The sequence below is a fragment of the Rana temporaria genome, chromosome 3, assembly GCF_905171775.1.
Source record: "Rana temporaria chromosome 3, aRanTem1.1, whole genome shotgun sequence".
NCBI lineage: Eukaryota > Metazoa > Chordata > Amphibia > Anura > Ranidae > Rana > Rana temporaria.
This window is the reverse complement of record NC_053491.1, coordinates 410,560,290-410,704,468: the sequence shown is the minus strand read 5'-3', so window position 1 is coordinate 410,704,468 and position 144,179 is coordinate 410,560,290. Positions and strand designations below refer to the sequence as shown.

The window sequence follows — 144,179 nt, the reverse complement described above, 5'->3', positions numbered from 1 at the left end:
GGAACTTGCGCCCGAGAGTCTGAGTGGGTAGCTCTGCGTGCGAGTCACAGAGCGGCTCCACGGGCGGGTGACAGCGCGAGCTGCTGGGTGCCGTGTGTGGGCGGGCGGCAAGTGAGAGTCAGAGAGTGGGCGGTCAGCTGGTCGGCTCTGTGAGTGAGAGGGCGGCTGGCCAATCAACAAGCCAGCGGCTGGGGGAAGCAGAGAGATGACATCATCTCTCACTGCCCCGCGCCCGTCCTGCATCCCTGCAGTAACTTCCGCCCTCACTGTGCAGGCAGCAGAGATTACATCATCTCTCTGTTGCCTGACTCTGACAAGCAAAACACCACCTTAGCAAGTGACAATCCGCAAGGTGTGGCAGGTGAGGTGGCAAGTGACAATCTGCATCTGGTGGCAGGCAAGTGACAATCCGCAACATGTGGCAGGTGACATGGCAAGTGACAATCCGCAACATTTGGCAGGTGACGTGGCAAGGCAAGTGACAATCTGCAACTTGCGGCAGGTGACGTGGCAAGTAGGAATCAGCATCTGGTGGCAGGCAAGTGAGATTCCGCAACTTGTGGCAAGTGGCAATCCGCAACATGTGGCAGGTGATGTGGCAATTGACAACCCGCAACTTGTGGCAGGTGACGTGGCAAGTAACAATCCGCAACATGTGGCAGGTGACGTGGCAAGTGACAATCTGCAACTAGTGGCAGATGATGTGGCAAGTGACAATCTGCATCTGGTGGCAGGCAAGTGACATTCCGCAACTTGTGGCAAGTGACAATCCGCAACATGTGGCAGTTAACGTGGCAAGTGACAATCCGCAACATGTGGCAGGTGACGTGGCAAGTGACAATCCGCAACATGTGGCAGGTGATGTGGCAAGTGACAAGCTGCATCTGATAACAGGTGGCGTGGCAAGTGACACACTCAGGGCTCCCACTGATTCGGCATCTGCATTGAACCATTTCATTTTATATTACAATGTAATAATATAAATAATGCGCTTCAATCATCCTGACACCATAACAACCATGGTGAGAAGAAATCACCGCTTCAGGATAGCAATCAAGAGTCTCCTCACCAGATCCAAAGCCACGGGTGCTGGCAATGCATGAAATGATGCAAAATTAAGGGAAAACTTTCTGGACCGCCGCACTCCAACAATGAATTGTTTTTATTGTAAAATCAAAAAACACACAGGGTACATGCCACAGCAAACGGGGTACAAGCTGACGCGTTTCACACCAAACCTTAGTGCTTATTCATAGCTTACAACATAAAAATGGATGTCAAGTATATATACAACTATAGGTCACATGACAAAAAGGATAGCAATTGGAAATCCAATTGACAGTCCAATTAGAAAATTACCAATTGGTATCTGGTGTGAACCTAGACAGATCCAGATCATATGATTGAGAGAGCAAACACACCTATACAAAATTAGGTTTAAATAGACCACAAAACACATATAATTACCCTCATTTAAGGGGTAATCCGAACATGAGGAAATAATAAAAATATTAAAAGTAAGATGAAGTGAAATGGTGCTAATGTCCCTGTGTATACAATATAAATATATATAAATATATATATATATATATATATATATATATATATATATACATATATATATATATATATATATATATATATATATATATATATATATATATATATATATATATATACGCGATTACAACTACGAAATCCTCTTAATTACATGCTGTATAATAATAAAGATAGTAAAGATATTGTATGTGTATAAATACAGGACAGGCGTGAATAAATGTCAACTGTTTGAATAGTCAAGTATAGGTTGGCTCCCGATTGTAGGTCAGAAGAATGACCTAAACAAAGAAATACATAGAAATGCACAATGTGTGAAAAAATGGGGGTGCAAATCTAAATATGAATATAAATATGAACATAAATATAGATATGAATGCATCTATATTGGAGGAAGAGATTTGTTGCTACAAGTATATGTATATATCTATGCCTATATTAGGCTTGGACCGAGATCTATTGGATATTGTTATGCTCTTTCTACATAGAAAAAGCGCACAAGCATGTAAAAGCCCAACACAACACGTATTGGCCTGCACGTGCTTACCATATGTAGATGGTGGATTGGGTTGAGCGCGATCAAAAACCTAGAGGCCATACAAATGCAACCAAAAACTATGCACATGAAGGATGCTTCATGTGCCAAAATAAACTCTCAACCATATGTATGGACCAGCCTGAGTCACTGCATTCAATATATGCATGCAACTAGCTAGATGTAAAACATACATGCCCATAAAACCCACACATCAAGAAACCAAACATATGGAACTAGAAAAGATTTTCTGTGTTTAAGAGCCTTGTTGCCAATATCGCTAGATGGCTATGTATAAAAAGCCTGTATATTAAAAGCCTTATAGGCATTACACGTAAAAATCACCATATAAATATTTGGTGGTTAAAGCACATAATACGCAGTATCTAAAAACAGCATGAGCATATCACATATTACACTAAATCCTGAGCACTACAGGAAATACGCACACCTTGATAGGTATGTTTCGAATGCGCACCTTGTGTCTGATGATCCCCCTCTTATTGAATTCAAAATGTAGACTTTTCCTTCCAAATGACCATTCGGGCACCGAGGAAGAAAATATAAGATTGACTTAAGTTTTGGGGACAAGATGTTTTTTACATTATTTTTCATATATATTTTTCACATTTATGTAAGTACAGTACATACGATCACAAACTACAGATATTTAACAGAGATCCTTCTTGGATTCTCAATCTCTTCACTTTATTATTCACACACACATATATGTACATATTTACCGGGAAATATATCCCTCTGATAGATTTATATTTTATTAACATTTATTCACGCCTGTCCTGTATTTATACACATACAATATCTTTACCATCTTTATTATTATACACCATGTAATTAAGAGGATTTCATAGTTATACTCCTGTATATATATATATATTTTTATAGATGTATTGTATACACAGGGACATTAGCACCGTTTCACTTCATCTTACTTTTAATATTTTTATTATTTCCTCATGTTCGGATTACCCCTTAAATGAGCATAACTATATGTGTTTTGTGGTCTATTTAAACCTAATTTTGTATAGGTGTGTTTGCTCTCTCAATCATATGATCTGGATCTGTCTAGGTTCACACCAGATACCAATTGGTAATTTGCTAATTGGACTGTCGATTGGATTTCCAATTGCTATCCTTTTTGTCATGTGACCTACAGTTGTATATATACTTGACATCCATTTTTATGTTGTAAGCTATGAATAAGCACTAAGGTTTGGTGTGAAACGCGTCAGCTTGTACCCGTTTGCTGTGGCATGTATCCTGTGTGTTTTTTGATTTTACAATAAAAGCAATTCATTTTTGGAGTGCGGCTGTCCAGAACGTTTTCCCTTCATTTTATAACAACCATGGTGCCGTGATCATTGAAGCCCTAACACCAGTCATTTCCCTGATAAATTGCCCCCAAAAAGAAATATTTTCTGGTAGTGCCCCTGCCGAGACTAGACTCTGGATCTGCCCCTGTGTGACCTGCTGTCTTTTTTTTCTTGCTGCTCCTCTCTTTGATATGTGACTATGTGTCTCTACGACTACTACTTTAATTCGTAAAATACATAATTTTGTACTCTTACATCTGTTATGTTATGTTAATTCGTTTTCAGATAATTTGTTATTTCTGTAGAGTCTAGATATTCGTTATAACGAATTGATTCATTTTATTGTTTAATAGTTTCGTTTATGGATAATTCATTATTTATGTATGTATGTATATATTCGTAATAACAATTTGTAATTCATGAAGTCATTTTAGCTTATGCCTCTTGATTTACTTCATACCAGTAATCCAGCCCCCAACACAAAAGGAATCAACTTATTGGACTAGAAAACTAACTCGGATGGATAATTTCCTTTCCACTTGCTCAGTTGCTCACTAAATCACTAGAATCAAAAACAAATCGATACGTTTTAATTCAGATCATTCATTATGCCATTATGAGTCGACCTGCTGTTTCATTAAACCTTTAGGCTCCATGCACACTGGAGCTGATAAACTGCAGTTTATTGGAGTTTGGGCTTTTACTTTTAAAGCCCATAAACTCCACTCTATATTAGCCTATGTGTCCATGCACACATGGACGTTTTTCAGCTTTAATTAACAGTGGAGTTTATTGGCTTTTTTCTGAATGCCCGAAAACTGCGTTCAAAGTGCCGTTTTTTTACCTCAAAAAACACCAAACGCCGGAAAATTCTAAAAATGCTAATAAACGCTGAAAAACTTTTTTGATCCATTGAAAAAAAAGTGCTAACGCTTAAAAAACGAAAAAAAATAGCGCAAATGAACGCTATTGCAAATTTTTTAATTTTTTTTTTAAAGACTCCCTGCAAAGCTACTGGCGTTTTTATAACATTATTTTAGCGTCCAGTGTGCATGGAGCCCTAACAAATCATGCTGAATTCATTCGTTATTTTCATCATATAATTTCTTTCGTATTAGTTGAAAATTCGGCCGAATTTCAATTAGTTACAAAGTGAATTGCACATTCCTAGTCTCTACTCTCACTGCTCCCCTCTTGTATGTGACTGTGTCTCTACTCCTCTCACTGCTCCCCTCTACTATGTGACTGTGGGCCATATTCTCGTAGATCGGCGCATATTTACTCAGGTGTAGCGCATCATAGTTGCGCTACGCCGGCTTAACTTGGAGAGAGCTCTCCCATATTCCCGTACCACATGCGTCCTACGTTGCGCTCGCGGAGCTGAAATGTGTCGGCGTAAGTAGGCGCAAGTGACGGTAGGAGGGATGTGGGCGTGAAGAATGCTAATGAACCGTGACCCCATGCAAATGATGTCCAGACCGAACGGAGCATGCGCCGGACGTGCCCCGCCCTCTGCGCATGCGCAAAACAACAGTAGGCGTAAATCCCTGCTGAGTTGGGCCGGCCCAGTGTATAAATGCGTCACCACATGCGCCCAACGAGTGCAAAGTGACTCCATTGATTCTGTTGGTGGAGATTTTTCTCTTTAGCTTTGCAATGCCTGGACCCAGGAAGGAAAGGAGAAAAAAGAATTTCAGCCAAGATGAGAGGGCCATCGTAGTCTCTGCCATGGAGAGATACGATTCAAGACTCCATGGTGCTGACAGTGGCAGCACAAGTAAAACCAAAAAGGAGGAGATCCTTAGGAAAGTGACTGCCCAGGTCAATGCCTTAGGCCATGAGGCAAGGACCCCCCAAGAAAATTCAGAAAAAAATGAATGACCTGCGTGGTGTGGTCAGGAACAAGATGGCCATCATTGCAAAGCATGCCAGGGGCACAGGAGGGGGGCCACCCTGTTCTACCCGGCTCACTCAAGAGGAGGAAGTGATTGCCCACTGCCTTCGGAGGGAGCAGGTGGAGGGCCTGGAGGGCCATGACTCAAGTGAGCCACCCATGAGGACAGGTAAGTGTGTTTTATCTTCTGGTGTGTTGCATGTGTGGTGGGGGTGGTGGGTTATGTGACAAGTGTGTTGGTCCACCAACATGTGACTGTTTTGTGTCATCCACAGGTGAGCAGGATGAAGCGGGGCCATCCAATGCTGCCAGTGGCCGTCACAGACCATCATCCACTGAGCAGTCTGCTTCTGTGACTGACCTCCTGGGAAGCCAACAGGCCTTGGTGGAGGGGAGTGGTCAGTCCTCCGCGCAGGAGGTTGTTGAGGAGGAGGTCCATGAAGAGGTGGTCCAGGAAGAGGAGGTCCAGGAAGAGGTGGTCCAGGAAGAGGTGGTCCACAGCGAGCAGGAGGTCTTCCTTTTTTTGGAGGAGTCGCATGTGGTGGCAGGACCATCACAAAGCCCCCGCATATCCAGCCCCTCAGGGTCCTCCAACACCCTCTCCAGTCCCTCCCGTCCCATCCCCCTCATCTCCAGCCCCTCCAGGTCCTCACTCTATGCAAGGGGCCCAGCCACTCCTGTCCCCAGGAGGGCTACCCACAGGACAAGGGGTGCGGCAGAAATGCTTCATGAGAATCTGGCCAGGCAGCAGGACCAGCAAACCCGTCATATGGGTGAAATCTTGGTGGAGTTGAGGCGCCTGTCCGACAGCTTGGCCTCCTCGGGAGCAGTACCAGATGCTCTGCAAGATGTGGCTGGAAACTGCGCAGCCACAATCACCAGCCTGGGTGAGCTGCAGACTACAACTGCCGAACTTGTGGGGGAGGTCAGGTGCCTGCGAAGGGCTGTTCAGGCCCAGACAGCTACCCAGGAGTCATTGCTCACCCGCATAGCACTAGCTTTGGAGGGCAGACAGGCAGGCAGGGAGGCACCTGGGAATGTTCCTCCACCTGGAGATGTTCCTCCACCTGATGCCCCAGCTCCCCCCAGGCAAGTGAGGGCCAGGAACCTGGGCACCAGGCGTAGCCCGCGCCGGGGCAAGTGATTATTTATTGTTCATTTGCTCTGGTTAAGAGCTTAGTTTATTATTTGCTCTTGTTAAGAGCTTATTTTATTATTTGCTCTGGTTAAGAGCTTATTTTATTATTTGCTCTGGTTAAGAGCTTTTTTTTTTTAGTTTGGGTGCTGCACACAGGCAGTGTTGCAGAGTACAGTGTGAATGGTGTGTGAATGTGGGGTGGTGACATTCCTGCCAGTAAGGGGTGTCACCCTCGGGCGCTGGTGATAAGTTCTCCCCAGGTCCGTATGAATGACGTATGAATGGACAGCAACATCATTGGGGCCTTGACGCGGCGTTGCTGCTCCTTAGTACCGTGCGGTGTACTTCGGTCTAATCCAATGTTCTGTGCATGTGGGGTGTGTGTTAGGGACCACAGTGGTGTGCATGCGTGCATTTTCTGTGTGCCATGTTTAATGTTTGTGTTTAACGTTCAAAGATTCGCTCCACGAGACATCTCCTGACTGCTGTACCATCAGCAGACGGGGTAGCCTCGGTTAGGGGGGGACATGGTGGTTGGGGGGTCAGGTCCTCACGTAGGTCAATCTGCAGGCCCTTTCTCACTGCGAAGTTATGCAGCACGCAACATGCAGCGATGATTTGGCACACGAAGTTGGGGGAATACAGCAGGGTACCCCCAGTCTTATCCAGGCATCGAAATCGTGACTTAAGGAGGCCAAATGTTCGCTCAACCACTCCACGGGTGCGTGCGTGTGCTTCGTTATATCTTCTCTCTCCTGGTGTTTGCGGATTGCGGAATGGAGTCATGAGATGAGGTCCCAGGGCATATGCAGAGTCACCTGGAAGGGAAAAGACAGGAGGATGTTAGTCATGCATGTGCCCCTCGTGATGTCTGCATCATGGGGGGGACAGTCATACCTGACACCCATGTCACTCACCAACCAGCCAACTGTCCCCATACACATTCTGCTCAAATTGTCTTGGGATGTCACTTTGCCTGAATATAAAGCTGTCATGGCTGGATCCGGGGTGTTTTGCACGGACGTGCCATATGAGGCCATGTGCATCCACGATCACTTGGACATTGATAGAATGCCAATGTTTTCTGTTGCGGTATATGTGCTCGGTCTCGTGGGGGGGCTGTATTGCCACATGGGTACAATCAATTGCACCCACAGTGCGTGGGAAACCATCAATTAGGCAGAAATCTGTCATTGCCTTCAGCCGCATTTCCTCCTGGGTGGGTCTGATTATGTGGTGCGACATGCGTCGGAGTATTGCGGGGACAACTTGGTGCACGCATCTACTCATGCTGGTTTGGGATATCCCAACCACGTCTCCACTGGTTCTTTGAAAAGAGCCTGTGGCAAGAAAATGCAATGTTGCCAGGACCTTCACCAGTGGCTGCACTGCATGGGATCGTTGTGTTGGGCTGCTGATGTCATTCTTCAGGGCTCTGGTAATTTCAAGTATGGCATCAGGGCTGAATCTATAACGGTGAAACACATCCACATCAGCCATGCCAAAGAGGCTAATGCGCTGTGGGTAGATCCTCTCACGTGCCCTCCTCCGTGCCCTCCTCCTTCTAAGTGCCTCTTCCTCCTCACACACTAGCAGTGCTAAGACCACGCCTGCCCCTGGCATGTTGGCATACGAATGTGTTGTCCGCAAAATTTGGTTGCTCAGCTCGTCCGGGATGGTGCTGCTGTATTTGCTTTTTTCAAGCTAACTTACTCAGGTCTGGAGCAAAGTTAACCGAGCTTTATAAGGGGTAACTTTCAGCCGGACAATCGTCTTACGCGCACAGCGCGTAGCCTAAGCCGATCGCGCGTAGGTTCGGGAATCAGCGCATCTACATCATTTGCATATTTGAATACTAATTCTATGGCAGCCTAGGATGCCATCAGCTGAAATATACGCCTACGCTGCGTAAACTTAAACTAGTTAAGACGGACAGGAGTAGCCTGATTTCTGGCGGATCTGGTTCTGTGACTACGGCGCATAGATAGGACGGCGCATCTTTACACTTACGCCGCGCATCTCCATATACGCCGGTGTAACTTGTTTGAGAATATGGCCCTGTGTCTCTACACCTCTCACTGCTCCCATCTACTATGTGACTGTCTGTACACCTCTCACTGCTCCCCTCTTCTATGTGACTGTGTCTCTACACCTCTCACTGCTCCCATCTACTATGTGACTGTCTGTACACCTCTCACTGCTCCCCTCTTCTATGTGACTGTGTCTCTACACCTCTCACTGCTCCCCTCTACTATGTGACTGTGTCTCTACACCTCTCACTGCTCCCCTCTTCTATGTGACTGTGTCTCTACTCCTCTCACTGCTCCCATCTACTATGTGACTGTCTGTACACCTCTCACTGCTCCCCTCTTCTATGTGACTGTGTCTCTACACCTCTCACTGCTCCCCTCTACTATGTGACTGTCTCTACACCTCTCACTGCTCCCCTCTTCTATGTGACTGTGTCTCTACACCTCTCACTGCTCCCCTCTACTATGTGACTGTCTCTACACCTCTCACTGCTCCCCTCTTCTATGTCACTGTGTCTCTACACCTCTCACTGCTCCCATCTACTATGTGACTGTGTCTCTACACCTCTCACTGCTCCCCTCTTCTATGTGACTGTGTCTCTACTCCTCTCACTGCTCCCCTCTATTATATGACTGTATCTCTACTCCTCTCACTGCTCCCCTCTACTATGTGACTGTGTCTCTACACCTCTCACTGCTCCCCTCTTCTATGTGACTGTGTCTCTACTCCTCTCACTGCTCCCCTCTATTATATGACTGTATCTTTACTCCTCTCACTGCTCCCATCTACTATGTGACTGTGTCTCTACTCCTCTCACTGCTCCCCTCTATTATATGACTGTATCTCTACTCCTCTCACTGCTCCCCTCTACTATGTGACCGTATCAATACTCCTCTAACTGCTCCCCTCTTCTATGTGACTGTGTCTCTACACCTCTCACTGCTCCCCTCTTCTATGTGACCGTGTCTCTACACCTCTCACTGCTCCCCTCTACTATGTGACTGTCTCTACACCTCTCACTGCTCCCCTCTTCTATGTGACTGTGTCTCTACTCCTTTCACTGCTCCCCTCTACTATGTGACTGTGTCTCTACCCCTCTCACTGCTCCCATCTACTATGTGACTGTCTCTACACCTCTCACTGCTCCCCTCTTCTATGTGACTGTGTCTCTACACCTCTCACTGCTCCCCTCTACTATGTGACTGTCTCTACACCTCTCACTGCTCCCCTCTTCTATGTGACTGTGTCTCTACTCCTCTCACTTCTCCTCTCTACTATGTGACTTGCTGTCGTTTTTTCTTGTTGCTCCTCTCTTTGATATGTGCATGTGTCTCTATTCCTCTCATTGCTCCTCTCTACTATGTGACGGTGTCTCTACACCTCTCACTCCTGCTCTCTGCTATGTGACTGTGTCTCTACACCTCTCACTCCTGCTCTTTACTATGTGACTGTGTCTCTACTCCTCTCACTACTCCTCACTACTTTGTGACCTGCTGTCTTTTTTTCTTGTTGCTCCTCTCTTTGATATGTGCGTGTGTCTCCATTCCTCTCATTGCTCCCCTCTTTCTTGACCTATATAAGTCAAGGTGTAAAAGCTAATGACATCTTTATTCTATTAATTGCTAATTGATTGTGATTTTCAGTACCATCGAGTACCAACATTGTTTACATATAACACATCCTTCTTTGTAAACTGCTAGTCATCATAAGTCAATTTGCCTTAATGATGTGTCAGATCGGGGTGGGGACTTGATGAGGCTTTCTGATCTTCAAGATGTTATTGGCTGTCTGGGAAGATGACGCTGGGTAATACCAGGTGACGCTATGTGGGGTGACTCTTATCAGCTCCAGGAATTTTGTTATTGCTGATGGGATTGATATGTACATTTTTCTCTCTGTGTAGCACAGCTTCCTCACACACAAACACTCACAGATTACCTATTGCATTGTCTTATTACACTCAACTGTCGTGAACACGGAAACTTGACATTAAAATTTCTGCAAAATCCAGTCTCTGATCTTAGAGGAATTCTTAAAGCAATTTATTTAGCATTATTTATTATATTATTATTTATATTACTTATTTCAGCACAATTCCAAAAAAAGTAAAATTCCTTCTTTGTAGTAAGGTGGTAAAGACTGTTTCCCTTTAGCTGCAAAGACAGCTGGAGGGGGGTTTACATCTGCCTCTAAAAATTATACCCCTCCATTGTGTTCAGAGGCAGTATTGACACCAAACACAACACTTTCAAGTGAATGGAGCTAGGCTTGCAGTTGAAGTGCAGCATTCTCCTTCAAAAAGTCAGCTGTGCCTGCATCACTCTGTGAAATCCATCCACTGCAAATTGCACTTTAAAGAGCAACGTGAATGGAAACGAGCCTTTATGTGGTCTAAAGTCCAGGTAAAAAAATGTCTTTTGCCCATAATGTACTGTTAGCTCCCATTTTGCTTGTAAAAAACTGAAGGGAAGGTGGAACGAGGTGCAGCAATGGCATGTATTTTTTCTAAACATTGCCTGTTTTTCATCTCAGTAAATTGGAAGACTTAAAGGGTCACTAAAGGAAAAAAATGTTTTTGCTGAAATGACTGTTTACAGGGTATAGAGACATAATAGTTAACTGATTCCTTTTAAAAATGATTAAAAATAGATAAAAACCAATCATATAATGTGCCTGCAGTTTAGTTTCGTTTTTTGCTGTTGTTTCCTGGTTCTCTGATGTACAGAGCCAGAGAGCCAATAGATGGCAGTGAAGGTTTTGCAAAACGAAACTGGATTGGTGCTGAGGGGTTTTAGACACACCTCCTTGATTAGTCACTACAGTGAGAAATCTCCCAGTACTGTGGTGATCAGGAAACAGACAACCAGGAAGTGTCCAGAACAGAGAGGAATTACAGCAACATCAAAGCAAAAACGAACAATGAGGACATGAAACCAGGACTGCAGTAAGGTAAAGGAAGCTATTTAGCTAAAAAAAAATTCCTTTAGTGACCCTTTAAGTTGGCTACGTATTATACCATTTTCTTGTTCAATTTCCTTTAAAATTACCTTCAACTATGTAGTGCAAGGGCCTGTCTGGTTGCATACAGATAAAAAGCATTTAGGTTTGTCCTCATATATGGATTTGGTAAACCTAAAGGAAAATTGTATAATGTGTAGCCAGCTTAAAGTTTACTGGGCTGATAAATTAAGCCTCAAACTCAAAATGAAAAACAGGTGTAGCGCTTACCCTGTTCCCAGAAGCTCTGACTCTACAAGTAGCCCCACACTAAACCAGCCGACGGGGGGGAAGTGCCAAGGGTAGAGATAGTCAGCGTGGAACATATTTCAGAGTGTAGTATTGGGGGCATTAGTGGTGGGTTGACTAAAGCACCTAAATCCGAGGTAAGTATAGTAAAAAGTCCTATTTGCAACCGCAGAACACCCAATAAGGAGACAGTATGAGACTGGTCTAAACTACGTGGCATGTTCACCAATGCCAGGAGTTTGGCGGACAAGATGGGAGAACTAGAGCTACTGTTGTACGAGGAGGATTTAGATTTTGTAGGATTTTTAGAGACTTGGTTCAACAGCTCTTATGATTGGCTGGCAACCATTCAAGGGTATTCCCTATATTGCAGGGATAGAGGGGGTAAAAAAGGGGAAGGGGTATGCCTGTATTTCAAAAATTATGTACAAGTGAATTTGAGAGATGACATCACTAAGGGAGCAAGGGAGGAGGTGGAATCCTTATTAGGTAGAGCTACAAAGGGAGGAAACTAAGGGGAAAGTAATACTGGGAGTATGCTATAGGCCCCCTAACACGAGGGGGAGGCAGACCTTCTATCACAATTTGGATTAGTGGCAAGGATGGGAAGAGTCATCATAATGAGGAACTTTAATTATCCAGACAAAGACTGGGTGGAAGGAACCTTGCATTCAGCTAAGCCGCGCCAGTTTCAAAATGTCTTGCAGGACCATTTGATGGGTCAGATGGTAAACGCACCAACTAGAAAAAAAGCGTTACTAGATGTACTGATAACCAACAATACAGACCCGATCACGGATGTGGAAATAAGGGGAGATTTAGGAAATAGCAATCACAGCTCAATTCGTTTCAGTATAAATCACACTAATAGAAAAAAAAGGGGAATACAAAAGAGCTATCTTCCCTAAACTACAAGCCTTGTTAGAATATGCAAATTGGGATAAAATCTTAGGAACAAAGAACACGGAGAAGAAATGGGTATGCTTTAAGAGCATATTAAATAAGGGCATTAGCCACTGCATCCCAATGGGAAATACATTTAAAAGAGCTAATAAAAGTCCTGGGTGGCTTAATTCCAACGTATAAATGCATATAAAAGCAAAGAAGTAGGCCTTCAAAAAATAAAAGGCTGAGGGATCATCATCAGCATTCCAACTTTACAAAGAATACAACAAGAAATATAAGGGTGCAATCAGGGCGGCTATGATAGAACACGAAAAGGTGCATAGTGGAGGAGAGTAAAAAATCCCAAGAAATTCTTTAAGTACATAAATAGTATGAGAGGGATGTCAGGTCATATTGGTCCCATAAAGAATGATGAAGGGAATCTGGTTACTAAGGATGGAGAGCTGACAAAAGGTATTGAATTTATTCTTCTCCTTAGTCTTCACAAGGGTATCGGGGGGATTCAGTAACCAAAACTGCAATGTTTATCCTCATGACACGTCACAGGAAGCACCCTCAGGGCTAACAGAGGACAAAATTTGAAAAAGACTTGAAAAACATAACATTAATAAGTCACCGGGACCAGATGGCTTGCACCAGAGGGTCCTTAAGGAACTCAGTCAAGTAATTGCCAGACCATTGTTCCTAATTTTTAGGAACAGTCTACCGACTGGAATGGTACCAGCTGATTGGAGAAAAGCCAATGTAGCACCAATATTTTAAAAAGGGCCGAGATACATCCCTGGGAAATACAGACCAGTTAGCCTAACATCAATTGTATGCAAGCTCTTGGAAGGGATGATAAGGGACTATATACAATATTTTAGTAATGACAACGGTATAATTAGCAGAAATCAGCATGGGTTCATGAAGAGTCGTTCTTGCCAAACCAATCTATTAACCTTCTATGAGGAGGTGAGCTGCTATCTAGATAAAGGAAGGCCCATAGACAAGGTGTATCTGGATTTTGCAAAAGTATTTAATACAGTTCCCCATATACATTTACTGTACAAAGTAAGGTCCATTGACATGGACCATAGGGTGAGTACATGGATTGAAAACTGGCTACAGGGGCGAGTTCAGATGGTAGTAATGAATGGGGAGTACTCAAAATGGTCAGGTTGGAAAGTGGGGTCCCCAGGGTTCTGTCCTGGGACAAATCCTATTGAATTTATTTACCTGCTCAGCCCATTAGACCCAATTCTCACGAAAGGGGTCCACTACCTCTGGTAAGCCTTTCTTTTGGCAAGATCACTTTGGGTGCAAATGTTTTAATGGTGGTGGCTGCAGCAGCACTCAAGACTTTCTGCATGATTCTATGACCTTTTGGATTGGATTCACCTTTAGAAACAATCACACATGGACTGTTTTTTTCTGTTTATTTTTGTTAATTAACGGTTTTGAGCTATCACTTATGAGACGCACTATTGCTTAAGTGTTTATGCACTTTTCACTGGTTGCACTAGCGACTTTGTTGCATTTAGTATAGTTGTTGTATGATCTGGTATTGTCCACAATTCAGTTGAGATTCAACATATGTATGAATTGTATAGTCACTAGAGTGTTTAACAATATTTTTTCTAATTTCCCACCTATACCATTGGGACCCTCGGTCTAAGGGCGCCCCAATTCAGGTACAATTTCATACAAGCGCCCTCTTCCCCCACTATTGATTCTATTGAATTTATCCATTAACGACCTGGAGGATAAACAGTTCAATCTCTGTATTTGCAGATGATACTAAGCTAAGCAGGACAATAACTTCCCTGCAGGATATGCAGGCCCGTCGGAACCCGACAGGCAAAGCAAGCAATTGCCTGGGGCCCCCGAGCTGGCCAGGGGCCCCAGCAGGGAGGGCCCTTGCCGCACCGTTGCGTCCTCCTGCAGTCCGGTCGGCCGTGTACCATAACCGCGTGGTACAGGAGATTCAGGTTCCTGTCCCCGGCCGGACTGACAGGAAGTGCACACACTGAGTGGAGTGTTCACTTCCTTTCAGTCCGGCCCCGGGAACAGCAAACTGAATCCCCTGTACCGCGCGGTTACGGTACACGGCCGACTGGACTGCAGGAGGACGCGATGCGGCAAGGGCCCTCCCTGCTGGGGCCCCTGTGCGGACACCAACATATGTCGACGTGTGCGTGCATGTGAGGCGGAGGATAGAGGTAAGCCGCCAACACCCCCCCCCCCCGCTTCTCAACTACTTGAAAAGTCACTTCTTTTTTTTTTTTTGCTTGGGGCCCCCAAATGTCTTCAAACGGCTATGAGGATATGGAAACCTTGCAAGAAGATCTGAACAAATTAATGGGGTGGGCAACTAAATGGCAAATGAGGTTTAATGTGAAAAAATGTAAACAAATGCATTTGGGTGGCAAAAATATAAATGCAATCTACTCACTAGTGGGAGAACCTCTGCGGGAATCTAGGATGGAAAAGGACCTGGGGGTCCTAGTAGATGACAGGCTCAGCAATGTTATGCAATGCCAATCTGCTGCAAGAAAAGCAAACAGAATATTTTCATGCATTAAAAAGGGGATTAACTCCAGAGATAAAGCAATAATTCTCTCGCTCTACAAGACTCTGGTCCGGCCGCACCTGGAGTATGCTGTCCAGTTCTGGGCACCAGTCCTCAGGAAGGATCTGCTGGAACTGGAGAGAGTCCAGAGAAGGGCAACTAAACTAATAAAGGGTCTGGAGGACATTAGTTATAAGGAAAGGTTACGACCACTGAACTTGTTCTGTCTTGAGAGGGGATATGATTTCAATGTACAAATACTGTACTGGTTACCCCACAATAAGAATAAAACTTGTTCCGCATAAAGGAATTTAATAAGACACGCGCCCATTCACTAAAATTAGAAGAAATTCGGTTTAATCTTAAACTGCATAGAGGGTTCTTTACTGTAAGAGCGGCTAGGATGTGGAATTCCCTTCCACAGGCAGTTGTTTCAGCGAGGAGCATCGATAATTAAAAAAAACTATTAGATAAGCACCTGAACGACCACAACATGCAGGGATATAAAATGTAATACTGACATAAAATCACACACATAGGTTGGACTTGATGGACTTTTGTCTTTTTTCACCCTCGCCTACTATGTAACTCCTGTACACACTTAGTTGATCTGATAACGGGATATATATTGTAACCATATACAGTGGGGAAAATAATTATTTGATCCCCTGCAGATTTTGTAAGCTTGCCCACTTCCAAAGAAATTAATAGCCAGATTCACAAAGAGTTACGCCGGCGTATCAGTAGATACGCCGTCGTAACTCGGAATCTAAGCCGTCGTAAGTTTAAGTGTATTCCCAAACTGAGATACACTTAAACCTAGCTAAGATACGACGGTGCAATTTTTCCTCTGGCCGCTAGGTGGCGCTTCCGTTGAGTTTGGCGTAGAATATGTAAATGACTAGATACGCCGATTCACGAACGTATGCTTTCCCGTCGCAGTTAAGATACGCCGCTTACGTAAGGCGATTCCCGGCGTAAAGTTAGTCGAACAAATAGTTGGCCTAGTCAATGTTAAGTATGGCCGTCGTTCCCGCGTCGAAATTAGAAAAATGTACTTTGTTTGCGTAAGTCGTCCGTGAATGGGGCTGGACGTCATTTACGTTCACGTCGAAACCAATACGTCCTTGCGGCGTACTTTGGAGCAATGCACACTGGGAAATGTCCACGGACGGCGCACGTGCCGTTCGTAAAAAACGTCAATCACGTCGCGGCCACGAGTCATTTACATAAAACACGCCCCCCTCATCCTCATTTGAATTAGGCTATTGGTGACAGGTTTTCCCGCCAAAATGGCAGCATCCAATACCAGTGAGTGAAAGGCTCCCTTCACTCACTGGGAACAGGTGCAGCTATCACATTGGACCCGCTACTCCACAACGTAGTGACCTAACATAGAAAGTACAAGGCCAGGAATAATGTTCCTACAGATATGATAGGCTTAATCATAAAATAAAGCTGATAGCAAATGCCAAGTCCCATATATTATATTTCAAAAGGAAGGTAGATTATTAACAAGAATGTGTATTGTACATATTTCCTTATGTGCCTCCAGCCCTCATGCCCGTAATTGAAGAAAAGAGAGAGGACTGGTGCAGGGATGCAATTTGGGAATCCTTGAGAGTACCAAAAGCTGATCACGGCACTGAGTATGCGTTCATCTGTGTCGGCCGTCGGTTTGAAGATTGCTTGAGAGACTGGAGCCCCGGTCGCAGGGGCGTCATTAGGGGTGGGCTGAGGAGGCTGGAGCCCCGAATAGGTAGCCGAAAAGCCCAGAGTCTCGGGCATGCCGAAGTGTATTAGTAGCCCCAAGCGCCGCCGAGCAGGGACTGCAAACTCAGAAGGTGGGTGTCAGGGACTCACCTTCCAAAATCGTCAGCCCAGCATTGGGCTGAGACAGCGGCGTGCATCAGCGGGACGCGCGCGTGCGTCAGCGGCGCGCGCGCGTGCGTCAGCGGCGCGCGCGCGCGCACGTGCGCAGCAGGAGCGCGCGCGTGCACGTGAACCCTCCTTGGCGCCAAAACGCCTTTAAAAGCTCAGTCCTTGCTTCCTGCAAGTTGCTGTCTGATCTGCAGTCCCTGATTGAACTTGAACCTGAGAACCTGCTTACCTGATTTGAACCTCTGATTGAACTTTGACCCGGCTTGCTTGACCATCCATACCTCTCCGATCCTGACCTCGGCTTCCATTGACCACCTCTTCTGATTGACCTACCATTGCCAGACCCTCCTGCTTGTACCCTGGTTACTCTTCTGCCTGCTGCACCTGATTACCTGAACCATCTGTTGTGACCCGGCTTACCTGACTCCGCTTCCGTCTGCTATCAGTGATCCAATCACCTTCCAGCCTACCCGTCCAGAGGAAGTCAGCACCTGCTTCACCTACCCAGCACGCCGGCACTCCTACCCCGCCAGGCTCCTGAGTCTGCTGTTCCCAATCCGGCAGCTCACGAGCCGGAGCTGTAAGAGAGGCCTTCTCCTACCATCGGGCTCTGGCTACCAGGTACGTGATACATAACAGTATCAGACAGCCATGACAGAGCCCTCAGGAATGGCCCCGGCCATGGAGGAGATTTGCAAACACCTCGCATCCCTCACACAAGCTGTAAAGAACCTACAGGACGGCTACATGCGACTGGAAGGTCAAGTACAGAACCTATCCGGAGACACAGCTTCTACATCCGCTGCCAGATCATCTCCATCGGCCTCTGCTCCATCCGTAGTAATGCTACCGCCCGAACCCAGAGTTCCGATGCCAGAGCGATTCACCGGGGATCGTTCCAAATTCCGGGATTTTCGTAATGCCTGTCAATTATATTTTGCCCTTCAACCAAGGACTTTTTCCCTAGAAGCCACTAAAGTGGGATTTGTGGTTTCTCTTCTTCAAGGAGAGCCCCTAGCTTGGGCACACCGATTATTGGAAGAAAATGGCACCAACACAGAGACTTTACTAGCCTTTTTTCGGGTCATGGCACAAATGTATGATGATCCTCAGCGGACTACCACTGCCGAGGCCGCCCTGCTCGCACTTCAACAAGGCCGCCGAGCAGTGGAGGATTATGTCGCGGACTTTCGCCGCTGGAGTGCGGACACTCAGTGGAACAGCGCAGCTCTGCGACACCAGTTCCGCCTGGGACTTTCAGAGGCCTTAAAAGATGAACTGGCTCGCATCGGGGTTCCTGATACCTTAGAAGATTTGATCGACAAGGCTATTCAGATTGATCGACGCTTACGGGAACGACGGACCGAACGTTCTTCTCATTTAAATCGTCCAGTTTGGGTCACTACCAAAGCACCCATGCCTGCATCCCGATATCAACCACCTGTCTGCCCAAGTCCTGCCAGCTCCCCTCCAGATACTTCTGAGCCTATGCAACTCGGAGTCATGCGACCCACATTGCCTCCAGAAGAACGAGCACGCCGTCGTCAACTGAATCTATGCCTATACTGCGGTGAGCCCGGTCATTACGTCGCCAACTGTCCCACCAAGATGCGTAAGTGCCATTCCTCTGTTTCTCTCAACGTTTCCGCTCTCCCAGTCAATACAAACCACCTTGCTCTCTCTCTGTCTTTTCAGCTCCAAGGAAGAACGATTCCGGTCAACGCAATTATTGACTCCGGGGCCTGCAGCTGCTTCATTGATGCCGCCTTTGCCAACCTACACAATATTCCTCTCCGAAGGAAGAACTTCAAACTTTCCGTTTTTCTAGCTGATGGATCCCACATTAAATCAGGACAAGTAACACAAGAAACCCTTCCTCTACCCGCTACTACTTCCGCTCATCATAAAGAATTATTAATTTTGGATGTGATCTCCTCTCCTCTTTTTCCTGTAATTCTTGGCATTCCCTGGCTCCGGATTCATAACCCTCAGGTTGATTGGTCCTCTGGAACTTTGCGATTTCCTTCTCGGTACTGTCAAGAATATTGTTTACCTAAAGTACCTAGTTTTTCTCCCACTCTGCTATGCCTGAACACCGATCCCAGTTTACTCCAGTCCGTCCCGGAACATTATCACGAGTTCCTCGATGTGTTCAGCAAAAAGGGGGCCGACTCCCTACCACCTCACCGTCCTTATGACTGCCCGATAGAACTGCTTCCTGGGGCTGAGATCCCTTTTGGGCGCATCTTTCCATTATCCGAGAAAGAACAAGATGCTCTGAAAATTTACATTGATGAAAACCTAAACAAGGGATTCATTCGGCCATCCACCTCGCCGGCGGGTGCTGGAATATTTTTTGTTGCCAAGAAGGATCAAACCCTTCGCCCATGCATCGACTATCGGGAGCTCAACAACATCACGGTTAAAAACCGATACCCGTTGCCCCTAATACCTGAATTATTCCAAAAACTAAGATCCGCCACCATTTTCACCAAGCTGGACCTGAGGGGGGCTTATAATTTAATTCGCATCAGAGACGGTGATGAGTGGAAAACTGCCTTTCGCACTCGGTATGGCCACTACGAGTACCTCGTCATGCCTTTTGGGTTATGCAACGCTCCTGCTACCTTTCAGCATTTCGTCAACGACGTGTTTAGAGACTTTTTAGACATCTTCGTCATCGTCTACCTGGATGATATACTGGTTTTCTCTGGCTCGTTAGACAAACATCGGGAGCATGTCTGCAGAGTTTTAAACCGGCTCCGCCTGCACGGCTTATACGCAAAGGCAGAAAAATGCGAATTTGAGTTACACACCATTCAGTTCCTGGGTCTGGTGATCTCCCCGACGGGAATCGAGATGGACCCAAAGAAAGTGTCTGCCATTCTGGACTGGCCAGTACCTCTAGATAAAAAGGGGGTACAAAGATTTATAGGATTTGCAAATTTCTACAGACGCTTTATTAAAGGTTTTTCTTCCATCGTGGCTCCCATTACACAACTCACCAGACAAAATTTCCGTTTCCACTGGAATTCCGAGGCTCAGAAGGCCTTCGACACCTTGAAGGGACTCTTCACTTCTGCTCCGATCCTCAGTCACCCCAACCCGGTTCTACCTTTTCTCCTTGAGGTGGATGCTTCTGAAGTCGCTGTAGGGGCCGTTATATCTCAACGACTTGGGAACAAGGACTTAGTACACCCGGTGGGCTTCTTCTCCCGAAAACTCTCCCCTGCGGAGAGAAACTACGACGTAGGTGACCGTGAATTATTGGCCATCAAGGCCGCATTAGAAGAGTGGAGATACCTGTTGGAAGGTGCTGCACATCCAGTACTAATTTATACGGACCATAAAAACCTGGAATATTTAAGAACTGCTAAACGATTGAAACCTCGACAGGCCCGCTGGGCTCTCTTCTTCTCCCGTTTCTGTTTCCACATCACCTACCGTCCTGGATCAAAGAATGTCAAGCCAGACGCTCTGTCCCGAATGTTTGACAACCCAAAGGACACCTCTACCCCTGACACCATTCTTCCAGAAAACAGCTTTCTGCTAGTACATGCCGATCTTATATCATTACTTAGAGGAGCGTCATCTGAATCTTCAAAACCTCCCAATATTTCTCTAGAGTCCAGAGATGGATTATTTTGGAAAGGAAGCCAAATTTTTGTACCTGAAAAGACCCGAGTCGAAGTTTTAAAACATCTGCACGATCACCCACTGGCAGGACATTTTGGGGTTCGCAAAACCCTGGAACTAGTACGCCGCACCTTCTGGTGGCCCGGCTTGGAGGATTTTTGCAAGTCCTATATCCGATCTTGCCCTATCTGTAACCGGAACAAGACACCCCGAAACCAAGCTTGGGGCCTACTGAAACCACTACCTGTACCCGATCGACCATGGAAAATGATCGCCATGGATTTTATTGTAGAACTTCCCTGCTCTGAGGGTTGTTCTGTCATTTTTGTGATTGTGGACCGTTTGACCAAAATGGCCCATTTTCTTCCTTTAAAAAATACACCTTCTGCCATTGAGACTGCTCGTGTATTCATTAAAGAAATCGTCAGACTACATGGGGTGCCTTCCAACATCGTGTCAGATAGAGGAGTTCAATTCACCTCTCGGTTCTGGGAAGCTCTCTGCAAGACGCTACAGATTGAACTTGCTCTATCCTCGGCCTATCATCCCCAGACCAATGGGCAAACTGAAAGAACCAATCAGACTTTGGAACAGTACATCAGGTGTTTTACAACGTTCTCCCAAGATGATTGGGTGTCTCTGTTACCCCTAGCAGAATTTGCGTACAATAACGCCAGTCATTCTGCTACGGGGCAATCTCCCTTTTTTGCCAACTATGGTTTCAACTTAACCTTTTTACCAGACTTTCTTTCAGAGTCCTCAGTTCCGGCTGTACAGAGCACTATGGAGTTCCTCAACCGCAATAACCAACTGTTACGGGAGACGGTGACCAAGGCCCAGGCTGACAGTAAGAGGTTCTTTGACAGGAAAAGGAGAGGTGAGCTAGATCTGAGACCGGGAGACCAGGTATGGCTTTCTACGAACAATCTTAGACTAGCCTGTCCATCCAAGAAATTGGGACCAAAATTTTTAGGACCCTTTCCGGTCAAAAGAAAGATCAATACAGTTTCATATGAACTATCACTATCTGATTCTCTTAAAGTGCATCCTGTGTTCCATGTCTCTTTGTTAAAACCCGCAGTTCCAGATCCTTTTCCTAATAGGGGGTCCAAACCTCCCGAACCGATCCATGTCGATGGCAACAAGGAATTCGTGGTAGAAACTATCCTGGATTGTAGGAAAAGACAAGGACAAAACCAATTCCTGATCAAGTGGAAAGGTTATGGACCAGAAGACAATTCCTGGGAACCCGAAGGTAATATCCATGCCAAAAGACTAATACGTGCATTTTTCCTCGCTCACCCTGACAAAATGGCCCGACTGGGCATCCGGAGGTTGCCCCTTGGGGGGGGGCAATGTCAGGGACTCACCTTCCAAAATCGTCAGCCCAGCATTGGGCTGAGACAGCGGCGTGCATCAGCGGGACGCGCGCGTGCGTCAGCGGCGCGCGCGCGTGCGTCAGCGGCGCGCGCGCGCGCACGTGCGCAGCAGGAGCGCGCGCGTGCACGTGAACCCTCCTTGGCGCCAAAACGCCTTTAAAAGCTCAGTCCTTGCTTCCTGCAAGTTGCTGTCTGATCTGCAGTCCCTGATTGAACTTGAACCTGAGAACCTGCTTACCTGATTTGAACCTCTGATTGAACTTTGACCCGGCTTGCTTGACCATCCATACCTCTCCGATCCTGACCTCGGCTTCCATTGACCACCTCTTCTGATTGACCTACCATTGCCAGACCCTCCTGCTTGTACCCTGGTTACTCTTCTGCCTGCTGCACCTGATTACCTGAACCATCTGTTGTGACCCGGCTTACCTGACTCCGCTTCCGTCTGCTATCAGTGATCCAATCACCTTCCAGCCTACCCGTCCAGAGGAAGTCAGCACCTGCTTCACCTACCCAGCACGCCGGCACTCCTACCCCGCCAGGCTCCTGAGTCTGCTGTTCCCAATCCGGCAGCTCACGAGCCGGAGCTGTAAGAGAGGCCTTCTCCTACCATCGGGCTCTGGCTACCAGGTACGTGATACATAACAGTGGGAATTACAATGCCCCCTGGCGTGCCGTGATATCATATCCCCGCTTGGTTTAGCGGCTCTCCTCCTCGGCTCCTGAGAGCTGCATCTGTATGACAGGGTCACCTCAGGCACATTGGCACCCCACATCCCAGCTCCCTGCTCCCTGAATCGCCTCTGGGCGCTTAGTATCCGTTCCCTACTGTCCTTTTCCTCCTCGGCTCCTGTCCCTGAAGGCGGCCAAGGAGTTGTCCATCCTGGTGGACGGTGTTACCTGGGTGAAGATCCAGATAGATGAGTATGGTGTGGAGCGAGTAGGGGTCATTGTAATCCACAGCCAAGTAAGTTTAGAAGTGCCTATTGTCCTGGGCATCAACGTGTTGAAAGACTTGGATTCACCCACCGCTTACTGGCCAAGTATAAACATCAGCGTGCACAAGGCTGTGGTCTGTGTGCTGTCTGATCTGGGCATATGAGGCTTGGGGATGGGTTTGCCATCATCCCTGAGGCAAGGGCGGATCCAGAGTCTAGTCTCGCAAGGGGCACTGCCAGAAAATATGTTTATTTTGTAGGCAATTTATCGGGGAAATTACTGGTGTTGGCGCTTCAATCATCATGGCACCATGGTTGTTATGGTGTCAGGATGATTAAAGTGCATTAATTAAATGATTACATTGGAATATAAAATAAAATAGCTCAACTCACGTCACCTGCCACAAGTTGCAGATTGGCACTTGCCACAAGTTGGCGGTTGTCACTTGCTGTGTCACTTGCCTGCCACACGTTGCAGATTGTCACTTGCCACATCACCTGCCACACGTTGCTGATTGTCACTTTTCCCCTGCTACCAGATGCAGATTGTCACTTGCCATGTCACCTGCCACAAGTTGCAGATTGTCACTTGCCACATGTTGCTGATTGTCACCTGCCACCAGATGCAGAATGACACTTTCCATGTCACCTGCCACAAGTTGCAGATTGTCACTTGCCATGTCACCTGTCACAATTTGCAGATTGAACATACTGGGCTTTCTCCACACCAGGAAGAAAGCCTCGCATTACGGTGGTGAGTTACAGACAGAAGAACAGGAAGTGAGGATTTCTCAGAAGAAATAAGGACATTTAAAAGCAAAATTGAAGGATGAGGTAAGTGAAGGAGGACTGCACTAAGGTAAAGGAAGCTATTTAGGGAATTTTTTTCCTTTACAACCCCTTTTAAGACAGCTAAATTGGCTTTGAAGCAAAGGTGGATGGTTGCGAGTGGCCCACCGAGAGGAATCCCCACAGTTATAGCTCCTTCAGACTAAAGTTGTTGGCCCTTGTTTGGGCCATCACTGAAAAGTTTCCTGAATACCTCATGGGGGCCAAATTAAGGTTTTCACAGACAACAACCCCCTTGCCTACCTTAAGACAGCTAAATTGGCTTTGAAGCAAAGGTTGGTCGTCTGACTAACCCAGTTCAAAACAAAATTCGCTACAAGCCATGCAGAACATGCAGATGCTCTGTCACGCTATCCAGTAGAACGTCCAGGGGAGGACTTCGTTTCCAGCCAGGAGGTTGTGGAGGTAGCCCCTATATTGCCTACTATATTGCCTACTGCAGCCTCCTCATACTCCCTCAATGAGCTCCTCCCAAAAGGATGACACCCATGGCCATTACCACCCAGAGCCCTTTGAGCTGGTCACAAAGGACTTCATGACAATCTCCAGCTCCTCCTCAGGGCCCTGGTCTTTGTTGAATACTTAACCAAGTTTGTGGACCAGGTGGCTCCGACCATTACTAAACTGTTTTGTGAACACGTAGTCCAACCATATGGCTGTCCCAAATGTATACTCTCTGACAAAAGCCCAGACTTTGAGTTACTGATTATGTCCAAGCTGTGCCACCTCTGTGATATCTGTAAGTCACATACAACCACTTACCACTCGCAGGGCAGTAATTAAGCTTGTGAAGGTTTCAATCGCACCCTGTTGGGCATGCTACAGACTCTCGATCCAGGCCACTAAGATAGATGGCACCAACATGTGGGGGCCATGGTGTGGACCGGCAATAACACAGTACATCAGGTCACAGGTCGCATGACCTTTTTCCTAATGTTTGGACGCTATGGCCGGTTACCAGTAGATCTCCTACTGAGCTCCCCAGGGGGTTCATCGACCCACACACCCAGCACCTGGGTGTAGAAGTGAAAGCCAAGCAGGTGGGGCTGGATAGACACAAGGACTTGGCTGGGGCTTCACCAAATCAAAGGAGGGAGTAAGTTGGGTCCCAAATGGGAGTGCACCTCTTATCGGGTTTAGAAACAGCCCTTCTCTCCAACTCTAGTATATAACATTATCTCAGAGGGTCCCAACCCCACCAAAAGATGGCTAAACCACAACCTGCTGAGACCTTGTGTGCTAAATGGCAATTGCTTTGCCAAGCCAGTTGGAGATGAAAATGTCCCAGACTCCCTCGATGTCCCACCAGTATAAGAGGTTCCCGACGAATGGTACCTGCCACCCCTTGTGCTAGAGCCTTCAGCCCCTGCAGACTCAGAAGAAAGATGCCCCAGTGCATTGCATCTGTAGCTATTTCAGAAGCCTCTACAGGTCCAACTGACTGTCTGGTCTAGACTATTCTGATGAGTGAAGGGTGTAGTTGGCCCTAGCCACCCTCATCTACCCAAGACTCTGGAGCCACCAACAAAAAAGTGACTCCACAGGGGACACTGAAGTCCACTGCCCTATGCGGTCTAACCACAGCCAAAATTCCACACAAACTACTGTGATGATGTTGTTTGAAATATTGTTGCCATAGCCTTAACCATGTTTTTTGCAGTATCATGTTTTTCTTTACTGTGTTGTGATGCTGAGGGCAGCATCTGTTAAAGAGGGGGCGTGTAGGCAGGTGTAGCCTGTTATGTATTGCTGAACTTCTATTACAATACATTTCTATAGACATGTGCGGTTTGTTTCATTCCAAATTAAAATTTGGAAGAATTTTAGTCATTCGGAAATTTGGATGTATACGAATTTCAATAGTACCGAATTTAAACAAATCTGAAATAACTAAATTTGAATTTGGACGGAATTCGAATTCAATTCGTTTTGGAATCGTTTTTGAAAACTTTTCAAATTCGAAAACTTTTCAAATTCGAAAAGAGAATAAAAATGCATAGAAAATAAAGGAATAGAATAGAAAAAAATATATTTTTTTCTATTCTATTCCTTTATTTTCTATTCTATTTTATTCTTTTTTGGAAATTTAAAAAATAGTTTGAATTCGAAAACTTTTCGAATTCGAAAACTATTCAAAATTGATTTGAAATCTTTTCGAATTCGAAAACTATTCAAAATTGATTTGAAATCTTTTCGAATTCATAAACTATTCAAAATCGATTTGAAAACTTTTCGAATCAATTCGAAAATGAATAAACAAAATGAATTAAACAAATTAAACAAATTTAACTAAACACATTTATGTAAATAATGAATCGAAACTAAACAAATTTTTTCGTTCTGCACATGTCTACATTCCTATTCTTGCACCTAGACTGTTTTCTGTCTGTCGCACCACACTACACCTACTCACAATCTACTGCTCTAGACATATTATTGTGTCAGCCCGCCTATGGTTTACTGCTCCTGGATCATGCAGGACAGCACAGAACACAGACTGCAAGATTTCATCAATCCAGGGTCCGTCCTGCAGCATCCATAAGACTTGGAAACAATGTTATAATTAGAAAGGGGACATTATAGGCAGGAGGATACATAATAAACAGGAAGGTACAGTGCCTTGAAAAATAATTCATACCCCTTGAAAAATTTTCATATTTTGTCATGCTACAACTAAAAACGTATATGTATTTTATTGACTGGGCTATTCTAACACAAGGCCTTTGCGGCTGAAACGTGTCTACCTCTGCTGTATTTTTTATGGAGATACAATAAATTCGGACTGCTTTAAAGGCATGTATGGAGTTGCGGATTGTCATTTATCAATATATCACTTTGGCAGCTGAGCAACTGCACATCCTGCACCCGACAGCTCAGGAGGAGTTTCATTAATCTGGGGTAGTAGCACCTTTCTTTGTTGTTTATGGGCCATTCTAACACATGACTATGCTTATATCTAAACCATTCCATTGTAGCTCTGGCTGTATGTTTAGGGTTGTTGTCATGCTGGACGGTGAACCTCTGCACCAGTCTCAAATCTTTTGCAGATTTTATCAGGTTTTCTTCTAAGTTTGCCCTGTATTTGGCTCCATCCATCTTCCCTTCAATTCTGATCAGCTTCCCTGTCCCTGCTGAAGAAAATCATTCCCACCACATATTGCTGCCACCACCATGTTTTCACGGAGCGGTAGCGTTTTGAGCGTTTTTGAGCGTTTTCGCGTGTTTTTGAGCGTTTTTGAGCGTTTAACGTCTGGCGTTTTTTCACGCCCAACTCTGGAGCTTCAGAACGCCCTGGTCCTGTGTTTTTTTTACAGCTCAAAAACGCCTATGCCATTTGCAGCTCAAAAACGCCTATGTGGGCATGATGCCATAGAATAACATGGACAGGCGTTTTTAAGCTGTAAAAAACGCTCAGAAAAGTGGCTGTAAAATTGTCAATGGAAATGAAGCCTAATAGTTTTCTCCCACCTGAGCTGTGGATCTCTGCAGCTCCTCCAGAGTTACCATGGCCCTCTTGGCTGCTTCTCTGATTAATGCTCTCCTTGCCCGGGCCAGTCAGTTTAGGTGGACGGTTTGTCTTGGTCGGTTTGCAGTTGTGCCATACTCTTTCTATTTTTGGATGATAGATTTAACAGTGCTCTGTGAGATGTTCAAAGCTTGGGATATTTATTTTTAAACCTAACCCTGCTTTAAACTTCTCTGCAACTTTATCCCTGACCTGTCTGGTATGTTCCTTGGCCTTCATGATGCTGTTTGTTCACTAAGGTTCTCTAACAAACCTCTGAGGGCTTCACAGAACAGCTGTATTTATACTGAGACTAAATTACACATAAGTGGACTCTATTTACTAATTTGGTGACCTCTAAAGGCAATTGGTTCCACTAGAATTTAGTTAGGGGTATCAGAGTAAAGGGGGCTGAATACAAATGCATGCCACACTTTTCAGATATTTATTTGTAAAATATAATTTAAAACCATTTATTATTTTTCTTCCACTTTACAATTATGTGTATGTGTTAAATCTCAATAATATTAATTTTACATTTTTGGTTGTAACATAACAAAATGTGTAAAATTTCAAGGGGTATGAATACTTTTTCAAGGCACTGTACCTTATAAACAGAAATGTAAAATATAAATAGGATGGTACATTTTAAATAATACATTATAAATAGGAAGGTGCATTATAAAAAGGTATATTAAACATAGGAAGATACATTATACAGTACGTAGGAAATTACATTATAGATAGCAAGGTATTATTAACGAGAAGTACATTAAAAATAGGAAGGTACATTATACACATGAAGGTAATTTATTAACAGGAAGATAAATTATGCATTGGAAGGTACATTGCTTTCCAAAAACCGATAAGCAAACTCTAAAGCTACAATATAGTACTTTAACTACATTATTAAAAAAAATATCATATGATACCAAAGGAAGCAACATCTAACTTTACTACATTTACTTTTATGTATACCTCTCATTCCACACGACTACAGTACCAGTGTTAATTTTGGCATCATATTTTGATTTGGTTTTAGTCATAGTCTTTTAACTAAAACGAAAATTAACTTTAGTGGCATTTTAGTCATCTGCAATTGTTTTAGCTTTAGTCGTATTTTAGTACAAAAATGTACTGGAGATTTTAGTTGACTACAATGTACTGCAGGTTTTAGTCGACTAAAATGTACTGCAGGTTTTAGTCAACTAAAATCTAATGTGTTTAGTTGAATTGTATTGCATTATTTAAGTATTTCTCTAGAATTTAAAAACTCATTATATACTCCTGGAGTAAAAAAATCTTATATCATGTTATTATTTATGGTAGTAAGGTTTGAACAATCTCACAGATACAGATTTACCTGCTGTGAATGGTCTGAAGAGGCCTGTAATGCTGCACAGTGCTCTGGATGGTGGTTTGAGGAGGCCTGTAATGCTGCACAGCAGTGTTGCCAACCTAACAGATTGAAATTTACTGGCACGACACCCAAACACAAAAGTTACAAAATTATATTTAAGGTGAAAATGTCAGTATTTAGGCTACAAACAAGTACGCTAGGCAAATAGCAATGTGATTTAAGGTAGATATTAAAGCGGGGGTTCACCCTATAAACAAAAAAAAACATTTTTTTTCTTCTAGCATAAAATTAGGCATAGTAGCGTGAGCTACAGTATGCCTGTCTTGATTTTTTTCGCCCAGTACTCACAGTGCAATCCTGTATAGAAGATTCCGACTCCCAGCGGGGAATGGGCGTTCCTATCCAGACGGAGGATGATTGACGGCCGGCTCTGGCACGTCACGCTTCTCCGGAAATAGCCGAAATAGGCTTGGCTCTTCACGGCGCCTGCGCATAGTCTGTGCGCAGGCGCCGTATAGCGCCGTGAAGAGCCGAGACCTACTCCGGCTGTCTTCGGGGAGCGTGACGTGCCAGAGCCGGTCGTCAATCATCCTCCGTCTGGATAGGAACGCCCATTCCCCGCGGGGAGTCGGAATCTTCTATAGAGGATTGCACTGTGAGTACCGCGCTACTATGCCTAATTTTATGCTAAAATGTTGCTATGGAGGGTGAACCACCGCTTTAAGGTAAAAAAACATATTTTTGTTATTTTCGATATAATAAGGGAAAATTATTCAGTCACATCACCCCCTGCCTCCATCCCCCTCTGCCACCAACACCCCCTGCCTTCATCCCCCTCTGCGGTGCCACAATCTCCCTCTTCCTCCAATCTCCCCCTGCCTCCAATCTCCCCCAGGGCCCCTGCCTCCAATCACCCCCTGCCTCCATTGTCCCCTGCCTCCATCCTCCTCTGCGGTGCTACCAACACCCCCTGCCTCCAATCACCCCCTGCCACTAACACCCCCTGCCTCCAATCTCCCCTTGCTCCATTGCTCCCTGCCTCCATCCCCCTTTGCGGTGCCACCGCAGCCACCATCACCTCCTGCCTCCAATCAGCCCTGCCTCCATTCTACATGCACAGTTCCAAACCGAACCAATCTCATATTTTTACTGGCACATTTCCGCAACCACTGACATTTACGAACGGGGGAAAAAAGTGCCCGTTTTTACGAACTGTCCGTAAAAATACGGACGATTGGCAACACTGCTGCACAGTGCTCTGGACAGTGGTCTAAGGAGGCCTGTAATGCTGCACAGTGCTCGGACAGTGGTCGGAGGAGGCCTGTAATGCACACAGTGCTCTGGATGGTGGTCTGAGGAGGCCTGTGATGCTGCACAGTGCTCTGGACAATGGTCTGATGAGGGATGTAATTCACAGTGCTCTGGATGGACTGAGGAGGCCTGTAATGCTGCATAGTGCTCTGGGCAGTGGTCTGAGGAGGTCTGCAATTCACAGTGCTCTGGATGGTGGTCTGAGGAGGCCTGTAATGCTGCACAGTGCTCTGGACAGTGGTCTGAGGAGGTCTGTAATGCTGCACAGCGTTCTGGTCAGCGGTCTGAGGAGACCTGTAATGCTGCACAGGGCTCTGGACATGGACAGTCTGAGGAGGAGGCCTGTAATGCATTGCACACAGTGCTCTGGATGGTCTGAGGAGGCTTGTAATGCACACAATGCTCTGGGCGGTGGTCTGAGGAGGCCTGTAGTGCACAGATCTCTGGGACGTGTGTCTGAGAGGCCTGTAATGCTACACACTGCTCAGGACGGTGGTCTGAGGGGAGGCCTGTAATGTACACACTCACAGTGCTCTGCTCTGGACGGTCGTCAGTGGGGACTTTCGTCGGGAGCCCTAAAATGCACAGTGCTGCTCTGGATGGTCATCTGAGGAGGCCTGTAATGCTGCACAGTGCTAACTGCTAAGTAGTAAGCACGCTATGGACTCACTTTCTTGTTGGAAGCGGAAGCACCCACAGGCTCTACACAGGCGGAGCTCCATGGAAACCGGAAGTTCTAAAGAATAAACATCCCACCCCCACATTTTCGTATGTTAATGAAAATGGAATTAATTTTCGTCATAGTTTTCATCAGTGGACAAATATGTGGTGTACTTTTTGTTTTGTTTTCGTCACTGTAAAAAGCCCGCTAATGAAAATGTTGACAAAAATGTTTTCATCAATTAAATTAACACTGCAAAGTACTGTAGTCTGCACAGGCAGTACATGAAATGTCATTCAGTGTGAGTATTTTTACTATCACTCACCCAGAATAAAACGCGGAAACGTAAAAATCTGGCCCTGTATGCTGAGCACGTACAGTGCTGCTGATTCACAATCCTTTTATCTCATAAACCCATTTCACTTTAGATTAAGCAGAAAGATTTGTGCACATTGACCTCTTCTCTACTATAAATAGGAAGGTACATTATACCTAGAAAGATACCTTATAAATGGGAAGGTATTTTGTATAATATAACATAATACTGTATGCCTTCCTTTGTATATTATACAAAGGAAGGCATATTATATATAGGGAGGTGCATTATAATTAGGGTTGTTTATTATACATGTAGCGCCTGGTTACTTCTAAGTACCGGTGCTGACAAAATTTAGGGGGGTAATCAGAGTGTATAGACTCTGATTCTGATCGAAATTTTATAAGGGTCTCTGTTTCAGCTGGGCTGCGCTGTGGGTTCATTTTGTTGTTGTCGGGGTGTTATGCCACCCCGGGGCGACGGGTGGCGCCAGTGGAGTTCAGGCTGGGGTGCCTCTTGCCAGCAGCCAATCGGGAGGGAGTTTCTCTCGCGGGGCATGCTGGGAGAGGGTACTTATGGAGCAGACGCCTGGAAGGCGGGGTTCTTTTCCTGAGGTGGCACCCACCTTTAGGTTGACCACGCATCACGGCCCCCGGCGAGATGGCCTACCAGGCCGGGGTGCGCATGCCACGCGGTATTCCTGGTTCCGGGACCAGGTTGGCCCGGAATATTTAAAGCTGTGGCTGGGCCCCAGTGATTGACTGGGTCCCCAATTCTAAGAAGATCCCAAGCGATATTGCTGTTCGGTGGGGAGTCCGCCTGAGGAGAGCCAAGAGAGGCTGGCGATCCAACAGGTCCTAGACAATCCATCGGGGATCAAGGTAACCGGACACTGAAAGGTTGGATGTCAGCAACCTGTCAGTCGGTAACCTGATTGAAAACACTACCTGAAGGAGATTCAAACGCAAATTCTACCAAGGAGGATTGTCTCCATGATCTAAGTTCTAGGGAGGGTCTGTGGCAGAGATCTCTTCCCTCAAAGTTCCGAGTGATACTCTGGCTGCCAGGTCGGTGTGAGAGGCCTGTCCAGGTACACTATACCCACTCCGGCTTGAGTGGCGACGAAGGCGGGGTGTTGTTGGAAGCAGGACTGTTTCTGCACCGTTACACCTGGACCTGCTATTTCTTCTCCTCATACATCTTTACTCTCTACCTCAAGTTTTACTATTTTACCTTGTTGGGTAAATAAAAGCACAAGAAAAGACACCTGCTGTGTGGACATTCCATTGCTTGGCTCTCATCAACTACCTTAGATGGCGGAATCACAGAGGTAACATGCCACCCAATCTATAACCAGCGGCTCCTTCGGGGGTGATCACTACATACATAGTTACATATGGTAGTTAGTCTGGTTGAAAAAATCTATCTAGTTTAACCAATAAAAAGGGAAAGAAAATTATACAATCCTATACCCACAGTTGATCCAGGGGAAGGCAAAAAACTAAAGGGGAATGGGCTGTTCTTCTGCACGGGAGGTTGAACTTTACAAGGGAAGATGCACCTTGCATAGGAAATTTCTACAGAACTTAGACCCCTTTCACACTGTAGCGGTTTGCAGGCGCTATTGCGCTAAAAATAGAGCCTGCAAACTGACCCTAAGCAGCTGCTGCTGTTTCTTGAGGCCTTTCACACTGGAGCAGTGCACTAGCAGGATAGGAAAAAAAGTCCTGCTAGCAGCATCTTTGGATCGGTGAAGGAGCGGTGTGTATACCTCTCCTTCACCACTCCCGCCCATTGAAATCAATGGGATAGGTCGGCTATACTGCTGGCAATGCGCCGATTGTTTTTTTTTTTACCCGACATTCGACCCGTGTGTACCCAGTTTAAGGCTGGAGTATGTTGCTGATTGTTTCCCTACTGTCATGATTAGGATTGCCACCTGTCCAAAGTGTCCGGATTTCAGTCTGCCTGAAACCTGTACACAATATTCAGACCAGGTTGCGGCTCCCCAAGTAACCAATACAATCACACACAAATTTGTTTCCATCCAGGAGCTGAGGGCGGCTGTCTGAGGGTAGGTCTGGCATCACTGGGGGGGTGGGGCGATGATGTCAGAAACAGCAGTTTGGCCACACCCACTGTTTGACCCAAAGGTGCCCCAGGTCTTTCAAAAGCCTATAGTGTATACTAAAAAAAATTGTCCCTGTGCACCTGTGTTCAGGTTTGGCTTGAAGAAAAGGTGGCAAGCCTAATCGTGCTTCTCATTGTGACAGTACTGCATCGATCATGCTTCTGCAGATATGTTCCTACATGCTACTGAGTGTCAGCATGGTACTAATTGTGTCTTTGCAAATATGTTGCTACTTATGTCAGTACTGTATTGATTTTGCCTTTGTGGACTTTTCTGCTTGTGTTAATACAGTACACATCGGGGGAAATGTACTAAAATTGGAGCGCTCAGAATCTGTTGCAGCTGTGCATGGTAGCCAATCACCATTTAACTTCAGCTTGTTCAATTAGGCCCCTTTCACACTGGCTGAGTCTGCCAGCTCAGCGGGGAATCTCTCCGTTGATCCCCACTGAGCAGGCGAATGACAGGTCCATGTCCACTCCACTGATGCAGAGCGGACACAGCCCACTGTCCTCTATGGGCTGTCGGATGGAAACGGACTGCTTGTCCATTTTCAACCGGCCCGATCCGCCAGACGGATTGGGAATGGATCTCCATCCATTAGTTTTTAATAGACAGAATTGGATCGGATGTTGTTGGGTGTCAACGGATACATGTTCGTTGACATCTGCCGATCCATAGAAAAAAATTGGATGGTCCGATTGGGACCGCCTGAAAAAAGGCGGACGCGAGCGGTCCATCCATGTGAAAGGGGCCTTCAGCTTTGCCAATAAAACCTGGAAGCTGATTGGTTTCCATGCACAGCTGCACTAGAGCATTATGTTGCAACAGTTTTATTAAATCTCCTCCATTGTGTCTGTGTGGACATGTGTAGTGGTTAAATTCTACCATTGGTCTCCCTCTTACCTTTTAGCCGTGGCTACAGGGCCCCAGAAGTCTCGCCCAATCAGACACAGACACTGAAACTGAACTGAAGCGCAGAGACGCAGTTTATTTGGGCTTGTGTTTCATCTGAAGTACACAGGGTGTTATTAATTATGTTCCACCAATAAGAAATATGTGTTTGGATGACATATTTCCTTTATAATAAGGGGAAGATCCCATATTTATTATCATTATTCAATCATAAAATGCACTTATTAGGATAAATTGAATTATACATGAGATATAGAATAATTTGAACAACATTTTTCCATCAGACAGCTTCCTCTAGCTGTCTCGCTGCTATGCTATTCTTGAATTTATAAGTTTCTCATATTAAAGCGGAGTTCCACCCAAAAGTGGAACTTCCTCTCATCTTATTCCTCGACAGGATACCTTTCCCACTTCCGGGAGTTCCGGCCGCGGAGCTGTGATGTCACTGTGGGGCTCCCACCTCCTCCCTTTCTCGGCTGCCGGGCCAATAGGAGAGAGGAGCGGGGGCCTCACGGATGCGCAGTAGGGATCCTGGCGTGAAGCCGAAAAGCTAAACTGCCAGGTTTCTGTACCCGCAATGGCAAATGTTTAAAACAATCCTGTTTACATGTAACGGGCTTCACTACAAACCTTTTTTACCGACACACATTAATTGCAGGTTTTCAGCGAAATGAGCAGCTGGTGTCCCTTCTATCTATGGCTATCTATGGCTGAGCTGGTGTCATGTCATTGTACTTTATCATCCCATTATGCTGTAACCATTATCTATTATCACAGTACAGTACAGGTGAACATATCTAAACCTGGCTAGCTTTACTCCCCAACAACAATAAATAACTTACACAACAGTGGGGAAAAAAGAACAGTGTACAGAGAAATGTGCAACTTTCTAATTTATGTAACTTTTTATTCATGTGTTATTGTAAAATTTAAGAGTTTTTCTAGAACCTTTCTTTTTTTATATGTTTTACCTGCAAGATAAATTACTTCTAATGATAATGTGGCACTTGCTTGTGAAATATATCCAAAAAAAAACAAAAACAACAAGAAAAAGTATTATAACCCTGCTGGGTAGTATGCTCCAAGTGCCAGTGCTGCAAGGAGCTTCAATAAGTGTGCAAATACCGTAAATACATATATAATATCACATTTCAATCAATAAAAATATATATTAATGTGCTACCCCTACTGGGTGGAGCGTCCAATTCACCAGTGCTGCAAGAAATACAAAATAGTGCAAAATGTGCAAATAAGCGAATAACCAAAGTTAAAATTATAAATTCATCAATAAAGTGGCAGAGTGTCAATCCAGTTCAGTGGTTAAACGTTCACAAAGATATGTGTCCATGAATCAATAGATTGAAAATCAAGTGACGCTGGTTGTGCACATACAATCTAATTCCTGTGTGGTATGATTACTCTCCCATATACCACAATCCACGCTGTGCATGCTATCAGCTCACCTTCATTCCTCTGAATTGCCTCTGAGGAGTCCAGAATCAACCCCAGATACACTAGGCGTTGAGTTGGTACCATTACTGACTTCTGAGTGTTAAGCACCCAACCAAAGTGTCGGAAGGTTTGACAGGTTATAGACACGCTCGCCTCTAATTCTGAGCTTGAAGTGGCCCTCAGAAGAAGATTGTCCAAGTAGCCCACAATAGCGATTCCACGTTGTCTTAGTAGGGCCAAAATTGGGGCAAGCACCTTGGTGAACACCCTTGGTGCCGATGCCAGGCCAAAGGGGAGAGCCACAAATTGATAGTGGTCTTCCCCGACCGCAAACGCAGATATCTCTGATGCTTGGTGCATATGGGGACATGCAAATAGGCGTCCCTGATGTCCAAGGATGCCAGAAAGTCCCCCGGCTGGAGGGCAGTGACGACAGAGTGAACCGATTCCATCCAGAATCTTTGTAAATTCACAAAGCAATTGAGGGCCCTGAGGTCCAGGATTGCACGAACGCCCTCCTTCTTTGGCACTATCAACAGATTAGAGTAAAACCCCTGAAACGGTTCCTGTACTGGGACAGGGATAGCCACCCTGCGTTTCAGCAGGTCTTGGATTGCCTCAAGTAGGGCTTCACGACAAGTCAGCTGTAGCTGGAGGTTGGAGGGGAAAAATCTGTTTGGTGGGCAAGATAGGAATTCTATCTTGTACCCTGAAGAAATTGCTTCGCAAACCCACCGGTCGGGGACCTGAGATGTCCACCGAGCCCCAAATTCGCGAAGACGTCCCCCAACCAAGAGATGGGTGGGGGCAGACCTTCATGCGGACGTAGATTTGTTTGCAGGCTTGTTGGGTTGGCGAGACCATGGACGTCTCTGTCCCGGAGCAGGTGCTTTATCGGCCTGAGGTCTTTTACCTGCCGCACTGGGCGGGTGAAATAAATGCTTGTGCGCGGTGAAAAAGGGTCCTTACCTACGGCGTGGTTCCTTCTTCTTTTTGGATTGTGGGAGCAGCGTGCTCTTACCTCCTGTGGCATCTTTAATGTCATACAGGGAAGCTCCAAAAAGTCTGTCGCCCTTAAAGGGCAAATCCATCAGGGCTTTCTTGGAAGATTGGTCCGCAGACCAATTTTTTAACCAATGCAGATGGCATAACACCACCGCATAGCTTGAAGCTCTGGCCAGCAGAGGAATAGTGTCCAAGGCTGATTCGCAAACAAATTTTAGGCCTTGTACCAGTTGGTCAGCTAGAGCTATCTCGTCCGAAGAAGCCTGACGTGCTTTTAACCCATTGTGCAGCATCTTTGCCCATTCAGTGAGTGTCTGAGACACCAGGGCCCCAACTATCGTTGGGCGCACAGCCGAACCCACTACCATGTACAGGTTGCGGGTGACCGCCTCAGCTTTCTTGTCTGCAGGGTCCTTGAAGGCAGGGGCCCCCTCCACCGGAATGGTGGTTAGCTTGTTTAGTCTGGACACAGGAGGGACCACTATCGGGGGCGAGGTCCATTTTTTCAAGAAACTCTCTTCAAGAAGGTAACGCACCGCCAGATTTTTAGGGACTGAAAAACCTTCTGTGGTTTGTCCCACTACTTGTATAAAAGTTGGTCTATGTAAGACACACATGGAAACACCTTAGCAGTGCGGGTCGCCTAACGGAACCCAAAAGGGACCCACGCTTCTGCAGACCCCTCTATTTTTAGAGTATCTCGCACTGCGGTGATAAGGTCACTTACCAGAGCCCTATCGCGTGCTGACCCGGATCCGGAGTCTTCCTCACTGTCCGGCCGATCTCGGTCCACATCCTCAGATACATCAGAGTCGGGGCCATATGCTGTAGCTGGACCTGGCTCAGCATCAGAATTGTCCCCAGAACATGGCATGAGAGGGGGCGCTTTCTAGCCCCCATTCTCCCACGCGCTGCTTTCACCTTGGCAACAAAGGCATCTAGGATTGCCGACACAGCATCCACCAATACATCGGGTGCAGGGGCATCAATTGCTAGCTCAGGTGTTTCAGGGGAAAAGGCGTCTGCTTCTGATGCCATGCTGACCCACACGCCTGACACAGGGACTTCCAGGAAAGGTACAGTAACCCACCCTCCTAGCTGCGACAGAGACAAGGGGTTCCCCCACAGAGGACTCACCACCCTGGAACAGTAGTATGGCTGCTGTCCGCTGTCTAGTAGAGCTGCTTCCTTGTCAGCTATACCGCCTGACCAGTCTGCAGCGTGTGTCTGTAGGTTTGCACCGTTTAAATGCTGTCTGATCAGTGGAAACATGGGCGTCGAGTGGCTGATAGAGGCCAAACAATGCCGCGGGCCACAAGAACATGGCCGCCAAGTGTAGATAGAGCATGGAGCACAGGAAAGATGGCCGCCGGGTGGACGCTAGAGGCCAAACACAGCGCGGCAACAAAAACATGGCCACCAAGCGTAGATAAAGCATGGAGCACAGGAAAAATGTCCGCCGAGCGGATGCTAGAGGCCAAACACAGTGCAGCCACAAAAACATGGCCGTCGAGCGTAGATAGAGCATGGTTCACAAGAAAAATGGCCGCCGAGCAGACGCTAGAGGCCAAACACAACGCGGACCACAAGAACATGGCCGCCAGTGCAGATAGAAGCAAACACAGCATGGATCACAGCAAAAATGGCCACCGACAGCATGGAGCAGGACACACAAGTAAGCAGCTCATAACATATTTTAGCGGACGTACATACACAGTTCCCCACTGGTGAAGCCCCCCAGGTGAACCCCCGCCCCAGCAGCCAGTCTAGCTCAGGGAGCCTAGGGAGGAGGGAAGGAAGGAAGGGGGGAAGGGAGGATAGACCCCCTTACTCACCTCTTAAAGGAATGCCCAGCTCTGTCTTCCTGCCGAAAGCAGGGGATTACTACTTACCCTTCCTGCGGGATTGTGCTCGAAGCATCCTAGACAGACCCTCTTCCGCCTGGTGACGGAGGTGACTGTCGGGCCGGCTGCTGCGACTCGGCCCTATAGACCGGTCATATGCATGCCCTGGAGCGTATAGCTCACTGGCCCCCGTAGAGCGACGGGCATGTCATGGACAACCCATCGCGTTGCTATGGTCGGCACACACTTGATGGCCAAAACTGGGGAGACTACAAGGATCTGGGATCCAGCCTGTCGCCCAGTCGGCAGTTGATCAAAGATCACAGGAACAAAAAAGAAATAAAAAATTTGAATAAACCTCCAGGCCTATGGGCCAGAAGGGAGCCATGTCTTCTCTTTAGCTAGGCAGAAAAAAAATGATCTGCGAGATGCAGAGAGAGGGGTTTTACCCAGAGGGACCGGCCCCTGGGTGGGACTGTATGGTGTGTGATGTGTTTAACACTTCTATAAGTTTCTGCCTAGTCACTCCTAAAGGAAGGCCAATACCCACTTTGTCAAGATTAAATCTGTGTCCGTCCAACGAAAGAGAAAAGTAATTTTTCAGGTGAATTTGGGGACACATTGATTAATGTGAGCAGCTGCTTTGTATCATTATCACATTTTAGATTTATAGTTATTGGTTGAAAGTGGTAGCACATAGGATTTCCCTTGCATTTACCTGCAAGATAAATGTTACATAGTTGGTAAGGTTGAATAAAGACTATAGTCCATCCAGTTCAACCTGTGTACATGCATCAGTGTCAATATAATTTCCCATATCCCTGTATTTTGTGTTCTTTAACCACTTAAGTCCCGGACCATTATGCAGGTAAAGGACCTGGCCCCTTTTTACGAGTCGGCACTGCGTCGCTTTAACTGATAATTGCACGGTCGTGGCTCCCAAACAAAATTGGCGTCCTTTTTTTCCCACAAATAGAGCTTTCTTTTGGTGGTATTTGATCACCTCTTCGGTTTTCATTTTTTGCGCTATAAACAAAAATAGAGTTGAAATTTTTAAAAAAAAAATTTTTTTTTTACTTTTTGCTATAATAAATATCCCCAAAAAAATATATAATTTTTTTTTCTCAGTTTAAGCCGATATGTATTCTTCTACATATTTTTTGAAACAAAAAATCACAATAAGCATTTATTGATTGGTTTGCGCAAGTAATGGCGGCGATCAGCGATTTTTTTTATGACTGCAACATTATAGCGGACACATCGGACACTTTTGACACATTTTTGTGACCATTGTAATTTTTACAGTGAAAAGTGCTATAAAAATGCACAGATTACTGTGAAAATTACAATGGCAGTGAAGGGGTTAACCACTAGAGGGCGCTAAAGGGATTAAGTGTGTCCTATTGTGTGTTTCTTACTGTAGGGGGGCGTGGCTGGACGTGTGATATCACTGATCGTCGTTCCCTATGACAGGGAACAGACGATCAGTGACAAGCCACAGAGAAGAACGGGGAAGGTTTGTTTACACTCACCTCCCCCCGGTGCATGTCCAAGAGTCTTTTAAAAACATCAATACTCCCCGTTGACACCACCAATTGTGAAAGAGTTCCACATCCTTGTCGCCCTAACAGTGTAAAACCCCCTGCAGAGTTTTAGGTTTAAGCGCTTCTCCTCCAATCTCATTGTGTGGCCCTGTGTTCTCTTACACTCCCTAAGTTTTCCTATGCTAAAAAATCTAGGTATTTGTAAATCGCTATCATGTCCTCTCTCAAGCGTCTCTTCTCCAGCGAGAATAAATTCAAGTTGTTCCTCGTAATTGAGGTCCTCTTATTAATTTTGTTACCCTTCTTTGTACTCTCTTCCGCACATCCCTTCTTAGAACTGATAGTCAGAGCTGAACAGAATACTAATACTAGTACCCCCCTGGCCACTCGCTGTCTTACCCCATTTGGTGGCGGATGACAGGGAGCAGGCTGTGGGTCTGAAGCAGGTGACGGGCATCGAGCTGTGGGTCAGGCAGCAGGTGACAGGCGGCAAGCTGTGGGTCAGTCAGCAGCTTCTGTGACCTCTCCTAGATCACAGCGGCTTCCGACGTGCGTCTCTTCTCTCCTCTTGCTAGACATCCAATAGGATCACCTGTCCTTTTAGCCAATCGGGTGACGGGTCTCAGACCCGCTTACTGATTGGCCGGGAGGATCAGTGTGGCGATAAAGAATATTTATTTGCTATTGTCACATAATTGGGTGGACTTCGGCACAGCGCTCTGCGCCCGGAGCCCACCCTTTTTTGAAGCCTATTAGATCCCCAAAAAACACCCCCTCCATTGCAATCCATGTGCCCGGCATTCCTGTATGTAGATCAGGCTACCGTGTGCCCCTAATGCACGGACCACCACTGCTCTGGAGTATATCTCCTTTTGTTATGCTTGCTAAACTTCTGCTGGTTTTAGTAGCTGCAGCTTTACATTGCATGCTATTGCTCAACTAGATCCCCTAGATCTTTCTCCATCATTGATTCCCCCAGAGGTTCTCCCCCAAGTGGTAGTTTGCGTTTATGTTTTTAGCCCCCAAGTGCATGGCTTTACATTTCTCCAATATTTATTGTGCATTCTTTATTTGCATAGTAAATTTAAACCCAGTCGAAATCTTGATTTTTATTATTGTTTGCAGTCAGGCTGCATAATAGGTCAATAATTAGCTTTTTTAAAATGTGTTAGGCCTCGTACACACGACCGAGGAAATCGCCGTAAATGAAACATCGTTTTCCTCGATGAGTTCCTTTTTAGGTTTGTGGAGAAACTTGACAAGCTTTCTTTGCGTTCACACTGTCAAGACCAAATCTCCTCGTTCTCAAACGCGGTGACGTACAACACATACAATGGCAGGGGAAGTTCGATTCCACTGGCACAACCCTTGGGGCTGCTTTTGCTAATCTCATGTTACTGCGTGTTAAGTAAAAGTTTGGTAAGAGACAGTTTGCACTTTTCAGACTGTTACAGCGTGACGAATGTGCTATCTCCATTACAAACGCTACTTTTACCGAAGGTGCGCTCCCGTCTCATACTTTATTTTGAGCATGCGTGGGTTTCTTAGCATACACACGAACGTGTTTCTCGTCGAAAACCAGCCCGACGAGGAAATTGAGACTCCCGTCGAGGAAAAAGAGAACTTGTTCTCTTTTTTTCTCGTCGAGTTCCTCGACAGTTTCCTCGATGAAAAACATACACACGACCGTTTTCCTCTGCAAAAAAGCTCTCCCACCAAGTTTCTTGATGGATTCTGTCGAGGAAAACGGTCGTGTGTACGAGGCCTTAGCGTCCACAAATGTTAAGCTGACCTGTGATGGCAACATTTTAGAGGACCTCCATCAAGGATCCATCAAGGATGCATACATAGCGTGCACACCACGAGATTGAAGCAATTTAAGCCATTATTAAAATTAGGGTTGTCCAGATACCGATACCAGTATCGGTATCGGGACCGATACCGAGTATTTGCGGGAGTACTCGTACTCGCGCAAATACCCCCGATACCTAAATAGAATACTTCCCCCCCCCCTTTTCCCCCCCGCCGCATCGCGCCGCCGCATCGAGGGACATGGCTAGAGGGACATTGCTGCATATGTGAGGGACATGGCTAGAGGGACATTGCTGCATATGTGAGGGACATGGCTGCATATGTGAGGGACATGGCTGCATATGTGAGGGACATGGCTAGAGGGACATTGCTGCATATGTGAGGGACATGGCTAGAGGGACATTGCTGCATATGTGAGGGACATGGCTAGAGGGACATTGCTGCATATGTGAGGGACATGGCTAGAGGGACATGGCTGCATATGTGAGGGACATGGCTAGAGGGACATGGCTGCATATGTGAGGGACATGGCTAGAGGGACATGGCTGCATATGTGGGGGACATGGCTGCATATGGGGGGGACATGGCTGCATTTGGGGACACATTTAAAAAAAAGTATCGGTATTCGGTATCGGCGACTACTTGAAAAAAAGTATCGGTACTTATACTCGGTCCTAAAAAAGTGATATCGGGACAACCCTAATTAAAATGTTACTCCAACTTCCACTGATAGCCAGAAATATATAAAAAGAAGAAAAAGGAATAATATGCAATATATTATCTGGAGACTAGTTCCAGTGGGCCTAAGCCAAGCTCATCAAGCCAGCATGACCAAAGTCTCTCAAATTTATTGGGGCAACCCCTATGTTGGTAGATACAAACATCCCCACCAGTCCATGCTCTCCAGCTTTACATGCTCTACATCCAACTGACATGTAAGTAGTCAAGGGGATAGGTATTCCACCTTCCCTAAATTTCACTTTCATCTTTCCCCCCATTGGGGTTTTATGATCAGATTATACTGATATGCCTTTGTCTCTCTATAGATCAATTACGCATCCGCCCTTGAAGAGTGGAATCAGTCCACGAAACACGTTGGACTTACACAGATGCACCTGTTTTTTTCCCCCCCAAGTACTACTGCCCCAATAGGGATTCCATCTAATAATTTTAATCATTTTTACTATTCAATATGTTTTTTGCTGTATACAACCTTCATACATGGTTTGCAACATGTTATTTATGCATTCATTATATTTGTATGTATTTTTTGTTGTATGACATTGTCATGTGTTTTTAGACAAATAAACATATGTTTACGACATTCTTTATTTCATGAGCCACATCATACACACCTCATTCAAAGTCCCAACCTTCTTCTTTTATGTATACAGAGGGATGGAGTATGGATGTATGGTATTTACACAAAACTATCACACAACACAGCCGGGTGGATGACACACATAAGTTGATTATGAAGAAGGAATTTAACGTGTCTAGAGCGTTTTTTACCGTTTTTTGAAGCACTGAAAAAACATTAAGAATGCTTGTTAAATGCACATAAAAGTGTTGTTTTTCGAGGCAGAAGTGCTTTAAGCCGTAGTAACACCTGCTTGGTGATTTTTGCCTTGCCAGACCTTCAGAGCTTTGTGCCAAAACAGACGTCATCGCAGCTCTAGCCAATCGCATAGCCGGAACCCGCAAATCCGGAAGATAGACCAGGGAAAGATGTCAGCCCTCTCAGCAAAGACAGCGCACCGCTGGAAGGCTTCATTCCAAGGTATTTCATAATGTGCTCGTATGTGATGCATACTAGCCAAATATGCAATTGCCTTACATGTGTTTTATTTTAAACAGCCGCGATTTACAACCGCTTTAACCCTTTCTTTGCCCGATCCATATGCCATATGGACTTGACAGTGGTGGTTTTACACACAATTCGGTGGCTGCAGCCCAAGTATTCCAGGCTCCTCTTGCCCATCTGCGGGCCTGGGACCAACATGGTAGGTACCAGCAGGAGGAGGGAAGGGAGGAGAGTGGACGAACGTCCGCCCCCTTTCTTGCTGTGATCTGGAAAGTGACGTGTATGAGGTCACTTACAGGTCACCTTTCTTTCCCTGGCTAGCACCTAAAAATCATCATGTTACATATCGCAGCACACTCCAAAGTGAGAGCAATAATTCCATTACAAGACCTCCTCCATGACATTAAACTGATGACCTAGATGTCCCCTCCACTTCTCTATTACACACCATGGCCCTACTGCGGTCTATTTGGATACCACTGAATCATGTTAACCCCCTTCAATCTGATGCCTCCTTAGTCACAGACTTTCGATATAACCCTAAATTACCCAATAGTCTAACCTACCAAATGATCTCTCCCTAGTTACAGAAAAATATTTTTCACTTCGGACACCTAGTAAATCCTGGTAACTAGGATACTGCTAGGATACTGCTGTCAACTTAGAGCCAAGCACGACCTCCCTAGTAATGATCTTTTCGGATATCTTCAGATACGGCATTTGTGCCCTCACTATCGCCCCGACACTACAGTTCTCCATGCCTTCCCCATTTGAGAGGGTGGTCCTTTCTGGCCTCTCAAAGAGAGGACTGACCTCGGATACATACACAGGGATGGACTGGCCATTGGGACTACAGGGAGTTTCCCGGTGGGCCGATGGCTCAGTGGGCCAGCTTCAGTGACAGCGGACCGCCGCCCCCCTCCGCTCCTCTGTCTCTCCCTTCCCGCAGCGCTCACCTCCTCTCCCTGCCCACAGTGCTCACCTGGGGGGAACAAAGAAGCAGGGTGAAGACAGAGGAGCATGGGAGGAGTGGACAGACAGCTGACTCAACAGCTATGGCCTGGGAGTTTCTCACTTCTGCCTAATCTGGTCCCATAAGGGGGGGGCACCAAACTGATTCTTTGCCCCGGGTGAAATAATGTCTAGCTTCCCCACTGGTACTGCCTATAGGAGTACCAGTCGTTCCACTCTAATAAAGTAGAACGGCTAGTGGCTAGTGAAGGGGGAGAGGGGGCTTGGGTGGCCGAGGGGTGCGGGAGTTGTCCCGCCACCGTGGGAGAGACCTGTCAAAGTGGGCCAGTCTGGATGAAGTCCAGGGCCAAATTTTTGTCCCAGTCCAGCCCTGTACATACAACATTTTAAACTCTAGTGATAGACTCTCCTTGGGCAAACATAGCTACATGCAAAAATGGGAGGAAGACCTTGGGGAGGAACTCTTCCCTGTACAATGGAAAGCAGTATGGTCCTGTGCGGCTAAAAGTTCTATTTGCACTCTTTACAAAGAAAACACCTATAAGGTGCTCTACGGTTGGTATTTAACATTGTCTCGATTACACGCCATATATCCATCGGCCTTGGACCGCTGTTGGAGATGTCTCCATGACCGGGGGGAAACTATTCCTTTTTTTTTGGAGCTGCCCGACTCTCCAGCCCTACTGGGGCTCGGTGCGGGGCCTTCTCCATCAGCTGTTAAGGCCCTATGCACACAAGACGCTATTACAAACGCCTCTAATCTCAGCTTTTCAAAGGCAAAAACCAGCATTTAAAACGCCCGTTTTTGCCGCGAATTGTGCGGCGTTTTGCCACGATTTGCGGCGTTTTACCGCGATTTGCGGCTGGCAGCGTTTATACCCAAAACACTGTAGACCCTCCCCAAGCTCAGAATCAAACTATTTGTGCCGTGTTTTGCCGCGTTTTGCGTCTAAAACGCAAAAGCTGAAAGCTTCTGAACCCAAAATTTTGGGTTTGGAAAAACGGCCCTAAACTCAACTGCTTTGAAACGCCAAAAAACGTGATCGTGTGCATGGACACATAGGATAACATTAAATGTGTTCAGGGGCAGTTGAAAAAAATGCCCAAATGCCTCTGAACTCGAGTTTAGCAGCGTCTCGTGTGCATGGGGCCTAAAGGTGAATGTCCCACTCTCCCCTAAGCTCTTTCTACTGGGTCTCCTCCCTCCCAATCTCCCCGGACCAGCAAAAAAACACACACATACCGGTACTCACAGCAGCAAGGTGCTTAGTGGCGTTACACTGGAAGAAACGTCATCCCCCTACTCTCTCAAATCTCTACGCCAGAAATAAAGATGTGGAGCTCATGGAGTCTATGTTGGCCCGCCTAGCAAATCACATGGCCAGACAAACAGAAGTATGGGAGAGTTGGTACCTTCGAGTGGATCCTCCATGATTGTTTGGGGCTCCCCTCTTCCCCCCGTGGGGTCCACTTCTATGTCTGTGCAGGATCCTCGAGTGACGAGTCTACTTGGTTGGTATTACTTTATTTTACACTTTTCCTTTTATTTTATCTCTTCTCACTTTCTTGTTCTAGATTTACAGACTATGGCCCGGATTCACATAGATCGGCGCATATTTATGCCGCCGTAGCGTAGAGAGGCAAGCACAGAATTCACAAAGCACTTGCCTCCCAAACTGCGTTGGGTTCCCTCGGTGTAAGTCGTCGTAGGTGGAAGTGGGCGTGAGCCATGCTAATGAGGCGTGACCCCATGCAAATGATGGGCCGAGTGCCATACAAGTACTTAAAACGAACGGCGCATGCGCCGACCCATGGACGTATCCCAGTGCGCATGCTCAGAATCACGTCGGAACTACTCCCTAAGATACGACGGATCACTGCCTACGACGTGAACGTAACCTACGCCCAGCCCTATTCACGTACTACGTAAACTACGTAAAATACGACGGCAGTGTTCCCTGGTCCATACCTTAGCATGAGTTGCGCCTCATATATGGGGAATAACTTTACGCCGGAGGTACGACCCCATATCAACAGTTGCAGGTGAATTCCTTGGAAATTCAATATTAGTTTATGGGTTTACTGTTCTGATTTAATCTGTAATGAGTTAATTACTCTCACTGATCTACTGAACGTCATCAATATTCAACTGATATGTGCTGTAAAGACACTTTATCTTTAGGGTAAAGTATTCTTCGCTTTCATAATAAATAAAGTAGGATATAGGATACATGCTTTCCTAAAAAGCACCATATCATAGAAATGAGAAGGGCTGAATCATATATTAGTGCTGCAATGCACCTTTTCTTCATACATGTCAGATACCTGTGATTGGTGTGCTTTGATGGAACACCCAAGCACCAGCATGCATCAGTGTGGGTGTGCTTTACAAAAAATGCAGTGAAAGACATTCTCCTTGGTTTGCACCTATTTTATAAACGAATACTTTGCATGACTTGCGTTTTTTTATCTGAACAGAACCTAAAAATTGTCTGTAACCAGTTTCAGGTTGAGAAATAACAACCAATCTAAGTACAATCTTTACCAATTGCACCTATTGTTGCCTTAAAGGGTTGTAAAGGTTTAATTTTTTTTTTTTAAATAGCAACCATACCATACTTACCTCCACTGTGCAGTTCGTTTTGCACAGAGTGGCCCTGATCCTAGAAGGGAGATCTTCCAATGGTAACACTAGTTCCTGTGACTATCTAAAAAGGGATTGTAGTCACATTGGAAAGATATGCTCTAACTTCCTGTTCAGTCTACAGGACAAAAAGTGCAGAGAAATCTCCCCATTAGACAAAGATTGTAAAAAAGAAACTGACAGTGGCTTTAGCACCCTACTTGATCCATACTTAAAGCTTTAGATATACTTTAAAGTGGTTCCAATGCCTCACCTATCTACTTCCCATCCGGCCTTTCGAAATATGATGACCGGGCGGGAGCTCTCCTCTTCTGGGTCCTCCCAGGATCACGCCTCGTGACAGATCAGTACAGCATGCAGCTGCCCGTACCATGTGATCACTGTGACAAATCACAGCAGATCACATGACAATTGTACACAACGGATGGCTTCCTTTCATTATGTAATGTTGTGTTGATCTATGTGATTGGTACAGACAGGGCCAATCACAACCCATCTGTACCATGTGATTAGCTTCAGCCAATCACAGCTAATCACAATAGTACACACTGAATGGATAATAAGACATGTTATAATATTAGATAATAAGATATGTTATAATATTAGATAATAAGATATGTAAAAATAAAAAAAAATCGTAATTTGTTTTTGTTTTTTTTTAATAAAAAAAATATATTTTTTTAATTATTAATTATTATTTTTTTATATATATTATCCCTGATCACTGCCACACCAGTTATATGATGACTCTGCACTGCACTAGTGACAGTGAAAAAAAAAACAATTTAAAAAAAACTCTAAATTTTCCAAAAAACTGGGACAAAAAATTACAACTTTAGATAAACTCGCCATGCCTCCTACTAAATACCTTGCAGTGCTGTGTCTTGGCCTAGGCCGGCAAGGCCAAGTGTGGCACTTTGCGGCTGGGGGCAGCAAAAAAGCTCCCGCACAAATACAGTCCACGGCAGCCGGCAGCTTGCTGTAGTACTCAATATGCATTCAATTAATATATAGATATTGCAATAAAGTGCTCCGTGCTACTAACTCATTAAACAGTCCACATTCAGTGAAAATTCATGTACTGCAGTGTGCTCCATGCTGAAATCAATGCAAACTCATTAAACAGTCCACATTCAGTGAAAACACATATGCTCCAAAGTGCTCCATGCTATAATCAATACATAATTCATATACACTAATAAGCTGTGATATTATGAAAATGATGAGGCTGCACTGATAAGGTAGTACTTATATGCTACACTGATGGGCACTGATAGGCTGCGCTGGTGGCCCCTGATTAGGCTGCATTGATAAGGGCACTGATGGGGCTGCACTGATGCCCACTAATGAGGTGGCATTTTTAAGCTGCACTGATAGGGCTGCACTGACGGGCACTGATAGGCTGCACTGGTGGCCCCTGATGAGGCGGCACTGATGGGTACTGAGACGCATTATGTTAATATTGCTAATGTTGTTGATAAATGTTTTATACAGAATTAAGTTCCAAAAATAAATATTAATGCCGCGTACACACCATCACTTTATGTGATGAAAAAAAACGAAATTTTCTGTGAAGTAAAAAATGACGTTTTTGAAACTTCAATTTTCAAAGACGAAGTTGCCTACACACCATCGTTTTTCTCACAATGTTCTAGCAAAGCGAGGTTACGTTCCACCACGTTTTTCCATTGAAGCTCGCTTCATAAGTAGCTTCTGGGCATGCGTGGATGAAAAAACGTCGTTTTAAACGACGTTTTTTGCTACACACGGTCAATTTCTGTGAAGTAAAAAACAACGTTTTGAAAAACGACACATAAAATTGAAGCATGCTTCAATTTTTTTTGGTCGTTTTTTAGAAGACATAAAACGACGTTTTCCCCCACACACAGTCAATTAAAGTGACGTTTTTAAAAACGTCATTTTTTTTCATCACATAAAGTGATGGTGTGTACGGGGCATAACAGTGTAATTTCATGAACGTGTTAAGGGATGGACTTAGGGACAGGGTGGGGCAAGTAACTTGACATTTTGAGCCCTGCATTCCATTCATACAGTGAGGGAAAAAAGTATTTGACCCCCTGCTGATTTTCTATGTTTGCCCACTGACAAAGAAATGATCAATCTTTGATCAATCTTTTAATGGTAGGTTTATGTTAACAATGAGACACAGATTAACAGCAAAAAAATACAGAAAACGCATTTAAAAAAAGTAAAAAAATGGATTTGCATTTTAATAAGTGAAATAATTATTTGACCCCTTTGCAAAAAATGACATAGTACTTGGTGGCAAAACCCTTGTTGGCAATCACAGAGGTTAGACGTTTCTTGTAGAGGTGACAATTGATGGCACAGTGGCTGCGTTTGATGGCATGGCACAGTGGTGACAATTGATGGCACAGTTGCTGCGTTTGATGGCATGGCACAGTGACTACATTTGATGGCATGGCACAGTGGTGACAATTGATGGCACAGTTGCTGCGTTTGATGGCATGGCACAGTGGTGACAATTGATGGCAAGTGGCTGCATTTGATTGGCACAGTGAGGCTGCAATTTTTTTCTTTTTCATTTGCGCCCCCCCCCAAAGATTTTGAGCACCAGCCGCCACTGAATATCAAGCTTCATATTTTCCCTAAAGAAGACATTTTAGTAATGTTGCAAGTCTACATGTATTAAGTCCTGACATGTCACAATATACAGATACCTTTTCTTATTCAAAAGTAGTTATTGAGTACTAGTAAAGTAATTTTGTCCATTTGGGGCATTTGTACTGCCATGTTTTGCCTACTTATTGCCAAGCCACTGCTGTTCGCAGAATCAAATTACTGGGCCATATTCTCCGAAGAGTTACGACGGATTATCTCAGGAAACTCTGTCGTATCTCTGTTTTTTGACCCACGTATCTATGCGAGTGATTCCTAGAATCATTTTCGCATTGATACGCTGTAGATCCGACAGGTGTAAGTCACTTACACTGTCGGATCTTAAATGTAATTCGCCGCCGGCCGCTAGGTGGCGTTTACGTTCAGGTCTCATTTGTTTATGCAAATGAGCCTGATACGCCGATTCCCGAACGAAATCACGTCGCGTAACCGTCGCTTACGTCGTTTGCGTAAGCGTAAGGTTACCCCTGCTATATGAGGGGTAACCTTACGCCAGTCCGACGTATGCCATGTTAAGTATGGCGTCGGGTCTGCATCGTCTTTTCCCGTTGGGTACGTCGGTTTCGTAAGTCGTTCTTGAATACGACTTTACGTCAATGACGCACACATCGGCGTCATTGACGTTTTCCATCGAGAACTGGAGCGTGCGCACTGGGCTATTTTTATATAGCATGCGCAGTTCGATCGGCACGGGGGCGCGCTTAATTTAAATATAAGCTGCCCCCTTTGAATTACGCGGGGATACGCCGGGCCTTTTACACTACGCCGCCGCAAACTACGGAGCAAGTGCTTGAGGAATACGGCACTTGCTCCAGTAAGTTGCGGCGGCGTAGTGTAAATAGCTTACACGATGCCGCCGCAGATTCTTGGAGAATCTGGCCCAAAATAATTAATTGCCCTTTAGGCCTGTCACTATAAAAAAACGCAGCCTTTATCCTCATGTTTTGCACTATGTGCGCCACTATTACGCCCTTTCATTTTACCTTCAGATCCTGGAGAGGCACCAATGAGGGTTTGTTCATTAAAAATATTCCTAACTTTGGCATAATAGGTGATAAATTAGCCCTAACTGGTTTGCAGTAGGTTGCTGATCTGTGTCCTTGAGGATGATAATCGGGAGCATAAAGTTACACTGAACTTTAAGATTAAATGGTTGCAATCTCTAACAATAACAATTACGGCTTTACAAGGGTGATTTGGCAGTTGTAAAAAAAATTGCACCCTTGGCAACAAAGATAAATGCCAGTTGTGGCCAATCTTTGTACGTTTGTTATACAATATGTTTTGCATTTGGCCAAGTGTCAAACTATTTAGGTATTGTGCTTTTTTTAGCTAACAAATGGTATCTAATACAGTCTAAAGGCCCATACTCACGATCGGACGCGTTTTATCAGACAATATGACCGTCTGTATGCTCTATCGGACAATTGTTTTCGTTTTTTCAACAGACAAATATTCGCTGTGCATGTTCTCAAACTTTCCAGCAACAAATGTCCGATGGAAGATAATCCGATCGTGTGTACACAAGTCCATCGGACTAAAGTCCAAAGTACAAACATGAATGCTCAGAACCACTGCTAAACATCAGACGATAATAGCAGAAGTTTCTCAAAGGGTGGCGGTAAAGAGCTGAAAAACCACGCCCCTTCGGACCAAAATCCACGGAAAAGTCCAATGGAAGTCTGATCGTGTGTATGAGGCTTAACAGTGGCAAAAGAATAGCCATAGCAGTCCACACGACTGCTATGGGGCCTGGGGACCAGAGGGGGGTTCCAATTAGGAAAGCTGTTGAGGACATTTGTGAATGTGACGATACATACAAAAGTATTGGGACGTCTGCCTTTACACGCATATGAACATGAATGACATCCCAGTCTTAGTCAGTAGAGTTTAATTTTGAGTTGGCCCAACCTTTGCAGCTATAACAGTTTCAAATCTTCTGGGAAGGCCGTCCACAAGGTTTAGGAGTGTGTCTATGGAAATGTTTGACCATTCTTCTAGAAGTGCATATGTGAGGTCAGGCACTGATGTTGGACGTTAAGGCCTGCCTCACAGTCTCCACTCTAATTCATTCCAAAGGAGTTTTATCGGGTTGAGGTCAGGACTGTGAAGGCCAGTCAAGTTCCTCCACCCCAAACTCGCTCATCCATGTCTTTATGGACCTTGCTTTGTGCACTGATCCAAATCACTTGGTGGAGGGGGGATTATGGTGTGGGGTTGTTTTTCAGGGGTTGGGCTTACTTCTAGTGATCTCTTGTTAATTTTGGCAGCAAATTTTGATTTAGTTTTAGTCCTAGGACTAAAATGGCATTTTAGTTTTAGTCCCATTATAGTCTTCTGCGAGTGTTTTAGTTTTAGTCATAGTCTTTGACTAAAATGGCAGTTTAGTTTTAGTCCCATTTTTGTCATTGTATTTTAGTCGACTAAAATCTCCAGTACAATACACAGCCCATCACCCTCTGCACAATACACAGCCCCCACCCTCTGCACTGCACAACACACAGCCCCCCCCCCACCCTCTGCACAATACACAGCCCCCCACCCTCTGCACAATACTCAGCTCCCAACCCTCTGCACACCACACTGCCCCCCCACCCTCTGCACAACACACAGCCCCCTACAGTACACAGCACACAGCCCCCCACCCTCTGCACAATACACAGCCCCCCACCCTCTGCACAATACACAGCCCCCCACCCTCTGCACAATACACAGCCTCCTACAGTACACAGCACACAGCCCCCCACCCTCTGCACAATACACAGCCCCCCACCCTCTGCACAATACACAGCCCCCCACCCTCTGCACAATACACAGCCTCCTACAGTACACAGCACACAGGCCCCCACCCTCTGCACAATACACAGCCCCCCCACCCTCTACACAATACACAGCCCCCCACCCTCTGCATAATACACAGCCCCCTACCCTCTGCACAATACACAGCCCCTAACCCTCTGCACACCACACTGCCCCCCCCACCCTCTGCACAATACACAGCCTCCTACAGTACACAACACACAACCCCCCCACCCTCTGCACAACACACAGCCCCCCACCCTCTGCACAACACACAGCCCCACCCTCTGCACAATACACGGCCCTCCACAGTACACAGCACACAGCCCCCCCACCCTCTGCACAATACACCCCCCCCCCCCCCACCCTCTGCACAATACACAGCCCCCCTGCCTTCCCAGGAGACCCCCAGTCTCATGGGACAGCACTGCCAGCGTACTCTAAAGTTAAGAATAAATCACTGCCAGCTCTTTTTCATACACAGCTCCTTTTGTGTTCCTCTCATTGTAAATCAAAGTCTCTAAATATACCTCAATAGTTTCATTCTTGCATGGACCCAGTCACATGACTGCTCTCCTCTGACGTTTCATGGATGGTCATGTGACCGCCCTCCTCCTCCAATCTAAAGCAGCACTTGGAGGAGAGTGGCCAATGAGATCTAAGCTACTGAGGCATTTAGAAGCTTCAGCTTACAATGAGAGTGACACAGGAGGAGGAGAGTTGTAGGATGATGGGCTGGCAGTGATTTTTACCTAACATTAGACTTTGCTGGCAGTGCTGTCCAAGGGCCAGGAGAGGCAGGGCGGCTGGCTTCACCCCCCCCCCCCCCCCCCCCCCCAATGTGTGGCACCCGGGGCTGACCGCCTGATTCCAGCCCCCTATTGGTAAAAAACAAATATCGGCTTATAACGCCGATAAATACAGTAGTTCATGAGGGTAAAGGTCCCTCCTTGCCATTAACGTCCCGTTTCCGTTCCTTAACGAAAACTGATTTGGTTTTTGTCAGTTCACAAAAATGTGCTGTACTTTTAGTTCCGTTTTCGTCACTGTAAAAAAGCCACTGATGAAAATTATGACAAAAAAGTTTTCGTTGACGAAATTAACACTGCATCCAACAGAAGCCAGTCGGACTGACGTACACGCGGGCAGAATGTTGGCCAGTATTTTTTGTAAATTTGCAAATGTGTCCCAACATTCTGCCCGTGTATAAAAGGCTTTAGATTAATTTAAAAAAAACAAGGCTTTCTATAAATGGCAGTAAGTAAGTGAGTGACCATCCTGTTAGTCATTGTGCAGAAGGGCAGCCACTTGCACAGAATCTGAGCAGGACCGTTATGCCGCGTACACACCATCACTTTATGTGATGAAAAAAAACGTCATTTTTTGTGAAGTAAAAAAACGACGTTTTTGAAACTTCATTTTCAAAAACGACGTTTTTGAAACTTCATTTTCAAAAACGACGTTTTTGAAACTTCATTTTCAAAAACGAAGTTGCCTACACACCTTCGTTTTTTCAAAATGCTCTAGCAAAGTGCGGTTACGTTCAGCACTCTTTTCCATTGAAGCTTGCTTCATAACTTGCTTCTGAGCATGCGCGGGTTTAAAAACGTTGTTTTAAGCGTCGTTTTAGCCTACACACGGTGATTTTTTGTGACACAAAAACGACGTTTTGAAAAACGACAAAAAAAATTGAAGCATGCTTTTTTTTTGTCGTTTTTCACACACGGTCATTTTAATTGACGTTTTTAACGTCGTTGATGGTGTGTACGCGGCATAACAATTGTGGCTAGGTCTGTAGTAGCGCCAACTTCTACTGGGATTCCCAGGCATGAGATATGCATCTCATAAGAAAATTCTTGTTCATTGCATTTAACAACAAAAACATATACTTTCTTTATATGTTTTGTGTTTTATTTTTTTAGTCACTGATTAAATCACCCACTTAGTGCAGATGATTAAGGCTCCATGCACAATGAAGCTGATAAAAGCTATAAAAAAACGCCAGTAGCTTTGCAGGGAGCCTTTCAACGTTTTTTAGCGTTTTTGCAATAGCTTTAATCAGCGTTTTTCAGTGTAGCTTTTTTTTTTTTTTCAATGGATTAAAAAACGCAAAAAACGCTTGCACCGGCGTTTTTGAGCGTTATTCAGCGTTTTGCGTTTTTCTGCGCCAAAAAACAGCACTTTGAACGCAAATTTCGGGCATTCAGAAAAAATCCAATAAACTCCAAAGCTCATTAACACTAAAAAACGCCCAGGTGTGCATGGGCACATAGGCTAACATAGAGTTCAGTTTATGGGCTTTAAAAAAAAAAAAAAAACGCCAATAAACTGCAGTTTATCAGCTTCAGTGTGCATGGAGCCTTAAAAAATATATTCTTTAGTTGTACAAATTGTTACATGAAAAAGTAGGTACAACCCCATGGACATATTGACTCAATATATCTGAACAGGTAGATATTGGAACTTTATTTAAACAGTGCCTATTGTTTGGTGACATACCTAAATTAATAATAAAGGTGATATACCTAAATTAAAAATAAAGGTGATATACCTACCTAAATTTAAAAAAAAATAAAAAAAAGGGAAAGGAAAACTCATCTTTTTAAATAATTTATTCAACAAAAATATCACTAGATGTAACTTTATATTAAAGGCTAACTAAAGCTTTAGAAATATGTTACAACAGGGTTTAGGCAGAGTCGTTGATTTCGGATTTAAGGCTTATCAGGCTTCGGAGAAAAAATTATTAAAAATGCATATTTTTTTATGCAAAACCATGTAAGTTTATTATTTTTTTATAAAGGGAAAGTTTAAAACTTTTATCAGAATAATATAATCTTTGGCAGTGAGAAACGTATTACATAATTCCCGAGTGGGATGACTGGAATCTCTTGTTGCATGATTCTGTGGTTTACAGTTTCAGAAGCATATAAAATGATCCCAGTAATCATTATGCTGAATACCAAGATAATCAAAGGATATTACTAATTAAAGACATTTATATACAGTACAACAGTGCAGTGTGTGTGTGTGTGTGTGTGTGTAAGGAGGGGTGTATATCACAGCATATTTCCCCCTAAGAAATAACGGAAACTTAAATAATTTGTTCCACAACCTTTTTTTTAGAAGTCCTTCAGTTTATAGTCCATATAAAAAGATTATAGCAATGTGATAGGTTGTGTGACAATAAAATGTCCATCCACAAATGGAAGCCTCCACAAGGGGATTAGAAGCAAAATCCAGCAGGAGCTACAAAGTATAAAAGAGAAGAGAGGCGCCTCTAAGGCCCCATACACACGATAGAATCCATCCGCAGATAAATCCCAGCAAATGGGTTTCTGCGGATAGATCCTATGGTGTGTACACGCCAGCGGATCTGTTTCCGCGGAGAAATCTCCTCTGGGATGGATTCCAGCAGATCGGATATTTGCTGACATGCACAACAAATCCATCTGCTGGAATCCATTCCAACGGATGGATCCGCTCGTCTGTACAGACTTACCGGATCCATCCGTCCAAAGGGATTCCCCGCACGCGTCGTAATGATTTGACGCATGCGTGGAATTCCTTATATGACAGCGTCGCGCCCGTCGCCGCGTCATAATAGCGGCGACGGCGCGACACGTCATCGCCAGAGGATTTCAGCGCGGATTTCAATGCGATGGTGTGTACACGCCATCGCATAGAAATCTTCTGAAATCCTCCGCTGGACCGTATCTGCGGATAAATCCTCTCGTGTGTATGGGGCCTAAGTGTAGCAATATGGTTACATTTAATGAAGGTACAACATTTAGTAACTCACATGGTTAATGATTAAAAGAGTGTGTAGGCATCCGGGGTAAAGCTGACCACATGCTAAATGTTGTACCTTCATTAAATGTAACCATATTGCTACACATAGAGGCACCTCTCTTCTCTTTTATAATCAGTTGTGACATGACGCTACTTGTATATAAAGACATCGCTTGTATATCAAGTCAGAATTTATTACAAAATGTTGCTTGTCTTGCAAAACGCTTTCAAACCAAGGTTTTACTGTACACAATGTGAAATTAGCTATATTATGTATGTATATGTATTGCCAATGAGTGTCTAGCTTTTACAAACACTACATAGCATGTATTAATGCATATTTTTTTCTGATCTTTTATTTTATTTTTTATGAAGCTCCAAGGGCTCTTTTACATGAAAAGCACTCTCTACCACCCCTCAATAGTAATCTGCAGTGAATTGCCACACAATCACAATCACACATCCCCTGAACTGCCCCTTTCTGCTGAAGGGGGTGTTTCCTAATGAAATAACCGGCCATGCGTGGCTTATGGTTGTGGCATGGTCCTATTCATTTGAATGGATCACATTTCTCAGTAGTACTGCCTGCCAAACAGGACATGCTATATAGATTTTGAAACACCATAATTAAAAGCATAACAGGGGACAAAGAGAAGGCTAATTTATTAAATACTTTCTTCAGCTCTGTGTATACAAAGGAGCATGGGGGGGCTCATGTCAATAATGGGGGTGGTAGTGACACAGCCCCAAATGATACACAATGGCTCAAAAGTGATATGGTCCAGAAATATTTAGACAGAATAAAGGTGGATACCTGGACCAATTTCAATGCCATTGTATCTAATTTTAATGACGGGAATAGTACCACTGGATTGGCGCAGGGCCAATGTGGTGCCCATATTTAAAAAGGGCAAAAAGTCTTTACCAAGTAACTATAGACCTGTTAGTCTAACTTCTATAGTTGGGAAGATACTGGAACGTTTAATAAAAGACCACATGGATGAGTTCTTGCTGCAAAAAAACTGTTTAAGCAACAGACAGCATGGATTCATGAAAGACAGAAGTTGTCAGACAAACCTGATTTCTTTTTATGAAGAGGTAAGTAAAACCCTGGACAGAGGCGTGGCTGTGGATGTGGTATACTTGGATTTTGCAAAATTGTTCGATACAGTTCTCGATACACACTGCTCATGTGTAAGGTAAAGTCTACAGGATTGGAAATATCAGTTTGTAAATGGATAGAAAACTGGCTAAAAGACAGAATTCAGAGAGTCGTGGTAAATGATTCTTACTCTGAATGGTCCAAGGTTATCAGTGGTGTACCCCAAGGTTCAGTGCTGGGACCCTTACTTTTGAATATATTTATAAATGATATTGGGTCTGAGATCAAAAGTAACATTTCTGTCTTTGCAGATGACATCAAGCTATGCAGTGGAATAACGTCCTTGCAGGATGTCTCCAATTTACAAGCCGACCTCAATGCTCTGTCAAATTGGGCGACTATGTAGCAGATGAGGTTTAATGTTGATAAATGTAAAGTTATGCACTTGGGGGCTAAGAATATGCATGCATCATACATACTAGGGGGAGTACAACTGGGGGGATCTGTAGTGGAGAAGGATCTGGGGGTTTTAGTTGATCATAAGCTCAATAATGGCATGCAATGCCAAGCTGCGGTTTCCAAAGCGAGCAAAGTCCTTTCTTGTATTAAGAGAGGTATGGACTCCAGAGAGAGAGATATAATTTTGCCCCTGTACAAATCATTAGTAAGACCTCATCTGGAATATGCAGTTCAGTTTTGGGCCCCAGTTCTCAAAACGGATATTAGGGAACTGGAGAGAGTGCAGAGAAGGGCAACCAAACTGATAAGAGGCATGGAGGAGTTCAGCTATGAGGAAAGATTAGAGGAACTGAATTTATTCACTCTTGAGAAGAGGAGAATTAGGGGGGATATAATCAACATGTACAAATATATAAGGGGTCCATATAGTGAACTTGGTGTTGAGTTATTCACTTTACGGTCAACACTGAGGATAAGGGGGCACTCTTTAAGTCTAGAGGAAAAGAGATTTCACCTCCAAATACGGAAAGGTTTCTTCACAGTTAGAGCTGTGAAAATGTGGAATAGACTCCCTGCAGAGGTGGTTCTGGCCAGCTCAGTAGATTGCTTTAAGAAAGGCCTGGATACTTTCCTAAATGCACAGAATATAACTGGGTACTAACATTTTCCCCTGCTGTAGCAAATTGGATCATGCTTTGCTGTTTTTTTTTGCCTTCCTCTGGATCAACTGTGGGTATAGAATTAGGTATATGGGATTGTATGATATTATTAATGATATTATTATTATTATTATTAATTTATTATTATTATTTTTTTTATGGTTGAACTAAATGGACTTGTGTCTTTTTTCAACCTGACTATTTAACAGCTGTGACAACAGGTACTACTTCCTTTGACCACCTTTGTGCAGTTTAGGTGGTGGGAAAAATTTTTTTTTGAGATCCGTCTGGTAGTGAAAAGCTTCTTGGGGATGGAGAGAGGTGTTTGCAGAGTGGGGATATGTCCACCAGTGAAGGGGTCCCTGTGCAATGCACAGACATGCGTCCGAGGGGGATGTATTCACTCTACAAGGACTACAGTGGGGATCGAAAGTTTGGGCACCCCAGGTAAAAATTTGTGCATAACGAAGCCAAGGAAAGATGGAAAAATCTCCAAAAGGCATCAAATTACAGATTAGACATTCTTATAATATGTCAAAAAAAGTTAGATTTTTTTTCCATCATTTACACTTTCAAAATTACAGAAAACAAAAAAATAGCGTCTGCAAAAGTTTGGGCACCCTGCAGAATTTATAGCATGCACTGCCCCCTTTGCAAAGCTGAGACCTGCCAGTGTCATGGATTGTTCTCAATCATCATCTGGGAAGACCAGGTGATGTCAATCTCAAAGGTTTTAAATGCCCAGACTCATCTGACCTTGCCCCAACAATCAGCACCATGGGTTCTTCTAAGCAGTTGTCTAGAACAGTGTTTCTCAACTCCAGTCCTCGGGGCGCACCAACAGGTCTTGTTTTCAGGCTTGCCATTATTGTGCACAGGTGATTTTATCAGTTTCACTGCCTTAGTAATTACCACAGCAGTTTGATCAGAGGGAAATCCTGAAAACATGACCTGTTGGTGCGCCCCGAGGACTGGAGTTGAGAAACACTGGTCTAGAAAACTGAAAATTGTTGACGCTCACAAAGCTGGAGAAGGCTATAAGGAGATAGCAAAGCGTTTTCAGATGTCAATATCCTCTGTTCAGAATGTAATTAAGAAATGGCAGTCATCAGGAACAGTGGAAGTTAAAGCAAGATCTGGAAGACCAAGAAAAATATCAGACAGAACAGCTCGCAGGATTGTGAGAAAAGCAATTCAAAACCCACGTTTGACTGCACGATCCCCCCAGAAAGATCTGGCAGACACTGGAGTTGTGGTACACTATTCCACTATAAAGAGATACTTGTACAAATATGGTCTTCATGGAAGAGTCATCAGAAGAAAACCTCTTCTACGTCCTCACCACAAAAATCAGCGTTTGAACTTTGCAAATGAACATATAGACAAGCCTGATGCATTTTGAAAACAAGTTCTGTGAACCGATGAGGTTAAAATATAACTTTTTGGCCGGAATGAGCAAAGGTACGTTTGGAGAAGAAAGGGCACAGAATTTAATGAAACTGTCCAACTGTTAAGCATGGGGGTGGATCAATCATGCTTTGGGGTTGTATTGCAGCCAGTGGCACAGGGAACATTTCACGAGTAGAAGGAAAAATGGATTCAATAGAATTTCAGCAAATTTTGGATGGTAACTCGATGCCATCTGTAAAAAAGCTGAAGTTAAAGAGAGGATGGCTTCTACAAATGGATAATGATCCTAAACACACCTCAAAATCCACTGGGGATTACATCAAGAGGCGTAAACTGAAGGTTTTGCCATGGCCTTCACAATCTCCTGACCTCAACATAATTGAAAATCTATCGATAGACCTTAAAAGAGCAGTACCTGACAGACAGCCCAGAAATCTCAAAGAAATGGAAGACTTTTGTAAGGAAGAATGGGCAAAGATACCTCAAACAAGAATTGAAAGACTCTTGGCTGGCTACAAAAAGCGTTTACAAGCTGTGATACTTGCCAAAGGGGGCAGTACAAGATATTAACTCTGCAGGGTGCCCAAACTTTTGCAGACACCATTTTTTTGTTTTCTGTAATTTTGAAAGTGTAAATGATGGAAATAAAATCTAACTTTTTTTGACATATTATAAGAATGTCTAATCTGTAATTTGATGCCTTTTGGAGATTTTTCCATCTTTTCTTGGCTTTCGCTATGCACATTAATACAAATGTTTACCTGGGGTGCCCAAACTCACTCAATCCCCACTGTATATCGCTTATAGGCAGATGTACGTTCATGTCACCTGTGTGCCTGATGAACACATTTTGGGGCTGCCATGGCGTGTCCCTGCAAATAATCTCCCATCCACAGGAACATAAGTATAATCCAGGTGTGCGTTGTTCTCTGAACAACGCAGAATATGGATTCATACCAATGGTAAAACAGGAGCTTTTGAATTGTTATGGTCATGGTAATTTCCTGTGATGTAATTTCCCATGAAGGAAGCGATTGGCTGTTGGAGACATCACTTCCTGTTTGTCTTCGCCAAACAAAGTGCTGTGCTGGGTAGAGGCCAGAAGAGCATGGTACTGAGGATGTAAAGCATGGTGGTCTTGTCTGTTTACTTGGGGATATGCCGGAAATAGAGTGATAGGTAAGATGCATTATACCATAAGACGAAATGGGTGCCTATTAGCACAGGAGATATGGTTTACGCACAGCGTACAGCCATATTTCCATGTCAGGCCCTCCTTTCTTCTTTACTCTGCCAAATTTGAGCATTTCTGCAACTAAAACATTCCTGTTTAGGGAAGGAACAGGCTCAGATTTTGTGAGATGGTCAGAGTGTGCATGCTGAATTCTATGGCTAGCTTAAAGTGATTGTAAAGCTTACAACTTTCATTTTTATTAAAATAACAAACAATGTTATCCTTACCTGCTCTGTGCAATGGTTTTGCACAGAGCAGCTGCAAACCTCCTCTTCTGGGGTCCCCCGCTGGTGCTCCAGGCTCCTCATCTTCTCTGTGTGCCCCCATAGCAAACCACCTGCTATGGGGGCACATCTGTAGGCTGGGCCATGCCCCCATCCCTCCTCACATCATTTTGATTAAAGAGGAGAGTCAAGACTGCAGCTGGGCACAGGGATGGGTCCCTGACTTGCATTAGGGGTAAAAACATCTAGCCTTTAAAACCACTTTAATAGTGTTACGCTAACCCAGTGTTTCTCAACTCCAGTCCTCAAGGCTCCCCAACAGGTCATGTTTTCAGGATTTCCCTCAGGTGAAACGGCTGTGGTAATTACCAAGGCAGTGAAACTGATCAAATCACCTGCGCAAAAATAATGGAAAGCCTGAAAACATGACCTGTTGGGGCGCCTTGAGGACTGGAGTTGAGAAACACTGCGCTAACTCAACACATTACTGACCCCACTAAGCAGGAGAGCACACCGCAGTCAGCTGGAAAATCAGTGTCAGTGTGATCAGACTTGTCCTGACACACCCCCTTGCACAGCCATTCACAGGGAAGCCCAGTGTGTTGTTGCTTCTCCCCCAGCGCATATGCAGCTGAGAACAGAGGGAATGTCATCAATTATATAAAAAAGGGGGGGGGGGTATGTTTTATTTTTTTTATATATATATATTTAAAACTGAATGGGTTGTTTTACAAGGTGAAAGTTTACAATCACTTTAACCATTTCTAATTCTTATGCTGCTAGCATTTGTAAATAGATAGCAATGTATATTACATTTACTTGTCTTGACCTTTTCTTCAGCTGCTTTCTGGTCTAGGCAAAATATTATGTCATACATCCTGGGAGTCTTTATAGGCATTTTATTCTTTTATCTGGAGGAGGGGAGGAGGGGCTTTCTAAGCACACCCTCCTGCCTGAATGCCTGAGCTGAAGGCAGATGGATTCCAGGAAGTAAATGCTACATAAAGCTACATGCTTTATTTTGTTGAGAAATCACTAAGAAATCTTCCTCTAATATTTTTAACCCTGGCCAGACTGTAAAGACAGATGTTTACAGTCTGGCCAGGGTTAAAAATATTAGAGGAAGATTTCTTAGTGATTTCTCAACAAAATAAAGCATGGAGACATAGATGGATGGGTGAGTTTGCCTTGAATATTAAAAATGTATTAAAGCGGAATTCCGGCCACAATTTCACTTTTTAAATATAAATACCCCTGTAATACACAAGCTTAATGTATTCTAGTAAAGTTAGTCTGTAAACTAAGGTCTGTTTTGTTAGGTTGTTACAGCATTTAGACAATTTATAAAATATAAATTGACTGGGGCCATCTTAAGTGTGGGCATCATGAAGCCAGACTGTATGACTTCCTGGATTTCAGCCTTGCAGATCTTGCACATGCTCAGTGCTGCACAAGCAGTGTCAGATCAGGTTTCAGCACCTGTGCTGTCCAAGTCACATGATTCTTTGAGACTGGGGAGTGCACAGACTCCTGGAAAGTTACACCCACTAAATTCCCAGGAGTCTGTGCGGTGTAGGTTAGGAAGCTTAAGCACCTAGGTGCAGGAAGTGGGAAGATTAACTATTCTGCCTAGCAACAACACTTTGAAGGCATCTAAAAAAAAAAAAAAAAATTCGTAAAGGACTAATGACATTTTTTTAAAACTACTGATGTAATGTTATATTTATGGGTGGAACTCCACTTTAAGTAGTAGTTAAAGTTTGTGGTGCTCAGATACAGTTTAGTTCCACTTTAATCTATAATTATTACAAGTCACTGAAAATCAAATCCAGGAATTCAAGTCTTAGAAGTGCTAATGAGAAAAGGCAAGGGTTTTATCTACTATTTATCAGTTCTCTGTTTTATCAAGCATCGCTTAACTTGGTGACCTTTATCTATAAATTTACATGATTATTTCAGACAATAAAAATAACTTTTTGCAACACTGGATACATTTTAGATAAGATTTGTATCTGTGTTGTGTGTGACATAGACATACCGACAGACTTCTTTACCTTTTTATTATATAAAGGGGTTGCAAAGTCTAAAGTTTTTTTTACCTTCATGCGTTCTATGCATGGTATTTTGACGGGTACCTGTGTTTAAAAGGTACCTGTCCCCACTTCTGGAAAACTGCGCCACGGCCTCGGAATTCTGGCAACCCTCCTCCTTCCTCCGTCGCCAGGCCAATTAGATACCGCAATGCGAATGCGCAGTAGGGAACCTACAAATAAACTTCTTGAAATCATGATCCGCGGGTATTTTTCCGTGGTTTGGAAGAGCAACGGTAGTCAAAATGACCTTGAATGAATGAATGACTTGTATAGAGCTACACATGCGAACTAAATCGCCTCTAGGCACTTTTTGCAGCCAGTGTCTTCCTGACTGGTGCGGTCATTTACTCCGTAGGATCTGGACACGCTTGGAACACACAGTCGTACACACATATATACATATATACTGGGCCAATTTGGACAGGATCCAATTAACCTACCTATCTTTGGAGTCTTGGAGGAAACTGGAGTACCCAGAGGAAACTCACGCAGACACAGGGAGAACATGCAAACTCCAGGCAGATGGTGTCGTGATCGGGATTTGAACCAGCGACCCTTTTGCTGCTAAGTGAAAGTGCTAACCACTACACCACTGTGCTGCCCTGACCTTGCACACCACCTCTGCCAGAAGGTGACTATCTCACCCAACTCCCCCCTTTATCACCCCTCCCCGCTAATTCCTACTATTATACTTTTCCCTTCCTACAAGGGATTTCTCCTGACACCCCCGCTATCTTCTAATACACATAGCAGCCATTCCCAACCACCTTGCTCAAGCAACTCGACCACTGACCAGGCCTACTAGAAAACCCCCCTTCCGTACTGGTTGCTAGTGGTCCGGTTACCACAGCCCTACGAGAAAATATTAATTCTTGAGAAAGCAGGCCAACTATCAATGTAAACGCTATGGGGCAGATCCACAAAGATCTGCCCCGGCGCAGCGTATCTGAGATACGCTACGCCGCCGTAACTTACTTTTTTTGGCTCAAATCCTGAAAGAATTTGCGCCGTAAGTTACGGCGGCGTAGTGTATCTCTCGCGGCGTAACGGCACCCAATTCAAATCGGCGAGTAGGGGGGCGTGTTTCATTTAAATGAAGCGCGTCCCCGCGCCAAACGAACTGCGCATGCGCCGTCCCTAAATTTCCCACCGTGCATTGCGCTAAATGACGTCGCAAGGACGTCATTGTTTTGACGTGGACTTAAATTACATCCAGCCCGATTCACGGACGACTTACGCAAACAAATTTTTTTTTTTTTTAATTATACGCGGGAACGACGGCCATACTTAACATTGAGTACGCCACCAAACAGCAGCTTTAACTATATGCCGGAAAAAGCCGACTAGAGACGACGTAAAAGAATGCGACGGCCGCTCGTACGTTCGTGGATCGTCGGAAATAGCTAATTTGCATACTCGACTAGGATTCCGACGGGAACGCCACCCAGCGGACGCCGAAGAATTGCATCTTAGATCCGAAGGCGTTACAACACAAGTAATACGCCCGACAAGGTTTTCTGTAGCTACTCTAATCTGTAGATACCCCGTTATATAAACTATGGAAAACACAATATTCTGCTTATGAACCGTATCTGTAACAAACCTGTAATTACTACTATACTTGGGTCTAACCCACCACTACCCACAATGTTCAAATGCATTTGGTATATCCTGTTAATATTTACTGTATGCTTGTTTGTGCTCAATATTACATTATACTGGTTATTGTATCTTACACAATCCTTTTTACCATGTATCTGATTTTTGTTTACAATAATACATTTTGAAAAAAAAAATTTTTTTAAGTAGAATTAAGAAAAACTAATTTTTTTCAGTTGGATAAAGTAAGGAAGGGTTATAACCTCTGTAAGATTTTTTTGCCATCTTTACCCCATTGGGGAGATTTACCTTCACTTCCTGTCCCATGACCAAACAGGAAGTTAGAGGAAATTCCTGCAAAATAAGGGAATCTCTTGAGGACCCCCAAGTCACCAGAACTAGTGTCCCCCCATTAGAAGATAAATGATAATGGTAAAATGGACCAATAGGGACAGTGAATCTCCCTAACAGGGGAACAAACAGAAATAAAAACTGACAGGTAATCTAATCCCTCTCCACTCCATCCAAAGATAAAAAAATAAATAAAGTTAGTTATATTTTAACATTTAAGCCTCCAAACCCAGTAATAAACTCATCTCTCTGTTACTCTGCTTTCTCCTTCTATCAGCACGCTTCTTGTAAGCGCAGAAACTGATTGACTCCTTGTACTGCTTCCTGCTGTACATGCACTGCCAAAGGTCAAATTTAGATACCTACACTGCTTGGCCCAGATTCAGGTAGAATGGAGCAATATTTGCGTGGGCAAAGAGCAAAGATTTTTCTCTGCGCCCACGCAAATATTTCCATTTGCCCAGCGATTCACGGAGCAGTAGCTCCGTAAATTGCGCGGGCGCTATGCTAATTAGCCCTGCGTAAGGGCGCCTAATGTAAATGATCCCGCCGGGGGCGGGAATCATTTAAATTAGGCGCGCTCCCGAGCCGAGCTAACAGCGCATGCTCCGTCGGGAAACTTTCCCGACGTGCATTGCGGCAAATGACGTCGCAAGGACGTCATTTGCTTCTAAGTGAACGTGAATGGCGTCCAGCGCCATTCACGGTTCACTTACGTAAACGACGTGAAATTTAAATTTCACGGGCGGGAGGCGCAGCTATACTTTAGCATTGGCTGCGCCTGCTATTAGCAGGAGCAGCCTTATGCTAAAGGCGCCGTACGGAAACTCCGTACCTTGCGTACGCAGGGCCCGCGCAACTTTTGTGAATCGGTGGTAGTATGCAATTTGCATACTACACGCCGATCACAAAGGCCGCGCCCCCTAGCGGCCAACGCAAGAATGCAGCCTGGGATGTGAAGGCATAAGGAGGCTTATGTTTGTCACATCCTAGGCTGCATTCGGTGTAACGAGGTTCCTGAATCAGGAGCACTCGTTACACCGGAGCAAGTAAGCACTTGCGCCGCGCAACTATGGTTGCGCGGGCGCAAGTGCTTCTTGAATCTGGGCCCTTGTATTTAAAACATGCATTAATCTATGTGTTACTGATTATAGAGCTGAATTAATGTGTCTTTTATATTGCCTAGAGTTTGAGGTTTGGCATTACATATTCTTTAATTTGTTTCCATTGTGAAAAAATGGCATTCATACAGGGGCTTTTGTATAAACGATAATGAATTAAAAAAAATTATGTGTATGTTTTTTCTAAACTAATAAAGTAAAAAGTTGTTTAAGAAAAGGTCTCATAGTTCTGTGACTAGACCAATAAAAGTTGAAGAAGCAGTGGCCAACGCAATAGCTTCTTTATTGGACCATAAACATGGTGTGATTTTATCTAATGTTCACTATTAGAATACTGAAAACAAACAGTAATAAGGCTGAAAGGAGTCAAGGTTCAACACGTAGAATTTTAAGGTCACAATGACTTCTTTAATGAAAAAATGCACATCTCTTGGAACTGTCCTGCAGGATAGTGACTGCGTTATCCTGGTACAACTCTACTCCTTAGTGTTTAATGACTTTATGACACTTTTGTGAAAATCTGTTGCCTCCCCAGTGCTTCTTTATTGATCTGTAACTCTTTAACCAATTATAAAGATGTGGAGGAAACCTTAGTGTACCACAAGTGGGCAGTGCTAGAATGGGTTTAAAATGCATAAAGGTTCACCAGTAAACATATTCCTAACATACATTTTTAAAGCGGGGGTTCACCCTAAAACTACTTTCTAGTATTACAATGTCCTGACACATTACAATACAATTATGCCTATTTTGTACAATATAGCGCCAACTCGCCGTTCGGCTTCTTTCGGCAATCGTGACGCAGTTTATGCGACGGGGGGAGCTCGTTTTTGGTCATCACATCAATCACCAGCAAGTTAGGAACGCCCACTCCCGCGGGATTCGCAACCCGGAAGCCGCGGGTGAATTAGCTGTACCGAGGTATGTACAGCATAAAAAAAAACAAAATAGGCATAATTGTATTGTAATGTGTTGGGACATTGTAATACTAGAAAGTAGTTTTAGGGTGAACCCCCGCTTTAACCACTTGCTGACTGCCCCACGTACATATATGTCGGCAGAATGGCATGGTCAGGCAAAGCAAGATACCTGTACGTTGCTTTGAATCTGCAGCCTAGCAGGCGCGCGCGCAGCCGTGAGCTCCGTGACCATACCCGTGGACTTGATGTCCTGCGATCGTGTCATGGAGTGGCAGAACGCGGGACAAGGCATTTCCCTGTCATCGGGAGCAGTGGTCTCTGTCGTGTCACTTGTAGCCCAGCCCCCTCACAGTTAGAATGACTCCCTAGGACACAATTAACCCCTTCCCTGCCAGTGTCATTTACACAGTAATCAGTGCATTTTTATAGCACTGATTACTGTGTAAATGACAATGGTCCCAAAATAGTTATAGGGCAAAAAATAAGAACCGCAGAGGTGATCAAATACCACCAAAAGAAATCTCTGTGGGAAAAAAGAACGTCAATTTTATTTGGATGCACCATCACACAACCGCGCAGTTGTCAGTTAAAGCGACGCAGTGCCGAATCGCAAAAAATGGGCCGGTCATTGGGCAGCCAATTCTTCAGGGGCTGAAGTGGTTAAGGCCCCTTTGACACTGGTGGAGTCTTCCCGCTTAGCAGGGGATCTCTGTGCTAATCACCGCTGAGCAGGCAGATGACAGGTCTGTGGTTAATGCACAGCAGACAGGTACACAGACACAGTCCGCTGTTCTCTATGGGACCGTCAGATGGGAAGAGCCCGCCTGTCTGTTTTTTTCATCCGGCTGTCATCCAAGCCAATCTGTCTGTTTTTAGCGGACAAGATACCTGACATGCCACATTTGGCATGTCATTTTTTTTGGGGGGGGGGGGTCCCCTTTTTAGAGGCATCCAGCTCCCACTTCCTCCCAGGGCTCTGTGGCGCCGGAAGGAAGTTCACCTTTCCCCCCTCCCTGCAATCTTCTGGAACACTTCACAAGTCCCATAAGATTGCCCAGCCATTCACAGCACGGCTCGCACAATGCGTGCCCGGCTGTGACGCCACAGCCGGGCACCCACATGAAAAATGCCAGCGCCATGGAGAGGAGGAGGAGGAGAGGAGCGAGACTTTGCAAGCCTGCATCGCTGGATCATGGGACAGGTGAGTGTCCGATTATTAAAAGTCAGCAGCTACACTTTTTGTAGCAGCTGACTTTAAATGCAAAATTTCTTTGGAACTGCGCTTTAAAGCACAGTTTAAAGAATGTACTTCCAGTAAATAGCCAAATTGACAGATAACGAGTCCAGACCTACAGTTGGAATTCAGACCAATGACAAAACTTCTGAACTTATGCATCAGGTGATTTGGTCAAAATATATGCGAACCACTGTTCTTATAGTTTTCTTTAGAGATTGCACTCTCCTATATCATTGCTTTCCAACTGAATCCTGAATTTCAACTTACCCCTATATAAAACTGATGTGGGTTAGCTCATCTAAAGTACCTTTTAATATGTTGGAATAACTCAGTTAAGTTCTGGTCTCTGACTGGGCCACTCCAAAAGGCAAAAAAAAATTCTTAAACCAGTCTGGCAGATTTACTTCAATACTTAGGGTCATTGCCCTGCTGCATCACCCAACTTCTACTAAGCTTCCTGTAAGATGTTTTGGTAAACTTGGGAATTCCCCCCGATGATGGAAAGTGATTCAGGCCCTGAGACAGCGAAGCACACCCAAATCATGATGTTCCCTCCACCATACTTCACAGTTGGGATGATGCTTTGTTGGTAAGCTGTGCCCTTTTTGCACCATACATAGTGCATAGCCTTCCAAAAAATTAAACTTTTTAACATTAACAAATTAAACATTTTTCCAGCAGTATTGCAGTCTGCCAATGGTGGCTCTTTAGCAATCTTCAGGCACGCAGCAATGTTTTTTGGTGTTCTGCCCTCTGTTTCCTGTTGAAAGAATTGCTTATGCTAGACTCATGAACTGGGATGTTTATCAGTTCCAGTGATGTCTTCAAGCCTTTAGCTGTTACTCATGGGTTCTTCTTTATCTCATTAAGGATTCTGCATTTTGCCTTGGCAGTCATATTGGCTGGGCGCCCACTTTTAGGAAGCATAGCCACAGTACTAAACGGTCTCCGGTTATAGACAATTTGTCTCCTGACTGATGGATGCCTAAACACTTTCAGATTGCCTTGTATACCTTTCCAGCCTAATGCAGATCAACTACTCTTGATCGTATGACTTTGCAGAGCTTCTTTTTGCGAGGCATGGTTCATATGAGCTGATGATTCTTGTGAACAGCAATCTAAAAATGTTTGAGTGCATTTTATCAAAGTAGCTCTAAACCACATTTCAAAACTCATGTCATTAATTGGACTCCAGGTGTGCAAACTGCTGACTTCAATCAGCCTTAATTGAAATATTTAGTCTGTGGGTTAGTGCTTGTTAAGCCACTCTAACCTGTATACACCATCAGCACTACCTCCTATTGTAATATCCCCCTTTGTGTGTGACTTATAAAAATAAATGCTGCAAATACCCAATTTCACTGCCAAGATTGCGATCACATGACTAGCCAGCTTTCTCCTTTGCCTCCTCAGAGAGGAAGCGGGTGGGGCAGAGACTCCTCTGCTGATGTCAGCCTTGAGGGGAGGAGGAGAGAGCTGGCTGGTCGGTCATGTTATCTCAATCTTGGCTCTTAAATTAGGTATTATAAAGCATTCACAGAGGAGGACACTGCAATAGGAGGCAGTGCCGATGGTGTATACAGGTTAGTGTTACGGGAGCAGCAGGAGGGGGGAGGACACAGGAGCAGAAAGGAGAGTAGATAGCAGGCTGCTAATGACAGAGGCACGTAAACTGACCACGGTGTCTGGTCTCAGCAGCCACGATACACCGTGGTCAGTTTACAGAGGGGTGGGGAGAAACTGCCAGGATCAGCCAGGTTTTGTAGGCATTACAGCAGGATTCATTTTTATTTTTTAACAAACGCTTTAACTTATGTTTTCCTCCAGCACAGTGAATGTTTAATAAAAAAAAAAAAGAAAGAATAGTTTGTGTGTTATTGGCTTAGGCACTTTGTGTTTGCCTATTGTTATGACTGAGGAGGATTAGATCACATTTTATGGCAAGTTACCACAGAAAAACAGTTAATGTCAAGGGGTGCCACTGTATATCTGATTGTTTTAAAGGCGAGGTTATAAAACCCTATCAATATTAATTTATTTCCTCTTGCAAGAAAATATTCTCATGAGTGTGTCAGATTACCCTTTGGTGTAAACATTTGTCTGGTTGGAAGCAGCCACACATTTCTTTATGTGTCTCAGAATACACTTTGCCAACATATACAGTAAACTATAAAGGAGCAGTGTTTTCTTAAGCCAGTGTGCATGGACCCGAAGCAAATCTATGCTGACACCAGGAAAAAAAAAAACACATACCAGCAATAAGAATACCTTGAAACTGACTACTCATCTTATCAGGACAATACTGATGCAGTGGAGTCTGTGGGCCAAGGACAGCAGAGCATTATCTTATCTCCTCTAATCATAGCCATTGCCAGCAGTTTGGTACAAGGTGAGAAAGCAGAATATGAAGCCAAGGGACACATCAGATCCACACTGATAGGACAGACAAAAGATGACTACACTACAGTGACCAGCTTATCAGCAGAGGTGACTTCTTCGAAAGGGGCAGAGTATACCAATTGTTTTCATTATATCCTGTAGAGCAGGGATCTTCAAACTATGGCCCTCCAGGTGTTCAGGAACTACAATTCCCATCATGCCTAGTCATGTCTGTGAATGTCAGAGTTTTACAATGCTCCATGGTAGGTGTAGTTCCGCAACAGCTGGAGGGCTGCAGTTTGGTTCCTCCCTCTACAGCAGGAATCCTCAATCATCTCTCAGGTTGCTTTCTTGGAAGACTGGGGAAAAGTAGCGTATAAACCAAGGGACTCAAACTGATGGCACTTCAGCTGTTGCAATACTACAAGTCACATGAGGCATTGTAAGGCTGACAGTGACTCCCACAGGCAGAGGCATGATGGGACTCGTAGTTTCGCAACAGCTGGAGGGCCACCAGTTTGAGACCCCCTAGTATAAACTGGGGATTAAAACCATCCAGTGTCGCTGGTGGCCAGGAAGATTTAAACTCCCTTCACACTGATAATCTGCAGTGGATTGCTTCCTAATGGCCCTTTTTTAACCGGCCATCATGAAGCAACATGCCGCCTGCTGCATGCCTGTTAAAAGAGGGATTTCAGTGTGAAACAGTGTCCATGAAATGCGGTTGCAGCACAACTTCATTCAATTCTATGGGGCATGTTGGCGTTATTGCTGATCGCGAATGCTCTAGTTTTTTTTTATGCCGCACAACAAAGCCTCCAATTTACAGTAATGTGCATGTGTCCTTCCTGCAGCCATTGTTCGGTTTTGAAGGGGGTGGGGCAGGTCTGTGAAATTAGCAATAGAAATTAAAACCCCTGTTAGACTTGCTGGTAACGGTATTTCCAAGAACCTTCCAGGACAACTACTTGAGAGATGATTGGCTCCGCCCTCTACAGGAAACACAAATCAGATATAATTTAAACGGCCCCTCCCTTTCCTCTGACCCTCAGTTGTTGGAGGATCAAGTAAACCTCCGCCAAAAGTGCACTCAGCAGAGGAAAAAAAAAAAAAAAAAAACAGACTCATATAAAAACACCACCACCAGGTAAACAAGGTCGACCAGTGAAAAAACAGAATAGGGTGGAAATATAGACGCTGTCCTGGAAGGTTCTTGGAAATACTGTTACCGGTAAGTCTAACAGGGGGTTTTCCCCTCTCACCTTCCAGGACAGCTACTTGAGAAGATAAGCAAGATTCTATACCTTAGGGAGGGACATCAGCCTGAAGCACTTTCCTACCAAAGGAGAGGTCCTGGCTGGAAAGCATCCGAACTCTATGTTTGACAAATGCATGAGAGGAGGACCAGACGGCAGCTTTAGACATTTCTTCCCATGATGCCCCCGCTCTTTCTGCCCATGACGTGGCCATGGATCTGGTTGAATGAGCCCTAATTCTAGAAGAAGGGGTGCGACCTGATGCTTTGTACGCTTCACAAATAGCTCCCCTAATCCACCTAGCAATAGAACCTTTAGACGCTTGCTTGGGGCCACCGAACACCAACAGATGGGAGAAACTCCTAAAACCACTGGATTTTTCTAGATAAGGCAGAAGACATCTCTTCACGTCTAAACCTTTCCTCCTCCGCATTCTTGGGAGAGGTACAGAAACTAGGAAGGACTACCTCCTGGGACCTATGAAAGTTCGAAGATACTTTGGGCAAAAAGAAAGGATCAGGCCTAATCACTACCCTGTCCTTTAGAAGCCTCAGGAAGGGGTCTTTAAAGGAAAGACTGTAGGTCAGAAATCCTTCTCCCTGACGTAATAGCCAAAAGGAAGGAAATCTTCAAAGAAATTAATTTCAGGGAAGCCTCATGGAAAGGCTCAAAAGGAGCCCTTGTTAGAGCATTTAATACTAACGACGGATCACAGGGAGGAACGTGTTTGACGACCATGGGAGCATGTCTAGATCTAGCTGAAAGGAACCAGCGGCGCTTCACACATTGAACTGACGTCAGTTTCGATATCTGCCATTTGCGTTCCACGCTGGTTACCGGCGGCTACATATAAAGATCGCGGGTCATCCCGCGTGGAGATCGCAGGGGGGGGGGGTGAATCGAGATGGCGATATTCTCGTGATTAATCATGCAGCTCTAAAAAGGCAGGGATCTTCTCATATTAATACCACAGGCAGGGGATCATTCTGCAAGTGTTTTCACGTGGTGTGCTGTGTCCTTCACAGTGTGCACCTAAAGCTACGTGAATACAATTGCTGCTGTTGTCAAATTAATATCACAGGCAGTGGCTGATCAGCAAGTATTTTCACTGCGCCCACCAAGTCCTACTTGCAAACGGAAGTAAACAGGAAGGGAGAGGAAATCTACTCCTAGGACGGGAAATTCTCTTCTGTAAGAGGTGTCTCCTGTCCACTGATGCTTTATCACCAATCCTTGTTTCACTAAAAAAAACAAATTTTCAAAAAATCATTTGTCATTGGGACAGAAAGTGAGGTGCAATCTTCTGAATAGATGTGCACAGACAGCTAAACAAATGTTACAGGGGCGATAACCCCTCTCTGTGTTTTCGAAAAAGCTTAAAAATAGATTTTTTGGCTGAAGCTACACTTTAAAAAAGTACCAGTTCAAAATTACAAACAGATTCTACTGAACAACAAACCTACAGTCCCTGTCTTGTTTGCACCGCCTGTATACTGCTGTTCAAAGTATATAGGGTCAAAAGGGGCTGGTAATGACTTGGGGGGACCCATGCTATTTTTCTCAATGATTTTCATCCATACTGCAGGGACCAGACATTACATTAAAGTCGCAAGCAGTTTTAATTTTGTGCAGGGACAGTTCTAAACACGTGCCACTTCACAGGCATACTATAGACATCCAGCAGGTATGATATTTAAAGGAATTTTTTAAAAAAAAAATTTCACTTTAAGCATCATTAAAATCACTGCTCCAGAAAAAACAACCATTTTAAAAAAAAAATTTCCATCGATACATGTTTCCTGGGGTAAGACCCGGGTTAGACAATAACGTGCATATTAGCCTTTAAAATTAGCACTTTTTAATTTGAACGTTCGAGTCCCATAGACTTCAACGGGGTTCTAAAAATTTGCGCGAACGTTCGGTCCGTCCGAAGGTTCTGGTGCGAACCGAACGGGGGGGTGTTCGGCTCATCCCTAGCCACCAGGGGGCAATCAGAACCACTTCTGCTCGGTCCAGAATAATTTTCCGAACCACTAGAGGCAATAGGGGAAAAAGGAGGGAAGGCGTAGACCAGAGTGAAATCCCACAGGAAGGCGAGAGCATTCGTCCCCAAGGACTGGAGACTGGAGGCAAAACAATCCACTGTGGGCAGACCATCTTAGCACAAACTCCCGGAACATGCCCTGATGAAGTTCCCAACTGCTGGAACTGATGCTCACCCTGCTCAGATAGTCCGCCAGCGCATTCTCTGACCCCTTGACGTAGACTGCCCTGACTGAAGTGACATTGATCTCTGCCCAGAACAGGATCTGCTGTGTTAACGATAGAAGCGACTTTGAGCAAGTGCCCCCTTGCTTGTTCAGGTACGCCACAGTTGTGGCTTTGTCTGAGAAAACTAATAGGTCTTTTAAATAGACCCTCTCTTTCAGAGACACAAGAGCTTTCCCCTCAGCTAGTAGCTCCCTGAAATTTGAGGAGTGGCCTGCCTCCTCTGGCAACCAGGCTCCCTGGGCCTGCCAGTCTTGAGTGAGCACCCCAGACACAAAACAACTGAGGGTCAGAGGAAAGGGAGGGGCCTTTTAAATGTTATCCGATTTGTGTATCCTGTAGAGGGCGGAGCCAATCATCTCTCAAGTAGCTGTCCTGGAAATTGAGGGGGGAAAGGCCAGCTGCAGCCATCTGCAACCCAGGCCTGAGCCATTGCTCCGCCTGTCAATCACTCACACACGTGTATTAAGCAATTTAGCTCAGCACACTACATGCAACACCTTCATTTTGGGTCCGTGCCACCTGCCAGGTGTCCTTTCACTGCTTATGTGGATCCAGCCTAAAGGTTTTGTATTTTTTGTTGGGGGTAACAGAATATGGGTTAATTAATACACAGAGAAAGTGCAATATACCTGTTCATTGTAACACATTTAGGCCAGTGTATTGGATTCCACAAAAATAGATTTATTTATTTACATAAGACCATGTATACAAGTCATTATACAAAATCTTCGTGGTATCTTCTTCTCCAATACTGTGGAATGCACACCTGGTAAGCTTACAAGAATACCACACCAGCCGATTCCACTTCAGTGGGTTAAATATACATTGTTTCAGTTAAAATATCAGACAAGTATAAAGGTTCATCCAACACAATCCAACCAATGGCACAGCTCCTGCATTTTTAGGTCTGCTCTGATTCCTTCCTGTCACGCCTCTTCTTTCCTTTTGTATATTTGAATGTGCGAAGTGGATTCTGTGTCCTCATGAACTAGAAAAAGAAGACATGGATTTTTATTTACAAAACTGCATCAAATTTTGTCCTTTATATTTAACTGGGAGTTCGGCTTTAACACTTTCGCTGCCAGAGACACTATTTTTTCACACAAATTAAAATGCACAATTTAGGCCTGAAAGTAGTAATTAAAACTCCCAACATTGTAAATAAATGCTCTGAAAGCAGAGACCTGTAGAATAAAATGCTGGCAACTGCAATTTTATATGTCATACAATATTAGCGATATTATTGTTTAACCGCTGCAGGTCCGCCCTATAGCAGATCGCCGTTCTTACAAGAGATGGAATTTGTGTCCTTGCAAAGCAGGGGAAAAACAAAAATTTCTATCTCTTCCCCTAGTAAAAGCACCTCCAACACAGTACACAAAAACACTGGCTAGGCCCACAATTAACACTTTGACTGGGAAGAGGTTAACATCAGGGGTGATCAGTGTCATTAGTATGGTGACAGTGAATATTTTTTAGCACTGATCACTGTTATAGTGTCACTGGTCCCCAAAAAGTATCAGAATATTAGTCGTTGATTGCAGTCGTTATTAGTTAAAAAAATAATAATAATAATAATAATAATAATAATAATAATAATGACTAGAAAATGCATTTTCTGCAGAAAATGCGTGGGAATGCTGAATTGCTAAGCCCACACCAAAGTCATTCACCATATCCACTACACTATCTTTAGGACATATAAGCAGTGTTCCTTCCTTCCTTACTTACTTATAAAGCCTCTCATCATTAATCCCCACACCTAATGAGTGAGAGAACCCTTCAAACAAGCCTTAATAAATCCACAACAACACATGCTATCGAAACAGCAACTTCCCCGTTAGAGACACACAGCCTTTGTGAACCTATCTGTATAAAATTTACGTTGATAAACTTAAAAATGTGGGCATGTCATCGATTTAAAAAAGAAATACGCTATGCGTTTCGCCGGGAAATGTGGAGAATCTTATACAGAACAGTCAATGGAAGAAAGTGTAGAACTTTAGTCATTTGGAAGCTCAGCCAGCCAAAAGTAAAAGGTGTATCACAAATCAGCCTAAAACTAGACAAAAATACCTATGTTTTGATGCCATAAAACTACACCCTATTTTGTAGACGCTATTACATTTGCGCAAACCAATATACGCTTATTGCGATTTTTGTTACCAAAAATATGTAGAAGAATACGTATCGGCCTAAACTGAGAAAAAAATTGCTTTTTTTAAAAAAATTGGGGATATTTATTATAGCAAAAAGTACAAAATATTGCTTTTTTTAAAAATTGTCGCTCTATTTTTGTTTGTAGCACAAATAAAAACTGCAGAGATGATCAAATACCACCAAAAGAAAGCTCCATTTGTGGGAAAAAAAGGATGTCAATTTTGTTTGGGAGCCACGTCGCACAATTGTCAGTTAAAGCGATGCAGTGCTGAATCGCAAAAAGTGGAGTGGTCATTTGGCAGCCAAATGGTTCGGGTCTGAAGTGGTTAATAAATGCCTATTTTCAGAAAAAAATTATAATATTTATAATTTGTGTGTACATATACACACACAAATTTATGTTGGCGCATGAAAATACAATTGGGGTTATTTACCAACACTGGACAGTGCAAAATCTGGTGCAGCTGTGCATGGCAGACAATCAGCTTCTGACTTCAGCTTGTTCAATTAAGCTTTTGAAGAGCTGCATCAGATTTTGCACGCTCCGGTTTTAGTAAATCAACCCCAACGCATTACATTATAGATAATTATATTTTTTAAGTTCAGTATAAAAGTTGAGGTTGTGTAAAGTAATGCCTGTTAATCCTTAAAATCGTGCCCATCCTTAGGCCCCTTTCATACTGGGGCGTTTTTAATGCTGCAATCCCAATGTGAAAGCCGAGTGCTTTCAGAGCCCTTTCACACTGCCAGCGCCCGAAAAACACTGGTAAATTAAAAAATGCCATTAAAAAAAAAGCTCCCTCAATGGGAAAGGGGCTTTAGGAGCTGTGAATTCAACGCTCCTAAAGCGCTGCAAAGAAGCTGCTTGCAGGACTTTTTTTGACGCCCTGCCAGCGCAGCGTCTCAGTCTGAAAGCACTCAGTCGTTCACATTGGGATTGCAGATGCAGCTTCTTTCAGGCGCTTTACATGAGCTTTTTTTTTAACACTAAAGCGCCTGAACGCCCCAGTGTGAAAGGGGTCTTAAAACAAGTGAAAATCTGCTTTGAAAGCCTTTAGATTACTTACAATAGAAAATTGACAGGTGATGAAGAACAAACTGCCAGCTGGACTGGGCTGCCGTTGACACATGCATTACATTGATAACAGTGAAAGGATTAAGCCATAGCTTTGATCAAAATTCTGCTGCATTGTAATGATAGGCAAAATTTGTTTGAGCAACTAGCTATCGTTTATGCAGTGAGTAGCTGCTGTTACTGCAAACAGACAGCACCATCTAGGGGTAAATAAAACAACTAAAAAAAAGACTATTTTTCAAACAGAAAAAAATAAACAATTAGGGTAGCTCAAAAGTTTTCTAATGCATATACAGTATTGCTTATATCACCCACAAAACGTGGCTCTAAAGCCAACAAGCACCCAAAGTAGTTTAGAACTGCTTGGGGAAAAAAATAATAATGGGACCCTAAAACAAGCATACTGGGGCTCCAAATAATAATGTTAACTCCAAAAACATCAATTAACAATTTGAAATAGTGTATTATAAATATCAGTTATAATAATTTGATATTCTGTATCGCTATTAATCCTGTCGGTGCTTGTGTACCTTCTGTTGCATTTTGTCGCTTTACTTTCCTTTTTCTCACCATTCCCCGTATAATAAACTTGGGAATCGGATTTGTAATGCAGCAGATTTTTTTTTTTTTTTTTTAAAGGATTGCTTGTTTTGATTCATTATGGAATTAACATGTATGATTTGTTGCACATAATAGTTTGATCTTATGATGATCACATATTGCTTAAACCACTTCACGTTCAATCTTCAATTTTTTTGAGTAATAAAGTTAAAATAAAAAATAAAAAAAATGTAAAAAAAAAAAAAAAATGTTAAATTGTGAAATTTGCAACAAACCACATTGAAGTCTATGGGAGGCGAATCTTGATACTAAATTCTGAGGAGTTGGGCAGTGCCATGTGGGACATTTAACAAAGCACACATTTTTCTTTTTATAATCATACAGTACTTGGGCAAACTTTGAAGAGCAACGCAGGATTTTTACTGCAGCAAATATTTTAGGAATTTGTCAGTTCCAGCTGAGGAAACATTGTATGGCACCTAGGTAATGGTAGCCAGTATCATTTTATGGGAGTTTTAGGTGTGGGCAGGTGGCAATTAAAAGTTTAATCTACAGCATGGGTGCACAATCTGTGACCCTCTAGCTGTTGTGGAACTACAAGCCCCATGAGGCGATGCAAGGCTGAGTTAAAAGCATGATGGGACTTGTAGTTGTGCAACAGCTGGGAGGGCCACAGGTTGAGCACCCATGATCTACAGCAGGGGGCTCCAAACTGCAGCCCAAGGGTCAGATGTGGTCCTTTGCTAGCCTTTATCTGGCCCTTGGAGTACTATTTCTGCCAATGATATGAGGCAATATTCCTCCTCCTGACACCAAAAATGGGGCACTATATCTTCCACTGATACCGATAATGAGATCGCATTACTCCCAATAATACCAATGATGGGGCATTACTCCTCATCCTACTGTCCTACTGACCACAAACCCTGAGGCCATGCATACTCTTACTGATGCTAGGCCCAAGATATTTTCCACTGGCCACAATCCGGCCCCCATAAAGTCTGAAGGACGGTAAGATGGCTTTTTGCTTGAAAAGTTTGAAGACCCCTGATCTACAGTATCAGCAGCAGGGGGTTGTAGACATGGCTATATCCAAAACTTGATTTTTAATAAAAAGCAAGCCAGTCCACAGAGACAGGTCTCTAAGCATGGGTTTAGGGATGTTGCACACAAGCATATGTATGCCTGCCATATTGCAATCACTGTCAGCACCCCCTAAGACTTACTCCAACCCACAATGACAAATGGCTGCTGGGAACCCACCCCTTTGAAGTAAGGGCACAGAATGCAACCATTGTTCACCATTCTAAGCAAGCTAACCTAATTTCAAACACCAGGTAGTGCATTACTGTAGGAGTACAGTTTGCCAAATTTCTGCATTCATTTGCTGAGACAAAAAATGTCAAGCCTGCACGATATACAACAAACCCATGATAGCAGTAAACCCAAACCCCCAGCCAAAGAAACACTCAAGCTCTCACCTTGCTAGAAGCAAACCTGGAAACCCCTCCTGGCTTCAGTCTTAGCCTTTTTTTCTTCTTGTTCAAAAGATTGATGACAGAGCGCATGGAAGGTGGAACTGTGAGAAACAACATAACAGCAAGTGAGAATATTGTGATTAGTGACTACAATGAGAGAGATAAAAACAAGGAAATATAAGCCAAGGATTTTGACATTTAAATGTTTCCCTGCAGTGTCATGTTATTTTACTATAGACAAACAAAAACCACAAAAAGAGGTCAAGCACAGTAATGTCTATATAGGATGTTCAGAAGTTAAAGTACACCTAAAAGGGAAAACTTTTTATTCTAATTTTGGATAGAATGGAGAGGGATTAGAACTCCTGTAATTTTTGTATTGCTGTCTGTGCCCCATTTGTCCTGTTTACCATTATTCCTGAAAATGAAAGTAAAGAAAATCCCATATTTTGGCTTGTCCCCAGAAAAGTTAGAGATGAAATCTTCCAATTGGGACACTAGTTATGGTGACCTGGGGTTCACCAAGGAATTATTTTGCTACTTGGAAGAAGGTTAAAGCAGGAGTTCACCCAAAAAAAAAAATTTACCCTTAGATTGATGCTCATTTTGTCTAGGGGAATCGGCTAGTTTTTTTAAATCGAAGCTGTACTTACCGTTTTAGAGAGCGATCTTCTCCGCCGCTTCCGGGTATGGTCTTGGGGACTGGGTGTTCCTATTTTGATTGACAGGCTTCCGACGGTCGCATCCATCACGTCACGAGTAGCCAAAAGAAGCCGGACGTCGGTGCGGCTCTATACGGCGCCTGCGCACCGACGTTCGGCTACTTTCGGAAAATCGTGACGCGATGATGTGACCGTCGGAAGCATGTCAATCAAAATAGGAACGCCCAGTCCCGCAGCCCATACCCGGAAGCGGCAGAGAAGATCGCTCTCTAAAACAGTAAGTACTGCTTAGATTTTAAAAAAACTAGCCGATTCCCCTTGACAAAATGAGCATCAATCTAAGGTTAAAAATTTTAATTTCCGGGTGAACCTCCACTTTAAAGCAAGCCCTCTGCTTTTAACAAATCAAGAATGGGTCTCCCAGTAACTGCGCACATATAACTCATACACCGGGAGAATATATACTTACTCAAATATTCCGGAACATTTTTCAGGTGAGGTTTCACTACTGCTGGGTGCAGAGCCTTGTCATGTCTAAGAAGGTGTAAATCCCGTGGATTATCCTCAAAATATGTCTGCAGAGAGAAGTATTAAAAAAAAAAAAAAAAAAAAAAAAAAGGATCACTTTGCAGATGTTGCACACTATAAAAAAATAAATAAAAATTGTATCTGCGAAAACCATGGATTACACGCAAGTTTCTTTGATTTTACAGAAATATACACAAACCAAGAAAATTATCATTTAGTAATGGGTGGATAATGCCTGCCATATTTACTGAGCTAGCCACAGTTCCCAGCTTGCCTCACTTCCTAGAGAGATCATGTTAAATTCTGCATAAGGAGAAAAACACCCACTTATAGGGTAGAAAAATAAATTCTGCAGGGAGCTTTCAACCCTAAATCCAGGAGAGATTTATTCAGTTGCTGGGTGACCCAAACTTACAGCAAAATAACAACTTTATAGAATATCTGACCTGACATGGTGTACAGAGAAAATAGTTTCTATACCTCATAGAAAAAAGGTATATAGTTTTGGAAGAGAAGTTCATACAATTAATATAGAATGTCTGATTCTTGGGCACACTTTGCTCACTGTACTGATAAGAGTTGTCAGTTGCTGAAGGTTAATGGAGGAAGATCGGACATTGGATTATTTAAGGCTCCAATGTCTCAATGTGTTGGGTCAGAGAGTTCTTTGGAAAGAACATGGAGCTATGAATCACTGGCTGTCCTCAGACGATCCCCGTACACAGGAAACTGCACTAAAGCTGTATAAAAATGAGATGTCATTTTCAGTGGGTTATAAAACATTAATACAGTCCTCTATGTGCTCCGATCAGCTCAACGGGACTCACAAAAGCTAAATATACACAAGCATGTGAACAGTTTACCTACCTAAATATTTCAGAATTCTGCTCAGTCACACTATACAGCTTGCAAGATGACTCCACTATGCACTACCACAGCTTTTCCGTTCCCTATGTCACCTGCCTGCCAACTATCATTTCACTGCTGAGCTGCCTCCTCCAACTGTAAGCTGCCTAAACATCTCCCCATTCCTGTCTGCGTATTAGATTGACAGCAATGTGCAACCCGGCCTGAATGGCTCAAATTGCTAATCTCCAGCAGAAAGTCTGATGTATACTAGGCAGGATACTGTGGGAAAATATAAACACAGATTTCAAGAATTTGCACTACCGTAGTATCATTTTCAGACATTTTTAACTAAAGGGTGTTCGATTTGTTTGGCATTCTGTTTTAATTAAATACATGTTTATTATATGTAACAATTATTTAGGTGTTACACTTATCTGCCAGAATGGCTTCTATACAAGATGGAAGCAGACATGAAATATTCTTGAACAGGACCAAAGCTAGGCTACAGGGAGGACAGCTCCAGCAAGTTTTTATTTTTTTACACTGTAGAAGTAGTATTGGACTAAACAAGCATACTGGGTGGATTATACAGCAGGAGAAAATAAGTATTTGACCCCCTGCTGATTTTGTACGTTTTGTACGTTTGGCAAAACATGGCTTAGTACTTGGTGACAAAACCCTTGATGGCAATCACAGAGGTCAGACGTTTTTTGTAGTTGGCCCTCCAAGTTTGCACATTACTACTTCTCATTAAGGTTTCAAGGCCAACGTTTGGCAACTTGAATCTTCAGCTCCCTCCACATATTTTCTCTGGGATTAAGTTCTGGAGACTGGCTAGGCCACTTCAGGACCTTAATGTGCTGCTTCTTGAGTCACTCCTTTTGGGACATTGTCATGCTGGAAGGCCCATCCACGACCCATTTTCAAAGCCCTGGCTAAGGGAAAGAGGTTCTCACCCAAGATTTGATGGTACATGGCCCAGTCCATCGACCCTTTTGTGCAGTGAAGTTGTCCTGTCCCCTTGGCAAAAACTACCCCCTCCCTAAGGGATAATGTTTCCACCTCCATGGGGATGGTGTTCTTAGGGTCATAGGCAGCATTCCTCGTCCTCCAAACACAGCGAGTTGATGCCAAAGAGCTTGATTTTGGTCTCATCTGACCACAACACTTTCACCCAGTTCTCCTCTGAATCATTCAGATGTTCATTAGCAAACGTCAGAGAGTGCTCCTAATCGCAGCTCGTTACCTATATAGAAGACACCTGGGAGCTAGAAATCTTGCCGATTGATAGGGGATCAAATACTTATTTCCCTCATTAAAATGCAAATCAATTTATAACTTTTTTGAAATGCGTTCTTCTGGATATTTTTGCGATTCTGTCTCTCACTGCTAAAAATCACCCTACCATTAAAATTATAGGCTGATCATTTCTTTTTCCAAGGGCAAACGTACAAAGTGTATACAGTACACTTGTCACTGCACCATTAACTTCAGTTGCCAACTTTAGTGTCCTGTAATGCCAGACAAAGCACTAATTTACATTTGGCAGCATCATCAAGCTCACATCTGACCGTTTAATTTAAACAACATTGATAGCAAATTTTGTCTATCAGATGTGTACGTGTAATCACCTGCTTAATGTCAGACTTTGCATAAACTTAGACTCACTCTGCCCAAATAGATTTTCCAGTGGCAATCTTCTTTCCTCCAAAAGCCCACAAAACACTCTTGGACCAGCTGGTTTCCTAGCAAACTTGACATCCAGCAGCTGTGAGATGAGTGTCGGGAGAAACGTAGACTGTAAACTGTAAACTGTGCTGGTTCAGAGGCTACTGTGCAAAAGACCGCTCAAAACTCACTACAACTTTTCCACCCATGGTCGGTATCTGTTGGATGTGGACATCACCATGACTAAGCACTAATAGTGTGCGAAACGCGTCGGCTGTCCCTTCTTGTGACTGTACTTTTTGGATTTGCATGTCCAGTTTTTATTAATAAAGACTACTTTAAGTTCCCTTGGAGTGCGGCTGTCCATTCACCTCCACTTTCTCCATGTTTGCCTTGTGCATTGCCAGCACCTTGGACTCCTGAGAGGTTCCTCTAATTGTCTGCAGAGTTCCACGTGGAGCGGTGATTCCTCTCCCCTCTACCATGGAAATCAAGGTTGCCAAGGTGAGTAAAAGGCCAGACCCAGACGGGTACATTTCTTTTTTTTGTAACACAAAAAGCTCTCTGATCATATCCTGCATTTGCAGTGTATCTTAACAATCTTAAAACTGAACAAACCCCTACCCTCTGAATCATTAAAGGCCAATGTGGTCATGCTCCCTAAATCAGATAGTGACCCGCATTCATGGTCCAATTACCAACCAATCTCTCCTAAATAGAGATGTGAAAATTCTCACTAAGATACTGGCAACCAGACAACTCTTTTTTGGGAATGCTTATCCATAAGGAACCAAGGTTTTTTTTTTGTACCACTAAAGAAAGCTAGCAATAATGTGCATAGAGAGCAATACAACTCATCCATTTTACCGATTTCACTCTAACCCAGCTATGCTACTGTCTCCTGATGTCCACAAGGCTACTGATACCATTTCTTGCTCTCTGGAAGTGGGGTTTTAACTAGGGTTGTCCCGATACCGATACTAGTATCGGTATCGGGACCGATACTGAGCATTTGCGCGAGTACTTGTACTCGCGCAAATGCTCCCGATGCTTCTGCCGATATTTTTTTTTTTTTTTAGGTGACGAGCGGGCGGAGAGGGGGTGGAGAGCGGGGGTCTGAGAAGGGGCGGAGAGTTAGCTGAGACCGTGCTAACTGCTAGGAGTGGGCGGATCGCGGGCGGAGAGTGGGCGGAGAGCAGGACGGAGGAGCCCCAGCAAGATCCCCACCACGGAGCGCAGCTCCATCATCCATCCTCCCGACAGACACCTGCCATCCCCACACAGTACATCCCATCCCCGGACATGCCGCCAGTACAGAGCAAGGAGGGGGCGGGCCACACAGACTGGAGAACTCCCGAATGTCGGAGGAGCGGGGCGTGTCTGAAAGAGGGAAATCCCGGCCAGCCAATTGGATGGACGAGAGGAACACTCACCAATTAGAAGTGTGGGCTGGGCACGTGGGCGTGTCTGTGGGCGGGTAAGTCGCGGAACATGCTGAAAGGCATGTGCAGAACTACATGGACGCCTCAGATGGCAGCAAGGGAGAGGACACACACCAGCACAGCAAGTTCCTCCTGTCTGCCTGGGTCAAGCTAGGTACTGGCACTGTGTGTAGCATGGGGAAGGGGGGCATGGCAGGTCTGGGCTGAGCTCTACACAAGGTTAGGGATTGCTGAGACTTGTAGTGCTGCACGATGGTAATGACAGACAGTGTGCAGGAGTTATGTAGAGCTGTGAAAGTCACAATAGAAGACCCCTGTAATCTATATACATGAGGGGAGGGGCTGTGTCTTAATGACCACTGACCTCGCACTGACCTTAAAGTGACCCTATCGTTAAAGGAGAATCGCAGCCAAAACAGTTTTTATTTCATATTAGAGTATCTTTTTAACCATTTCAGCCCTGGACCATTTGGCTGTCCAATGACGGGCCATTTTTTGCGATTCGGCACTGCGCCGTTTTAACTGACAATTGTGCGACGTGGCTCCCAAACAAAAGTGCTGCCTATCCGTGCGATCTAACAGTGCCAGCCACCTATTAATGCCACCTATCAGTGCCCATCAGTCGAACTGACACTTGGCATTAAAAAAAGTATCGGTATTCGGTATCGGCGAGTACATGAAAAAAAGTATCGGTACTTGTACTCGGTCCTAAAAAAGTGGTATCGGGACAACCCTAGTTTTAACAAAATAAATTTGTCCTGGATTTGGGCCCGGTTCACACTGGCACAACTTGCATACGACGAGTCAATGCAAGTCGAACCAAAAGTAGTGCAGGAACCTTTCTCTAAATCTGAGCGATTCAAGTCACTCCTATTAGAACGATTCCATTGTACTTAATGGGCGGCGACTTGTCATGCGACATGTGCTCTCAAAGTTGGAGCACATGTCGCACCAGTGTGAACCAGGCCTTCAGCTCTCTATGCCCAGACCTTGGCTATGCTGAAATATGCAGGCTTCACCCTGGACCCCTTTCCTATTAGGCATGGTAGCCCTCTTTCCTCTATATTATTCATTTTGGGGCTTGAACCCTTAGCTTAGCAGCCATCTGTGCAAATGCACCATCTGTGCAAATGCGGATATCTGTGGTCTTGAAATATCTGTAGAACACATAAAATGCATGCTTTTTGTCGATGAGATCTTGATAAATGTCTCCCCCCCCCCCCCCCCCCCCCAAACACCACTCTTCTTAAACTCTTTGTGGTCTTTTCCAACTTTGGATAAATATCAACTTACCAGTCAACGAAACCAAGTCTAAAGCACTGAAACTTACATTGGCTCCAGACCAACTCAAAATGATTAAGTGAGATATTTTGCCTGGCGCACCTCCTCACCCTACCTTGGCATCCAGTTAATATACCTGGGTTTTTACCATTCCAAGATATGGCAGATAGACACAGTATTAAGAATTTCACATAAAAGATAAATAACAGCGGCTGGTTATTATAAACAGAAAGCCACAGGGTTTTTCCAACCTTTAGTTTCTCAGAGTTGAGTAGTTCCTCTTTTATCTCCTTTAGACGTGCCTCCTTTATAGCTTGTTTGGTCACTGACCTCATTGCATCCTATAGGAGGAAGACAAAACAGCCAAAGTTACAATTTGTTAGCAGAAACAGTCGCAAAAATTCAAAGAACAGCACAATTATCACTCCGCACTTCTATGTACAAGCCAACTATCTGCCTAGCTGAGGAACCCCAAATTAATCTAATCTTCCTGCAAGAAGCATAGCGGAATTAAAATGTCAGCCTAGCCACAATTGGTGTTTCAGATTCTGTGATTGTTAGGATTCTGAAGAGCTAGATCTGACAACTCTTATACATGTGCATCTCATAAAATTAGATCAAAATGTTAAGAAATTTCAGTAATTCAATTCAAAATGTGAAACTCATATTTTCTATAGATGCGTTACACACAGGGTGATATTTCTCAAACATTTCTAATCTTTGATGATTATGGGTTACAGATAGTGAAAACGCAAAATTCAGTATCTCAGAAAATTTGAATATTACATAAGACCAATAAAAATGATTTTTAAAATAGAAACGTTGGCTTACTGAAAAGTATGTCCATGTACAGTATAGTATGCATTGTAACAATACTTGGTCGGGGCTTCTTTTGCATGAATTACTGCATTAATGCGGCGTGGCATGGAGGTGATCAGCCTGTGGCACTGCTAAGGGGGTTAAGAAAGCCTGGGTTGCTTGGATAGCGGCCTTCAGCTCGTCTCATCACAGTCAGTGATGATTTGGGGAGCCATGTCCTCTGCTGGTGTTGGGCCACTGCGTTTTACCAAGACCAAAGTCAGCACAGCCATCTACCAGGAAATTCTAGGGCACTTCATGCCTCCCACGCTTTATGGAGATGCCGATTTCATTTTCCAGCAGGACTTGGCACCTGCCAAAAGTACCAATATCTGGTTTAGTGATCATGGTATCACTATGCTTGATCGGCCAGCAAGCTTGCCTGACCTAAACCTCATAGAGAATGTGGTATTGTCAAGAGGAAGATGAGTAAGGATGAGCTCCGGCGTGTTCGCACACTCCATGTGCAGAGCCCGCCAGGAAGTCGGCAGTGCGCTAATCACAGGCAGGGAGACATTTCCCGATCTCTGCAGCCGAGCATCGGGATAATGTCTCCCTGCCTGTGATTAGCGCAGCGCGGTGCCGACTTCCTGACGGGCTCTGCACATGGAGTGTGCGAACACGCCAGAGCTCATCCTTAAAGCGGTTGTAAACCGCATAAACTTTTTTTTTTTTCCCCCAAACCTGCAATGCAAAAGGCATAATAGGCTAGTATGCACCGCATACTAGCCTATTATGAAATACTTACCTCGGAACGAGGTGTGTACCACTTACCTGGTCCACGCCGAGCAGGATGTCATCTTGCTCCGGCGTGTCTTCCGGGTATCGCCGCTCCAGCGCTGTGATTGGCTGGAGCAGCGATGACGTCACTCCCGCGCGTGCGCGCGGGAGATTTAAAATCGGCAGGGTCCGGCGATGCCGGTCCTTCAGCCGTGGATTCCCCCCTGCGCATGCGCCGCCCGCATTGCGGGGGTAATATCTCCTAAACCGTGCAGGTTTAGGAGATATTCCCCTTACCTACAGGTAAGCCTTGTTGTAGGCTTACCTGTAGGTAAAAGTCCAAATAGTGGGTTTACAACCACTTTAAAGATGAGACACCAGACCCAACAATGCAGGTGAGATGAAGGCCGATATCAAAGCAACCTGGGCTTCCATAGCACCTCAGCAGTGCCACAGTCTGATCGCTTCCATGCCACATTAATGCAGGAATTCATGCAAAAGGAGCCCTGGCCAAGTATTGAGCGCATACTATACTGTACTTGGACATACTTTTCATTAAGCAAACATCTCTGTATTATAAATTCTTTTTTTTTATTGGTCTTATAGAATATTCAAATTTTCTGAGATACAGAATTTGGGGTTTTCACTAGTTGTAAGCCACTGTGACAGGAAGCCTTAATAAACTACCACAGTGCTCAACAGTGCCGTGGTAGTTCATTGAGCATTACAAGCCAACAGCCACAAAGGCTGTTTAGACTTGTAGTTTTCCCATTCACATAAAACATGGTAAATGGATGATGTGGCCGAGTGGGCGGAGCCCATGCATAGCTGCATTATTTTGAAGATTGTTACAGAAAGCGGGGATGGGGTGGGTGGGTTAGAAAATCCCCCACTTGCTGTCAAAAGGTTAACTTTAACCCCGAGAGCCTAGTCAAACAAATGCTTTTGTTCTTGAAATCAACAAAAAAGAGATTTTTAATACAGCTTACCTGTAAAATCTTTTTCTTGGAGTACATCACGGGACACAGAGCGGCATTCATTACTATATGGGTTATATGGAGTACCTTCAGGTGTAGACACTGGCAATCTCAAACAGGAAATGCCCCTCCCTATATAACCCCCTCCCATAGGAGGAGTACCTCAGTTTTGTAGCAAGCAGTATGCCTCCCAAAATGGTCCTCAAAAAAGAGGGGTGGGAGCTCTGTGTCCCGTGATGTACTCCAAGAAAAAGATTTTACAGGTAAGCTGTATTAAAAATCTCTTTTTCTTTATCGTACATCACGGGACACAGAGCGGCATTCATTACTATATGGGATGTCCCAAAGCAATGCTTACAATGAGGGGAGGGAGAACATCTCCAAGACAAAAGGATTTAATTTAGAGATATACTCAAATCATAATAAATCCAACTTAGTTGAGAAAAATAAAATTTTTAAATTTAACTCGAACAAGAGGAGCCCCCGGAATCCGAGGGTCTCAAACTGCAGCACTGCCTGCCCGAAGGCAGTATCAGTATTCCTTCTTACGTCCAACTTGTAGAATTTTGTAAACGTGTGGACAGAAGACCAGGTTGCCGCCTTGCAAACTTGAGCCATAGAGATCTGGTGGTGTGCTGCCCAGGAGGCGCCCATGGCTCTAGTAGAATGAGCCTTTAATGATACTGGAGGAGGCAACCCTTTCAAGCCGTAGGCCTGAGTGATTAATTGCTTAATCCACCTAGAAATGGTGGACTTTGCAGCTGCCTGCCCCTTCTTGGGCCCATCCGGTAGAATGAACAGCACATCTGTCTTCCGGATCTTCTTTGTAGCTTTAAGATAGGCCTTCATGGCCCTGACAATATCCAAGGTATGCAGCAACCCTTCCTTTCTGGAAGTAGGTTTAGGGAAGAAGGATGGTAATACCAAATCCTGGTTCAAATGAAAACTGGATATGACCTTCGGAAGGAAGGAAGGATGAGGGCGGAGAACGACCCTGTCCTTATGAAAAACAAGATATGGTTCCTTACAGGATAAGGCTGCCAGCTCCGAAACTCTTCTTGCGGAAACTATGGCAACCAAAAATACTAACTTCCTTGTCAGTAGAACCAAAGGAATATCAGCCAACGGCTCAAACGGTTGTTTCTGTAAACTTGACAGAACAAGATTTAAATCCCACGGACAAAGCGGGGATTTAACTGGAGGTCTAATACGTAAGACCCCTTGAAGGAAGGTCTTAACCAGCGAGTGGGTGGCCAGCGGCCGCTGAAACCACACTGACAGAGCAGAAATCTGTCCTTTGATTGTGCTTAATGCCAATCCTTTATCCACTCCTAGCTGGAGAAAACTTAATACTCTATCGATGGTAAATTTGCGAGAAAGCCATCGCTTGGACTCACACCAGCCTACATAGGCCTTCCAGACCCTGTAATAAATCACCCTAGAGACCGGTTTCCTGGCTCTGATTAGGGTAGAGATTACTTTCTGAGACAGACCTCTACCCCTGAGAATCAGGGATTCAGCTTCCAGGCCGTCAAATTTAGATGCCGTAAGGCAGGGTGGAGGATCGGACCTTGCGATAGCAGGTCTGGCCGTAGAGGAAGAGTCCAAGGGTCTCCCACTACCATCCTTAAGATTAGTGAGTACCATGCCCTTCTGGGCCATGCTGGAGCTACCAGGATGACTGGTATGTGCTCCACCCGGATCCTGCGCAGCAGGCGGGGTAGTAACTGGAGCGGGGGAAACGCATAAAGAAGTTTGAACTGATGCCAAGGGCAAACCAACGCATCGGTTCTGCAGGCCATCGGATCCCTTGAGCGGGACATGAACCTGTCTAGTTTCTTGTTGAGTCTCGATGCCATGATATCCACGTCCGGCACTCCCCATCTTTGGCAGAGTGCTTGAAAGACTAGTGGATGCAGAGACCATTCCCCCGGCCATAGAGTCTGGCGGCTTAAGAAGTCCGCCTGAAAGTTGTCCACTCCTGGAATGAATATTGCCGATATGCAGGGCACATGAGCCTCTGCCCATAGAAGAATCAAGCTCACCTCTCTCTGAGCGGCTTGACTCCTGGTTCCCCCTTGGTGATTTATGTGTGCCACGGCCGTGGCATTGTCTGATTGAATTCTCACCGGGAACCCCTGCAATTTTGACGTCCAAGCCCTGAGGGCTAGTCGAGCAGCTCTGAGCTCCAAGATGTTGATGGGCAACTGCTTCTCTGGCTTTGCCCAAGTACCTTGGCGAGTGCAACCATCCAAAATTGCTCCCCAGCCCGTCAGGCTGGCGTCTGTGGTCACTATCTTCCAAGCCACTGGGCTGAAAGACCTCCCCTTCAGTAGATTCTGAGGGTCTAACCACCAACACAGACTTTGTCGGACTCTTGATGAGAGCGGCAACGGGATATCCAAGGCCTGTGGCCTTCTGCTCCATGCTGACAGGATGGCTGCCTGTAGGATGCGAGTGTGGCTCTGGGCGTATGGTACCGCCTCGAATGTGGCCACCATCTTGCCTAGTAACCTCATACATAGGCGAATAGTCGGTTCTTTCTTGCTTAGAACCAGTAGGATTAATTCCTTGATGGCTTTTACCTTCCTCAGAGGTAGGAACACTCCTTGTTGTTCTGTGTCTAATCTCATGCCGAGATATTCCAACTGCTTTGTGGGCTGGAAAGCTGACTTTTCTCGATTTAGGACCCAGCCGAACCTCTCGAGGTATTGGACCATGAGGGCCACTGCTCGCTCCAAGCCGGGAGACGAGTGATCTATGACTAGGAGGTCGTCCAGGTATGCTAGGATCGTGACCCCTTGGATCCTTAGTTTGGCTAGGATTGGAGCTAGGACCTTCGTGAACACCCGGGGGGCCGTAGCCAACCCGAAGGGAAGCGCCACGAATTGGAAGTGACGCGAAGCCACCATGAAGCGTAGATATCTTTGATGTGGCTGATAAATTGGAACATGAAGGTAGGCATCCTTTATGTCTATGGACGCCATGAAGTCGTCCTTCTGGAGTGTGGCAGCTGCTGACCGCACAGATTCCATCCGAAATGAGCGGATCTTTAGATATGCATTTACCATCTTTAGGTCCAAAATTGGCCTGACATCTCCATTGGATTTTGGGATGATGAATAGGTTGGAGTAGAAACCCAGCCCCTGTTCCAGGACTGGTACCTCTACTATTACTTCCTGGGAAAGTAGATGATCTAATGCCGATCTTAATGCGGCTCCCTTTTCCGGATCGTTTGGAATCCTCGACTTCTGGAAATGAGGAGGAGGAAACCTTAGGAAATCTAATTTGTAGCCTGTGGCCACGGAAGACCGTACCCACTCGTCGGGAATGCTGGCTTCCCAAATCTCTGAAAAGAGTCGCAGCCTTCCCCCCACCTTCGTGGGTGGGGGCGCCCCTTCATAAGGTTGGCTTGGGGGCTGGTTTTGCTGGTTTGCGAAACCACTGCCTTTTGCCTCTAACAGCCTGTCCTTGTGATCTGCTGTTGAAGCCGAAGTTTGCTTTTGCAGGAGGCCGTCGATACTGCTTGGCATTAGAGGGCCCCTGCCCAGGGGAATACTGTCGTTTAAACGCAGGTCCCTGAACCTTCTTCTTAGTTGGCAAGAGAGTACTCTTGCCGTTTGAAATGGTCTGAATGTATTTATCTAGGTCTTCTCCGAAGAGTCGTCCTCCATGGAAGGGGAACCCTACCAGGAGCTTCTTGCATGGGGGCTCAGCCTCCCAGCTTTTTAACCATAAGAGTCTTCTCATATGGATAAGGGATAACGATAAACGTGACGCTTGCTGGATAGAATCCTTGATTGCGTCTACCGTAAAACAAATGGCCTTAGGGACATCCGAAAATTTTTCTGCCTGCTGGGCCGGAATAAGTTTAAGCATCTGCTTAAATTGATCCGATAATGCTTGAGCGACCCCAATCGCAGCCACAGCTGGCTGTACTACTGCCCCTGCAGTAGTGAAGGAGTTCTTAAGTAGTGCTTCCAAGCGCTTATCAACTGGATCCTTGAACACCTGTATGTTTTCTACAGGGCATGTTAACGATCTGTTAACACATGAGATGGCTGCGTCCACTGCAGGAGTAGCCCATCTTTTGGAAAAATTTTCTTCCATAGGATATAGGACAGAGAACCTTTTAGGTGGTAAGAAGATCTTATCTGGCTTGTTCCAATCTTGGAACAAAATTCCCTCTAATAGAGGATGGATCGGAAACACAGCATTGCTTTGAGGCGCCCTCAGTGAGCCCAAAGCTGAAACCGTCGATACCTGGAGATCTGGTACTGGCAAGTTGAATGTCCTATGGACCAAGTCCGACAATCCTTGAATCCACCAGCTCTCCCTCAGGGAGACTGCCCCAGACTCCTCTGTATCCGGGTCTTCGATCCCTGAACCTACTTGGTCCGTGTCCAAGAGGTCGTCCAATTCCCCTGAGGAAAGGACCTCCTCTTCTGAGGGTCCGCGCTCGGGCGACGGAGATCTATTCCGCTTACTGCCCCGCATAGCTGCGGATATCATTTTTCCCATGCTTTTCTGCATCTCTTTTAAAGAGGTGAGTAATACCTCCTCCGTGACCATCTTAGGGTTGGACTGACCCGCGTCAGCTCCAGCCCCAGATCCCGATGGCCCCAAGGCTCCCTGTAGGGAAAACAGCGGCATACCATGGTACAATACCGAGGTACACCTGCTACCTATTGGTATTTGGAACTATAAAAGTTAATTGTCCAAACACCTGTTTGGGGGATAAAAAAATGCTTCCTCTCCCTAGATGACTTTTTTTTTTTTTTTTTTTCGTTTTTGTTTCAAATCCAGGAAAGAAAAAACATTCTGTCCCCCTGAGTAGTATTGCAAAGAAAAACTATGAGATGGAAAAGAAACAGCCTATTTCTAGGCTTGACAAAACAGTCCTCTGAAGACTGCAATATCCTTTCTGGCCACTGTGTGTCCTCGGCGCCCCGTGCTGCCGCTCTGGTCTTTCTCCTCAGTTCCAAAGTATTGATGGAACAAACAAGGAAGGGCCGCCCCTTCCTTTAAGCCACTGACCCGCCCTTCCCCCCCAGCAACCTCAAACAGGAAATGCCCCTCCCGACAGGGGGAGGGGGGGGGGATTTTGGGAGGAAGGGACCTCTCTGTTCCAGCAAACTGCAGCCTGCAGCCTGGAACCATGAGGAGGTCAGCGTTTTGCCTGCTTGCAGGCTCTGAGGAGGAAGACTGAATGGAGCATCGCCTGGAGGCCTGCAGGTAAGCAAAGCTCTCTGACACACACATATATTTTTATATAACACAGGCCCCACTCAATGCTTTTCCAACACTACAAGGGAGGTCACATCTTATGGGGAATAATACATAGAGAGCCATCCTATCTTTATGATATGTGACTAGTTTGCCAGATGCAGTGCATAACTTTAGGCATGTCCCCTGTGACCCCCCAGAAAAAAACCTGCTAAGAACCAAGTTCCGCAAGTTTTCCCCTCACTTACCTGCTCCATGCCGCAGGACTTTGCCAAGCAAGAGGCCCAATCTTCCCCCATCTCCGTGGGGATGTCTAGACCTTCAGGCCCTGGGTTCCTATGAAGGATCCACTGTCCTGGGCCCATATAGCACCCTGGCAACAGAAAACTTTAGGTACCCAAAGGTTTCTAAGTTCTGGGCCCAGGGTCCAGCTCTCTAAAAAGAAAAGCATTATGGGCTATACCCCAAGGGTTTGGGGTCCGGTTACTGACCACTTTAGCGCTGAGGCTTTTTTGGACAGAACCGGTAGCTCACCTAATCCCAAGGATGCGGAGGCAAGCTAAACCATGACTAACACCTAAGACACTGGCGTAAAAACTGAGGTACTCCTCCTATGGGAGGGGGTTATATAGGGAGGGGCATTTCCTGTTTGAGATTGCCAGTGTCTACACCTGAAGGTACTCCATATAACCCATATAGTAATGAATGCCGCTCTGTGTCCCGTGATGTACGATAAAGAAAAAAGCATCAAAATGTATGTCAGCGTTAAGATGCAGGTCAACAGATATGAAAGTGCATTGATGAGCTGTGATGCCTGTTAACATTTAATACAAAGTGCATTACAATTCATGTTAAAAACACACAATGACATGCACATGTTTCATTGTGTTTCTATTGATTTTAATATAATAAAAAAACTGCATATCTGCAAACATTTAAAGGGGTTGTAAAGGTATTTTTTTCCCCCTAAATAGCTTCCTTTACCTCATCCTTCCATTTTGCTTTTAAATGTCCTTATTTCTTCTGAGAAATCCTCACTTACTGTTCTGCTGTCTGTAACTACACACCATAATGCAAGGCTTTCTCCCTGGTGTGGAGAAAGCATCTTGAGGGGGCGAGCAGGAGTGTCAGGACGCCCACTAACACACAGTTCCTTTCTCTATCTGCAAAGTAGAGAGTGTCCTGACACTCCTGCCCGCCCCCTACCCCCTCAAGAGGCTTTCTCCACACCAGGGAGAAAGCCTTGCATTACTGTGTGAAGTTACAGACAGAAGAACAGGAATTGACGATTTCTCAGAAGAAATAAGGACATTTAAAAGCAAAATCGAAAGATGAGGTAAGTGAAGGAGGACTGCACTAAGGTAATGGAAGCTATTTAGGGGGAAAAAATTACCTTTACAACCCCTTTAAGCTGGCTTCACGACTTTGCAATAACTACATTTATAAACACTGTCAAGACTGCCCTCTTCTCTTCACACAGCTCAGCGCTTAGGAGGTTAAAGACACAAGTGATAGAAAAAAGTCTATATATGTATACAATGGATGCACCACCAAACCACATATAAACTGATAGCAGCAGCCACTTAAATAAAAATAGAATACAAAATCGATCAATCCATATAAAACAAATGTCCCATATAAATTGTAGCAGCGCTCTTTGTTCAAATGGAAAATAAACAAACTTCTTTATGTAATGATTGTCATAAAGGTAAATAATAGACAAAAAGGAAAGGTGCTCCAGCATGTGTAAGTTCTAGATGAAGATAAGAGCGGTAAGATAATTCCTCTTCACAGTCCACCCATCACCAGAATGTCACCATGTGCAGACAGGAAACCCCTCTTGGGTATGCACTTACCAAAAAAATAAGTAAACCAAGCCTTCAAAGATCTGCTCTTATCCTTTTCTCGTCACTTTAAACTCCACATATTATATAGAGGATGGGGTCCACTTTGGCTCATGCAAACAATAAAAGAATGATCCACATAGCGTGATACTGTATATATGTTTGAAACTTTTATTGCTTATCCCGGTGCCCCCCTCACACTATATACGTACACAATGTAAATCACAAGAGAGCAGAGGAAGTCCAAGAGGGACGAAACGTCAGGGCAGTGTTCTCATCGCTCGAGACAGACAGGGACGGTTTGCATCTCCCAGAGGCATCCCCGGAAGTGTACAGCATTTCAGCTGGTGGTACCGGTAATTAGAGCTCTGAGAATCATGTGTGCATCCTGCATCTCTGCGGTCTTGTGATTTACATTGTGTACGTATATATTGTGAGGGGGGCACCGGGATAAGCAATAAAAGTTTCAAACATATATACAGTATCACGCTATGTGGATCATTCTTTTATTGTTTGCATGAGCCAAAGTGGACCCCATCCTCTATATAATATGTGGAGTTTAAAGTGACGAGAAAAGGATAAGAGCAGATCTTTGAAGGCTTGGTTTACTTATTTTTTTGGTAAGTGCATACCCAAGAGGGGTTTCCTGTCTGCACATGGTGACATTCTGGTGATGGGTGGACTGTGAAGAGGAATTATCTCACCGCTCTTATCTTCATCTAGAACTTAAACATGCTGGAGCACCTTTCCTTTTTGTCTATTATTTACCTTTATGACAATCATTACATAAAGAAGTTTGTTCATTTTCCATTTGAACAAAGAGCGCTGCTACAATTTATATGGGACATTTGTTTTATATGGATTGATCGATTTAATAACTACATTTAATCCCCTTTTTAGTGCACAGTGGTATTAGTGCCCCCATCACCTTTTTTCTCTCCTCAATTTCTGGCCTCTTTCACACGGCAAGCCTGCTTGCATCCGCCTCTTTATTTTTCAGGCGGATCCGAGCGGGTCACCCATCGACTCCTATGGTGAGACGGATGTCAGCAGAGATGTGTGTGCCGACACTCGTCTGTCATCCGATCTTCTAAAAACAGACGTATGGCTAAAACGTTTGCCATCCGTCTTGGCGGATCGGATGAGATCTGATAAAAACGGACATGCTGTCCGTTTTCGTCCAATCTCTCCATAGGAATCAGCGGCGTTCTGACAAGCCCCTCTCCGCACAGTGAGCAGAGACAAACCTGTCTTCCGCCAGCTCAGCGGAAATCAACTGAGCCTTGTGTGAATGAGGCATTAGAAAAAATATATGAAAACTCTACTGGCACCGTTCTAAAAATGCTAATTGTCTGGCTATCCCACTCATCAACAGTCTTTAATATTTTCTAAGCCACAGAACTGAAAAAAGTATTTCCCATAAAGATTTCACTAGCTGCATGCATGTTCCAGGTCAGAGACCATACTGAGGAACCAAATATAAATATGCCTGCCAGAGAAGATTAAAAAAAAAAAAAAAAACAATGTGGGACTGAAAAATTCTACAAACTCCATAAAAAAGAGATTTTTAATACAGCTTACCTGTAAAATCTTTTTCTTGGAGTACATCACGGGTCACAGAGCGGCATTCATTACTATATGGGTTATATGGAGTACCTTCAGGTGATGGACACTGGCAATCTCAAACAGGAAATGCCCCTCCCTATATAACCCCCTCCCATAGGAGGAGTACCTCAGTTTTGTAGCAAGCAGTATGCCTCCCAAAATGGTCCCCAAAAGAGGGGTGGGAGCTCTGTGTCCCGTGATGTACTCCAAGAAAAATATTTTACAGGTAAGCTGTATTAAAAATCTCTTTTTCTTTATCGTTACATCACGGGACACAGAGCGGCATTCATTACTATATGGGATGTCCCAAAGCGATGCTTACAATGAGGGGAGGGAGAACATCTCCAAGACAAAAGGATTTAATTTAGAGATATACTCAAATCATAATAAATCCAACTTAGTTGAGAAAAATAATCTTAAATTTTAAATTTAACTCAAAAAAAGGGGAGCCCCCGGAATCCGAGGGTCTCAAACTGCAGCCCGCAGCACTGCCTGCCCAAAGGCTGTATCAGTATTCCTTCTTACGTCCAACTGGTAGAATTTTGTAAACGTGTGGACAGAAGACCAGGTTGCCGCCTTGCAAACTTGAGCCATAGAGATCTGGTGATGTGCTGCCCAGGAGGCGCCCATGGCCCTAGTAGAATGAGCCTTTAATGATACTGGAGGAGGCAACCCTTTCAAGCCGTAGGCCTGAGTGATTAACTGCTTAATCCACCTAGAGATGGTGGACTTTGCAGCTGCCTGCCCCTTCTTGGGCCCATCCGGTAAAATGAACAACACATCCGTTTTCCGGATCTTCTCTGTAGCTTTAAGATAGGCCTTCATGGCCCTGACAATATCCAAGGTATGCAGCAACCCTTCCTTTCTGGAAGTAGGTTTAGGGAAGAAGGATGGTAATACCAAATCCTGGTTTAGATGAAAACTGGATATAACCTTCGGTAGGAAGGAAGGATGAGGGCGGAGAACGACCTTGTCCTTATGAAAAATAAGATATGGTTCCTTACAGGATAAGGCCGCCAGTTCCGATACTCTTCTTGCGGAAACTATGGCGACCAAAAATACTAACTTCCTTGTCAGTAAAATCAAAGGAATTTCAGCCAACGGCTCAAACGGTTGTTTCTGTAAACTTGACAGAACAAGATTTAAATCCCACGGACAAAGCGGGGATTTAACTGGAGGATTAATACGTAAGACCCCTTGAAGGAAGGTCTTAACTAGCGAGTGGGTGGCCAGCGGCCGCTGAAACCACACTGACAGAGCTGAAATCTGTCCTTTGATTGTGCTTAATGCCAATCCCTTATCCACTCCTAGCTGGAGAAAACTTAAAACTCTATCGATGGTAAACTTGCGAGAAAACCATAGCTTGGACTCACACCAGCCTACATAGGCCTTCCAGACCCTGTAATAAATCACCCTAGAGACCGGTTTCCTGGCTCCGATTAGGGTAGAGATTACCTTCTGAGACAGACCTCTACCCCTGAGAATCAGAGATTCAGCTTCCAGGCCGTCAAATTTAGTTGCCGTAAGGCAGGGTGGAGGATCGGACCTTGCGATAGCAGGTCTGGCCGTAGAGGAAGAGTCCAAGGGTCTCCCACTACCATCTTTAGGATTAGTGAGTACCATGCCCTTCTGGGCCATGCTGGAGCTACCAGGATGACTGGTATGTGCTCCACCCTGATCCTGCACAGCAGGCGGGGTAGTAACTGGAGCGGGGGAAAAGCATAAAGAAGTTTGAACTGATGCCAAGGGCACACCAGCGCATCGGTTCCGCAGGCCATCGGATCCCTTGAGCGGGATATGAACCTGTCTAGCTTCTTGTTGAGTCTCGATGCCATGATATCCACGTCCGGCACTCCCCATCTTTGGCAGAGTGCATGAAAGATTTGTGGATGCAGAGACCATTCCCCCGGCAATAGAGTCTGGCGGCTTAAGAAGTCCGCCTGAAAGTTGTCCACTCCTGGAATAAATATTGCCGATATGCAGGGCACATGAGCCTCTGCCCATAGGAGAATCAAGCTCACCTCTCTCTGAGCGGCTTGACTCCTGGTTCCCCCTTGGTGATTTATGTATGCCACGGCCGTGGCATTGTCTGATTGAATTCTCACCGGGAACCCCTGCAATTTTGACGTCCAAGCCCTGAGGGCTAGTCGAGCAGCTCCGAGCTCCAAGATGTTGATGGGCAACTGCCTCTCTGGCTTTGCCCAAGTACCCTGGCGAGTGCAACCATCCAAAATTGCTCCCCAGCCCGTCAGGCTGGCGTCTGTGGTCACTATCTTCCAGGCCACTGGGCTGAAAGATTTCCCCTTCAGTAGATTCTGAGGGTCTAACCACCAACACAGACTTTGTCGGACTCTTGATGAGAGCGGCAACGGGATATCCAAGGCCTGTGGCCTTCTGCTCCATGCTGACAGGATGGCTGCCTGCAGGATGCGAGTGTGGCTCTGGGCGTACGGTACTGCCTCGAATGTGGCCACCATCTTGCCTAGTAACCTCATACACAGGCGAATAGTCGGTTCCTTCTTGCTTAGAACCAGTAGGATTAATTCCTTGATGGCTTTGACCTTCATCAGAGGTAGAAACACCCTTTGTTGTTCTGTGTCTAATCTCATGCCGAGATATTCCAACTGCCTTGTGGGCTGGAATGCTGACTTTTCTCGATTTAGGACCCAGCCGAACCTCTCGAGGTATTGGACCGTGAGGGCCACTGCTCGCTCCAAGCCGGGAGACGAGTGATCTATGACTAGGAGGTCGTCCAGGTATGCTAGGATCGTGACCCCTTGGATCCTTAGTTTGGCTAGGATTGGAGCTAGGACCTTCGTGAACACCCGGGGGGCCGTAGCCAACCCGAAGGGAAGCGCCACGAATTGGAAATGACGTGAAGCCACCATAAAGCGTAGATATCTTTGATGTGGCTGATAAATTGGAACATGAAGGTAGGCATCCTTTATGTCTATGGACGCCATGAAGTCGCCCTTTTGGAGTGTGGCAGCTGCTGACCGCACAGATTCCATCCGAAATGAGCGGACCTTTAGGTATGCATTTACCATCTTTAGGTCCAAAATTGGCCTGACATCTCCATTGGACTTTGGGATGATGAATAGGTTGGAGTAGAAACCCAGCCCCTGTTCCAGGACTGGTACCTCTACTATTACTTCCTGGGAGAGTAGATGATTTAATGCCGACATTAATGCGGCTCCCTTCTCCGGATCGTTTGGAATCCTCGACTCCTGGAAATGAGGAGGAGGAAACCTTAGGAAATCTAATTTGTAGCCCATGGCCACGGAAGACCGTACCCACTTGTCGGGAATGCTGGCTTCCCAAACCTCTGAAAAGAGACGCAGCCTTCCCCCCACCTTCGTGGGTGGGGGCGCCCCTTCATAGGGTCGGCCTGGGGGCTGGTTTTGCTGGTTTGCGAAACCACTGCTTTCTGCCTCTAGCAGCCTGTCCCTGCGATTTGCTGTTGAAGCTGAAGTTTGCTTTCGCAGGAGGCCGTCGATACTGTTTGGCATTAGAGGGCCCCTGCCCAGGGGAGTACTGTCGTTTAAACGCAGGCCCCTGAAACTTCCTTTTAGTTGGCAAAAGAGTGCTTTTGCCGTTTGAAATGGTCTGAATGTATTTATCCAGGTCTTCTCCGAAGAGTCGTCCTCCATGGAAGGGGAACCCTACCAGGAGCTTCTTGCATGGGGGCTCGGCCTCCCAGCTCTTTAACCATAAGAGTCTTCTCATATGGATAAGGGATAACGATAAACGTGACGCTTGCTGGATAGAATCTTTAATCGCGTCTACCGTGAAGCATATGGCCCTAGGGACATCCGAAAACTCTTCTGCCTGCTGGGCAGGAATAAGTTTAAGCATCTGCTTAGTTTGATCCGATAATGCTTGAGCAACCCCAATCGCCGCCACAGCTGGCTGCACTACTGCCCCTGCAGTAGTGAAGGAGTTCTTAAGTAGTGCTTCCAAGCGTTTATCAACCGGATCCTTGAACACCTGTATGTTTTCTACAGGGCATGTTAACGATTTGTTAACACATGAGATGGCTGCGTCCACCGCAGGAGTAGCCCATCTCTTGGAAAATTTATCTTCCATAGGATATAGGGCAGAGAATCTTTTAGGTGGTAAAAAGATCTTATCTGGCTTGCTCCAATCTTGGAACAAAACTTCCTCTAGCAGAGGATGGATCGGAAACACTGCATTGCTTTGAGGCGCCCTTAGTGAGCCCAAAGCTGAAACCGTCGATACTTGGAGATCTGGTACGGCAAGTTGAATGCACTATGGACCAAGTCCGTTAAGGCTTGAATCCACCAGCTCTCCCCTTGGGAGACTGCTCCAGACTCCTCTGTATCCGGGTCCTCGATCCCCGAACCTACTTGGTCCTTGTCCAAGAGGTCGTCCATTTCCCCTGAGGAAAGGACCTCCTCTTCTGAGGGTCCACGCTCGGGCGTCGGAGATCTAATCCGTTTACTGCCCCGCATAGCTGTGGCTATCATTTTTCCCATTCTTTTCTCCATCTCTCTTAAAGAGGTGAGTAATACCTCGTCCGTGACCATCTTAGGGTTGGACAGACCCGCGCCAGCTCCAGCCCCAGATCCCAAGGCTCCCTTTGGGGAAAGCAGCGGCATAACCTTGTCCGAGACCTCAGACTCTCTGGGGGAATCCCCACCTCTTGTACCCTCTGACCCGGATGCCATGGTACAATACCGAGGTACGCCTGCTAACCTATCGGTACTTGGAACTATAAATAGTTAATTGCCCAAACACCTATTTGGGGGATAAAAAATGCCTCCTCTCCCCTTGATGGATTTTTAATTTTTCTTTTTTTTTTTTTCTTTTTTTTTTTTTTTTTTCAAATCCAAGAAAGAAAAAGCATTCTGTCCCCCTTAGTAGTATTGCCAAGAAAAAACTATTGAGATGGAAAAGAACAGCCTATTTCTAGGCTTGAAAACAGTCTTCTGAAGACTGTAATATCTCTTCTGGCCACTGTGTGTCCTCGGCGCCCCGTGCTGCCGCTCTGGTCTTTTCCTCCTCAGTTCCAATCGTAGAATGAGCTGATGGAACGAAAAAGGAAGGGCCGCCCCTTCCTTAAGCAACTGACCCGCCCTTCCCCCCTCAGCTTAACGGCGCGAATTGCGCCTATAACACGGGGACGCGCGCGCGCCCGCCGACAGGGGGGGGGGGGTTGGGGGGAAGGGAGCCTCTCCACGAGGAGGTCAGCGTTTGCCTGCCTTGCAGGCTCTGAGGAGGAAGAACCGATGCAGCATCGCCTGGAGGCTTGTAGGTAAGCACAGCTCTCTGAACACACACACACACATACACACAGGCCCCACTCAATGCTTTTCCAACACTACCAGGGAGGTCACTTCTTATGGGGAATAATACACATAGAGCCATCCTATCGTTAAGAAATGTGACTAGTTTTGCCAGATGCAGCGCATAACTTTAGGCATGTCCCCTGTGACCCCCCAGAAAAAACCTGCTAAGAACCAAGTTCCGCAAGTTTTCCCCTCACTTACCTGCTCCATGCCGCAGGACTTTGCCAAGCAAGAGGCCCAATCTTCCCCCATCTCCGTGGGGCTGTCTAGACCTTCAGGCCCTGGGTTCCTATGAAGGATCCACTGTCCTGGGCCCATATAGCACTCTGGCAACAGAAACATTAGGCCCCCAAAGGTTTCTAAGTTCTGGGCCCAGGGTCCAGCTCTCTAAAAAGAAAAGCATTATGGGCTATACCCCAAGGGTTTGGGGTCCGGTTACTGACCACTTTAGCACTGAGGCATTTGGACAGAACCGGTTAGCTCACCTAATCCCAAGGATGCGGAGGCAAGCTAAACCATGACCAACACCTAAGACACTGGCGTAAAAACTGAGGTACTCCTCCTATGGGAGGGGGTTATATAGGGAGGGGCATTTCCTGTTTGAGATTGCCAGTGTCCATCACCTGAAGGTACTCCATATAACCCATATAGTAATGAATGCCGCTCTGTGTCCCGTGATGTAACGATAAAGAAAATGTTATAGGACATCGGCAGAATATACTATGGCTCTATTTTTAAAGATAAACAATAAACTAAAATCTAAATACATTGTTAAAATACAAATATTTCTTCCTGTAAAGAGCTTAGAAAAACAGGCAGAACACTCTTATTTTTTCAGTCATACTGACCCGACAACGGTACCGGAAGCCCTCCACTTCCTCCATGCGAAACCTGTAGGGACGCAGCACACTTTCCCCGGTACCAGCTGCAAGATAAACCATTTGCTTATTGTCACAGAAACTGAAGGAATTAAAAAAGCAAATCACTTATCCAATCTCTGAATCAGGAATCATTTTTGGCCCCTGCGGCTGCCTTTTTCTTACTTTATGCTGTGTTTACCTCCCTTGGTTTCAGAGGTGCAAATCAAAAAATTTTTTTTTTAAATTTGGGGTGTTTTTTTGTATTTATTTTTTTACAGCAGAATGCGAATCTGGCCCAGAGGAACAGGAAAGTGAAACCTTAGGGAGAGTGGGAATCAAGCAGGATTTGTGTACTTTCACCTTTTTTTTAGGTATATAAAGTACTGACATTGAAAATTACATAATGTTACATTTACATGCACACAGAAGCAGAATTGTAGGTAGTTTTATTATCTGGGTAATCTGGCTTGAGAAAACAGTCACTATGTTCTCTGTGCAAAACCTAGCGTTTGTTTTTTTGTGATAAATCCAAGATTTACAGTATGACTCACAGCAAAATATCATTTATGGCAGCTACAATGACAGATGTATGCCAGTATGTCCAGGTAATACACTTAAGCTGGCTGGCTATACATGGATCGAAATGTAACAGATTCAGCAGGAACCAGCTGAATGTCAATCCATGTATAGGCATCCTGGTTGTACACAAGTTGCTCTATCAATCAAATTGTAAACAACCATCCCTTTGGGTTTTTCCCAAAGGATTAGTGCTGTCAGATATAGCCAGCAAAAACTAATCATTGTTGTGCTCTTCTGGGCATTGCCAGAACACAATAGTGCTGCGAGAGGGACACTGCCATCAACACCAACTGCATTGATGGGGTTAAGTCGAGCAAAAAACGGTTTCATGGATTAAAAAATAACAAAACAGTAAAGTTAGCCCAATTTTTTTGTATAATGTGAAAGATGATGTTACGCCGAGTAAATAGATACCCAACATGTCACGCTATAAAATTGCGCACACTCATGGAATGGCGCCAAACTTCGGTACTTCACCGATCTAATGCCGACAGCCGCGATTGCGGCTTTGTTTACTTCCGGGCCTCCGACAGTCATCTCTATGCTTTCCCAGCGAGCGCCGGCCGATTCGCTCTCCGGGCCCCCGATGGCACGGGAGAGCCCGGTGAAGTACCCGATGGCGGAGGGAGGGGGATGTCCCCTCCCGCTGCCTATAAGAACGATCAAGCGTTGGAACTGCCGTTTTGATCATTCTTATCGTGCACAGAATCGGCGGCTGAAGACGGTGATATCTGAATGATGCCTGTAGCTGCAGGCATCATTCAGATATCACCGCACAAAGCCGAGGACATCCATAGACGTCCTCGGTCGTCAAGAGGTTAACTTAAAAAAATTGAAAAAAATACATAATCTATGGCTTGCTTTACCTCCACCAAGAGCTTCCTCAATTTCTGCAAGCATAGAGAGCTCTGTATGTGACACCAATGTTAGGACCACACCCGGGTTGTTAGCACGAGCAGTCCTAAAAGAGAAAGCAATTTAAGAAAATTCAACCCAGAGGAAAAAAAATATTAAAAATTCACAGTTGTACTTGATATCATACGTACCTTCCAGCTCGGTGAATATAGGCATCAACAGATTGGGGGAATTCAAAGTTTAGTACTGTAGACACGTTCTGAAAGTCTATGCCGCGAGATACTCCATACTCACTGTCCTGGCCTCTGAAAAGAAAATGCAGCATCAATGTAAGTAGATAGGAAGAAATAATATCTGGAGGAAATAGGAGAGTATGCGCTGCAATGTACAACCAATCAGCAATTCAGTGACAGTTATGGGCTGGATATAGATGGCTATATAGCAAACATAGGACAATGAAAGGTTAGCAACTCTGTGGAGACATGGGATTGCAGGTATAGTGAATGTAAGATACAATGTACAATCAGTAGAGAGGGCAGGACACAGATGAGGGAGTGCCTTTAGTAAGTTGTTACATTGTTTGAGATTTACAGAAAATAAAACTAACTTTTCTCCTTTTCCTTTTTTCTTTCTTCCAGTTGCCTTCTTTTCCTTCCCGCTGGGTTCAGCTAATGATTGTTCATCTGTTGCAATGATGTAGTCATAGAAACCTTGATTAAACTGTGCTATGATGTGACACCTGCAGGACCAAAACATCAGTTATAATACACTGGGGAAATGCCAACCTACTTTCACAGCACAAAAGGCACTGTGGTTGAATTACCAAAGGATTAAAGCATGTGAGCACAGATTAATCTCGTTCAGTAAACAAAGTAGTTTTTTCTGTTTGCAATGTGTATTTTTCACCTAGCTAAGTGAATGAGGTGAAGCTGGGTCACATTCAATCATAAAATAACATGCAAGCAAAATTTTTTTTTTTTTTTTTACCATTTTACTTGGACATGACTGGATATTATTGCAAAATGCATTTTCCCTCAGCTTTACTTCATTCACCAAGTTAAAAAGAACTTAGCAAAGTGAACAGTGCCAATCCTTTATCTCTACACAAATCCCAGAACGGATTCTATATAAAACCATGCTGTCTTCCAAAGATTGCTAGTTTGGAAGCCAATCATTAGTTCCATGTCACTATCAGATACTTACTGATTGGGCTGAAGTTAGGGGATTACTCAAAACAAGAGGGTCTACCTACATTCTGCTTGCAGAACTGATCCACCTGAAAGTACCTTGACTGCATTTAAAACACTGGTGTCTGTTAAATTATGGGTTTGTACCAGGGTGGATATTAATCAATGATTTAAAAAAAAATGTTTTTAATAAAATGTAATCTATTTAAAGCGGATGTCCGCTGAAAAAAAAATATATATATATTAACCACTTGCTTTCCAGCCCATAGTCAAAAGACGTCCTGTTTTTAAAGATGGATATCTCAGTAATGGCAGCAGCTGCTGCCACAACTGAGGTATCCATCTTTAGTGCCGACGGTCCTGTACACGATAACGGCGGTCTCCGCGGCGGATTAGCCGTTATCGGTGGCGGGAGAGGGCCCCCCCTCCCGCCGCTGTCCCGCGCCCTCCGCCGCTTACCGGAGCCGTCGGTAGCGGCGGAGGGGATCGCGACCATCCGGCAGCTGAGCGGGGACGAGACTGAAGGAAAAATCTCCTTCGCCCGTCCCCCATAGCTCTGCTGGGCGGAAGTGACGTCAAAACATCAGTCCCGCCCAGCCTCTTAAAGAGACATTTTTTTTTTTTGTCATTTGAAAAAATGACATTTCCAAATTTTTTTTTTTTTTTTTTTTGCATTTAAGCCCAAATATGAGATCTGAGGTCTTTTTGACCCCAGATCTCATATTTAAGAGGACCTGTCATGCTTTTTTCTATTACAAGGGATGTTTACATTCCTTGTAATAGGAATAAAAGTGATAATTTTTTTATTTTTTTTTTTCAGTGTTAAAAATTCTAAAATAAATAAAAATAAATGCGAAAAGCAAAAAAAAATTTTTTTTAAAGCGCCCCGTCCCGACGAGCTCGCGCGTAGAAGCGAACGTATACGCGAGTAGCGCCGACATATGAAAACGGTATTCAAACCACACAAGTGAGGTATCGCCACGATCGTTAGAGCGAGAGCAATAATTTTATTGCCTTAGGCCTACTCTGTAACTCAAAAAATGCAACCTGTAGAATTTTTTAAACGTCGCCTATCAAGATTTTTAAAGGGTAAAAGTTTGACGCCATGCCACGAGCGGGCGCAATTTTTAAGCGTGACATGTTGGGTATCATTTTACTCGGCGTAACATTATCTTTCACAATGGTGCATCCATGGGAAGGCGCCGCAATATCTTTGCGACAAGATAGAACCTCACAATTCTAATCGCGTTCTGCGATCCACTGACCAAAATCTGGTCAAGGTGCCAAAAACCAAATACAAGTCCAAAGGAGAAAGAAGGTTTGCTTTTCAAGGTCCGAGACTATGGAACGCTTTACCAACCAGCATTCGGTTGGAGGAAAACCACCTGACTTTCAGAAGACAGATTAAAACTCTGCTCTTCTGATGTCATTGAGACACGAAACATCAAGCGCCCAGAGGCGATTCAGTTCGCATGTGCCGCGCTATACAAGTTTTTCATTCATTCATTCATTCATATAAAAAATTTGGGCCAAATTTATTGTTGTCTTATTTTTTAATTTTTTCCAAAAAAAGTGCGCTTGTAAGACCGCTGCGCAAATACGGTGTGACAAAAAGTATTGCAATGACTGCCATTTTATTCTCTAGGGTGTTAGAAAAAAATATATATATAATGTTTGGGGGTTTTAAGTAATATTCTAGCAAAAAAAACTGTTTTAGTCTCGTAAACACTGAATCTGAAAAACAGGCTCAGTAACGAAGTGGTTAAAAGCCAGCAGCTACAAATACTGCAGCTGCTGACTTTTAATATTAGGACACTTACCTGTCCTGGAGTCCAGCGCCGTCCGCAGCAGAGGACGAGCGATCGCTCGTCACTCTGCTGCCCCCCGCCATCCTCGGTGAGGAAACCAGGAAGTGAAGCGCTCCGGCTTCACTGCCCGGTTCCAATCGGCGCATGCGCGAGTCGCGCTGCGCCTGCTGACTGGCTCCCGCTGTGTTCTGGGAGCCGACTGCCGCTATAATCATTCTTATGGTGCACAGTATCGCCGGCTGAAAATAGTGATATCTAAATGATGCCTGTAGCTGCAGGCATCATTCAGATATTCCCACTGAAAGTCCAGGATGTCATATGACATCCTTGGGCGGGAAGTGGTTAAAAAATATGATTTAAATCAAGCCTTTTTACTAGTGATTTAAATCAAATCCACCCTGGTTGGTACCCAAATTGTGTAGTGGATGCATTTGATGCGGCGCCACACGACTGTGTAGTAAACCTATCCTACTTTGTCCTGTCATTTTTTTTACTCATATTTTCACTATATCTGATCTCCCATAGTACACAGAACATAGGAATGCAACTATTTTAGTAAACTGCTAAATAAGTCTTCTCATTAGCATTTAGAGCAGTTATGTGACTTTTAACAGGTCCCAGCCAATCACTGGTTAAAGCCTGTATAAGAAGTTGTATGCCTGCCCAATGAGACTGCAACAGTGGACAGTGGTGATTGGCTCTGTGCTGCTCAGATGCACTTTCAAGACAACAAATAAAATAAAAAATATACCTCTCTAGCAATATACACCAAACTGAGCATGTGCAGTCTGAGTCCATAGGCTCTGATTCATCAGGAAATTATGAGGGGACAGTGGAAGGGGGGGATCTGGGCACACAGGCTCACACAGCCTTTTTACACAATGCAATGATTAACCCATAATGTTCCACGGTGAGTATAACAAGCATGCTTTACTGCATATACAGACTGATTTTATTGTTGTGGGTTTTGTAACACTTTAGGTGTCATGGCCTTGCTACATGAGAGGTCATCTGGCATGCTTAGAAATATTGATATACTTCAACTGGCCCTAGACACGACAGTGGAGCAGTATAAGGGCGCAAACTTGAACTGACCATCATGCTGAATCTGCTTCATAACCTACAGTTGGTATGATCCTTTCCACTAAACAAGGAAACCAAACCAAACATTTTAATACAAAAACGGCAATATAATTTTAGGGATCTGAAAAGAAACTAGATGACCTAAAATAAACCAAAGTACATCCAGGGAGACATACAAACTACATTTCAGATAGCGTCCCGTCCCTGGTGGCAGCTAAACCCAGGCTCTTAAGACGTACCGTGACTGAACCGGCAGTTCAGAGTTTAGCACACAAGCTGGAATACTGAACTGTTCCAGGAAAAGCTTCAGCCGATAACTCCTTTCCACATCGTTAACAAATAGAATGGTCTTGCCACGAATGAGGGAGAGTTTTAGCAGTGTGTAGAGTAAAAGAAACTTGTCTTCCTCCTCGCACTGAATCTGATATTGTGTCAGCTGAGAGCTGTCAGGCAGCTGAGATTCTTCTAACTTCAGGGTCACCTGGGTGGCAGGAAAGAAATGGAGACATCAAAAATGAATATGCAATAAAATAAAGTAAAGGGTGATTGTCTGCTTTCTGTAAAAAAAATAGAATAAAAAAAAAAAAAAAAAAAAAAGCTTGGGAGCTCGCTCATCCTCCCCCTTTCCTGACCTGTCGGGCTGCATGCTTGGATAATGGTCTGGTATGGTTTTGGAGGGGGGACCCCTACGCTGTTTTTTGGGTTCCCCTTAAAATCCATACCAGACCGAAGGATCTTGGGGGGGGGACCCCACACTGTTTTTTTTTTTTTTTTGCCGTGGGGTTCCTCTTCAAGATCCTCAGCGTAAATGTTTGACCGCAATTCGGATCATGATCCGACATCTATTCAGTCAATCGGCTCTCAATAGGGAATCATTGATTTTGAATAGAGGCCGAGAAACGCTGCTAAAAGCTAGTGTGGCTTAACGTGCATGAAACGCCAATACAAGAAGCTACTATATGTTTTTACAGCTGCTTTTTCCTGGCGTTGGTAGTGGCTTTGCACAGTCCCAAACGCCCTGTGTGCATGAGCCCTTAGCTTTCCCCTTAACCACGTCCAAACCGCACCATAGCAGATATACTGCTACAGGGCAGCCGTTCTGTGGAGTGTTAAATTAAAATGTCCTAATTGGGCCCAATTAGCCGTTTTCCCTCCCAGTGTCATGTGACTCAGTGTAACAAGGTCTCAGGTGTGAATGGGGAGCAACTGTGCATTTGACGTTATCGCTCTCTCTCTCTCTCTCACTGGAAGTTCAACATGGTACCACATGGAAAAGAACTCTTTGAGGATCTGTCTTTGTTGCCAAGTCCCTGGAATTGAGCAGCAGCACGTGACCAATACCATATAGCGGTTTAACAGGACAGGTTCCACTCAGAACAGGCCTCACCATGGTCGACCAAAGAAGTTGAGTGCACGTGCTTAGCATCATATCCAGAGGCTGTTTTTTGGAAATAGACATATGAGTGCTGCCAGCATTGCTACAGAGGTTGAAGGAGTGGGGGGTCAGCCTGTCAGTGCTCAGACCTCTTCTAAAGATGATGCACAAGAAAGGGGAGCTACAGTTTAATAAAGGAACCATGAATGCCAACATGTTCTGTGACATACTGAAGCAAAGCATGATCCCCTCCCTTCAGAGACTAGGCCGCAGGGCAGTATTCCAACATAACGACCCCAAACACACCTCCAATAAGACCACTGCCTTGCTAAAGAAGCCGAGGGTAAAGGTGATGGACTGGCCATGCATGTCTCCAGACCTAAACCCTATTGAGCATCTTCAAACAGGAGTTGGAGGAGCTCAAGGGCTCCAACATCCACCAGCTCCGTGATGTCATCATGGAGGATTGGAAGAGGACTCCAGTGGCACCAGGTGAACTCCATGCCCAAGAGGGTTAAGGCAGTGCTGGAAAATAATGGTGGCCAAACAAAATATTGACACTTTGGGCCCAATTTGTTTTCCAATAGTTTTTATTGAAAGAAAAGAATATTACAACACTACAGAAGCATCGCCACATATTCTGAAAGCGTTAACAAACACCTGAAAGGTCTCCATCATAATACCTTTGGGCCCAATTTGGACATTTTCACATGGGCGTACTCACTTTTGTTGCCAGTGGTTTAGACATCAATGGCTGTGTTGAGTTATTTTGAGGGGACAGTGAATTTACACTGTTATACAAGCTGTACACACTCACTACTTTACATAGTAGCAAAATGTACTTTCTTCAGTCACACCTGAGCATTTTCAGCTCATAAAACGCCCGAAAACTCCTGAAAAATGCCCAACAAGCAAAATCCCATTCATTTCAATGGCACCATCTGAGCGTTTTGTCACCTGAAACAAAATGCCTTAAGCTCAAAAAAAGAACATGAGCTTCTATGGGGCAGACAACAGGAGTTTTAATGCTTTTTAAATTGGTGGCATGTACAAAAAACGTGCAACTTTGAAACGCTCAGGTGTGAATGAAGCCTAAGTGTTGTCACATGAAAAGATGGAATAAAATATTTACAAAAAAAATCTTTTGTTAGGTACTGTATATAAACATATGTGAATCTGCACTTTCGTTATCTGCGGTGCTGGCCAATGAATGTCTGCCGGCACCCACCAATCATCAGGCAAAGACACAGCATAGAGCTCTGCCGATCTAAACAAGGCAGAGTTCCGTTCTGACAGGGGTAAAGTGATAGATTGTGTCCCTACAAAGCAGGGAATAAAAACCATCACTTCCCTTAGTAAAAGCATCACACAGTTTACATTGGTTAAGCACACAGTTAACCCCTTTGATCGCCCTAGATGTTTAACCCCTTCCTAGCCAGTGTCACTAGTACAGTGACAGTGCATATTGTTAGCATTGATCACGATTAGTGTCCCTGGTTCCCACAAAGGGTCCGTTGGTGTCAGATTATCCACCGCATTATTCCATTCCCGCTAAAAATCATTTACTAGTCGTTACTAGAAAAAAAAAATGGCAGTATATACAGGAACTCCTCACTTAACGACCAGGTTCTGTTTCAACGATCAGGTTGTTTAACCAATTCGTTTAACAGAGAATAACATGTAATCAATATTTTAGGCACTCTTAAAGCAGGGGTTCACCCGAAAAAAATAGTTTAACATTAGATTGAGGCTAATTATGGGAAGCAGAATCGGGTGTTTTTTTTTAAATCAATGCAGTACATACCGTTTTAGAGATAGATGTTATTCGCGGCTTCCAGGTATGATCTTCGGGACTGGGCGTTCCTATTTGATTGACAGGCTTCCGACCGTCGCATACAGCGCGTCACCAGTTGCCGAAAGAAGCCGAACGTCAGTGCGGCTCTATACGGCGCTTGCGCACTGGCTACTTTCGGGAACTCGTGACGCGCTGTATGCGACAATCGGAAGAGCTGTCAATCAAATTGAAACGCCCAGTCCCGCAGCCCATACCCGGAAGCCGCGAACAACATCTATCTCTAAAACGGTATGTACTGCATTGATTTTAAAAAAAAACACCCGATTGTGCTTCCCACAATTAGCCTCAATCTAATGTTAAAAATTTGTTTTTCGGGTGCTTTAACTACTGTAAAAAAAAAAAAAAAAAAGTATACTAAATGTAAACAACTATCTAGCCGACCCTCCACTAACAAATCCTGAGAGAAATTATATATATATATATATAGCAAAAAAGTAAATTGAAAATCAAACTCACGGGATTGTGCAACACAAGCTCTTTCAGTGCCTGGACATCTTCATTAAACGTGGCAGACATAAGGAAAGACTGGAAAATCTTAGGAAGTTGGCTGATAAAAAAAGGAAATAAAAAAAATAATAATGAGGTCTAGTTGTAAAATGCTTTCAGGAACAGTTGTCACCAGGATAAACAACACAGACAGCAATTAACATTGTCAGAACTTCTAAATCTTTTTGTGTAATACAAATTACAATGTAAATTAAATTAAATGTGTAAATTAAAATTAAAAAAAAAAAACGAGGTCAGGCAGGAATTGTGCTTTGAGAACACACAGTTAAAGTGTTACTAAACGCAGGCCCCTGTATTCACTATATCTGGTCTCCCACAGTACACAGAACATGGAAATGCTATTTTAGTAAATATAAACTGCTAAATACATTTTCTCATCAGCAGTATATAGCAGTCTTGTGACTATCAGTATCTGGTTATAATATATACTTACTAAAATAATTGCATTTGCATGTTCTGTGTACTGTGGGAGACCAGATATAGTGAATGCAGGGTCCTGGGTTTAGTAACAATTTAAATCATTCACTTTACAAGTTCCAGTAATTAGGTGCTTACCACAGCAAGTTTTTCAAATCATCTTCAAATCCAAATGAGAAGATCAGGTCAGCTTCATCAATCACCATTGCTTGGAGGGTGTCCCGAACACACAGTGTTCCCTGATTCATGTGACAAAGTACTCTGGATGGTGTACCCACCACAATGTCCGGTTTCTCCATAAGGATTGGCCTGAAAGGAAAAGGAGCCCCAGTTAATGAATGTGCATCATGTTTAAAAAAGGTATTAATCATTGTACATGACGAACACCTACCTCTGGGCAGAAACATCCACCTGCCCAGAGATGTCTGCCACTCTTATATCACGGGCACAGTAGAACGTCAGCTGACGAATCATCTGCTGAACCTGCTGGCCAAGCTCCTTGGTGGGTACTAGGATCAGGACCCGAACTGCTTGCTCAGAGACAGTCTGCAAACAAGAGAATATGGGAGATATGAAAACACAGAGATACAAACATTGTTCATGTATTAAAACTGTGTACAATGAACTCAAGTAATATGAAGAAAAAAATAAAAAAAACAGGAGAAATCTACAAAATTTCCCTTATGCTGCCATGTTCTTTCCCACATTAAACGCAGCATAGTTATCGGTTATTGAATTATAGAGCAGCAATAGTACTTCACTTCCTAAAGAAAGTCTGTTTAAATTAAGCCTGCCCTGCAGAAACAAGGGCTGCACTGCTGATCAACACATAACTGCTGAAAATAAAACATTAAAGGGCTGTAACCCTGACAAAACAAAACTGATTCAGAGCAAGTATACAGAAAACAGACTAGTGGTGCAACGGATTGTCATCGATTCGCGATCCGAACCGAAGATATTGATCCAAACCGCACACATGTGATCCGCAGATTGATTTCTGGAGAAAAAAGTTGTGTGCATGTTCAATCCACACACAGCGTGGTCATGGCGAGTGGAGGAACGCAGGAGCTTGAACGCCCCGCGTCATTTAAATCCCATGTATGGGAGCATTTTGGCTTCCCTGTCAAATATAAAAATGAAGGAAAGAGGCTAGTGGATAAAACCCTGATGGTGTGTAGGCACTGTGGCACAAAAAAGCCATATGACAGTGGAAACACATCAAGCATGGCCACGCATGAAGCGACATCACCCTAGTGTTTCACTGACAGGAGTGACAATGAAAACGAAAGCTGCTCAACAACCGCTCATCAGCGCAGCATTTAAGCAGCCCCTTGTTGCACAATCAAGACCGTGCTAAAGCCATCACAAACGCCATCGGTGTGTTTATAGGTGCAGATGTGAGGCCATATTCGATTGCTATTATCCGATTAATCGAAACAATAATTGGCCAACTAATCGATTATGAAAATAATCGTTAGTTGCAGCCCTAAACCAATGCAAATATGGAGCAGACATTTAATGGCATAGAAAGGATAATAACCATGCCCTAGTGCTGAAAAGCTGCAGTAATATTACATTTCTAAAATCGATGGTACTAATTTTACATACACGTGTAGCTATAACTGTACTTAAAAGACAATACTGTCATCAGACAGAAGACATGTCATCATAACACAAAAACACAAGACAATTACACATACCAACTTGGACTGTAGAAGGTTCTGTATTATAGGAATAGAGTAGGCTGCAGTCTTCCCTGACCCTGTTCTTGCCCGTGCCAGCAGGTCCTTTCCTTCCATGGCCAGTGGAATGGCCTTCTCCTGAATTAATGTTGGCTTGGCCCATCCTAAATCTGCTATGGCCTACAGCAGGAAATGGCAGGAAAAAATAAGAATCAGACTTTATAGGTCAATCTACTAAATTTGTAAAGGTTAGTATAAACTCTATGGACCAATAACTGCTAAGGTTTCTGTGGAGACAAGGTGATAGACATACGTGCACTATTCAACTGTTTCATACTCTTGTGCAAAGATAAAAGTGCAAAGATCTGAACCTTACATAAATCAAATGTATTAGGACACCCCAAAACAACCACATTATTTTTATTTTTTTATCACTGATGTATTGCAGACATTTCTTTAACCAAAAAACCTTGAAAGGTTAGCTTTAAATATAACTGTCAGCTTTTGCAGGTGTTTTTGTATAGACCGACGAAAAGCAGGTTACTAGAAGGAAACAGATTCCTAGGTGACTAGGTTGTTACGACCACAATCCTGCCCAAAAAAAGGGCCAGCACATCGCTCAGATGTGAACAGGTCCTTTAAAGTATATGTAAACCCTCACTTTGCTAAACAACCCATTCAGTTTAAAATAGAAATGAAAGGCAAAATGTGTGTGCGTGTGTGTGTAATAAATATATATATATATATATATATATATATATATATATATATATATATATATATATATATATACATACATACATACATACATACATACATACACACACACACACACACAGTGGGTAAAATTATTCGATCCCCTGAAGATTTTGTAAGCTTTCCCACTTATAGACCCTTCGTTTCTTTGTAATTATCATAGGTGTATTTTGAATGACAGAGACAGAATATCAACACAAAATCCAGAAAAATCACATTATACAAATGTTATAAATTGAGTTGCAGTACAGTGAGTAAAATAAGCATTTGATCCCCTACCAACAATCATTCTGGCTCCCACAGACTGGCTACAGTATGTGCTCATGTGGTAAACAGGATTAGCCCTGTCAATTTAAAGCGGTTGTATACCCCCCCCTTTTTTTTTTTTTACTTTTACCTACAGGTAAGCCTATAATAAGGCTTACCTGTAGGTAAAAATATTATCTCCTAAACCTGTACGGTTTAGGAGATATTCCCATTGCATGCAGCCGCTGACGTCAGCGCTGCATGCGCTCTGAATTCCCGGCTAAGGGTCCAGCAGAAAATGCCGGACCCTGCTGGAAAGAAGTCTGAGTGACGACATCGTGGCTCTGGCCACTCAGCCCCGGAACTGCGGAACCCGGAAGACATGTCAAGGGAAAATGTCAGCTCCCTCGGCGTGGACCGGGATCGCCTGCCGATGCCTCATTCTAATGGCAAGTATTTCATAATGAGCTAGTATGTGCTGCATACTCGCTCATTGCGCCTTTTGCCTTACAGGTTTAAAAATAAAATAAAACATCTGCGGGTATACAACTGCTTTAAGAAAGTGCTCCTAAAGACAACTTGTTATGTGTATAAAAGACTTCTGTCCACAGAATTGAATTCTTCCATTCAAACCTCAAAACCATGAGCAAGACCAAAGACCTGTCAAAGGACATCAGGAACAAGATTGTTTACCTGCACAAGGCTGGAATGGGCTACAACACCATCAGCAAGAAGCTTGGTGAGAAGGAGAAAACCGTTGGAGTGATTATTCGCCAATGGAAAAAGTACAAAACAACCACCAATCACCCTCGGTCTGGAGCTTCATGCAAGATTTCACCTCATGGGGTAAGGATGATCATGAGAAAAGTCGGAGATCAGCCCAGAACTACATGGGAGGTGCTTGTGAATGCTCTCAAGGCAGTCTGGACCACAGTCACCAAACAAACCATCAGTAACACAATACGTCTCCATGGATTGGAATCCTGCTGTGCCTGCAAGGTCCCCCTTCTCAAGAAGGCCCATGTACAGGCCCGTTTGCCAATGAACATCTAAATGATTAAGAGAAGCATTGGGAGAAAGTGCTGTGGCCAGATGAGACCAAAATTGAGCTTTTTGGCATTAATCAACTGACCGTGTTTGGAGGAAGAAAAATGCTGACTATGACCTTAAAGCGGGAGTTCAGCCGGAAAAAAAATGTTGACATTAGATTGGGCCTAATTACGGGAAGCAGAATCGGGTGTTTTGATTAAAATCAATGCAGTCGTTTTTTGAGATAGATGTTCTCCCGCCGCTTCCGGGTATGGTCTTCGGGACTGGGCGTTCCTATTTGATTGACAGCCTTCCGATATTTGATTGACAGCGCGTCACGAGTTGCCGAACGTCGGTGCGGCGCTATATGGCGCCTGCGCACCGACGTTCGGCTACTTTCGAAAACTGGTGACGCGATGTATGCGATGGTCGGAAGGCTGTCAATCAAATAGGAACGCCCAGTCCCGCAGCCCATACCCGGAAGCGGCGGGAGAACATCTATCACAAAAAAGGTAAGTACTGCATTCACTTCCTGGTTCCCTCACTGAGGATGGGGGGGGCAGCAGAGTGACGAGCGATCACTCGTCCTCTGCTGCGGACGGCGCTGGACTCCAGGACAGGTAAGTGTCCTAATATTAAAAGTCAGCAGCTGCAGTATTTGTAGCTGCTGGCTTTTCATTTTTTTTTCAGCGCACATCCGCTTTAAACTTCCCTAAAAACCTCTTCCATTGCCGAGATGTCAGCGCTGCAGGCTGCTTCTGTATTTGACTGTGGTTGGCTGGAGCCACAATGACATCACTCCCACGCATACTGCACCTCCAGATCACATACGCTAGATCTGGCCCTGGGGTATGAGCCTTTGGCATCACCCACCTCATAAGTTACAGCAGGTGTGCCCAACCTTTTGAAGAGCGAGGGCCACTTAAGCGACTTGGTAACCGGTCGTGGGCCACAATGAGCGGAGCGGATGGATGGCATGTCCATGTCTGCACTGCATATGCAGAACGAACATGGACACAGCCCACTATACTCGGATTGGAGGTAGGACACAAGTCGGTTTATGTCTGCCACTACTTAGAGGTGAATGGAGGGTGCAATTGGTCAGACTGACCATGTCAAAGGGGCCCAAGGCTGCTTTCACACTGATGCGCTGCGGTTTACCCGAACAGTGGGTGCAACGCAGTGTACCTTTGGATTTCCTGCACTTTTCAATAGACTTCTATTATATTCTGCAGGTTTGGTGCACTTTCAGAAAGCTCACCAAACTCGCAGGTAATAACAGAAGTCTATGGCTCTGCGTTGCACCTGCGGATCAGTTTGAAAGCAGCCCAGTAACCACCGCAGAACAGATATGCCCATATATACACTGTGACTTTAGTAATAAACTGACCTTTAATAACAGAATTCTATTCCCTCCCAGAGCAGGAGGTCGCGGGCCACATCAGAGGGCTCTGCGGGCCACTGGTTATCCACCCCTGAGTTACAGAATACTATACTCCTGGGCTTCTCTTTGCATTTCTGATTTAAACTACCTGACAGCCAAATCATTATGGATTATGTCTGTGCCTCCCCCCCCCGCCCATCTCCTATTCACTTCCTGTTATGGTGACAACACTGACGGGGGTTACAAACATTCTCTTCTGTCTAAAGACAAACTACTTGTTGGTGAAGTCAGAGTTCTATAAGGCAAGGTTCACACCCAGCGTCTCGAGAACACGCATGTTTCGCACTACACACATAGCGAAGCTTATTCCTTTTAATGGGCTTCCCTACATGCGCCAGAGTAGCTTTTGTACTCTTTTTCGACACTGAGTTTCGCATATCTGCTTGCCACGTTTGGGGTGCCTTTAACAATGAATGACAAAGCAAAATGCACGTTCACAAAATGTTGAGGTGTGATTACAGCCTGAGAGAAGGCCTGGAGCAGAGGGGTCTGTACATTATGGGATGGGTCATGGTGGAGGGTCTAATAATAACAAGCTCTGCTGACCAGCTCCTGAATGCGAGGAATATTACACTTTGTGCATCTCTCTGGGCTATAGACCATGCTGGGACCTCTGGTTCTACAAGTCCTGGACAGGCACTGTGTACACCTATCAGCTGGTCACACGGCTTCTTTAGTAACACTGAACCCCTCCACATTCAACACCAGACTAACACCGAGCTCTTACCTTCAGCACACGGTCATCCAGCCCCAGCTCATGGAAGCGAAGAGTAGCCATACCCACGTGTGGCACCGTGGAGGACCGATACCACAGAGACGCCTGTACTAGCGAGCGTGTCGGCGCATACCATAGAGAGGACACTACACCATCTCCTGTACCAGGAAGGATAAGCCGCTCACTCATACCAATGACACGAGACGTAGCGCCATCTTGTGGCAGACTTGGGTCTATGCATGTTTGTGAGACTGAGCAGTTCTATCACAGAAGGACCTAAGTAATGACTACTATGATTTTTGAGTGTGAAATGCTATATAATAAAAGTGGTCACGTGGTGTAAAAGTGGCAAAGAGACTTTTATTATAAGTAAAATCCTCCTCTGTGCCTGCCTGGTTGTCACTCAGTCAGGGTGGAAGTTGCAAATGTCCATTCAGCTCCCTCTTGCTAGTTCCATATTGCACAATACTGATGTCAGTAGTAGGTTCATGATGTGAAGATGAGCGTAGTTATGTTCTCAGTAGGAGCAACTGGTTTGGGTGCAAATGCTAACGCAGCGGCGTGCCCATTTACACACCATGCTCAGATGCAGGCATGGGCCTCTTTAGGTCCATTTCGCACAACTACCTGGGTTTCTTGACAAGCCCAGGGAAGATAAGGGCCGGCCTTAGGTGTTCAGGCGCCCTGTGCAAACTAATCCTGTGGCGCCCCCCCCCCCCCATCTTCACCCCTCGCCCCCAAGACATTGTGCAATTTGCCGCCCCCCTGAAAGTGCCGCCTGGTACATTGGGTCCCATTTGATCATGTGAGCAACTGACTGCGACTTACATTCTGTGAGCTGTGATGGCCGCACAGCGCCCCTGTTGCCCATGGCACCCTGTGCGGCCACACAGCTCGCACACCCCAAAGGCCGGCCCTGGATAAGTCCCTCTGTCTTCCTCCCTCAGCTCAGGGAAGACACACTTGCAGAGGTAGATGGGCAAATGATCTGCAGCCAGGTGAGAGGCTCTCCACTGTAAGAACTGGCGTGCTGGCAGCCAAACAGGCGCATTAGAACACACAGCTTCTCTAAAAGACCCAGCTAGTCTAGGGAGAAACCCTCCCAAATTGCTACGTGAATACTGAAGTTCCAGTGCGGTGGCTCCAGGCCTGGAAACCCTTAAACTCTTCTCATGCATTACCAAAACTACCCTGGAATTCAATGAGAGGAATGAGGTTTATGAGGATAATCACAGGTACAGTGCCTTGAAAAAGTATTCATACCCCTTGAAATTTTTCACGTTTTGTCATGTTACAACCATGTTACAACCAAAAACATAAATATATTTTATTGGGATTTTATGTGATAGACCAACATAAAGTGGCACATAATTGTGAAGTGGAAGAAAAATGATAAATTGTTTGTGTTGGTCTATCACATAAAATGTTCCCAATAAAATACATTTACTTTTTTGGTTGTAACATGACAAAATGTGGAAAATTTAAAGGGGTATGAATACTTTTTCAAGGCACTGTACTGTTTGTGTTCTGAACTGTTTTAACCACTTCAGCCATAGAAGGTTTCACCCCCTTCCCGACCAGAGCATTTTTTGCAATTTGGCACTGCATTACCTTACTTGACAATTGCGCAGGCGTGCGCCGCTGTACCCAAATCATTTATGTCCTTTTTTCCCACAAATAATGCTTTCTTTTGGTTTTTTATTTTTTGCGCCATAAATAAAAAAAACATTTTTTCTTAAATAACAAAAGAATAATTTTTGCTTTCTGCTATAAAACATATCCAATAAAACAATGTAAAAAATCGAATTTCTTTATCTCCTACTTATATTTGGTAACACAAAATCCCAATAAGCGTATATTGATCAGTTTGTGCAAAAGTTATCGCAACTATAAACCATGGGATAGTTTTATGGCATTTTTATTTTTACCAGTAATGACGGCGATCTTTAGTGGGACTGCAACATTGTGGTGGACAAATCTGACACTAAGTGACATCAATACAGTGATCAGTGCTAACAAAATGCACTGTACTAATGACACTGGCAGGAAAGGGGTTAACATCAGGGGCAATCAAAGGATTAAATGAGCTCACAGGGGGCACTTGCTAACTGTGTGGGGGATGCTTTGACTGGGGGAAGAGAGAGATCTGTGTTCCTGCTTAGCAGAAACACAAGATCTCTCTTTCCCTCTGACACTTGTTTACACAAGCAGACCGCCACCCTGCCTCTCTTGGGGGAGATCGCTGGATTCTGGCAAACATCGGGTCCGCGGGACCCGCTGATTGGCTCCCTCTGTGTCCAATCGCAGCGGAAGTGAGTCGCTGGCAGCACGCGTCCCAGACCCGGGTAGAAGCCGCAACGTACCTGTACGTGATTTTGTGCTAACGCACGCCCTGCCTCAGTAAATATAAGTGGGGCGGTCCAAAAGCAGTTAATAAAGTAATCGTTTTTAGCTAGACTTTCTGTTGTCATACAGTCTTATTGCGACTATGCAATGCGATACGACACAGCTTTAAATGACGATTGTGTGGTTGTGCAATGTTGTACCCAAATAAAATGTATGTTCTTTTTTTTCCCACAAATAGAGCTTTCTGTTGGTGGTATTTGATCACCTCTGCAGTTTTTATTTTTTGCTCTATAAACAAAAAAAAGAGCGACAATTTTGAAAAAAAAAAAAATTCTTTACTTTTTGCTATAATAAATATCCCCCCCCCCAAAAAAAAACCTATAATATATATATATATATATATATATATATATATATATATATTATAAAAAAAGTTCTTCATCAGTTTAGGCTAATATTTATTTTTCTACATATTTTTGGAAAATAAAATCGCAATAAGCGTATATTGATTGGGTTGCGTAAAAGTTTATAGCGTCTACAAAATTGGGGATAGATTGATGGCATTTTTATTATTTACTAGTAATGGTGGTAATCTGCGACGTTGCGGCAGACAGATCGGGACCATTTTTGGGACCATTGACATTCAGGCTGTGTTCACACCATCGCTGTATCCGGCTCACAGCCGGGGTGCATCCTGGTTCATCGTTTCAGGTCCGATTTCAGCCCGGATTTTGGGCTGAATTTGGACATTTAACAGACCAAAAGACGCACATCGTCTTTGTGCAAAACACACCGGACCTGTTACGGAGATATGTGAACTGGCTCCATAAAGAGTCGGTCATAATCTCCCGCTATTGCAAATTGTATGCATGCGTTGAACCCGCATCCAATTCACAATGGTGTGAACCCAGCCTTGTACAGCGATCAGAGCTAAAAAAAAAAAAGAAAAAAAAATAGCCAGTGATTACTGTATAAATGTCACGGGCAAGGAAAGGGTTAACAATAGAGGGGGATAAATCAGTTAAGTGTTCCCTAGGGAGGTGTTTCTAACTGTGGGGGCAGTGTAGTGACTGGAGAAGGAGAGAGAGATCACTGTTCCTGATCACTAGGAACAACAGATTTCTCTCTACTCCCGTCAGAACGGGGATCTGTACACTTACATTGACAGATCCCCATTCTGACATTGCGGCCGCGCATGCCCCCCCCCAGTGGCCGACGTGCGATTCACGCAGCCGTGCCAACCTGCTGCAGTACAACTGCGGCAGCTGGTCGGCAACTAGTTAAACAGCGCTAACGTGCCCACGTGCCCAGTGTGAAAGGGGTCTTAAAGGGGATACAAGTTTATTCTGGTCAATGATTCCCGGTGAGAGCACAGCTGGTGACAGTGTTAACTTAGTGCTTGCAGCAGCGAGTTATTGAAGAGCTCACGGGTGAAAATCAAAAGAAAACCAGATTGTTGGTGTTTAAAAGGAGACTTTTGATTCTTTTATGGCTTCTGTGAATATACATATTTTTAAAGGAGATTATTAAATTCAAAATGAGTACTACACCACGTGGTAGATATGATTTATGTACACGTGTATATGGGAGTGTGATAGGTGTCGAGCAGGTAGATATTTGTTTATTTGGTGTGATTTAATTATAGCAGCTTACAAATTATACAGAATTTAGAATTGGTTTAGGGAAAATATGGCAAAAGTTTGTGTGTCACAAAGTGATATTAAACACTTTTTTTTTTTTTACTTTCAGCAGATGATTTATTTTTTTTACTGAGAATGCTGCTCCTTGAGCTTTTAACCACTTAAGAACCAAGCCTGTATTTCAGATTTGGCGTTCACAAGATTAAAACAGTTTTTTTTGCTAGAAAATTACTTAAAACCCCCAAACATTATATATATATTTTTTTCTAACACCCTAGAGAATAAAATGGCGGTCATTGCAATACTTTTTGTCACACCGTATTTGCGCAGCAGTCTAACAAGCGCACTTTTTTTTGGAAATAATTAAATTTTGTAATAAAAAATAAGACAACAGTAAAGTTAGCCCAATTTTTTTATATATTGTGAAAGATAATGTTACGCCGAGTAAAATGATACCCAACATGTCACGCTTCAAAATTGCGCCCGCTCGTGGAATGGCGTCAAACTTTTACCCTTAAAAATCTCCATAGGCAATGTTTAAAAAAAATTCTATAAGTTGCATCTTTTGAGCTACAAAGGAAGTCTAGGGCTAGAATTATTGCTCCCGCTCTAACAATCGCGGTGATACCTCACTTGTGTGGTTTGAATACCGTTTTCATATGCGGGCGCTACTCACGTATGCATTTGCTTCTGCGCACGAGCTCGTCGGGACGGGGTGCTTTAAAAAATTTTTTTGGGGGTTTTCTTATTTATTTTAACACTAAAAAAAAAAAATAAAAAAAAAATTATCACTTTTATTCCTATTACAAGGAATGTAAACATCCCTTGTAATAGAAAAAAAAGCATGACAGGTCCTCTTAAATATGAGATCTGGGGTCAAAAGACCTCAGATCTCATATTTAGACTAAAATGCCAAAAAAAAAAAAAAGTGTCATTTGAAAAAATGACAACAAGAAAATATTGCTTTAAGAAGCATGGGCGGAAGCAACATTTTGACGTCGCTTCCGCCCTGCTATAGGGACGGGTGGGGGCCATCTTGCCCTCACTCGTATCCCAGCCGATATAATCCAATAGTGCAGCGCTCAAAATAAATGAAAATGGAAAATTAGTCCAAATAAACAATATGTGTATAAAGTCCACAAATTATATGTTCATCAATGAAATTGAAGATATAGAACCTCCACCGAAGTTTCACTGTGTAGATACAGAAAAAGCACACCACACCACCGTGCAAACAATCCGCTTACCAGAACAAAAACGTTATGGGCATGTAATCAAATAACGTGCAGGTCAATGGCAATCGCACTTCCAACAGAGTGTACAGGTGAAAACGGTTATCCGCAGGCAGCATCAATGATGAAATAACATCTCGAATGTCATGAAGGTCCAAAAGCATACATTGCGTTCATCAGCAGATATGTGGTCATAAAATGCAGAGAGGAAACGACAATAGTGAAGCCCGTTGGATAAAACCAATAAGCAATTTATTGTGTGGTACTTACAGACAGGTAAAAAGGGCATCAAAGAATATAAAAATCCACGGCTCATAGCGTGCTTGTGTCAGGGAGCAGGAGAGAGGACCCGATCACCTCCGCCACTGCCGATGGCTCCAGTAAGCGACGGGAGGGGGGCCCTCTCCCGCTGCCGATAATGGTGCTCTTGCTGCGAATCCGCCGCAGAGACCACGGTTATCGTTGAAAGGACCGCTCACTGAAAAGATGGATATCTCAGTTGTGGCAGCAGCTGCTGCCGTTACCGAGATATCAATCTTTTAAAAAAATGACTGTATATATATATATATATATATATATCACAGTGAGCGGTCCTTAAAAGGAGTTGTAGAGGAAATGTTTTATTTTTTTTGCTGAAATGACTGTTAACAGGGTATAGAGACATAATAGTTAACTGATTCCTTTTAAAATTGATTAAACATAGATAAAAATCAATCATATAATGTACCTGTAGTTTCGTTTTTGCATGTTATCCTGCCTGTGTGCATGTATAGAGCCATAGAGCAGTGATGGTTTGGAAAATGAAACTAGAATCTCCCAGTACTGTGGTCCTCAGGAAACAGACAACCAGGAAGTGTCCAGAACAGAGAGGAATTACAGCAAAAACAAACAATGAGGACATGAAACCAGGACTGCAGTAAGGTAAAGGAAGCTATTTAGCTAAAAAAAATATATACCGTATTTTCCGGCGTATAAGACAACTTTTTGGATGCAAAAAAATGCATCCAAAGTCGGGGGTCGTCTTATACGCCGGGTACGGTCTCCGTGCAGCTGCGATCGTCATAATTTCAAAGCTGCGCGCCGTCTTCTCAGTGCGTCATCGCTGTCCTGTGATAGGCGGAACAGAAATCTTCCCAGCAGCGCCTCTGTTCTGTTTTCCGCCTATCACGGATGCCTTCTCATCCTCGGACGAGATGAGAAGGCATCCGTGATTGGCGGAACATAGAACAGAGGCGCTACTGTGAAAATTTGTGTTCTGCCAATCACAGGACACGCTGAGAAGACGGCGCGCGGCTTTGAAATCATGGACGCTCGCAGCAGACGGAGACTGTCACCGGCCTGCAAAATGTGAGTGATGGCACAGTGGGGGGGAAAGTGGGGGCATGTAATGTGATGGCACTGTGGGGGAAAGTAATGTGATGGCACTGTGGTGGCATGCAATGTGATGGCACTGTGGTGGCATGCAATGTGATGGCACTGTGGTGGCATGCAATGTGATGGCACTGTGGTGGCATGCAATGTGATGGCACTGTGGTGGCATGCAATGTGATGGCACTGTGGTGGCATGCAATGTGATGGCACAGTGGGGGCATGCAATGTGATGGCACAGTGGGGGCAAGTAATGGCACAGTGGGGCTTGAAAAAAAGGGGGTAGTCTTATACAGTGAGTATATCCCAAAACCAAATTTTTTCCTGGAAAATTAGGGGGTCGTCTTATACGCCGAGTCGTCTTATACGCCGGTAAATACGGTATATTTTAGTGACCCTGTATGTGGTTAAACCCTATATATGTTCCTGCTAAGCAGGTAAAGTAAAACCTTGGTTTGCAAGCATAATTCATTCCAGAAACATGCTTGTAATCCAAAGCACTTGTGTAACAAAGCATTTTTTTTACAGGGTATAAAAGAAAAGAGAGGCACCTCTAAGTGTAGCAATAAGTTGCTAAATGTTGTACCATTGCTACACTTAGAGGCTCCCCTCTTCTTTTTTATACTAGTTGCGACATGACACTACTCTTATATCAAGACATCGCTTGTATATCAAGGCAAAATTTACTAAAACATTTTGCTTGTCTTGCCACACGCTCTCAAACCAAGTTACTCATGGAAGGGTCTAGATTCAGGTCTCTACTGACCAGATCCAGACTCCCATGAAAAAAAAGAGAGATAAAAACAAAAGAAAAGAATATATAAAAAGACACAAATATAAAACTAACATACACCTAAAAACAAGCTAGTCCCCATCTAGCTGTGTCCTGTTCTGGTAGTTGAAGATAAAAATATCCCCTTCCAAAATGAATACCTAGTTTGCAACAATGATTTTGGATGATCTGGAAGACATTTACGTTGACTGAGCAAGCATCAAATGTGCTCTGTGCACTGGCGGGCAGTTGTGTTGGAACAGGAAGGGGCCATCCCCAAACTGTTCCCACAAAGTTGGGAGCATGAAATTGTCCAAAATGTCTTGGTATGTTGACACCTTAAGAGTTCCCTTCACTGGAACTAAGGGGCCAAGCCCAACCCCTGAAAAACAACCCCAAACCATAATCCCCCTTCCACCAAATGATTTGGACCAGTGCACAAAGCAAGGTCCATAAAGACATGGATGAGCGAGTTTGGGGTGGAGGAACTTGACTGGCCCCAACCTCAACCCGACAGAACACCTTTGGGATGAATTAGAGCGGAGACTGTGCGCCAGGCCTTCTCATCCACATCAGTGCCTGACCTCACAAAGCGCATCTGGAAGAATGGTCAAACATTCCTATAGACACATTCCTAAACCTTGTGGACAGCCTTCCCAGAAGAGTTGAAGGTGTTATAGCTTCAAAGGATAGGGCCAACTCAATATTGAACCCTACAGACTATAGCAGTGTTGGCAAACCTTGGCACCCCAGATGTTTTAGAACTACATTTCCCATGATGCTCAGGCACTCTGCAGTGTAGTTGAGCATTATGGGAAATGTAGTTCCAAAACATCTGGGGTGCCAAGGTTCCCCATCACTAGACTATAGCCTCGTACACATGATCAGACTTCCATCCTACTTTTCCGTGGATTTTGGTCCAAGGGCATTGACCATGAACTTGTCCTGCATATACACGGCACAACATTTTCAGCCAACATTCACCAAATCACGTGTTTTTCAGCTCTTTACCGCCACCCTTTGGGCAACGTCTGCTATTGTTGTCTGATGTTTAGCATTGGTTTCCGAGCATGCATGTTTGTACTTTGAATTGTAGTTCAGCAGGCGCAAACACATGCCCATTTGCTAGATGCATGGGGGTGTTATTGAGAATTCATGGCACCCATATTGTGTCAGCAAAAGGCAGCACATTTTTGTGCATTACAGGCAAACTTGGTTTGGTATTTTTGAGCCTGGTTATTATGGAAATAATTTTTATATTTTCCATATATAAGTATATATATATATATATATATATATATATATATATATAATCGCATATTGCTAATCGCATCTCATTTAAAGTCCCAACCCTCCATTTTTTGAATTACAGGAAAACATGTCATGTCACACCGCACTGTGTAAACAAGCCCTAAAATGTACTCTGAGGCAGAGATCAGTTGTCTATAGGTCTCTCTAAAACCAGGTAAAATACCCCTCACAACATGAACCCAGTAGATCTATTATACGCTGTACACATGGAAATAGTATTCTTTTATTACAATTCAAAATAGTCACAGAAATGAAACTTTATTTTTTTGTAATCCCAAAAACTTACAAAATAATATATTAGAAATATTTTGGAGGCCAAAATGGCAGGAGAAAAGGGGCAAAAGGATGAATAATTAGTGTTATCCTGAAGACCATCAGTGCTGAGAAGTTGTGGGCAACAGAAATTAGTGGCAAAACCTTATAAATCCTGTTTGTTGTGTAACACCCCGCCCCCGTCTCTATTATGCCCTGCAGAATAGGTGCGAATGTTCCGACATGATCACACTTTGATATACATAACACATTTATTTATAATCTCTCAGGCAAACAAGGGACTATTCCTGTAGGTAATGAAGTAAAAAGCTAGTCCAATCTAATGCTTCAGGTCAAGCTATTTTACACTAGAGAATGCAACAGGGGAAGTGAGACTCTAAAGTGGAGACTGGCAGAGCAAGGAACTCAAATGATGATAGCCAAGTAATAAGATCCTGAGGCAGAGGAGTCAACTGACAGGAGAGAGAAATGACAGCTCCTAAATTTGCCCCCACATGTATGTTGTGGTAGAAAAACCTTTGAAATCCCCAACAAAGTCAGAGGAAAAAGTGGATGGAGCTTTGCAAGAAGGGGGGCTGGCATTCACACACTGGGGGTCATTTGTGAAAGGCAAATCCACTTTGCACTGCAAACTACAAGTGCACTTGCTGTAGACCCGAGGGGGACATGCAAGGAAAGTAAAAACAGCATTTTAGCTTGCACATGATTGGATAATAATATCAGCAGAGCTTCCCCTCATTTCAGATCTACCCCTCAGATTTACTGGTAGTGCAAAGTGGATTTGCCTTTCGTAAATAACCCCCATTATCTCAATATAGGCAGACATGTTATACTGTATGTTTTGGAAGTATAGTTTCGGTACAACACCCTGTTGGAGTAAATCAGCACAAGGAGACAGGCGTGTATTAAATGTTGCTCAACGATTCAGACATATTAGTTTCCAAATGTGCTGTCTGCTATGAAAGTATGGCTTGTAAGGCTCATTTCTTTCATCTATCTGCCCCAGAAATATAAACATACCATGATTCAGCCCCTGTGTCTACCGCTATAAAAAAGAGTAGTTACCATCATCTGGACTGAGCGCCAGCAACTCAGAGAAAGATGACTTCTACTACTTTTTGCTCCCATCTGTATATATTTGAAAATACGCCAAGCTTACTGCTGGCAGCTAAGAGATTCATTTCTTTTGAATTTTATTTTATACCTCATGTACATGGAAAGTAACTTTAGCATTTAATAAAAGACTCCAATGATTTTATTGTGAACCTCCCCTACCTACTTAGGTTAATTTTTTCCCCTATATTTCCCAGTTTACAAATAGTTTGTTTAAAGAGGACCTCACATGGCAAACAAAAGGGTTGCCAGCTTGTAAGCCCCCCCTTCTCCTCCCACCAAGAAATCTCCCCCCCCCCCCCCCGCAACTCATTGCAAGAGTGCCTTCTTAAGGAATTGAAGCCTCCCATCTCTGCCAGAAGGCCCAGTTTCATTACATGTGCCGCCGAGAAGCACCAGAAGTCATTTTTTCCCCCAGTGTTTGCCTGGGGAAAAAAAAGTGGACCTTCTGTTTGGAGGCAAAATGGTTCACAGATAAAAAAATAAATAAATGCTGTTCGAACTTTTGTACATCCTGCAATCCTAAAGCCGAGTTCCACCACCACCCCAGAATTATTTTTAAAGTCAGCAGCTACACATACTGTAGCTGCTGACTTTTAAATATCAAGACACTTGTCCTGGAAACCAGCGATGTCAGCACCCCAGCCGATGTTTCCATCAGCTCTCAGGTGCTGCCGCCTCCATTGCCTGTAAGGGAAACCAGCAGTGAAGCCTTGTGGCTTCACAGCCAGTTCCCTAATGTGCATGTGCGAATCGCCTTCTGAATGGCCCGGCGGGAGAGAAAGGAGGAGGGGAGGGGGAGGCCTGAACCTCCTGAGTGATCTTGCCACGGCGAGATCTCACGGAAGTGGGGACTGGTATCTGTCAAAAACAGGTAACTGCTACCCCTGAAAGATGCCAAATGTGCCACTGGAGAGGAGGGGGGGGGGGGGGGCAGATAAGCGGAGCTTCCACTTGGGTGGAACTCCACTTTAACGACTAATAAAAATACCAGTACCTCAATTATTAATCTCTTTCTGCAAATACTCAAAACTTGTTTTCATAAATATCCCCAGTTTTTTAAAAGGGGTCACATCAAACCCCACCTTTCTTGCAGAGATCTTACCTTATATACAGGAGTTACAGTAAAGCTACATAAAAACAAAACGAAAATAAAAAATCACAGGCTACTGTCAGAGATCCAGTCTTTATAACCAAGAAGCAGACTATTATCTGCAGTGCAGTGATTGAACTACAAATCCTCGTTATTTATAAAGGAAGTGGAGGAGGGAAAGTGCCACCTCCCCTCTCTTTTACACACAAGGCTCTTTACTCCATTATCGGTAAAGAGTCATCATTCTGGATGTTGACTGCATTAGCCTATGTGAATTGACGTGCTCACATACAGCCAACTGCAGTGTTAAGTTAAAAACCCACCAAATTACTGATTTATAGGAGATGGCTGACTATAGAGGCTCTTAAAAAAGATGACAGTTTGAATTGTATTGCAGATATTAGGGTGGGAAAGCTCTTAAAGGAGGTAGGTGGAAAGGGAATTTAAGATGCATGTTAACTGCCCATATTAGGGGCACATGGATCTTACAGCTCCGGCTATAAACAGGACAGAAGATATAACTTGTACACAAATATAAACCTCACTACACTGCCTCCTCAGTCAGACTTTTCCTGCCAGCAGCTAAAATTTCCAAATGTGCGAGAAATGGACCATTGTGGTTTTTGCCCCACTGGCATTAATTATGAGTGTCAATGTACAAAGGCTATTATTCCAATGTACATGAGACCGTATATAATGCAGGGCGACAACCAGGTTTGTTTCTGTATGTGTAGGGATATAGTATAAAGTTGGACACAGGAGGTAGATGCTTCACACAAGTTTCTTGGCCTCAAAAAAGCTTTTCAGATGTTTCATTTGCCAGATGCCCGTGAGGATGAGGATGAGAGTCTGGGTAATGGACCACCATAGGACACGCTGGTTAGTGCTCTCGCTGGTTAAGCGGAACCTCTCTTCTCGGTACTGAGGGAAAAAAACAAGAAAAATTAAAAATGTTATTAAATGGCTTCAAAATGCACAAAAACACAAGTGCCTTTTATAACTAAAGATCCTAAACACATCTAGAACAATTTAATTTTGCTTAAGAAATAAAATGTAGTACTCGTAGTGTACCAGCCAAAAATCAAATAAAAAAACTTAAATTTCTATCCTCAACAATGACTCAGTCTGTAGTAAATATCTCAAGTTATAAGAGCTATACATTTTTACAAATATTTTATGATTACACTGTTATACATTACAAGTCATACATGAATCAAAATTTGGCAGGTCAGCAGGGATCAACGGATCTTTGCTCCACATATGGGCAAGCTGGTTGTACAGAAGCCGAGCTACCAATTGACTTCCGTACAACCACCATGTCGGGTTTTTACCAGTTTGATCAGTGAGACTGGCTATAGCTGGCAGCACTGATCTGTGTATGACGATGGTGGAGAGGCCTCCCTGCTGTCAGATAACAATATCTCAGGGGGTTACCTCTCTCACCCCCCCCCCCCACTCCCCTTATTTTTTTTTCTTTTAAACCACCGGCTGAGCAAAAAAAAAAAAAAAACTAAGGGGCAGATCCACAAAAGATTTACGCCGGCGTATCTATTGATACGCCGTGTAATTTTAAAGTTCCCGCGTCGTATCTTTGTTTTGTATCTACAAAACAAGATACGACGACGGCATCTGGGATCGATCCGACAGGCGTACGTCTTAGTACGCCGTCGGATCTAAGGTGCATTTTTTCCGCCGGCCGCTAGGTGGCGTTTCCGTCGAATTCCGCGTCGAGTATGCAAATTAGCTAGTTACGGCGATCCATGAACGTACGTCCTGCCGGCCCATTTTTTTACATCGTTTGCGTTCGGCTTTTTCCAGCGTATAGTTACCCCTGCTATTATGAGGTGTACTCAATGTTAAGTATGGCCGTCGTTCCCGCGTCAAATGTTGAATTTTTTACATTGTTTGCGCAAGTCGTTCACGAATAGGGATTTGCGTAAAATGACATCACCGTCGTAAGCATTGGCTTGTTCCGGTTTAATTTCGAGCATGCGCACTGGGATACCCCCACAGACAACGCATGCGCAGTTAAAAAAAAAACGTTGTTTACATCGGGTCACGACGTATTTACATAAAACACGCCCCCATCACATCCATTTGAAATCCGCGCCCTTACGCCGCCAAAGATACACTACGCCGCCGTAACTTACGGCACAAATTCTTTGAGGATTCGGAAAAAAAAAGTTACGGCGGCGTAGTGTATCTTAGATACGCTATGCCCGGCGGAGAAAAGCGCCGATCTACGTGGATCTGCCCCTAAATGTATGGGCTGCCTTAGCATTTACCCTTAAGTTTAAAGGGCAATAATCTGACATGCATTGGAGAGAAAAAAAAAACACCCCACACACACACACACTTCTGGCTTTTCTTTAGCTTCACTGTCAACGTTGGCTGCTGTGTTTCTAATGCCAGAGAATAACCCACAGGCTCTTAGGCTGGGTTGACACTTAAAACTGATGCGACTGTTAGCAGGGGTCCGATGAGTCTCTGTTCTCCGTTTCAGGGATAAATCGGGCCTACACTTTTGCCTGAATTCAAACCTGAAATGGAGCCAAAGATGCAGAGGACTTCTGTGCAATCCGCTCCGGAGAGGTGTGAACCGGCTCCATTGAAAGCTGGTCAATCTCCTGTCTTGCGATTTGGATGCAGAGAAATCCGCATCCAATCATATCGATCTCTCACCCGCTGGTAGTTCTGCTCCTTTTGAATTTGCTCCACTTGATCCAACAGCTGTCTGACTCGAAGCTGCAATTCTGTCAGTTTGTCCTTTGCTGCAATTTCAGGGTAGTTATTTGTGTGTTCTCCAATCTGTATATCTAAATGAACTCGCTAGAACGAGGAGAGGATAAAGTCAGTACAAAAAAAAAAAAAAAAAAAAATACATCATGAAGCACATCTTATGTTTTGTTTGCTAATGAAAACAAATCTCCCAGACTTACATTCCTAACAGACTAAATAGCTTTGTCGGGTTAGGATATAAGGCTGCATTCACACCTAAGCGACAGCCGCGTTCGCGTGTAGCGGCAGATTTGCCGCGAGTACAAATGTTTCAATTTTTTTTTTTTTTTTTCTAAAAAGTATTTTTTTCAGGCGACAGGCGTTGCGCGTCTATGAGATGTGAACCATCTCCATAGACAGCAATGGGAATTCTCCCCTCTAGCGGCAGAAGCGTCCCGCGTCGGGCGTTTTGTCGCTTAGGTGTGAATGCACCCTAACCCCCGTAAGGGCTTTTAGGTACAAGCTTACCACCTTCTGAAATGCGATCTGTGGTGGACCACTTTTCAAAGAGCAGTACAGCAGCAGCTGGCAGGCATTCAGGAGGTGCTACTGATGCCTGTTTTTTTTCTTCAATTTCCGCATGGCGATTATTATAATGCAGAACCGTGTTGCAACTGCAAGTTGCAACTGCAAGCCAAGTGGTTGGTCATGGTTGCGGTGCAGGCGCATTGATCTTAAGGCAGCGCTTTTTTACTGCTCCCCAGCTGCCATTGTAAAAGAGCACCAAGGCTGGGTTCACATATATGAAAATTGGATTCGTATTTAACCGCATCCAATTCACAACGTGTGAATGTGACCGTCTCTCAATGAAGCAGTTTTGAAAAGGGTCCTGTGCATTTATGGGTTCAGTTCAGGTGCGTATTCACGCAAAATTTTGCACCCCAACCGGAGAACAGAAATGCACCAGACTGCAAACTGCAGCCAGACGTGTGAACCCAGCCTTAAAGTGGTTGTAAATGCTCAAGGACTTCTACCTTAATGTGTTTTATGCATGAAGGTACAAAACCACCTGTGTGCAGCTCACCCCAAGCCCCCATAAAACCTACCCGAGCCCCATCTCGATCCAGCGATGTGCACAAGAGCCTCAGCTCTTATGGGTCTCTCCCTGTTCATTGGCTGAGACACTTGGCTCTTGGTACTGTCAATCAGTTAGTGAGCCAATGAGGAGAGGGTGGGGGCAAGCCACGCTACATGTGTGAATGGACACATGTAGCCCCCCCCCCCCCAAAAAGCAAGCTACTTGCTCTGGGGGCACTAGGCACAGGAAGGAGTGACAAGGAGCTCCAGTGGAGCTCCAGCGGAGCATTGGGGCTGCTCTGTGCAAAAAAATCACAGGAAAGTATGACACGTTTGTTATTTTTAAACAAAAATAAAATAAAAATCTGCCACCAGATTAGGTGGTTTTTTTGGATGGTGGGTATACGATGCGGAGTCTTTCACTGCATTATTATGCAGACATTGAGGAGGTTGTTGCTCCTAACCTATTGAGGGACTGAATACCACATAGGACTTGAACCCCCTTTCTAGATTTTTTATTGCCATCTGGTTCAAATCTATTTTGGCTTAGAGCCCTTTCACACTGAAAACGCCTATAGCAGAGCGTTAAAATATCGGTAAAACCCAGCGGTTTCACAGCGTTTTCAATTCATTTCAATGGAGGGGCGTTTTTGGAGCGTTTTAATAGCGCTATTTTTACAGCAAAAACGCACCAGTGTGAAAGGGCTCTAAATGAGTATCCTGTGGTAACGAGCAATTTCCCCCTTGGATTTATTTGATGGAGACATTCTTAGCATGGCGTTTGTGTGCCAGAATAAAGGGAGAGGGAGGGGCAGCCCTGGAAGCAAATTAGGTCCTGCTGCATGCGCTGTCAATGAGCATGCAGATAATAGAAGATAATAGAGTTATTGTATTAGAACGTTATGTGTTGCTTCTCTTTCATTGTCCAATTAGCAAGGTGGTGGTAAGAACCAGTTTTTTTTTTACTCAGTGGGGGTTGAGGATCTGCTCGTGCTCATTGTATCACAGAACTGCTGCACAGAATTACAAATCAATTTCCAGTCAAGTTCCCATGTTTGCATTTCAGCTGGATATTTTGTACTCGATTAGTGATCAGTTCCAATGTAAATAATCTTATTAATCATTAGGTTAATGTTAAAAACTTGGTTTAAGTGTATAGTTTGTGACTATATATTTGCATATGGCAGCCCATATTTTAGAATACAGGATCCTGGAAGTGGTCAATAATGTGACTGGCCTCACCAGTTTTCCTCCAGAGAAGAGAGACATTCTTGTCGAGTTGGAGTGCAGACAGATCTGGTGCTCCCCTGGGGTGTGAGAGGTAAAGATGAAGCGCCCCTCTGACCCATACTGCCTGGAGAGAATCGCCTGACAGAGGAAAATAGAAAACAAGTCAGAAAGTTGCAGCAATCAAAAACACAAAGAATAAGTAAGTATACATGGGAGAAAATGTAACCATAATACCCATCTCCGAAAAGAAGATTTCAGCTCTTGACCAAATACAAACAAATCTGTCAATGCAAATACCAATTAGGAAATCACATTTAGAACCACATACACCTTTACACAAAAAAACTTTGTTGCCATATTAATGCAATATTACTGGGCACCCCCCCCCCCCCCCCTTCCTGCCTAGGCCAATTTTCAGATTTTTCCGCTTTTTAGTGCCATCACACTTTGAATGAATATTGTGAGGTTTCTGTAACCAAACAAACTATTAATAACACAAATAGAACTTTCTTTTGGTGGTATTTTTTTTTTTTTGCTAAACAAAAAGGACCGAAAATTACAAAAAAAAAAAAAAAACAACAACCGATAGGCGGCACTGGTGGGCACAGATTAGCGGCACTGGTGGGCAGATGTTGGGACCGATGTCCCTGTAACAGAAGCAATTTACCGGCTTTCTTTTTTTTTTTCTCCTCATGCCGTCAGTGTGAGCAGAAATATTTTTTTTTTTAGAACTGGCGTCTGTTTACTTCCGTGACCAGCTGTCATTGGCCGACAGCTGATCACATGATAAAGGGCCACTGTGATTGGCCCTTTACACCGATCAGCCAAGTCTGAAGGACTCAATGGTCACAGAGCGCACCGCCCACACTCCACATGCGGTGCGAGAGCAGCGCGATCACGAAAGGACGTCTATGGACGTAGCCGTCTTTCGTCCATACTAAGGATGAGCTCTGGCGTGTTCGCATGGTACACGTGCAGAGCCCGCCAGGAAGTCTGCACGGCGCTGCACTAATCACAGCCAGGGACACATTTCCCGATCTCTGCAGCCGAGCATCGGGACAATGTCTCCCTGGCTGTGATTAGCGCAGCGCCGTGCAGACTTCCTGGCGGGCTCTGCACGTGTACAATGTGAACACGCCAGAGCTCATCCTTAGTCTATACTATGGGCAGAAAGTGGTTAAAGAACTGCAAGGGTTAACTGCTCATTCGTGTCTAGGGTATTGCAGAGCAGATATATACTTACCTAATCTGCCGATCCTCCATGCGCAAGACTGGTCCCAGCCGCTCCTCATGCCCCCCACGCTAGCGGTCCTGTGTTCCTGACAACATCACGCCCATAGACCGGCTCTGGACATGAGGGCAGCAGGAACAGTCCACCGATGGATGCGGGGGAGCATGTTTTTCTGGAGGTTTGAAGGATTGGCTAAGTATAGCTTTTCCTTGCGCCCCTCGACAAAACGAGCAGTTAACCCATGCAGTGCAGGCACAGCTCAACTGCATAGGAAAACAAACATTTTGCTCCTCTAAAGATAATCTATCGCCTTATACTTTTTAAAGGAGAGGGAACCAAGTATGCTTCCACTTCGGATCTCCATCACTGAAGAGCTAGTTCCCTGGCTGTCTTGCTGATCCATTGACTTCAATACACTGACTCCCTGACTCAGGTACAAGATCTCAAGTTCTGACTTTTCTTTTTCCAGGCCGGGAATTCAGAAAATATTTTAACTAGAGGCAGCCAGGCAACTAGCTTTTCCATGAGGAGGTGAGTAATGACGCATGCGACAGGAAAATGCATTGAAACTCATTGCTTATTTGACGCACTAATAAAAATGTCGCTCTGTTGATAGTTTACCAGGCCCGCTGTAATTGTTAACGAAAGGCAGGTTTTCTCAGTGACCAATTAAGATTATGCTGTGGGGATTCAATAGGGGGAAGAATACACTGTATCAGGTTTAGATGGTAGCATAGCACTGCATGTGGTTCCTTTGGTATAGCAGGGACATTTTGAAGTTATTAAGTGTAGGTCAACGAATTCCCAAAGCAGGTCAATTTAACCTGTTTTTGGGCTATACAATTACTCTCCAATAGCAACCAGCCAGGGATGTGCAATTAGCGGAAATCCAGCTGTTGCAAAACTACAAGTCCCATCATGCCTCTGGGTGTCATGCTTTTGGCTGTCAGTTTTGCTATGCCTCATGGGACTTGTAGTTCTGCAACAGCTGGAGTTCCACTAATTGCATATCCCTGGTATAGGCCAAGCATGGTAACCAATGCCAAGAGGCCAGAAGATGATCTTTTGACAAGAACATACCGGTGTCCACCCAAAATATAGTTATCTATAGGAGGAAACTTGCAGTTTAAGAGCTGTTCACACATGCTTTGCTCTCTGAAGCATGATCTGTGTTCAGATGGCTCTTTACAAAACATTTGATAGGTAACGAGAAGGTATTGCCTGCTCACTGCCTGCTTTAACTCTCTCGAAACCCACATTAGCAACCATGTGCATTTCGCTTGCAGAGTGGCCCCATTCACCTGAATGGATTGCATTTAGCAGGCACTACACCCACTGAAAGCGACAGGAGGTATTCCTGCAGTGTTTGCAACGCAAAGCATCATGGCCACAGCATTGGTATAGCCCTGGCCATTGCCTCTGCAGCTAAAGGGGGTAGCAGTTTGGGGGGGCATTAACAAAAAAAAAGGTGGCTCAACTGCAAAGTTTTACCACCCAGGGTGAACAAGCCCTTAATCCGTTAATTCAAAGAAGCCAACTCAACAATTTTACGTTACCTTCCCATCTGGGTCCTTCACCTCCACATGCATACCCAGGCCTGGGGTAGAAGGAAGAAAAGTTTCAGCCGTTTTATCCCAAAGCTGGGTCTTGTAGTTACCTAGATATAGAAGCAGGAAGTTAATTAAAAAGGACCAAAACCAGCATTTCTGCAAAGTGTATGTTCAGACAAAAGAAAAAAATGTTCCCTGCCAAAAAGATTTAAGTGATTGTAACCCAAAAAATAAAAAATCCTGTTCCTTCAAGGCTGGGTCCACGTTTTAAATGGATGCGGCTGCCAGCAGGGGTCCAGTGCGTCCCTGTTCTCCGTTTCAGGCCCAAATTTTGGCCTGAATTCGGACCTGAAAATGGAGCCAAAGATGCGCAGTACCCCTGTGCAAGCTGCTCTGTGGCCACAATGGAGATGTGTAAACCGGCTCCATAGAGAGTCTGTCCCAACCTCCTGTCATGCGAATTGGATGCGGGGGAGGGCCGCATCAAATTCGCATAAGTGTGAACCCAGCCTGAGAAACGTTATACAGCACAGTGCCCATTCTATCACCTAAAATATCTGGCTGATCCTCCTTGGTACGGCCCTCCCCTCTAAACTGACCACGTTAATCATAGCTGCTGAGCCCTGACGCCATGGTCAGTTTACATGCCTCCGCCATCTCTCTTTGCCCCCCCCCCCCCCTACTTGTCAGCTGTGCCAGTGCCCATCCCTCCTGCTGCTAAAATAACTGTTTTGTTACTATAATCCCCCAGGTTCAGTTACAGTATGTGTCCCAGAAAATGTCATTTATAAAAAATATTTCCTGTATACATATTTTCAAGTGATCGCCCACCACTCTCCTCCCGGCTGACGTCAGCAGGGGATTCTCAGCAGTCACGTGAGCGCTGAACGGCGCTCTGAAATTAGTTATACAGTGGCATTTTTTTTTTTATAATTAACATACACTGGGCATGTGCTGTAGCATAACAGGGGATTGAAGCATGAATTAAAAAAAAAAAAAAAACACTTTAATCCTAGGTTCACATTACTGCCACAAAAATCGAGAGCGGTTCTGAGAAGCAGAAAACCTCTATCAGACACGCTACGTGCCATTAATTCTTAATGGCAACCCCTCCCCCCACATCTGGGACTGTGCAGCATAACACAAATCTGGCCCTGCACAGTAAACAGAATGGAGATTATATATATATATATATATATATATATATATATATATATATATATATATATATATATATATATATATATAAACACACACACACGACGTCCAAGTGCTGAGGAGCTTTCACAACTCCACTCCTCATGCACAGGTCAGATTTCAAGAATTTTCTTCACAGTCATTTCAGCTTTGGGATAGTCTCAAAACATGACTTTGGCCTATGACACACTAGTGAGCCAATCACTGGCAGTAATTTGGCACCAACAGAATTGCTAGGCAAGCAAAAAAACAAACATTCACCCACATCCTAGCTGGTCAGAAATGCAAGAAGTTACTTTCTAGCTGCCAACAGATTCTGCAGCTTTTTGGCCAGCAAGGGGGCGATATGATGTCATAGTAGCAGGTTGCATTTTTTTCCCCCACTCCTTGATCCTGTGTGTAGCGAGTTGCTGTTAGTAACAAGATCGCTAGTACTCCATAGGCCCTAATAAGGGTACCTGAAGACAGGAGATAAAAAGATAAGTGGAAACTGGAAAGGCATCTGGGTGGTCACTATTATTTATTTATTAGAAGAAATTTACAAAAGGCTCCTTTCACATCTGAGCGACGCTACTGTATTGCGGGTTTTTAATTTTTTACACTTTTTGTGGTGCGTTTTTTTAGGGCTGCAACTAACGATTATTTTCATAATCGAAAAGTTGGCAGATTATTGTTTTGATTAATTGAATAGCCTTATAAAAAAATAAATTGCATTTTTAAATTTTTTTGGGCCAATTTGTTGTTGGGCAGATTACAAAACACAAATTGCTGCAAAAACACATTACATGCTTTTCTGCAGCTTCTCCATTGAAGTATATTGAACCAAAAAAAACAAAATAGCACCGTTTTGCGTTAAAAAGTCCTTGCCCTTTCCAAATACGCAGCAGCTGAAAGAAAATCATGGATGTGAACGTGTCCCATAGGAAACCATGTAAATGAACTGTAGTGTGTTTCTGCAAAAAGCACCAAAAAACACAGAGGTGTGACCCCGGCCTGAGATGTTTAGTAACATAATGGGGTTAAAAAAACAAAAATAGAGCAAATAATAGCTACTGTAAGGGGTTAATTTTTGTACTGTGGGACAGTGAAAGTAATATTTACAGTAGCGATTTTCTTTTTTGTACTATACAGGGGTAATCTTCGTTTTTTTAACCCCATTATGTTACTGCCCGATTAATCGATTATGAAAATTGTAATCTATTAATTTCATAATCGATTAATCCATTAGTTGTTTCGGCCCTAGTGTTTTTGATGCAGCACCATTCATTCTGAATGGGCCTCCCTCCGCTCCAAAAAGCAAGAAGCTCATGTACCATATTACAAGCACTGGGACAGGCGCGTTTTTCGTTGGGTGTTTTACCACAATTTTGTGCGTAAAAAAAAAAAATAACGGCACCACAAGCGCGTCACACGTTTTGCTGCAATTCTGAAATCGCAAGCAGAATTGCACAATTCTGCCCACATTTACAATACACAAAAGCGTAATAGAAATCATAACAAACATAATTAAAGCGGTTGTATAGGCAAAACTTTTTTTTTTTCCTGGCACCTGTAAGGGAAAAAGCATAATGAGCTAGTATGCACCTCATACTAGCTCATTATGAAATACTTACCTTGGAACGAGGCGTCGTTACCGCTGCCGGTCCACGCCGAGGGAGATGACATTTCCCCTCGGCGTCTCTTCCGGGTATCGCGGCTCCAGCGCTGTAAGTGGCTGGAGCCGCGAAGTCATCACAAAACTGTATCTAAACAGCGATTTTTCAAGAACAAAGTTGCAAAAACATTAAGGCCACTTTCACACCATTGGACGGATCGAGTCTGTCTTTCAGGTGGCCCCGATCGGACCACCCATTGTTCTCTATGGGGTGGCTGATGACGCATGTCCACTGGCATCCGATAAAATCTGCCAAAAACAGACGGATGGGGATACATGGCCGCCCTGCCTAGTGAAGCAGACATGGACCTGTCATTCGCCTGCTCAGCGGGGATTAACAGAGGGATCCCACGCTGAGCAGGCAGACCCGCGTGGACAGATTCCCCCTGTGTGAGAGGGGCCTCGGGCTCCATTCACACTTCTAAAACTTGTCATGCCACTTTGAACACACAGGGCCAGATTCAGCATTGAATTACACCGGCGTATCTATAGATACGCCACGTAAATTTAAAGCTGCGCCGGCGTATCTTTTTTTCTGTATTCAGAAAGCAAGATACGCCGACATTAGCCTAAGATCCGACTGGCGTAAGTCTCTTACACCGTCGCATCTTAGGATGCATATTTACGCTGGCCGCTAGGTGGCGCTTCCCTCGTTTTCGGCGTAGAATATGCAAATGACCTAGATACGCCGCTTCACAAATTTACGTACGCCCAGCGCTATTTTCTTTACGTTGTTTGCGTAACTCGTCCGTGAATGGGGCTGGACGTAATTTACGTTCACGTCGAAACCAATGACGTCCTTGCGGCGTACTTTGGAGCAATGCACACTGGGAAATTCCACGGACGGCGCATTCGCCGTTTGGGAAAAACGTCAATCACGTGGGGTCACTTAGAATTAACATAAAACACGCCCCCTCATCCGAATTACGCGCGCTTACGCCGGCCCCATTTACGCTACGCCGCCGTAACTTAGGAGGCAAGTGCTTTGTGAATACAGCACTTGCCTCTCTAACTTACGGCGGCGTAGCGTAAATACGATACGATGCGCCGCCGTAACAATGCGCGCCTCTACCTGAATCTAGCCCAAAGTCATGTGACAATTCGCAGCCCATTGTTTTTAAAGGAACACTAAGGCAAACTTTTTTTTTTTTTTTAAATAAACAAACATGTTTTACTTACCTCCACTGCGCAGCTCGTTTTGCACACAGTGTCCCCGAATCCTGTCTTCTGGGGTCCCTCGGCGGCTGCCTCGGCTCCTCCTCGCAAAAGCTTTCCACCCCTTAATGTGAGCGAGCCGCGATACAGCAGCGGGCATAGCCGCTGACTGTATCACTCGGCCCCGCCCCCGGCGCGCCGCGTCATCCACTGTGATTGACAGCAGCGCCAGCCAATGGCTGTGCTGAAATCAATCCATCCAGCCTAGCCAATCAACGGCCAGGCTGGGAACTGAAGAGGATCACGTGGACGCGCGCGGGACTTTCGAGGGGTCAGGTAAGTAAAAACAGGGGTTCGGGGGGGGGGGGGGGGGGAGCGGTACCGTCGGATGTTTTTTCACCTTAATGCATAGGATGCATTAAGGTGAAAAAACATTTACCTTTACAACCCCTTTAATGGCACCCGTTCACTTGATGGGTCCAACAGGCAGTATAATTCCTGATGCAGCTACAGAGCATAAAATCATGGCCACGGTATATGTACACTGCCTCAGTGGCAAAAGGGCGAGTGGTTGAAGGGCGGTAAAAGCGCAGCTTGACCACTGGGTTTTACTGCCCCTCAATCACAAGTGTAAATCAGGCCCAATACCAAATTATCTAAACCAGGCCAAATAGGTTACAATCTGATCGTACATCCTCATCTAGAGTTACCAAAACCTATACAATCCACCCTGAAGGACACGTTCTAGAAGACAGCTACTGCCTGGGCATGGTTGTCATGACAACAGAAGCTAGCCACCTGTTCCCCTCCCAGCCCCCCATCACACCCCCTACTCTCACCTATCACCATCGTCTCATCCGGGATCTCCTCAATGAAGCAGCGTTTCTCCGTCTCCCCGATATGGAAGTACAGGCCCCGGGACACGCCAGCATGTAACAACAGCACCGTCAGGGGGAGCAGAAGTGCGGACCGGAGGGACCCGCAACCCGGGGCGAGGGGAGACATGACGGCCAGGCAGCCACGGAACAGAGCGGTGTGCGCGCAACCCCTTCTGCGTGTCAGGCCTCCATCTGGAGAGCGAAGGTCGTCATGGATAGGCTGAAGAGCCCGGAGAGGCGGGGCTAAGAGAGGTGTCAGAGCGAGGCTTGGCTAAGATCACATGCAACGTCACCATTCGCTGTAAGGAAACGTCACCTTTGGGCGGCCATGTTGGATGCTACCGGCTTGGTGACGTCACTGGTGTCGCTCAGGCAGAATCATCGCTGTCCTGTTCATTGTTATAAAGATTAGAGATTGAAATAGTTTTCAGGTGCGATGTTACTGCCGATCTTATAAGGTGGTACATTGATTTTCCGCATTAGGAGTTAGGGCACTGAGAGGTCATTGCTTGCGGAGCATACAAACAAGTTATTATTTATTTTTTACAGGTACTTATATAGCACCGTCAATTTACACATCACTTTACATATATTATACATTCACATCAATCCTTTCCCCCAAGGAGCTTACAATCTAAGTTAGAAATAAAGCGTCACCTAGCTGTGTCCTACACCTAAGGTTGCAATCACAGCTTTGCGTTCCTAACTGATTGGCAGGCTTCCGACCGTCGCATACAGCGCGTCACAAGTTGCCGAAAGAAGCCGGACTGCGAAAAAAACAGCCGATTGTCATTCTGACAACTCGGCTGAATGTCATGTTAAAAAAATTTTTTTGGGTGAACCTCTGCTTTAAGGGCAATTTAGCCTCTGTTCCAGCCATGGCTGTGCTGAGAGTATCCAGCATTGCCTGCCTGGGGGTGTCATTACCACTCCAGGCCAAGGGTGGCAGCAGCAAGGTCAAGGTGTATTGAGTGTCCCCCTC

General features: G+C 44.4%; 2 protein-coding genes across 2 annotated transcripts; both read right to left on the bottom strand.

Annotated features, from left to right (window-relative positions):
- Nucleotides 1-75,378: 75,378 nt before the first annotated feature.
- On the bottom strand, nucleotides 75,379-119,521 carry DDX56 (DEAD-box helicase 56). The gene is made up of 14 exons (XM_040346039.1): nucleotides 119,372-119,521; nucleotides 115,188-115,349; nucleotides 113,879-114,033; nucleotides 113,626-113,796; nucleotides 113,020-113,110; nucleotides 109,573-109,814; nucleotides 105,863-105,994; nucleotides 105,447-105,560; nucleotides 105,267-105,361; nucleotides 103,810-103,886; nucleotides 86,674-86,763; nucleotides 81,124-81,229; nucleotides 79,996-80,093; nucleotides 75,379-75,706 (listed from the first exon to the last, which is right to left on the bottom strand). Exons 1-14 carry the CDS (start codon nucleotides 119,420-119,422, stop codon nucleotides 75,620-75,622), a joined length of 1,671 nt encoding a protein of 556 aa, XP_040201973.1. The 5' UTR covers nucleotides 119,423-119,521; the 3' UTR covers nucleotides 75,379-75,619.
- A 10,910-nt stretch (nucleotides 119,522-130,431) lies between these two features.
- On the bottom strand, nucleotides 130,432-143,393 carry TMED4 (transmembrane p24 trafficking protein 4). The gene is made up of 5 exons (XM_040346038.1): nucleotides 143,159-143,393; nucleotides 138,320-138,420; nucleotides 135,545-135,670; nucleotides 133,190-133,336; nucleotides 130,432-131,428 (listed from the first exon to the last, which is right to left on the bottom strand). Exons 1-5 carry the CDS (start codon nucleotides 143,322-143,324, stop codon nucleotides 131,279-131,281), a joined length of 690 nt encoding a protein of 229 aa, XP_040201972.1. The 5' UTR covers nucleotides 143,325-143,393; the 3' UTR covers nucleotides 130,432-131,278.
- Between the last annotated feature and the right edge of the window lie 786 nt (nucleotides 143,394-144,179).

What these genes read in the sequence shown, in the direction of transcription:
- DDX56 (XM_040346039.1), bottom strand. Translation starts at nt 119,422, where the DNA reads ATGGCTACTCTTCGCTTCCATGAGCTGGGGCTGGATGACCGTGTGCTG. An exon ending in TATATTCACCGAGCTGGAAG is followed by an intron (nt 105,362 to 105,446) that starts GTACGTATGATA and finishes TTTCTCTTTTAG; the next exon opens with GACTGCTCGTGCTAACAACC. An exon ending in TCAACTCTGAGAAACTAAAG is followed by an intron (nt 81,230 to 86,673) that starts GTTGGAAAAACC and finishes TTCTCTCTGCAG; the next exon opens with ACATATTTTGAGGATAATCC.
- TMED4 (XM_040346038.1), bottom strand. Translation starts at nt 143,324, where the DNA reads ATGTCTCCCCTCGCCCCGGGTTGCGGGTCCCTCCGGTCCGCACTTCTG. An exon ending in TGAAGGACCCAGATGGGAAG is followed by an intron (nt 135,671 to 138,319) that starts GTAACGTAAAAT and finishes TTCCTCTGTCAG; the next exon opens with GCGATTCTCTCCAGGCAGTA. An exon ending in TCTTCTCTGGAGGAAAACTG is followed by an intron (nt 133,337 to 135,544) that starts GTGAGGCCAGTC and finishes TCCTCGTTCTAG; the next exon opens with CGAGTTCATTTAGATATACA.